Source organism: Nuphar pumila, chromosome 9 (assembly GCF_984573655.1).
Source record: "Nuphar pumila chromosome 9, dmNupPumi1.hap1.1, whole genome shotgun sequence".
NCBI classification, from domain to species: domain Eukaryota; kingdom Viridiplantae; phylum Streptophyta; class Magnoliopsida; order Nymphaeales; family Nymphaeaceae; genus Nuphar; species Nuphar pumila.
In genome coordinates this window covers 105,579,557-105,723,735 of record NC_143257.1, presented here as the reverse complement: position 1 = coordinate 105,723,735, position 144,179 = coordinate 105,579,557, and the positions used below count along the sequence as shown (strand labels likewise).

Genomic DNA, 144,179 nt, shown 5'->3' with positions numbered 1-144,179 from the left:
CTGAAACATGTAGTGTTATCTTAGAAGATATCAGCAAAATCTGCAATTTCTTTATATGTTCGTCTTTGAATGGGTTCCGTTTATAAAAGTGTATAGAAATTTGAAAATCTTTGAAATCTCTGATGACCACCCATCTCAACATTTCTCGAGATGGTGACCACACCCATCTCGAGAAATGCCAAGATTGGTGACTGTCAGGGGCAGCATATAATGTGAACACTATTTCTATTTGGAAAGACTGCATTAAGATGGGGATTAGGCCATCTGTTGAAAGTATTACTTCATGATATGTCTATGGTTAATGCGGTTGAAAATAAGACATGTTCACCCAACGAGATCCTATCACTAGATTCATTCCACAATGCGGCTAAGGTGGGTCGAATTTCTTTTCTGTTTTGTGCTAAAGCTGTAACTAGTCTTTTGCTCTCAGGTTGTGAATTTCTTTGTGGGGCTGCTGTTCCTGCGCTTGTTGGAGCAACTGGGGACTGAGGTTCTGTACTCGATATTCGCTTCTTTCTGCTTCATAGCGGCAGTGTTTGTGAAGAGGAACGTGGTGGAGACCAAGGGGAAGTCTTTGCAGGAGATCGAGATTTCGCTCTTGCCCCCAGAATAATTGGGACCTTAGTTTTCTTTGCCTTCTTTTGCATCCATAGATATTGCCCCTTACTAATATCTACGTCTTTATGCTTTAGCCCGGGAGTCTCGTGTATGGAAGACTGGCCCTTTAAGATATAACTTTGTTGGTGCATTCACAATCATCTAGAATTTTTTTTTTTAAAGGCATATCCCTACCAGTTATACAACCATACCATTGGCATTTCAACTTTCAACGTCCCAACACAAGGAGTCGTGCACTAGCTGCTCCTACCAGACAAGCAGAGCCCCGTTGGTCATCATCATCTACAATGTTGCCACTCTCTCTCTTTCTGTCTCTCTCTCGTGCACACGCAAATGTAAGCTTCACCCTTTGATATTTAAATGGTGGTTGAGATACCGGGGATGACATTTGGTAATGTCGACCTGACCGTCTGAATGAGATCATATGCGCAGGTTGGGTTGTATGAAAGCATTCAGCGTAGTTCAAATGCTAGGTGTCTACTTTTGGATCGTCTGCTTTCAATGAAAAAACACGATTTTATAAGCTTATATATTGCACATTGTAAGTTGATTTTTCTGTTTTTTTTATGGCCAAGAAAAGGAATATTATTAAAAGTAAGATTGTCGAAGAGGTTTCGTCAATACATCAGAACAAATAAATGCCATAAAACTGAAAAATTCAATTAATTACAAGTATCGCTCCCGCCCCGACCCTCCCCACCATACACACACACACCACCCCCGGCCTCTCATGAAGGGCCAAAAGATGCAAATATTTGTGCATTAAGCTGATCACCCTCTGTCAGCCCAAGACCTGATTGATGGCAATTGGGTGCTTAATGCATAATTTTTGTTCCAGTTTCATGATGGGGCCAAGACGTTAGGGGTTAATTTAGGATAGATCTGAGGTATGCCTAGGGATGGCAGTGAACTAGCGCAGGTGGGGGAGGGGGATAAGGTCTCAATCCCTGCTTTGTCTCAAAATTCTGCCCTCCATCCTCACCTTCATCTCTGCATAGGTTTTTATTTTAACATCTGGAGTGGGGTGGGGCTCCGTTTTCTCCAATCCACTGCCATCTCTAAAGAAGGAAGTCAAACTGTCAAAGGGTATTTTAATTATTTTACTAACGGGGATTGGGGACATAGTGAAGCAGAGCGGGAGAACGCTTAAGTTCATCCTGGCACGGGTTTTGATTTTAACCTTCATTCTTGTTTCATGTCCTCTATTCCTAGTTTAAATAGAACGAGATAGGGCGAGGGTTCTTTTTCCCTCAATCCACTATCATCCCTAGGTGTGTCAGGTCAACTTTGCCGAGTGAAACGGATCAGACTGAATTATAAAGAGAGCTTGGCTGGCCTGAGAATGAATATCCCAAAACATTCTATTTGTTTCGGACTGCCATGTTTTTCACCTTTTGCTCTGATGTATATACCTCTTTGGTACTCTAGAGTGCCCCACAAGGCCTTACGGCCTAAGAACCCCGTGTATTCGGACTCTCTCTTCATCTCTTGATGTACTTTGCTTTTAAGTATCTATAAAAAAGCTTTTTGCATTCTTGTCTCTTTGCTCTTTTTGTATTTGTGCATCCGCGTACTATTGCTTCTACTCGTGCATGTGTGTTGTGTGTTGTTTGTGTGCTCAAAAGGCCTGCCTTTGGTGTTTGTGCTTGCCCGAAGCTACATCACGGGGGTCGTCGCTTCTAAGCTCGTGACAAGTTGGTACCAGAGTCTTGTTGACATTGGGAATGACAATGGCACCAAAGAAGAATGTCATGACCCCTTCAGGCAGTATGGTTTCTGCTGAAGAGGATTTCATGGCTGATGATCGGGTGTCAGCTATCTCGCACGATGTTGCAGAGCTGACTGGGTCAGTGACCAACATGGAGAAGTTGGTTAATGGAACTTGTGTCACTTTTAATGATCTCAATGCAGAGATCAAGACAGCGGTAGAGGGAGTAGAAGACTCGGTGGAAAGTCTTGCCACTAAACTTAACTACTCGGTGGAGGATTTTTTTACCAGATTTGATGATTTGTTGGGTCGGTTCAACATCATGGCTGCTGAATTGGATGTTGTCTGACGAAAGAATGAATAGTTGGAGCGACAGTTAAGAACTGCCCCGGCTGGCAGCATTGCGACATGCGTGGATAGACCACATTACAGGTTACCTGAGCCCGCAAAGTATAAAGGCACGCGGGACTCAAAGGATCTCGAGAATTTTATCTACAAGATGGACCAATTTTTAGAAGCTGCGAGGATAGAGGAGGACGCAGATAAGTTGCGGACCGCAACAATGTACTTTGCAGATGAAGCAACTTTCTGGTGGAGACGTCGCTTGGGTGATGTTTGACGGGGATTGGTTGCTATAGTCTCGTAGGAGGACCTTCAGAAGGAAATGTGAGACTATTTTCTACCTAAAAATCAAGAGAAAATGGCCTGCAAAAGGTTGTTGGCATTGAAACAGACAGGGTCAGTGCATGACTATGTCAAGACATTCTCTTCGATAATGGTTGAAGTGGAGAGAATGGATGATCAGGATCGGTTGTTCTATTTTGGCAATGGGCTGCAAGGACGGGCAAACCAAGAACTCCTTCGGCATGACCCTGCAATGTTAGCTGAGGCGCTTGTGGTTGCAAAGAAACTTGTCGAGCTTGATAGAAATGATCTTGCATTTTAAGGCAGACAACAAGGAAATGATCACAACAATCGAAGGGACAATCGAAGAAACGACCAAGGACAAAATGCTAGCTTGGAAAACCTACAGAATCATGACCGACAAGATGGACAAAATAATAACCAAAATTGGAATAACTTTCAGGGCGGTAATTATCATCGTCGTGACTGCCGTATCTGCCATGGGGATCATTGGCAGGATACATGTCCCAATAAAAATTATGGTCAAGGGAATGGAGATAACCGCGCACCCTGAACTACGAATGTTGTTTAGGGTGAAGAAGATGATCAACCTACAGAGGCGCCAACAGTTGGCGCAATGCAGATGATGAATGCAATAAAGGTCACAACTGTTATGGAATCGACAATATGCAAAGAGTTGATGTACTTGGAATATCTGCTCAACTGAAGACTTACCAAGGCATTGATAGACATTGGTGCTACGCACAACTTCATCTCGCGTGAAGAAGCAGAACGATTGAGATTACAGTGGGAACAGAAAGAGAGCCGCATGAAAGTGGTTAATTCAGAGGCTAAGGCTATCTACGGCGTCGCTCATGATGTACCAGTGTGGATCCATAACTGGTCAGGAAGGATCACATTATCAGTTGCACCTATGGATGATTTTAAAGTCATCCTCGGGATGAAATTCTTGAGAAGCAACAAGGTAGTGTGGATACCCCACCTCAATGTTGTCAGCTTTAAGAGTGAGAGTCAGCCCTGCATGGTTACTACGATGGCAGGGAAGCCCTGTGAGCGCTTGGTGTCCGCACTCCAGTTGAAGAGAGGTATGAAAAGCGGTGATGAGACTTTTTTTGTCACAATCTGCGCTACGGACGAGGTAGAAGAAGCCGCAAATGTCTCAGAGGCCTTAGCACCAGTATTAAAGAAGTTCGACGATGTTATGCCCGCCGAGATGTCAAAGAAGCTACCTCTGAGGCATGAGGTAGACCATCAGATTGAATTAGTACTAGGTGTACGGCCACCCGCAATGGCTCCTTATCGCATGGAAATTCCTGAGCTACAGGAATTACGCAAACAACTGGATGATATGCTCGAAGTGGGGATCATCCAACCATCCAAAGCTCCCTTTGGAGCGCCCGTGTTATTTCAAGCAAAGCATGATGGGTCGAAGCGGTTGTGTGTCAACTATAGGGCACTGAACAAAATGACGGTGAAGAACAAGTACCCGCTTCCTTTGATCGCGGACTTGTTTGATCAACTTGGAAAGGCAAATGTCTTTTCTAAGTTGGATTTGAGATCTAGTTACTGACAAGTCAGAGTTGCAAAGGGGGATGAGCCAAAAACTACTTGTGTAACGCGATATGGGGCGTTCAAATTCCTTATCATGCCCTTTGGCTTGACGAACGCGCCCACTACCTTTTCGACCTTAATGAATAAGATCTTCTATCCGCACTTTGACAAGTTTGTTGTCTTATACTTGGATGACATAGTGGTGTATAGCGACTCGATGGAGCAGCATGTTCAGCACCTTCAGATTGTGTTTCAGACTCTGAAGGACCATGAGTTGTATGTCAAGCGAGAGAAGTGCCTATTCGGCCAGAAGGAAGTCCATTTTCTGGGGCATATTGTGGGAGGAGGCACTCTTAAAATGGACCATAAGAAGATTGAAGTTATTCAAGCATAGGAGCCACCCTCTAAGGTTCTTGAGTTGCGCTCCTTCTTGGGGCTTGCAAATTATTATCGGTGCTTCATCAAGGGATACTCTCAGATTGTGGTCGCGCTAACAGATCAGTTGAAGAAAGACAGACCATGGCTATGGTCTGATGCCTGCCAGAAGGCTTTTGATGGGTTGAAGCATGCCTTGATAGAGGAGCCAATGCTGAAGTTGCCTGACTGTCGGCAACCGTTTGAAGTGCAGACCAATGCGTCTGATTTTGCTATTGGTGGGGTGTTGCTCCAAGAAGGACATCCTATCGCATTTGAAAGTAGGAAGTTGAACGACGTTGAACGTTGATACACTGTGCACGAGTGCGAGATATTAGCGGCCGTGCATTGTCTCCGCACATGGAGACACTATCTCTTGGGGTCGCAGTTTATTGTGCGCACTGACAACATTGCGACAAGCTACTTCCAAACTCAGAAGAAGTTGAGTCCTAGGCAAGCGCGTTGGCAGGATTTCTTGGCAGAATTTGATATGGTCCTCGAGTATAAGTCACGCAAGACCAATGTTGTGGCCAACGCCTTGAGTCGAAAGGCGAAACTTGCAGCTTTACTCGCCTGAGATGGCACTGCGAGCCAACCGACGAGCGATCTTCTTGAACAAGTGTGAGAAGCTTCAAAAGGTGACCTAATGGCTCAACAATTAATAGCATTGGTGAAGGAAGGAAAGACGCAGAGATTCTGGCTAGAGGATGGTTTGCTCCGCGTTGCGGGCGATCATCTATACATTTCGTGACAAGATACCTTGAGGAGGCGCTTGATGCACGAGTGCTACAATACTACCTAGACGGGTCACTCAGGGCAACAAAGGACCTTGGCATTGTTGGAACGTGCATTCTATTGGCCACAGATGCGCGATGATGTAGATGCTTATGTGCAAACTTGTTTGATTTGCCAATAAGACAAACCCATGAATCAGAGACCCAGTGGACTACTAGAGCCCCTACCTATGCCAAGCCGTCCATGGGAGTGCATAACCATGGACTTCATTGTAAGCTTGCTGAAAGCACAAGGTTGCAGTTCAATTTATGTGGTTGTGGATAGGTTCTTGAAGTATGTTGTCTTCGTACCTACCCCTGCCACCTGCTCAACTGCAGATACTATAAAGTTATTTGTGCGAAACATAATCAAGCATTGAGGAATTCCAGAGAGCATCGTCAGTAATTGTGATGCAGGCTTCACTGGCAAGTTTTGGCGAGAAGTGTTTCGCTTAATGAGGACGAACTTGCATTTTAGCACAAGTTTTCACCCTCAAACCGACGGACAAATAGAGAGAATAAATGGCATGCTGGAGGAATACCTGTGACACTTTGTCAGTGCCAACCAAAGGGATTGGATTGATTTACTTGATGCGACTCAATTCTGCTACAACCTTCAACAGAGCGAGTCATCCGGCCATAGTCCATTTGAAGTCGCAACCAGACAACAGTCGCAGACTCCGCACTCCCTTGTGAAATTCCACTAGAGGTGGGGTGAATAGTGAAATATGATAATGATCGATAAAATAAAATAATTAAGCAATAAGGCACAACACATAAAACACAGAAGTTATACTGGTTCGGTCAATATCCAGACCTACATCCAGTCCCCAAGCTAACCACTTGAGATTCCACTATAACATCCGAGTTACCGGATAAATAGTACAACACCCTCTTCCCAAGAGGTCTTCTTCTCTCAACAGAGAATGGGCACACCCTCTTCCCAAGAGGTCTTCTTCTCTCAACAGAGAAGGGCAACACCATCTTCCCAAGAGGTCTTCTTCTCTCAACAGAGAAGGGCAACACCCTCTTTCACAGAGGTCTACTTCTTTAAACAAAGAAGGAATACAGTGAATAACAGAGTTACAATACTTCCTATAGAACCTTCAGAATGATATGAATGCACGAATGAAGGATTCTAAGAATGTTCTGTTTGTCACTCAGAGGATACTCTTTGTCAAAGAGCTGGACTTGACTTTTTCTCTTTTCTTCCTTTTCCTTTTTCTCTTTCTTTTTCAAGGCTCTTTTTTCAAATCACGAATAGAACTTTTTCTCTTTGTAAGCTCGCACGTCTATTTCATTCCTCTTGTTTAATAGTTTATTTGAGTGTGTTTATATAGCCTTTAAAAAGTAGTCGTTACATTTTGGAATTGTAACTTTTTGAAATGTGAAATGTTATGTCATTTCAAAAATATCTTTTAGAGAAGATCGAGAATGCCTTTTTCCAGAAGAGTAAAATAAAGGGTACACTAGTCGTTGTATTGTTTTTAAGTAATACATATTTTATGTAAAAAGTCTATTTCTTACAATAGTACATTGAACGTTGGGTTGTAGTTTTGTCTTTATTCTAATTAATGATTTGAGGTACATTAGTACTTCTTTGCTTTAAATGAGTGTAAGTACTATGAGTGTTTTGAGATATTTATTTGTACATAGTCATGTCAAGTGTTTTCTTTATGTTGTGTATTTCAAAGTCTCCAGAGAGAATAAGGATCAAAAGGAAGGTCGACATTCTTTGAGAAGGATATTTAACAAGGATTTGTTACAGAAGGCATTTAATGCTTTGTAAAGAGAATGATGACTTCAAGTAAGTCGACATTCTATGGTTATGAGAAAAAGTAACTAGAGTCCTTTAAAAAACATATTTTATTTGTTTTTTGTGTAGCCGATTTATGTTTTTGTCTTCTTCTTGTATTAAGAAACATTTCATTAAAGAAGATAACTAAAGTCTTTTCAAAAACATATTTTATTTGTTTTTCTTATGTAGTCGCTTTTATGTTTTTGTCTTCTTCCTAAAAAAAACATTTCATTAAAGAAGATAACTAAAGTCTTTTCAAAAACATATTTTATTTGTTTTTCTTATGTAGTCGATTTTATGTTTTTGTCTTCTTCCTATAAAAAAAACATTTCATTAAAGAAGATAACTAAAGTCTTTTCAAAAACATATTTTATTCGTTTTTCTTATGTAGCCGATTTTATGTTGTCTTGTATATAGTGTAAGGTACAATGACAAAATGTCTTTTTCATAAAAGGTTGTAAGAAGGTACAATTATTATATGACAAAATATTTTTTTTATAAAAGGTTGTAAGAAGGTACACTTATTGGTTTTCAAAAAAGAACCTTTTTGAAACTATCGTATACTTTTATGATATAGTATGTATGAATGAGTATGTAATATGCAATATGCAAGTTCCTGAAGGTTTTGTTACATATGACTCTAAAGAAGAAAAAAATCTTCATCTTGAGGTAGCCGATTTCTTCATTTGAACTTTAGGAAAGCATGGCTCATCAAGCTTTTTCTTCAAGGAGTATGATTGCACCATAGTTGTACTTGAACAGGAAGTCTCCATCCTTATTGGGTGAGATATCCTTGCATCAAATACTCGTTAGATTTAAGGCAAAACATATTCAGTCATAATATAACATTATTTCAAGAGAACATATTATCATATCATACAAAATCAAATAAGACAGTGTATCATATTATGTGACATCAAAACCGAGTTTCTCAACACCTTGCTGCGCGAGGACATGGCAAAGCACCTTATGCATACCAGTTTGTCAGGAACTGACAAGATCAGATAGAGTTGGCGAAGGCATATCTAAACAAAACAACCAAGCACATAAAGAAATGGGCAGATGAGAAGTGTCGTCCAGCAGAATTTCGTGTTGGAGACAAAGTGTTGGCCAAGCTCTTTCCTGACCGCACAACTATCTTTTGGGGCCACCACCGAGGCCTTATTCGCAAATATGATGGTCTCTTCACCATTATCAAACGTGTGGGAAACTTGACGTACCGACTGAACTTGCCAGCAAACTTTCAAGTGCATCCGGTATTCTACATATGCAACTTGAAGTCGTTCCACAAAGATGAAGGAGGTCCTCAACGGAGCATGCCTCAACGTGCTCCGATCCCGCAACGGGCTCCTTCAACAATCAGTGTATCAGGCAGAGAGTCAGATGTCGTCCTCAACTATTTCAACAACTATCTAGGGGAAGTCAAAAAGTACTTAGTGCAGTGGAAGGGATTGTCAGAATGTGAAGCCACCTGAGAGAAGGCCAGCAACATGTTTCAGCATCGACAACTTGTAGAAGGCTACCATGAACAATTGGCGTTGAGGATGGCGCCAACTTAGATGGGGGAGATGTTCCGCCCTGCCATATTTTTCACCTTTTGCTCTGATGTATATACCTCTTTGGCACTCTAGAGTGCCCCACAAGGGCTTACGGCCTAAGAACCCCATGTATTCAGACCTTCTCTTCCCTTCTTGATGTACTTTGCTTTCAAGTATCTATAAAGAAGCTTTTTGTATCCTTGCCTCTTTGCTCTCTTTGTGTTTGTGCATCCGCGTACTCTTGCTTTCGCTCGTGCATGTGTGTTGTGCGTTGTTTGTGCCCTTAAAAGGCAGGCCTTCGGTGTTTGTGTTTGCCCGAAGCTACATCACGGGGGCCATCACTTCTAAGCCCGTGACACTATTATTCCTCTTCTATAAAACCTGCCACCATGCTGCAAGCAACCATGATTTTCAGATCCTCAATTTGCTGGCCCGCCAATGAGTAACTCCCTGAAGTACAATGGGGGGGGGTGAGCCTCCAGGCTAAGGTCCCCTTACGCCAGGTGAAGGAGATTTTTAAAAAACTCACGGAACCACCTTGTGGCACATAATACATTGGTTCTCTCTGTTGCAGCCTATCAAGCATTCTGATTCTGGCTATAAGGCAGAGATCAATTTGCTAAAATCCCTTGAATTTATTGGTGTAATAGTGCATGTCCTCCTTAGACATTGCTTTGACATCGTGGCAAACGACATGTAATCGTAAGTTTTGAACTTGTGACGTTCTGTCAACTTGATGGCGTTCACAAGCCACCATTTCCCATATGAACGTAACCCTTTGTAGGTAAAAAAAAGTCATGAAGGCTTAGTCTATGCTGTTACAAGAGCCAATGGATCGGGCCGGTTTGGTTCAGATATCTGATTGATTTATCCCCATTTGGTCGGATACAGAAGTATTCCAATGTCTGATCAACTGACTAGGTCAGATTCAGTTTTAGGGCTTCATATCCAAAATCAGAGTAGCTTAAATAGCTATGGCTTCGTAATAGGTTTTCTCCATCCATATATGCATCTGACTTGGCTAGATCCAAATGTGTTGGATTCAGTACTGTCTACATCTGAACTAAATCCAACCCATTTACTTTCCATGCGCTAGGGATGCAAATGGGTTGGATGCAGATCAAGTCATGTTTGACCCATCACTGTATTCAATTTTTGAGAAGTCCAGATTTTGGATCCAGATTTGACTCGGATCTTACATTGGGTTCGAGATCCAGTTATGATCTGAGTCCCCGTGGTATTAGACCCACTGAAAATGGTAAAGTAGCTGGATTTTCATGTGGAAAATGTAAAATGGATTCATTTAGGTTGGTTCCAACCTGGATCCAACCATATTGTTTCCCTATTTCTAACCTAAATCCAAATAGAGCCCAGATCTGAGTCCTCACATATTCCAATGCATATCATGCTAGTCCTTGAAAGTTTACTTCAAATCTTGGCCGGGAAGCTTATTCAGTCAAGTTGGTTTGGATCCAAAACCTACTTTTAGTTATCCTATTGCGATCTTGCCAGGATCTCATATGCTTCCTGGACAATATCTTTTTTGACGACCAAGCAAAAAGCCTCACCGAGAACTGGGTTCTCAATGGGCCCGCCTCCCTGCTAGGCAAAACTACGGGTTGAGGACAATATCCAAAGCACATTTTATGTGGACCTAGTTCAGCCATCTGGGTGGTTTTACTGAAGTTCGTACATGTGATTATTTTGAAAAGAGAAAAAAATAAGGCTCCATTATCTTGCTACGAGCTCATGTCATGATAGCTGGTCAAGATAGAGCCAGGCAAAGGTCCTGCTACTCAGACCAGATCTGGACCCACCCAGAGATCACAGGCTTTGCATGAATGGCTTTACCTTTTTATCTTATTATTAAGAAAATGGAAGGACTTGGTTTTTGTTCTGGCAAAATGCAGGTGGGAGACCATTTTCAAACATTGGAGTTAAATCATGTGAATTTTCAATTTCATATGCTGTGAAGACCATGATGGCATTGCAAGATTTTTAAATTCCTGCTAATTTATAGTACATTCTGATTTTGTCATGATTTAGCACAAGTCTTATATTGTTTTTTTTTTTTAATGTAATTTACATGTTTTATATAATTTTTTCATATTTTACTATATAAGTGCCAAGAGATTTTCATAATATTCTCCGGAAAACAAATTTTCCAATTCATCACACTAAGTAAATCTTGTTCTTGAGATTTCTGACTACGAAATTTAAATGTATGTAGAATAAAAGTTGGATTTACTTATAGGCTAGATCTACTTAGCATTCATCTGATCCATGATATTTTTGTAACACTACTTTTTTTTCGAAATCGACTAGCATTTGGGCACAATACAAACTAAAATATATGACAAATCTGGTCAATTAACTTTTTTTCTTGATGGTCGTGTCCTTTTGTCACTAGAAAGTTTAAAGCACTATAGTTTTTTATTTTTATTTTTGCACACCGCCCAAGAGGGTTCCACTTTCTTGGTTAGGGGCAACTGTGGTTTGATCGCTTGATATAGGGTGACCATGGTTTATAATTTAAGGGATCGAGTTTACCCCTACCAAACTCTATAGGGTTAGGGTATGGTGATAAATAAGAAGACCAGATTAAAATCTGGATCCAGAGCCAAAAGTTCTATTAATACATGGATTCGGGTATAGTTCATAAAATTTTATAGCAGACCCGGGCTCGACCCGAGTTCCGATTAAGACCCATAATTTTTTTATATAAAAATGATAAAAAATATTATTTTACCGGGTATGGCCCCCGTCTGTTCATGTAGCTTTTATCGGGTTCAGGTATGGTTTCTCTTATGGTAGGTCCGATTAAATTCAGGTCCAGACCCAATATCATACACAAAAATCGAGGCTAAGTCTGGTTCTACTTGGGTCCAAACCAAACCGGACCCGTTGACACCCCTACTCGAGGGTTTACTAATCGGTAACCGAATGCTAATGTGAAGTTGGTGATGAGGTTTCTCTTTGGTCTAGCGACAAAAAGGGAAAATCTATGAATTATTATACTAAGAGAATCTAGACTTTAAAGTCATTTTCACGACTCTTTTATGTAAATGGAGAATAAAATCAATAAATGGAGAATGGAGGAAATGCACATTGATTTACATAATCTAATAAGGCAATGAAGCAAAATCCACCTGTGGAATTCAAACACGAGACTCCCAAGTAATGATAATGCAACTTATACCTCCAACTATGATGGTAGATCCGCTGCAATCACATTGCACACTTTGAGTGTCGGTTGGGCCTTACAACTGACAGGCTGTCAGCCAAAGATGGAGGGGTGACAAGGTGCAATGTGATTGCACCCGATGCATCCTCTCCAACTATGTACTTGGCTCTAATCTTTCACACCTCTATCATTGGCTTTCTCTAAATCTTTAGTATTTTTTTTTTTTGTTTTTCTAAAACCATTTGTTTATAATATGTCAACCTTTTTCATTGATGTTATCATAAGCTTCATACAATCTATTCAAACCATCTTTTTTTTCATAAGAAAAACACTGTAGATAGGCTACATACGGCAAAAAACCGTATATACAAATTTACAGATCTGCAGAATCTCAATAGGATCCCAATCTAGATGCCTATTCGTCCAAATCAAAGCATCCTTCCAAACTAACCCATGAAGGAACAACAAACACACTTGGGTAGAAGGAGACCTGTCAGACAATGATAATTGAGAGGACGCATTCAAAATTCTCGAGAAAGTATTACTTTCAGTCTTCCCTACAGAATCGATTTCCATCACTTCTTACTAGCACTATTTGAGCACTTCAGCAAGATCTCCTTCCCTTCTGTGTTTAGGTTCCTTAAGATGAATTCTAACATTGGAACCTCTGGAATCAACAAGCCTCTCTCAAACATCCTCACACCTGAAGCAAGGGTAGCTGGGTAGTTGAATTATCCCTTACCCCAAACACAACTTTCTTCTTACCTACAACAGATAGAATTAAGGCAATTTGACAAACAAAGCTCTCTTTTAAGGTAAATATGGATTCACATCATATTCAAATGGGTCCAATGGCTCAGGATGGTATACTGAATGCAGCTTCTCAGATGACTCAAGACTCCCAAGAAGACAACTCTCAAAACTAATGGATACAGTGAGATAACTAATGAAGACAAGGTTAGGGTGGTTAGACTCCTACATGAAGAAGACAATCCAAATGAGATCAAGAAGGATAGACTCCTACCTAAAGAAGATCCTCACAAGAATGACACGTCCTATGCTAATAGGTTCCAGATGAACATGATTGTAACGTATTAAGGAGATTCAATCCCCTGAATCATTATAACTAATACTCTATTAAAGGAACCTCTCATCTCTATTGGGTGTGTAGAGAGAGAGGGAGAGTATTTGTGGACATAGACCACACTGGTCAAATCACGTTAAACCTGGTGTTCCTATGTGTGTGCTAGTGTGTGCAATCAGTTTGATATGGTATCAGAGCTGCTTTGATCTCATGAGTTTGTGTTTGTCCTACTGTTTCTTATGATTTGCATCAATCTCTCGCACATTGGCATTAGTTTGTCATCCATGGTTGCATAAAACATCGCATCAGGTGTGTAACTTCTTTCCCTTCCTGCACCCATGAGCCTACAACACTTTCTATCAGTAAAACTATCCATAGACAATTTTCTAGTATGGAAATCTCATTTTATCCTACTTTTAAAAAGCTACGACCTTATTGGGTACGTAGACGAAACAAATCCGTGTCCACCTGAATTTTTGAATGAGCTCAAAAAAGAGGCATAGAAAAATCTCGAGTATGTTAAGTGGGAACGTATGGACCAGCTATTGCTAAGTTATATTTTGTCTTCCTTAACTGACACTACACATTGTCAAGTCATGGGGCTAAACACATCATACAGTGAGTGAAATACGTTAAGAAAAATGTATATTGCTCATTCTAGAGCTAGAGTTCAACAACTTAAATCTCAGTTGCAAAACTTTAAAAAAATGCCAGATAATATCGCTAGTTATTATCATAAAGCTAAAAGCATAGCCCATCAGCTTGCCATGGCAGGGAAACCTATTTTTCTTGAAGATCTATTTATGCATATTCTTGTGGGGCTCCCTATGAGTGATTATGGGTCTTTAAGGATTGTCCTAAATATAAGAGATGATCTTATTTTTCTTGAGGATCCGTTGGTCATGTTACTTGTTTATGAATCTTAGCTAAACAAACATGAAGATCCAGAACTGCCAGCTATGAATTTGACCTACAAACTGCCTATGCAAGGCCAACCTCAAGTAGGGCATGGTAGCCAGAATAGATTCAACCCCTCACATGGTAGGGGGATGGATGGTTCTCTAACAAGAATAATTGGGGATTACCCAATAATCAGTCCAATTTCATAGTATGTCATGCATGTGAAAATCAAGGTCATATTGCTACTCAGTGTCGAACCACTTGTCAAGCCTATCGAAAACATGGTCATGGTGCGCTGCAGTGCAAAGTGTTTAAATTTCAAAAAGAACCAAGAACTCCAAAAACCTACATTGCTAGCATGTGGAATCATATAGAAGATGGTGTTGTTTTTCCAACTCAGGGGCTACCCATCATGTGACAGTTGATCTGAACAACCTGTCTCTTTAGACCGCTTACCAGAACAATGACCATGTTAAAATCAGTAATGACTCTAATCTACAAATAAAGAATATTGGTAACACAGTTTCAATACTTCTAATTCTAAGCTTGCTTTAAATGATATTCTTCATGTTCCTTTTATTTGTTCAATGGTTTACTAAAGATAATGGTGTATTTTTTTAATTTCTTCATGATTGATGCCTTGTTAAGAATCGCAAAATGACAAAACCAGTTCTTTAGGGTATTAGTGAACATAGCATGTATAAGTTGGATATGACTAAGTTAAAAGAGTTAACAAGTGGGGTGTCGGTCTTTGTTGGTGAACGAGCATCCATTGAATAGTAGCACAAGCTGATAGGTCATCCCTCATTTCATATAGTTCAGCAAGTTTTGAATAAACATAGTCTTCCTTTTCTGTATTTTAGTGGTAGTACTTTGTTTGAGGCATGTCAAATGGGTAAAAGTCATAATTTACCATTTGATAGGTCTTTACATCAAGTTGATGGACCTCTTGATTTGATTTATTCTGATGTATGAGAACCTATTCTAGTTCTCAGTAACCGAGGACATTTATATTATATTAATTTTGTGAATACTTTTTCTAGATTTACTAGGTTATTTCTCGTTGAAAGGATATCACAAGTTTTTCTAGTATTTTAAACTTTTCAAAAACATGTGAAAACAAATTTAGTAGACAGATAAAAGCTCTTCAAAGTGACAAGTCTATTTTTGCATATCTAAAATTGTCTGGCATTGAGCATCGTATCACTTGTCCTCACACACATGAACATAATGGTTGTTTTGAACGTAAATATCTACACATAGTTAACACCGGCCTTATATTTTTGGCATAAGTTGGGTTACCACAAAAATACTGGGATTATGCCTTCTTGATTGTTGTTTATCTTATTAACCTTTTCCCATCCGAAGTCATAAGAAATCACCCTTTGAAATTCTGTTTCACACTAGCCCCGACTACACATTTTTCAAAACCTTTGGGTGTACCTATTATCCTTGTCTTTGACCTTTTAACAATCAAAAAATTTAATTTTGAAGTAAAAAGTGCCTATTTTTGGGGTTATTATAGTCAGCACAATAGCTACATGTGTCTTGATACTACCACTAACAAAGTCATCCTCAGTCGTAATGTGCATTTTGATGAATAAGACTTTTCATATTGATCATGCATATATTTTACATTTTATTCATACTATTTTATGCATGATCCAATGAAAAAATGCATTAAAACTCATTCTTATTGGTATTTTTGAGAAACTGCTTTAAATTGAAAATAAAGGAAAAATCACATATTTCAAGCTCTCCCCTGGATTTTTCAGTATTTAGTTTTGTTTAGAAATTTTTTATTATCAGTCTAATTAGTTTAGAAGTATTTAATTAGTAGTTCATTTGGTTTAGAAGAGTCTTTTTTGCGAAACACATTTTTTTCAGTACTATTTTGAAATTTTTGAAAACTAATTGGACCTCTTTCAAAAAATCGGGTGACCTAATTTTTTATTATAAATACTATTTTTCCAGCCATGGAAGGTGTTTTCTCTCTTGGAAAACATAGACCTCTGTCTCCATCGCCCTCTTCTCTTCTCCCCCCGTTTCACTCTGGGCCAATTTCCTCCCTCGGTTCTTCCTTTTTCTCTTATTTTGTTTTACTTCTAATCCCTGCTATCATCGGCTTCTTCTTGTCCCCATCGTCGGAGGTACATACAGCCCGAAGGAAAGACCATGTTCTTCTTCTCAACCCTTTCATCGAAAATGGATCGTGATGTACGTTTCTTCTCCCTCTTCTCTTTATGATTTTTTTCGTATTTAAATTAGTGTTTTTTAGAACACATGATTCATAGTTCATCGTTGCATGTAGTTTAGATCAATTTGCATACTTGTTGCATCTGGTTTAGTTAGATTGATTTCATGAGTTAAAAATAAATAAACACACACACACATTATATATATATATATATATATATATATATATATATATATATATATATATATATATATATAATATCCTGCATTTTTCTTGTATAGCATATAGCATAGTGTAACTTAGGCAGTCTGGTTGTGAGCTGCAAGAGATCCAATCTGCGTGATCTACGCGGTTTGTATATCATCACGAGTGACCAGTTCACGTTGGTTCATGCCCGATCAGATTGGATCTCGTTGAATGACGTTGTTTCACACAGATTCATCACAAAGCACATTCAGCATGTCTATTGCTGAATCAATTAATGATTTTGGGGAACCAGCGTGTTTGACGCCAAATTCAATTTTTATTCAGCAAGTGAGACCCAAATTGATATAAGTCCATTAATGCGTGTTATGCTGAACAACTTGTGGTTTTCTTATTTTATAATTAAGTTAGCTAAAGTTTTGTTTTATTTAGCTTGTCATGTAGTTAATGTCTTCTTTTCACTTTTACATTAGTTAATGTGATCCAGCGTATGGTGTTTCATTAGGTTGTTTTCAATTGTTTTAGTATTGAGTAGTTAATTTATTCAATCCAGCATGCTAACTTATTTAATAGTTTAGTCGGAAAGTGTATTACTCGATTTTGATATATAGGTCCAGCTATTCATTAATTAATGTATTCAGCTTCACTTAGTTGTTCATATCAAGTTTAGATTGATTAAGTTAATATAGCCTTTCTTAAGTGGTGTTACATTCACGTGTTTTCAAAGTTAGTTACCGATAGATTGCTTCAGTAGTTGAATTTGAGTAGATTGTTAAATAATTAATTTTAATTTATGTTTCTTTCTTGGTTTAGCATTAATCAAGTCATTTTAGTCTAATTCTCGTGTAGTTAGATTGTTTTTTGTTAATACAGATCACGTTTTAGTTCCTTTGTAATTAGTTTATTATTTGATTCTTTTACATTATAGATTGATTAGTTTACTTTTCACATTTTATTGATTAAGAGTCAGTAGTTTGATTCGATTTGTTTTTAGTAGTTAGTTTGTCATAAGTTTTAGTTCATTGGTTTCATAATTTGTTGTTTAGTTTGTTTTAGTAGTTTTCAATTTAGTTAGTTTGTTAGTGTTGTATAGTTTGTTAGTTAGTTTTGCTCTTTTGTCATTTAGTGATTTAGTGTTACATGTTAGTTAGTTTGTTATAGGTTAATTAGATTAGTGCTTTGTGATTTTTTATTCAACTAACCGTGAGTTTTTTTTGTCTAGTTGTCATTGTTTTGCTTTGTTTTGTTTTTGTGATTGTGTTTTTGCAGGGAAGCGTTTAAACGTGCGGTGAGCCCTCAAAAGTACCCCTGAAGAGCTCTTTGAGGTCCCCAAAAGGTTTCCTCAAAAGGCCCTTCAAAGATCCCCTCAAGGGGCTCTTTATGAATCAAATAAGCAAGAAGAACATACATTGATCCAAAGAAGGGACTAGAAGCTTAGAGCACTGAAGACCCTTTTCCTTTATTTTTAGCTTAGGATTTTATTTCAATTAATTCATTGGGTTTGTAATAAGGCCACTTAATTATTTTTATTTGTTTAAGCCTTCCGCGGAGGGCCGCACTCGTAGTTAATTAATTAAGTGATTCTTTTATCTTTCAGGGCAATCAAAAGTAGATTAGTTTTCTGTAAAATACAAAGTGTTTCTCCCGTTTCTTGAGATCGACCCGGACTCCACCATTCGTGCAAGCCGGTTTTTATTATTTGGTGTTTGACTTGCATAAACTGTTTTCATAAAAAATATTTTTTAAAAAACTATTTCATAAAACTTACACCATGTATAAACATATACCACATGAACACTCTTCTACATCTACTCTTGCGCCTGTTCCACTTTTACCTGTCTCACTCCCACCCTCAGATGGTACACTTGGTCCTTCTACCTTGGATGCATCACCCTCTCCAATAGACACCATTCCACTCCAGCTTAAACCCTAGCCCTCTCCTGCGCCTATGTGTGATGAACTCGAAATTCAGTGCAAAATTTTTTAATGATATGTTGAAAATAACTAAAAAAAACTTGGTTTATGAAAATTGACTTCAAGAGAAAACATTCTCAACTCTGAACTGAACTCAAGATTTGAAACCAACTAATCATTTTCTTTTCATTCAAAAGAAAGTTCATCCATATAGTCCATTTATAAAATCTAATGAACTATAAATATTCATTTACAAAATATCAAAATTCAAAATACGTGAAAGTCTCAAAACACACAACGGTCTTAAGACTAGAAGGGTTCATGATCCAGCTCCAGAGATACTCGATCCTCTCATCCATCGTCACCAAAAATATCTACTTGTGGGTACTTGAAAAAAAAAAGTAAGCAAGAGTGAGATCAATCACTGTCTCAACAAGTAACTCGACCTCTTGTCCCGCAATAGCAAACACGGGTAGGTCTACAAGAAAACTGACCTGACAAAGGTCCATAATACAAATACAAATCTTATTCCTATCTCTGTGTAGGATTTAACTCAACACTTCCTCAACTCCAAAGGAAACACCAATACTAGGTCATATGGACCAAAACATGCTCAATCCTAGATGCATGCACATATTTTAATTACTTTGTTCATTAAGGTTTATCTTTTTTGCTTTCTACATGATGCAAATGCAACTTGTTCAATATTAATTAATTGTGTCTAAAAGGGAACCACTGTCTATGAAAGAAATTCAATCTTCTAAATCTTTGTAACCAATACTCTAAACCTCTCATCTTTGTTGGGTGTGAAGAGTGATAAAGAGAGTATTCATGGATGTAGACCACACTGGTTGAACCATATTAAACTTGGTGTTCCTATGTGCAATCAATTTGATACTCTCTATAGTCTCTTAACTAGGGACAATGCAGAATTGTGCTCATGCTCTCACCACCCTTCTCTTGTCAAGAGGCCATGATGGTCTCAGGAAACTTTGGTTGTCCACAACCCATAAATCTCCTTTCCCTTTACATACAAAATACGACTTCCCATTATAAGCAATCTTCAGAGTTTCCATATTACTATATGGAACACCTGTCTTCAACATTTGGTTTTTTAAAATTTCCTAAATTTCTACCAAAACCAAAAAATCAACTCACTATGTACCTCTTGAGTCGGCATTTTGATGACTTTAAATATGTCCACCACAAGCTTCCAAACATTAGCTCCTACCAAACATGATATTAGTAGATGACATCTATTAGCTAATTCCATTTTGAATTTCTACAATTTGTCCTTCGTTAGTAAACTTCCCTTACATGCCAAAAAGATTACCCACACCGCTCTAGAAAGATTGTTTTTAAACCATATGAACTCCCTCTAATGCCCTTTTGAGCTCTTCTTCAAAACAACTTCCCATATACAATGGTAGGATGTGGAAGTCGGTGGGCTGCCCTTCTATTCGATCTTGCCCTCCTCCTTGGATAGGGAGATGCCTTCACCCAGGAGACTACTTTTAACAGCAAACTACATCTTCAAAAATGTCATGTACTTCTGCACTACATGGGCAATGGGTAGATCAAGGTTGTTCCTGACCTTCTCATGGATCCTCTCGTTAACCATAATCTACAAGATTCCTTCTTCCAAACTTTGGACCCACCACTCCCATTCCCACTAAATTCCTTTCTAATCCCAAGAAGCCCTATTATTCTTCTTTTTTGTCCAGAGGGAATTTCCTCTAAGATATTTGGTTATGACAAAGTCTGCTCAGACAGACTTCCTACTCACTGCAAGGTAGCCCATAAAAGCGAGTGTAGCTCTATTTCAGTGCTCGAGACTGTAAATGCCTACTCTTTATTTCTAGATTGATCTACATAACTGCTCCCAACTGATGACATAAGGGTTGTGATTCTTACTACCTCTCCAAAAGAATTCCCTAAAGAACCTTTCTAATATAAGGATGATAAACTTGAGAATTTTGAAAGCTAACCATCGGAATACTGAAATGTTGTAACTCTTCAAAATTTTAACCCAAAAATCATGATTTTTTTATATAGTTTGAAAATCATTGTGAAATTCATTTTTTAAAAAGATTGGTTAAAAAGATTATGTGGGTTACAAAATAATCAAGTCATACAACTGAATTAAATAGAGTTTATTAATCATATACATAACTTTATTTAGTCCTATAACATCAAAGTCCATATAATGCCTAAAATAACAAAATCATATCTAATCCAAAAGTGCTCAGGAAAGGAAAAGATTTGGCTTTCGACCTGTTGCAACATTCTGCCATTGCAAGGCATCCTCATTTAGTACCTACATGAAATATTTGGGGCCACACTCATCGAGTCCAGTAGAAAGTACTAAACCAACACAGGTAAACTTGAATCAATATACATGATACATGCTTCATTCATTTATAAACATTAAATTAAGCCTATAATTATTTTGAATATGTTTTCAATCACAATTGCATAGCACAAATAGATTCAAAAGCAATTATCAATTCTATGCATGATCACCATCATATAATCATGAATAAACTTAAAAACAAGTACTAAACTTATGCATGAGCAAATAGATATTGTATGCACTTACCAATGCAGAACAATAGCTCTTTCATGCATGCATGGCTTTAGCTTTTTTTATTTAAGTTTTTTTTAAATGATGCATGCTATGACTGAGTTAATGCACATACACTTATTGTTTCACTTCTTATCCTTATGGGTACTAACACGAGCTTAACTTGGATCAGGGAAACGACTCAGGAGGAGTATTTTTAAATAAATTATAGCTTAATCTTGGTCGAGTACCTTTTACTAGTTTTGGGTGACAGACGACATAGTCAAGAGAGAGATCCCAATAACTCTATCCTGATATATCATATTTTACTCATGAGTTTTTTACTTGTCACTACATAGCTACTGTGGAGGTTTCTCCTATCTCTGTGGTTAGGGAGAAGCAAACTTCCGTACTTAAAACTTAGTCCTAGGAGCCGAAAGTAACACTTACCCTCTCATTATAAGTATCAACAGAATTAATGTTCACACTTTATTTTTTAATTACATTAATCCTATTGTCTTTCATGCACACACATAATGAACTTATCTCAAAGGTTTGTATCTCCACTTTAGACACCTTGATACATGATTTCAATATCATTATCACATCCTTGCCATACATGTAAATCGTAAAACATATGCATTCATTCATACATTCATTTTAGGCATTGAATATAAATAACATCATACATTTATATTGATACATGCCACACACTTCTGTACACATACCTTTGCATATTCAGTGTTAGCTTTCACTCAGTGGCATGCAATAAAAGAACATTCAAATGCCATGCTTTATCAAAATTTAGAGCATGCATTTAGACAATATCATAGTGTACAATTGCACATTAACATGTCAGCACATTCACTTTATCATAATCGGAAGCTTATGCATCGTACACTACAAGAAAATACGTTGTTAGCGACGGACGTTAGCGACGGAAAGATTTCGTCGCTAGTTAGCGACGGATTGGCGAGCGACAAATATTCGTCGCTATTATTACTGAATCTTATGAAAGTAGCGACGAAAGATAGTCTGTCGCCTAGTCCGTCGCTAATTAGCGACGGATGTTGCGACGGATTGTTTTGTCGGTACGATCGCACCATTTACCGACAACGTTAGCGACAGAAACTAGTCCGTCGCTAAATAGCGACGGATGTGGCGACAGAATATAATCCGTCGCTATTTTCGCGAATTTGATTTTACGTTGGCTTAGCGACGGAATTAATCTGTCGCTAACTTTCGAATAACCCTAATCCCAACCAGCTTTTCCTTTTCTTCTTTCGCTGCTTCTGCGCCGGTCCCGCTCCCGCCATTCGTCGTTCGCCGGTCCCGCTCCCGCCGTTCGCCGGTCCCGCTGTTCGCCGGTCCCGCCGTTCGCCGGTCCCGCCGTTCGCCGGTCCCACCGTTCGCCGGTCCCACCGTTCGCCGCCCGAAGAAAGGTAACACCCTCCCCCTCCTGTTTCCGGCAGGGGGTTAACCCCTTGCCGTTTCTGGCAGGGGGTTAACCCCCGTTTTCACGCAGGGGGTTAACCCCCTGCCATTTCTGGCAGGGGGTTAACCCCCTCCCGGTTCACACAGGGGGTTAACCCCCTGCCGTTTCCGACAGGGGATTAACCCCCGTTTCCGGCAGGGGGTTAACCCCCGTTTTCACGCAGGGGGTTAACCCCCTGCCGTTTCTGGCAGGGGGTTAACCCCCTCCCGGTTCACACAGAGGGTTAACCCCCTGCCGTTTCCGGCAGGGGGTTAACCCCCATTTTCACGCAGGGGGTTAACCCCCTGCCGTTTCTGGCAGGGGGGTAACCCCCTGCCGTTTCTGGCAGGGGGTTAACCCTCTCCCGGTTCACACAGGGGGTTAACCCCCTGTCGTTTCCGGCAGGGGGTTAACCCCCGTTTTGACGTAAGGGGTTAACCCCCGCGTTTTCCGGCAGAGGGTTAACCCCCGCGTTTTCCGGAAGGGGGTTAACCCCCTGCGTTTCTTGCAGAGGGCTAACCCCCTGCATTTTTCGGCAGAGGACCCTTGCCCCTTGCCTTTCCGGTAGGGGGTCGACCCGGGCAGGGGGTCGACCCCCTGTCGGAACAGCAGAGGAGTCGACCCCTTGTCAGAACAGTTTTTTTTTCGTGGTGACTTCATTTTAAAAAATTGTTTTTTTGTGCAGATTTCTCAACGGAACTCGCTTGTGCCCCGCCACCCGTGGTAAGTAAGTGACAAAAACAATGCAAATCGGGTAAATACCCGTGGTGAGTAAGTGAGGCAAGCGCATCACATGTTATTTAATTTATTGAATGTAACACTTTATTGTTCACACACTCACTTAGTTGTTGATATCTAGGACTGCTTTGTTGGAGTTTGGAGATCATGCTGAGCATGATTTTAATGTATGAATATGGAAGTGTTCTTATTTTTGGAGTACGGAGTCCATGCTATGCATGGTAGTAGTTAGTGGGATATTGAAGTGTGTTTGCTGCAGGTACATGTTTGACATTTGTTTGATATGAATTATTTCGATGTATTGCAATGTTTGATGTGATTGTATCCATGCTTACATGTAGTTACTTTCAATTTGATTATGTCTTCCATGTGAAATTGTATACTGAAAGCATGCTTCAAATGAATGTATCGTGTCATGAATAGTTTGCACATGAAAATATTAAGTTATCAATGCATGCATCATAATTCTTGTGATTGTATGACATCATATATTGCATGATAAATTTGATATTTTCTTCATCATAGCATTCTGATGGTTCTCTTTTAACTGGTTAGGATACTATTCGTAACATCATACGACAGAATAACTGCAAACCGTGAATGGATGTACCGTAGGATAGTGGACTATGAGTTATCGCATGAATATATGGATGGTGTCGACAGTTTTATTGAATTTGCAACGGCAAGTGTCAGTACGATAGATCCCACAGGTCGGATTAGGTGTCCCTGCAAGATTTGTAAGAATAATCGATTTGTAGAACCTCATGGCGTTAGACATCACCTATACAGGAAGGGTTTTGTGAGTGATTATCAGAACTGGATGTTTCATGGAGAAGAATTTAGAAAAACGATTTTGATGCACGGGTGAATATGGTGCACGATAATCCATATACGGATTTGATATTTGATGCTGCAGGAACAGAACTGGGTTCTGCTATGAGTTCTAGTGATGTAAGAACTGCCGTAGATAGATAATCACCAAACGATGCAGCTAGTAGATTTTATGATTTACTTAGAGATGCTGATGAGCCACTTTGGAACGGTTGTGAGAGTCACACTATCTTGTCTGCAGTTCTTCAACTAATGAATTTGAAGTCCGAGTATAATTTGAGTCAATCATGTTTTGACCGGTTGTGCATGATTGTGAAGAGTATGTTGCCTAAAGATGAGAAATTGCCACAAAATTTCTATCGTGCGAAAGTTATGGTCAACGCTCTAGGTATGGGTTACAAAAAGATTGATGCTTGTCCAAATCACTGCATGTTGTGGATACATGGCTCGGTAATATAAGTATTTGTGGTTTGCAGACGATTTGATCTGGAGTTGCAAAACGAAGTTTCACATCTCACTGATGCAGAAGTACAAAAAGAACGTGAAACTAAGTTTGTGTAGTGGTTGAAACAGTTGGTAAAGAAGCTAACATAAATTTTGTACTTATAAACAACACTAAGTTACTGAATTGATCGTGATCACAATCATTGTTTATGTTTGTGCGTAGGTTTGCAATGGTGATGTTAAAGATCAAGGAATATGTGATTTAGAAAATGGTCCGACCAAAGTTGTGCAATGCTACAACGGGTATATCGTAAATGGTTATCGATTCCATACAAAAGACTACGGTATAAACAAATCAACGATAAATAGTGGCGTGTGTGTCAAGGGTAGCAGCTACGGTGAAAATGAACATGATTATTACGGTGTTATAGAGGAAATAATGGAGTTGACTTACTTAGGCATGAATAACAGGGTTACGATATTCAAGTGTCATTGGTTTGATCCAACTGCAACAAGACTCGACAAAGCTTCAGGCATTGTGGAGGTGAATCATAAATCCAGGTTTGGAACATATGAACCATTCATATTAGCCTCGCAGGCTCAACAAGTTTATTATACTTCATATCCGAGTATAAAAAAGTCAGATAGAAATGAATGGTGGGCAGTTTGCAAGGTGAAATCCAAACTATACTCCGAGTATGATCAGTTACAGGAAGATGAGTTAACTGAAGACAGTGATTACTATCAATCAGATGATGTCTATGACTTCGCTTATGGTCACGATGTTGCGCATGATATGCATGTCATATCTCCATTGGCCGATGAAACATTCATAGAGGAATGTGATCCAAATGATGTACCAAGTGGATGGGCAAACAATGAAGAAGAAGAAGAAGAAAGTCAAACTAGTGACGAGGAAGAATTCTCAAGCTAGTGAGCAAAATCTTATACTACAAACCTCTATTTAAATGCATTGTAATACTTGATGTGAGTTGTATTGCAATACTTGGTGTGAATGATCATAAATTTTATTTGAATGTATTGTAATACTTGATATGAATGATTCGAATGCATTGTAATACTTGATGTGAATGATTTCAATTATCTGAATGTATTATAATTTATGCAATTAACGAATGATTTGAATTAGTGCAATACTTGATGCCAATGATTTGAATTATTTGAATGCATTGCAATGCTTGATGTGAATGACTTGATTGCATTGTAATACTTGATGTGAATGATTTCAATTATCTGAATGTATTATAATTTATGCAATTAACGAATGATTTGAATTAGTGTAATACTTGATGCCAATAATTTGAATTATTTGAATGTATTGCAATGCTTGATACGAATGATTCTAATGCATTATAATACTTGATGTGAATTATTTGAATTATTTGAATGTATTATAATTTATTCAATTAACGAATGATTTGAATTAGTGCAATACTTGATGCCAATGATTTGAATTATTTGAATGCATTGCAATGCTTGATGTGAATGATTTGATTGCATTGTAATACTTGATGTGAATTATTTGAATGTATTTTATGACATATGTTATTTGTTAGAATATGGTTCGTGGAGGTTATAGTGGTCGCTCATCCAGTAGTAGCCAGGCTCAGGCTTCATCTTCACGGGCTCCTGTGATAGGTATATCATATAACTAATTAGATGCTTGATTAGTTCAAATGCACATTCTGAGAATTTCTAATGTATTTTTTTACAGATGATGTTGCGCCTGTACACGACCCACCTACACCAGTTGATCACACAAGTCAACAGCCAACACAGGAAACAGGGTCTTCTCAGGCTGGCACAAGAAGACTCATTCGAATAGTGTATATCGATAATCGACCGTAAGTATTTTGTTTTAAATTATTGCATATCTTTTAAATATTTTATATTGATATTTACTGTGTAACAATTCATGTGCAGCACGAGGTTTGAGCCACAAGAAGTAGTACGGGAGATTAAGAATTCACTTCTTCAACATCTACCAGGACCAGTTGCTCAATGGAAAGAGTACCCAAAGGAGGTGTTAGACAGATTGTGGTCCTCATTCATGGTATACAGTTGTTCCTCATAGTTAATGTGTTTCATATTTAATTTATTTAAGCAATGTCTACTAACTTTCTGAAAATATTTGTAGGCTTCGAATCGCTTCGCAACTACGGTGGAAGAAAATGATGCAAGGAAGGTGTGGCAGAAGGTGGCTGCCAATCGATTTGCAGACATGCTGCACACTATGAAGACTGCAGCAAAAAAAGCATCTGGCGTAGTAGATGATCCATTACTGTGGAAGGGCCATGGTCCTATTACTATCAGGAGAGATTACTGGGATGAAATGTGCGATAAGTGGGCGGGAGATGCATTTAAAAATCGCTCTGCGAAGGCTTCACAAAATCGATCAAAGATGCCCGAAGCCCATCTACACATAGGTGGATCTAAGACATTTGGGAGTCACCTAAAGAAAATGGTAACTCATCAATATATAATATTAATTTTATAAGTATTGTTGCAAACTTGTGTACTAAATCTTTTGTCATTTAACTTCGCAGGAAGCAAAAAAAGGAGGCAGTGTACCATATAAGGATGTGTTTGTAGAAACACATAAACGGAAGACCACGGGAGTCTTCGTATCAGAGAAGGCGAGAACGACAACAGTATGTATTAATTCTATTAATAACCATTGCAATATATATGCAAGTTATCATAATGTTATCATTAATTATTAATGAATACTTTAAACATTATTTTGTAGGAGGCATATGAGCAACAGATGTTAGAGCGATATGGCAAAGACGCTACTCAACATCCATCATTTGATCCTACAGCATGGGTGACTGCAGCAGGTGAACCAAAAAAAGGTCGCGTGTTCGGGTTTGGGAGTAATATGAACACTTCACCAGTTATTGGTTCTTCCAGTTACGGCTCACCGACTTCTTGCGCCGACATAAGCTCCAAGCAGCCGACTATTCTTTCTGGTGATGACGTACGCGAGATCATTAATGAATCACTGAATAACTACTTTCAATACACCGTCGCCCCCTTTCTCCGAAATGAGATCAAGGCCGCTGTTCAGGACAGGGGATCTTCGATTCCAGGTCCCTCTCAGGTATAATCACATATTCAGTTTTTTGACTGCCTTAGAGCACATATGAGCATGCTATATTCACATATTCAATTTTTTTACTGCCTTAGCACACATACGAGCATGATCGAATCACATATATAGTTTTTTGCCTGCCTTAAAGCACATCTGAGCATGGTAGAATCACATATAGAGTTTTTTTAGATGCCTTAGAACACATATGAACATGCTATAATCACATATTCATTTTTTTAACTGCCTTAGAACACATATGAACATGTTATATATCATTTATGATAGAATCACATATAAAATTTTTGGCTTTGCCTGCCTTAGAGCACATATGAGCATGCTATATTCACATATTCAATTTTTTTATTGCCTTAGCACACATATGAGCATGATAGAATCACATATATATATATATATATATATATATATATATATATATATATAACTTTTTGTCTGCCTTAGAGCACATATGAGCATGATAGAATCACATATAAAGTTTTTGTGACTGCATTATAACACATATGAGCATGCTATAATCACATATTCAGTTTTTTGACTGCCTAAGAGCACATATGAGCATATTATAATCACATATTCAGTTTTTTGACTGCCTTAGCACACATATGAGCATGCTATAATAACATATAGAGTTTTTTTACTGCCTTAGAACATATATGAACATGTTATATATCATTTATGATAGAATCACATATAAAATTTTTGGCTTTGCCTGCCTTAGAGCACATATGAGCATGCTATATTTACATATTCAATTTTTTTACTGCCTTAGCACACATTCGAGCATGATCGAATCACATATATAGTTTTTTGCCTGCCTTAAAGCACATCTGAGCATGGTAGAATCACATATAGAGTTTTTTTAGATGCCTTAGAACACATATGAACATGCTATAATCACATATTCAATTTTTTGACTGCCTTAGAGCACATATGAGCATGATAGAATCACATATAGAGTTTTTTTATTGCCTTAGATCACACATGAGCACATGATAGAATCACATATAGTGTGTAATTTATTTATTATATTTTGTTTATCAATACTGACTGTTCTTTTCTTGTGTAGGCTGCTAGCGATAATCAGGGTAGTGGAGCTGAAGGGACAGATAAAGACAATGAACAAGAAGACGCACAAAATCTTGGCGATGATTAGAGGACTGTGTTGAAGAAGTTCTATTTTTTTTATTTTTCTTAATTGTAATTGTTGAATTGTAAATAATTAAACTTCTTAATTTTAAGGTGGAACGATTAATTGTTGTAGATTCTTGTTATATGAATTTTTTTGTGTGGTTTGTTTTTTATTTACAGGAAATACAAATTGTACAGGAAATAAAAATTGTACAGTTCTCGGTAATTAATTTTCAAATAAATTTTTTTAAATTTTTTTTCGTGTTTGCGACGGATTAGCGACGGAACCATCCGTCGCTATTCATATTAATATAGCGACGGCATAGCGACGGAAGTAAATCCGTCGCCAAGAGGTGGTCGACGTTGAGTACCGGCGGATTGGCGACGGAATATAGCGCTCGTTATTCCGTCGCAATTAGCGACGGACCTGGCGACGGAATAATTCCGTCGCCAGTTAGCGTCGAAATATTCGCGACGTAAGCATACTGTCGCCTCGCTGTCGCTAATCCGTCGCTAACCATGTTAGCGACGGATTAGCGACGGAATGTGGTCGTCGCTAATCTACTGCTTTGTTGTAGTGGTACAATTAATTGGCTCGTATTCGGTTAAGGGTCCAGTTAAGCAAAATTTACTCTGCTGTTAAAGTAGCCACCCTACTGTATGCGGGATGAGTTCCAAGTTTTTTTTTGTCATGGATACCCTTATCCATAACCTTTCATGCCCCTCAAATTGTTCATAAAAACCCCCTATAGTTTGAGAGTTACAAACGATTTACCGGATAGTGGTTGGTTTCAAACTGCATATGTTAATAACAATAATTAAATTCTAACTTGGCAATTTTGCAAGACTGCCATATGCTATTTTTTTTACCTAAATTTTGATTTCAATAAGCATGAATTCTAATGAACCCTATTACCCACCTTTTATAATGCTCAAAAATGGATATGGAGCTTATTGCTCCATTCCTAATCCTAACCTCAACTCCCAATTACACCCTTATACTACTAGAAGACAAAATCAAATGACATTTCAAAGGGGAGCATTGTTAGCATCAAGTAAACAATAAAAGGTAAAGCAGTAGCTGCAAGACAAATAACAAGTAGTTTGGTGGTTTATTGGGCGTTTTGGCCTTGTGAAGCTTGTGAAGTCGCCCAGGCATGGCATAGGCCATGTGGGTGAAGAAATCCTCCCACCAAAGGGTGGTGGTTTATGTAAGTCACTACAACCTGGTCATGTTTCTTCCCATATTATGAATGAACCATTATTTATAATTTGCCTTGCTAAGGCTCTGTCATATAAATCAAAAGAATAAGGTGTCGCCTCTCACCTTGAGAAAGTAAGTGACCAAAACTATTAGTTGCATCAATGTTTTTGCATAAAGATACTACCGTTTCTATGGTAGCAGAGCTGGCATCTGTTCTTAACATTATTTTTTCATCTAAAATCTCACCTTCTTATTCTGGTTCGTGTCTCTTTAGCTTACTTTCATCTTCTTTTATCAAAATCCATATTTACCTTTTATTTCATGTTTGATTCTCAAAACATTTTTAAGAGTCAAGAAAATGCGGCTTGAACATTCAATTTAGCCTATTTCCCCTTGGTACCAATGTCCGGTAGTGTTGCTGGCATCAGCTACAAACTCATGTTTCATCATGTCCTTCTTTCATATGAAAGAGCACATGTTTCCTATATATATATATATATATATTTTTGGGACTTTCATTGGTTTAAAAGTTTCAAATTAGGTCTTAAATTGACCGAACTAACACGTAAAAGAATTGGGCATCTGGCATAGAGAAAGAAAACACTTAATTAGTTTAATAATGAAATATAACCATGCCATTCAAATGTTATTAATAGCTATGATCTTGATAATTCATATCACTTTCAATTTGATAACGAATAGAAATTTCATAAAAAAAAATCCTTTACTTGGAAAACAAACTCATGAGATATTTATTTTGGGTGTCATTTATGACAATAATGATAATTAATTATTTTTTTAACCGATCAGTCCCAGCCTTGTCAAGGACTGATCTAGTTCATTCTCAATTCCTGTCCAACACTGATCCATGAGTGAATCAGTGCCTCAAAGTATTTTCGCAAGCATTCTTGGGAAGATGCCTATATTCGGGCATTCATACAAGAAGTGTTTTGTGCTTTTTTTTTCAAACAAACCAGTCAGACCTAAGGCCATAAAGACTGACATGGTTCAATTTATGGGGTGTATGACCATCACACTTTAGTCTCTTAATTTATTTTTTCTAAGCTTTTTGGGAAAACCCCCGTCTCAATACCGAAATTGAGGTTTTTCTCAGAACTGATTTTGGTATTAGAGAAATCGAAACTTATATCAGTCCCGACGAAGTTAAGACTGATATAAGGTCCCAATATCAACTCTTTAATCATGAAGTATGTGCGTTCATACTGACTCCAGCCTACAAGTATCAGTTTAGAACCCCTACCTTGAATCGTCGAAACCGAAGTCAGGAACCGTCACGCGGGTATGTTGGTCGAGTGGCCTAGATTAGGTTTGTTGGTCCCCTTCCTTTTGGTAACAAAACCTCCACCCTTGCTGAAATCCTCCACACGTGGGGAGAAGAAGAGTGAAAGAAGAAGAAAGAAGGCAAGGGAGAGAGAATAGAGGGAGAAAGAGAAAGAAGAAAATACAAAATGAAAAGGGGGGGGGGGGGGTTGACCCCTTTTTATACTTAACTTGGGGACTACCTAATCCCATTAGACCTATCCCTTATCTTTCCTTTTCCATCCTACTTCCAGCCCTTAGTTGCCAAAATTTCATTTTAAAAAATTCTTATACCTATTTGGTTATTTAATGCTATTAAGAAATTTTTTGAGATATTTAGTCTTAGGTTTTATTTAAACTTTTAGTAACTTGTTGACTTTATTTATCTTGTTTTCTTGTAAGGGGTTTGGCCACATAAAGAGGGCCCACTAGGATGGATGTCCCACCTTAGGGGATGACTCTTTCTAATTAGACAAGACTTAAAAAAATATAAATTCCTATCCATAATCAAGTATCCTAATTTGTCTTAAAGTTTAATTTAGGGAACTTAGTTATTCTTTCTTTTTTTCTTTTTGACTTTTGTTTCAAGGTAGATAGTTTCTTAAAAGAAAAATTAAAATTCTTAAAGTAGATGATTTCCAAGTAGGATGGGCCTACATAAGGGAATGTTCCATCCTCTTGGACCCTTTCTTTGCAAATAACTCAATTTAAATTTCAAATTCCAATCCATTTAAAATTTTCATGAATTTCTATTTTGGATTTCAAATCCAAATTGAGGTATAAACCAAATTAGATAAATCTACATCACATTAATATCCATACCCTATTACTAAAGATCCACATCCAACTAGAAATCCAAATTCATATTAGATTTCACTTGAATTAAATTAAATCCTAATTATAAATTAAATCCAAATTAACTTTGAATTTAAGTTTAATTTCAAACTTTAATTAGATTTTGATTCTTTTTAACATGTAATTTCAATCTCAAGTTAATGTTTTAAAATATAAAATCATATTTTTAATATTTATTAATTACCAAAAAATCACATGTATTATATTCAAATTCAAATTCAAATTCAAATTCAAATAAGATTTAAATTAAAGAGTAATTCAATTTCGAATTGACATTCACTTAAATCCTAATTTAGATGAAAATCTGAATCCAATTATAATATCTGATATCTATTTATTAAATCCCAATTAAAATTCTCAAATTGAAATCCAGTTCTCATAAAACTTCAAATTCAAATGCACATTCAATGCCAATCAAATTAAATTGGAAACTCAAATTCAATTCACAATAAACTCTAAAATTAAATCCAAATTAAGTTCAACTTAAATCCAGTCTAAAAATGAAACCCTGATTTAAAATAAGTTCTTCACCAAAAATTCATCTCAGATCCAAACTGGAGTTTAAATAGCAATTAAATCTCAACTTAGGTTCAAATAATATTTTAACATTAAATTCATCTTTATTCATCATAAAATTATTGAAAAATAATGGGTTTTACAAATGCTCATTAAGACATGCTTGATTATTCATAACCTACCTACATAAGATAAGATATATGGCTTTTAGAGATAGCCTCTTGTGAATCTTTATAATGACTGCTTGGTAGTGTGACACTTTTAGTCAACCCTCAAATAAGGGAAACCTCAAGTATTTCAAAAGAACGACACCTATTGACCAACATAGAATAGAAGTAAAATATGCAACCTGATCTAGTGCGATATTGATTGGCAAAAGAAAATACTTTTCTTGACTCACATTCATACCTTTTGCTTCCAACTACACCAAAATTTCCTTAATCCTCCTGATCGAACTTGTAGTTTCCTTGGACATGAGCAATACATCATCAACAAAAAAAAGGGATGTAACAGTCATGTCACACCTGGGAAACTTATGGGCTTCCAATTCCCCCACCATGGTTGCTCTCGTAATGTTTCTAGTTAGAACTTTCATTATAATAATGAAGAGGTACGAGGATAACAGTTCCCCTTACCTTAAACCTTGAGAGTTGTAGAAACTACTGCTAGGTGATTCATTAATGAGTGATCTGAAGGAGGTTGTGCTCACCCTCATCAACACCAGATGAATCCAACTAGAGTGAAAACCCATATATTGTATAGATTTGTTCAAAATGCCCCAGTTCACTCTATCGTATGTCTTAGAGAGATTGCGCTTCGAGAACACATAGGAACCCATTCCGACCTTCAACAAATCAAGTATCTCATTAACTAACATAATACTTTCTTGTGTTGACCTTCTTTTGAGGAAGGCCCCTTGATTCATGGAGATTATGAGTGCCAAAATCTCAAGCATCCTGCCCACTATAACCATATAATTTTAAATAGAAAGTTGCAAAGAGATATTGGTTGATAATTTGAAAAGATTGATGTTAAATCCACCTTGGGGTTCATAACAATATGTGTCTCATTTATCTTCTTGATTATTTTTATCTTTATTGAAATACCTTGTCACTACCTTTGAAACATCACTCCCAACAATGTCCCAAAATTCCTGGTAAAACGAAACAAAGAATCCATTCGAGATGGGGCGCTTGTCTCAGTGTATACTCAACATTGCCTGTCGCACCTCCTTTGGGCTCATGAGGGCAATCAGTCTTCTATTTTCCTTCTCTAAAATAAATGGTATGTTGGTTAAATCAGAGGGAATCTTGCTTGTCGAGTTATCCCTTTCAAGAAGATGTAGACTCTCAATTTTTTCAAAAAAAGATAATGTTAAAATTGAAAATGGGTTTTGGATTTGAAAACATATTCGAATTTTAGAAGACACGAGAATATGGGGTTCGCTCTTCAAGTTAAACATCTTTACTCCTTCAATGAGCAGGGATCAACTGCTCCAAAAACTTCAGAATCTTCAACGTTGGACTTTAACTTGTAAATTATTTGTACCTCATACACAAATCCTAAAAAGAAGATGAGATTGATGGTGCAAGGCACCACCAACACTAAGAAAAGCACGAACAAAAGCAAATACACAAAAATTAGAGACAAACATTTTAAATAAATAAAAGTAAATAAAATTAAGAGGAAAGTGAACTCACCACAAGTTTTAGTAGCCCTTCTAAAACATTGACTTTGATGAGTGATGAATTCAACACTTTCATAGGGCATGAGCTCAGTGAGGTTCAGATCTAGCAAAATGGATCCTAGGATAGGTGATCTAGACCTAGATTTGGCAAATAGGTTAGACATAATAAAAATGCTTAGGTTGGGTTAGGATCTCAATGCTACATGGATTCTTTACTCTAGTTCTAGATAGCTGGACTAGAGGAGTGGATCCCTATTTATAAATTTTGAAATGGATTTAAGTCTCGATCATACAAATTTTGGGTCCAAAGATCTAGATTGAGCTTCTGATGATGTGATACAATCCTATTAGTTGAAAGTTTTGAAGTCTCTTTTGATTGATTCTTGCTACTAAGTTAAATCCTATTGGTTGGAGTTACCGAGCTTAGAGGCTAAGTAACCTGAAACTGACCAAGTAAAATGATCTAAGGTGAGAGTAATTCCTATGAAATTAAGAAGACTTATCTCTAAGAGAATGAAAGAAACTTTTAGGTGACACAAGGTTTTTTAAGAAGATAAGAATCTAAGGGCGTGGATAAAGCTTCTAGAAGTTTCCTAAGAACTAGATATAAGAATTTTGAATCTCTATATTTCAAATTGGGTCGTACTTTAGATCTATTATGACAAGCTAAATTGTTTTGACATAACTCTCTATTTGATTGTCATATTTGATTGATGCATTAAAAAGCTAACATCCTCTACTTTATTTTTATTTTAAGTAAAAGATCCAATTCTATAGTTTTTATGGCAAAAAATGCACTCAAAGTGTGAGCTACTTAAAAACAAGATTTTGGTCAGACAAGCCACCTTTTTTTTTTACAACTCTTTACTCTAACGTCAGATCAACCTGATTTTGGTATCATTTGAAAGTTAAAACTCTCTAGTTTAATTCATATCTTATCAAAACCCTCAAAGATGTCCTTTTGAAGGTCAAAAAATATAGTTGAACGCAATTTTAACTTGGAAATTACCCAAAAACGCCTTGTTTTCAAATAGAGTTTTTTTTATAAAACTATTTGGTAAAAATTTGGGTGTTTGCAATAGACGACCAAAGAAATCAATACTAGTTGCTTGAATACTCTTTAAATAATCCAAACTCTGCCCCTCATAGTCTACATGGTGGATGAAATTACAAAAAAATTTCTCCTTCATAGTGGCATGAAAGAACCTCAAGTTTGCATCTCCCTCCCTTATCCATACTAACTTGGATTTTTGTTGTCATAGGAATTCCTCAATAGGGAGTGCTTTTGACAGCTAGAGCCCAAACTTCATTTCCAATTTTGCAAGATCCACTCTCCATGCATTCAGCTCAGCTTGGATGGATTCAAGGTCATGGGTCAGGCAATCCATCTTTTGACTTATGTTACCCATCAACCCCTTATTCCAATTCCAGATTCTCCTCCTAACTTTTAAAAGCTTTTGCATCACTTTTAATATAGGACATCCCGTGGTGGGGATGGCTTAACTCTCTTGGAGAATATGCCTACACTATTCTTAAAGTGTCCACATCTTTAAAATCTTAGAGTACCAATTGCTATTGACTCATGAAGTAGTTAAGACAAGCAAACTGTAATCCAATGTGCTTCTTGGTAAAATTCGGAGCTTCAAGTTACGATGCCACTCCATTTAGTTAAGGTTAACAAAACATCAATCTATTTTACTATGAACAAGATAAAAACTTGTCCTAGTGTTAAACCAGGTGAATGAGTGGGAAAGATCATATACTTTACTCAATCTACAAGCTGAAATATAATTTTAGAACTCTGGACAAGATCAGAGTCAAGGAGGGTCCCTCGTTTTGTCTATGGTTATGAGGTTAGCATTAAAAATCACCTATGAAGGTAGATGAGATGTCTATCTCTTGAATAAGTTCAACTAAGGCAACAAGACCCTGGCGACAAAGTTTGTAATCTGAGTTTAGATACATACCTATAAGGGCAACATCTTCTCTGGAGTCCCTACAACAAAAATGAGCCAAAATTCAGTATTTCATGCATCTCATATGAAACATTAGCATACAATCAACATTCTAGCAACATAAGATCCTTGCCACCAGTTATAATTATGCCACAATTGTTACAAAACTAAACAAAGAAAATTTCCTGACTATATCTGAGAGCAACTCTACTTTGATCATTTTGTCAAAAACAAAAAATATTGATGGATTGTGTACCTGAATAATCTCAGGTCTTCATGGGTTGTGGTACACATCAACCATCAAGCATTTCATCCCATCACCTTCATTGATCAAGCACGATCTTAAGTGTGCAACTTGCACCCGACTCCTCAACCTTCATTCTGATATCCCTGTTCTCATCCTTTTCCTCCTACACTTTTGAGCTCCCCCTAACTCTCTCCTAGCTTGAACCCAACATATTATCCAAGGTAGGACCAATATTAATAAGGTGGTTGTTGGAGATGGTCACCACCCTGCTTAAGCCTCTCAAATTCAAGTTTAGTTCCCTTAAAGGGGGTATTCTCGTAGGCCAATTCTCATTATTGGATGAGTGCTACCATGCCAACTTCTTGAGGTTTCCTCCCTTGGTCGTTCTTTCTGGAATATGGTTAAGAGAATTATTAGTTCCTTTTATAAAGATATAGATTAGTCTTTGTCGATTGATTTGTTGATTTTCCTTTCTTGGAACACTTCCATTTGGCTTTCTCCTTTTGGTCCTTTCCCAACAACGTCTCCCTTACTCCCTCTCAAACATCCATGAGTCCAAACCATTACCTTGCTCTCATTGAGGACTCGATGGGCAATCGACAAATCCATTAACATCTCTTAATCTCTCCTCTCTACTTCATCAAACTTGTCCTCCTAGATAGATGACAAAGCCTTGAATTGTTTCTAGCCTAGAGCTAATTCATTGCACTTTTTTGCTAACATTCTTCCTCACCACCTCCACCACATCCATCCATCCAACTCTTTCTCAACTGACTTTCATTGGAGGCTCAATGATTTCATGGGTTAATGGTCACCCCAGTGACCTATGGTTTCATATTGCAACTTCTTATGAATTCGTGAACCCTTATCAGGGTACCCTTTAGGTAAGAAGTCACACCTTCAAAGAATTCCTCCTCCGAAAGTTCATTTGACAAGTTGGGGAGCCTGATCCACATTAGAACCCCACGGGTCTTCTCTAGTTTAAACTCCATTACTGGCTTCCATTCTTCGTAAGCAAATTCTGACTTGTAATTCTCCATTTCTTTATCCAAAGCACCCACTTCATGTCCTCCTTAATTGTAACCCAAATGAGGAAGAACCCTTTTGGGAGGATAGAGAACGAGATGTTTTTATTGACGGCCATAGTTTGTCAGTTGTTCAAATATGAAGTGATGCGCTAGTTTCTTGTGATTATCATCTCCTATAAACCCTACGAAAACAGTCTACTGAAATGGGGACATCTTAATGTGTTTGGCCCTCAACACAAAAACCTTAGAGATGGGTTCTTCTCCTACCACCTATACAAGGGAGAGATCCCCTCTCAAACTAGCTAAACACGTATGCATGAGCTCTTCTTACAATCGATGCCCACAAAATAGGGGGACCCACTGTTAGAATAAAAGATTGGGTGAACACCACTTATCAAAAGTGTCCATTATCGTTCTGAATGATGCTTTGGTGGAGGTAGCTTGTCAGCATTCTCCTCAGCCAATCGACACCTTTGATGAGATCAAGCCATCAAGTCAAGAGGTGAGAGGACCCTTAACCCCATAGATTGAGGAAAACCAAAATTACATAGTCTTCATCACACTACCATGGTGATTTATATAATGAGAGGATTCGGTAGTGGGAGGTTTTCATGTATGGACAATTATGAGATCTCTTCACATTCTCATAATTGTCCTATAACTGAAACCTCTAAAATTGAAAACCTTTGATGTCCTCATGTCAATATGGGTCACATCAGGTTGGATCCTATACATAGTCCAACATTCTCCCACTTGACCTATTGACACAAAAGAACTTAATATTGAGGTTCTTTATTGTTATCTCGATTCAAGTTCCATGTAGGTTTATATGGTATACTGAATCACAAGGATGAATCATACGAGTAATAGAGATGAACATCTCTATATGGGATGTCATATTTTCATGTTCTATAATATCATTTATTTTAAGTGTTTAGCATGTTAGGAGTACCTTTATGCAAAGGTTGGTCTCTAATCCATTCTTTTGGTACTTTTGATATTGTTATTCTGCTATTTTTTCTTAAAAAATAAGACACTTTATATAGAATTTAACAATGCACAAAACATAGAGAATTGATTTAGTTTCAGAATTGTGATCACATAAAACTATAATGCATTGTCATATATCAAAAGGAATAAAATACACTCATCCTCATTACATGTTGGGTATACAATCTTGGTACTATCCCTTTAGTAAGAGGATCCATGTTTTTGTTTTACCGATTATATCAATACAACTAAATGATTCTTAGTTCTTTCTTCAACAATAAAGTACTTTAACTCAACGTATCTACATGAGTGGAGCTCTTGTTGTTATTAGAGAAAGACACAATAACTTCATTATCATAAAAGATCTTCAGTAGCCTCTCAATAGAGTTCATAATACCAAACCCAAAATAAAGTGTTTAACCCATATGGCTTGAGATGAAATCATGTATAAAGCAATAAATTCTGCCTTCATGGCTTTCAAAAATTTCTTTACTGTTCTGTAGTGAGGGATGACGCCTCAAATATTGTTAGCCACTCGTGATTGCAAAAGCAATAGGCATAGCTAGAACCGTCAATGATCAAAGAACTAGGTATTGCAATAATGAAAGAAAAAACCAAATAAATGCTCATAAAAGATTGATATCAAAAAGTAAACATGAGACCCTTTATTATTTACATTTTCTAAGGCAAGCATAATAGGGTCATTATGATTTCACTTTGGTGAAAGCAATAATACTCATAGACGTTTCACCTTCTCAATTTATGAAACTAGCAGATCATGTAACTAGAGGCAATTCAATATTGTACCTTTGGGTGTGAACATGCTTCATGGGCTGGTGTACATGCCTATAATTATACCTTATATGAATTTGAAATAATATGTTTTTAGGAAGAAACATTACTTCATAAAGTCACACACAATCGCAATAATGAATTTCAATCTTAACACGGTCCAAAGAATCCTCAATCAACACAATTGAGATAACTTTGGTGATTATAGGAGTGAGTTGATCAAGATCTTTTACCATAAGTATATTCATATTGCAGGGCATGCCATAATACATAATTTATGAATTTGGTCATAATCTCATGCTTAAATTTTATGAAAAACTCATAACAATTGTAAAATGCATATAATATCATGATAAAATCATAATCCATAACTAAAACACCATATAAAAGTATGAGATAAATGACAAAAGCATGCTATTACAAGTAATAAATGGAATTGACCTGAAAACAACCTCGAATGGGTCCTAGAAGACCCTGAACTAGTTCTACACTTTTAAAGGGTTAACAAGGTTCGGTTTTGGACCTGATCCGATCCTCCTATGAATCCAGGACCAGTCCATCAAAATGACCCCCTCGATCTGAGTCAGATCCAAAGATCCAGATTGGGTCCACCAACCCGGATCCAAGACCTGGGCCTGATTGAAAGATCCAGACTCGATCCACTAAGAACCCGACACCCGGATCGGGTTCTGGATCAAACCAAGACCTGGTCCAACCAAAACTGGGTCCTGGTCTTTGACAAAGCCCAGGCATTGAGAGCTCAGACCCGGTCCACCTAGAACCTTGGTACTGGGTTCGAGTCTTGGACCGGGTCTGACTCGGTCCACCCGAAACCCAAGTACTGAGTATGGGTCCACCGTGTCAGTGATTCAATGTAGCTATAGTGCTACAGTGAATCCTGACTCCCCCACCGGGATTATATATATATTTTTAGGGTTACACCTATGCCCCCTCCCACTTTCCTTTACAGCCTTCATTGCTAGCAGCCGCCACCGGTAGCCAACCACAACTGCCCTAGGCGATGGTCGGCCTCCAACGGTCAGCCATCGTAGGTCTCAGTTGCCGTTGATCTTAGTCGTTTGTCGGTGACTGCCGTTGATCTTAGATTGCTTCAGTAGTTGAATTTGAGTAGATTGTTAAATAATTAATTTTAATTTATGTTTCTTTCTTGGTTTAGCATTAATCAAGTCATTTTAGTCTAATTCTCGTGTAGTTAGATTGTTTTTTGTTAATACAGATCACGTTTTAGTTCCTTTGTAATTAGTTTATTATTTGATTCTTTTACATTATAGATTGATTAGTTTACTTTTCACATTTTATTGATTAAGAGTCAGTAGTTTGATTCGATTTGTTTTTAGTAGTTAGTTTGTCATAAGTTTTAGTTTATTGGTTTCATAATTTGTTGTTTAGTTTGTTTTAGTAGTTTTCAATTTAGTTAGTTTGTTAGTGTTGTATAGTTTGTTAGTTAGTTTTGCTCTTTTGTCATTTAGTGATTTAGTGTTACATGTTAGTTAGTTTGTTATAGGTTAATTAGATTAGTGCTTTGTGATTTTTTATTCAACTAACCGTGAGTTTTTTTTGTCTAGTTGTCATTGTTTTGCTTTGTTTTGTTTTTGTGATTGTGTTTTTGCAGGGAAGCGTTTAAACGTGCTGTGAGCCCTCAAAAGTACCCCTGAAGAGCTCTTTGAGGTCCCCAAAAGGTTTCCTCAAAAGTCCCTTCAAAGATCCCCTCAAGGGGCTCTTTATGAATCAAATAAGCAAGAAGAACATACATTGATCCAAAGAAGGGACTAGAAGCTTAGAGCACTGAAGACCCTTTTCCTTTATTTTTAGCTTAGGATTTTATTTCAATTAATTCATTGGGTTTGTAATAAGGCCACTTAATTATTTTTATTTGTTTAAGCCTTCCGCGGAGGGCCGCACTCGTAGTTAATTAATTAAGTGATTCTTTTATCTTTCAGGGCAATCAAAAGTAGATTAGTTTTCTGTAAAATACAAAGTGTTTCTCCCATTTCTTGAGATCGACCCGGACTCCACCATTCGTGCAAGCCGGTTTTTATTATTTGGTGTTTGACTTGCATAAACTGTTTTCATAAAAAATATTTTTTAAAAAACTATTTCATAAAACTTACACCATGTATAAACATATACCACATGAACACTCTTCTACATCTACTCTTGCGCCTGTTCCACTTTTACCTGTCTCACTCCCACCCTCAGATGGTACACTTGGTCCTTCTACCTTGGATGCATCACCCTCTCCAATAGACACCATTCCACTCCAGCTTAAACCCTAGCCCTCTCCTGCGCCTATGTGTGATGAACTCGAAATTCAGTGCAAATTTTTTTAATGATATGTTGAAAATAACTAAAAAAAACTTGGTTTATGAAAATTGACTTCAAGAGAAAACATTCTCAACTCTGAACTGAACTCAAGATTTGAAACCAACTAATCATTTTCTTTTCATTCAAAAGAAAGTTCATCCATATAGTCCATTTATAAAATCTAATGAACTATAAATATTCATTTACAAAATATCAAAATTCAAAATACGTGAAAGTCTTAAAACACACAACGGTCTTAAGACTAGAAGGGTTCATGATCCAGCTCCAGAGATACTCGATCCTCTCATCCATCGTCACCAAAAATATCTACTTGTGGGTACTTGAAAAAAAAAGTAAGCAAGAGTGAGATCAATCACTGTCTCAACAAGTAACTCGACCTCTTGTCCCGCAATAGCAAACACGGGTAGGTCTACAAGAAAACTGACCTGACAAAGGTCCATAATACAAATACAAATCTTATTCCTATCTCTGTGTAGGATTTAACTCAACACTTCCTCAACTCCAAAGGAAACACCAATACTAGGTCATATGGACCAAAACATGCTCAATCCTAGATGCATGCACATATTTTAATTACTTTGTTCATTAAGGTTTATCTTTTTTGCTTTCTACATGATGCAAATGCAACTTGTTCAATATTAATTAATTGTGTCTAAAAGGGAACCACTGCCTATGAAAGAAAATCAATCTTCTAAATCTTTGTAACCAATACTCTAAACCTCTCATCTTTGTTGGGTGTGAAGAGTGATAAAGAGAGTATTCATGGATGTAGACCACACTGGTTGAACCATATTAAACTTGGTGTTCCTATGTGCAATCAATTTGATACTCTCTATAGTCTCTTAACTAGGGACAATGCAGAATTGTGCTCATGCTCTCACCACCCTTCTCTTGTCAAGAGGCCATGATGGTCTCAGGAAACTTTGGTTGTCCACAACCCATAAATCTCCTTTCCCTTTACATACAAAATACGACTTCCCATTATAAGCAATCTTCAGAGTTTCCATATTACTACATGGAACACCTGTCTTCAACATTTGGTTTTTTAAAATTTCCTAAATTTCTACCAAAACCAAAAAATCAACTCACTATGTACCTCTTGAGTCGGCATTTTGATGACTTTAAATATGTCCACCACAAGCTTCCAAACATTAGCTCCTACCAAACATGATATTAGTAGATGACATCTATTAGCTAATTCCATTTTGAATTTCTACAATCTGTCCTTCGTTAGTAAACTTCCCTTACATGCCAAAAAGATTACCCACACCGCTCTAGAAAGATTGTTTTTAAACCATATGAACTCCCTCTAATGCTCTTTTGAGCTCTTCTTCAAAACAACTTCCCATATACAATGGTAGGATGTGGAAGTCGGTGGGCTGCCCTTCTATTCGATCTTGCCCTCCTCCTTGGATAGGGAGATGCCTTCACCCAGGAGACTACTTTTAACAGCAAACTACATCTTCAAAAATGTCATGTACTTCTGCACTACATGGGCAATGGGTAGATCAAGGTTGTTCCTGACCTTCTCATGGATCCTCTCGTTAACCATAATCTACAAGATTCCTTCTTCCAAACTTTGGACCCACCACTCCCATTCCCACTAAATTCCTTTCTAATCCCAAGAAGCCCTATTATTCTTCTTTTTTGTCCAGAGGGAATTTCCTCTAAGATATTTGGTTATGACAAAGTCTGCTCAGACAGACTTCCTACTCACTGCAAGGTAGCCCATAAAAGCGAGTGTAGCTCTATTTCAGTGCTCGAGACTGTAAATGCCTACTCTTTATTTCTAGATTGATCTACATAACTGCTCCCAACTGATGACATAAGGGTTGTGATTCTTACTACCTCTCCAAAAGAATTCCCTAAAGAACCTTTCTAATATAAGGATGATAAACTTGAGAATTTTGAAAGCTAACCATCGGAATACTGAAATGTTGTAACTCTTCAAAATTTTAACCCAAAAATCATGATTTTTTTATATAGTTTGAAAATCATTGTGAAATTCATTTTTTAAAAAGATTGGTTAAAAAGATTATGTGGGTTACAAAATAATCAAGTCATACAACTGAATTAAATAGAGTTTATTAATCATATACATAACTTTATTTAGTCCTATAACATCAAAGTCCATATAATGCCTAAAATAACAAAATCATATCTAATCCAAAAGTGCTCAGGAAAGGAAAAGATTTGGCTTTCGACCTGTTGCAACATTCTGCCATTGCAAGGCATCCTCATTTAGTACCTACATGAAATATTTGGGGCCACACTCATCGAGTCCAGTAGAAAGTACTAAACCAACACAGGTAAACTTGAATCAATATACATGATACATGCTTCATTCATTTATAAACATTAAATTAAGCCTATAATTATTTTGAATATGTTTTCAATCACAATTGCATAGCACAAATAGATTCAAAAGCAATTATCAATTCTATGCATGATCACCATCATATAATCATGAATAAACTTAAAAACAAATACTAAACTTATGCATGAGCAAATAGATATTGTATGCACTTACCAATGCAGAACAATAGCTCTTTCATGCATGCATGGCTTTAGCTTTTTTTATTTAAGTTTTTTTTAAATGATGCATGCTATGACTGAGTTAATGCACATACACTTATTGTTTCACTTCTTATCCTTATGGGTACTAACACGAGCTTAACTTGGATCAGGGAAACGACTCAGGAGTATTTTTAAATAAATTATAGCTTAATCTTGGTCGAGTACCTTTTACTAGTTTTGGGTGACAGACGACATAGTCAAGAGAGAGATCCCAATAACTCTATCCTGATATATCATATTTTACTCATGAGTTTTTTACTTGTCACTACATAGCTACTGTGGAGGCTTCTCCTATCTCTGTGGTTAGGGAGAAGAAAACTTCCGTACTTAAAACTTAGTCCTAGGAGCCGAAAGTAACACTTACCCTCTCATTATAAGTATCAACAGAATTAATGTTCACACTTTATTTTTTAATTACATTAATCCTATTGTCTTTCATGCACACACATAATGAACTTATCTCAAAGGTTTGTATCTCCACTTTAGACACCTTGATACATGATTTCAATATCATTATCACATCCTTGCCATACATGTAAATCGTAAAACATATGCATTCATTCATACATTCATTTTAGGCATTGAATATAAATAACATCATACATTTATATTGATACATGCCACACACTTCTGTACACATACCTTTGCATATTCAGTGTTAGCTTTCACTCAGTGGCATGCAATAAAAGAACATTCAAATGACATGCTTTATCAAAATTTAGAGCATGCATTTAGACAATATCATAGTGTACAATTGCACATTAACATGTCAGCACATTCACTTTATCATAATCGGAAGCTTATGCATCGTACACTACAAGAAAATACGTTGTTAGCGACGGACGTTAGCGACGGAAAGATTCCGTCGCTAGTTAGCGACGGATTGGCGAGCGACAATTATTCGTCGCTATTATTACTGAATCTTATGAAAGTAGCGACGAAAGATAGTCTGTCGCCTAGTCCGTCGCTAATTAGCGATGGATGTTGCGACGGATTGTTTTGTCGGTACGATCGCACCATTTACCGACAACGTTAGCGACGGAAACTAGTCCGTCGCTAAATAGCGACGGATGTGGCGACAGAATATAATCCGTCGCTATTTTCGCGAATTTGATTTTACGTTGGCTTAGCGACGGAATTAATCTGTCGCTAACTTTCGAATAACCCTAATCCCAACCAGCTTTTCCTTTTCTTCTTTCGCTGCTCCTGCGCCGGTCCCGCTCCCGCCGTTCGTCGTTCGCCGGTCCCGCTCCCGCCGTTCGCCGGTCCCGCTGTTCGCCGGTCTCGCCGTTCGCCGGTCCCACCGTCCGCCGGTCCCACCGTTCGCCGCCCGAAGAAAGGTAACACCCTCCCCCTCCTGTTTCCGGCAGGGGGTTAACCCCTTGCCGTTTCTGGCAGGGGGTTAACCCCCGTTTTCACGCAGGGGGTTAACCCCCTGCCATTTCTGGCAGAGGGTTAACCCCCTCCCGGTTCACACAGGGGGTTAACCCCCTGCCGTTTCCGACAGGGGATTAACCCCCGTTTCCGGCAGGGGGTTAACCCCCGTTTTCACGCAGGGGGTTAACCCCCTGCCGTTTCTGGCAGGGGGTTAACCCCCTCCCGGTTCACACAGAGGGTTAAACAAATCAACGATAAATAGTGGCGTGTGTGTCAAGGGTAGCAGCTACGGTGAAAATGAACATGATTATTACGGTGTTATAGAGGAAATAATGGAGTTGACTTACTTAGGCATGAATAACAGGGTTACGATATTCAAGTGTCATTAGTTTGATCCAACTGCAACAAGACTCGACAAAGCTTCAGGCATTGTGGAGGTGAATCATAAATCCAGGTTTGAAACATATGAACCATTCATATTAGCCTCGCAGGCTCAACAAGTTTATTATACTTCATATCCGAGTATAAAAAAGTCAGATAGAAATGAATGGTGGGCAGTTTGCAAGGTGAAATCCAAACTATACTCCGAGTATGATCAGTTACAGGAAGATGAGTTAGCTGAAGACAGTGATTACTATCAATCAGATGATGTCTATGACTTCGCTTATGGTCACGATGTTGCGCATGATATGCATGTCATATCTCCATTGGCCGATGAAACATTCATAGAGGAATGTGATCCAAATGATGTACCAAGTGGATGGGCAAACAATGAAGAAGAAGAAGAAGAAGAAGAAGAAAGTCAAACTAGTGACGAGGAAGAATTCTCAAGCTAGTGAGCAAAATCTTATACTACAAACCTCTATTTAAATGCATTGTAATACTTGATGTGAGTTGTATTGCCATACTTGGTGTGAATGATCATAAATTTTATTTGAATGTATTGTAATACTTGATACGAATGATACAAATGATTCGAATGCATTGTAATACTTGATGTGAATGATTTCAATTATCTGAATGTATTATAATTTATGCAATTAACGAATGATTTGAATTAGTGCAATACTTGATGCCAATGATTTGAATTATTTGAATGCATTGCAATGCTTGATGTGAATGACTTGATTGCATTGTAATACTTGATGTGAATGATTTCAATTATCTGAATGTATTATAATTTATGCAATTAACGAATGATTTGAATTAGTGTAATACTTGATGCCAATAATTCGAATTATTTGAATGCATTGCAATGCTTGATACGAATGATTCTAATGCATTATAATACTTGATGTGAATTATTTGAATTATCTGAATGTATTATAATTTATGCAATTAACGAATGATTTGAATTAGTGCAATACTTGATGCCAATGATTTGAATTATTTGAATGCATTGCAATGCTTGATGTGAATGATTTGATTGCATTGTAATACTTGATGTGAATTATTTGAATGTATTTTATGACATATGTTATTTGTTAGAATATGGTTCGTGGAGGTTATAGTGGTCGCTCATCCAGTAGTAGCCAGGCTCAGCCTTCATCTTCACGGGCTCCTGTGATAGGTATATCATATAACTAATTAGATGCTTGATTAGTTCAAATGCACATTCTGAGAATTTCTAATGTATTTTTTTACAGATGATGTTGCGCCTGTACACGACCCACCTACACCAGTTGATCACACAAGTCAACAGCCAACACAGGAAACAGGGTCTTCTCAGGCTGGCACAAGAAGACTCATTCGAATAGTGTATATCGATAATCGACCGTAAGTATTTTGTTTTAAATTATTGCATATCTTTTAAATATTTTATATTGATATTTACTGTGTAACAATTCATGTGCAGCACGAGGTTTGAGCCACAAGAAGTAGTACGGGAGATTAAGAATTCACTTCTTCAACATCTACCAGGACCAGTTGCTCAATGGAAAGAGTACCCAAAGGAGGTGTTAGACAGATTGTGGTCCTCATTCATGGTATACAGTTGTTCCTCATAGTTAATGTGTTTCATATTTAATTTATTTAAGCAATGTCTACTAACTTTCTGAAAATATTTGTAGGCTTCGAATCGCTTCGCAACTACGGTGGAAGAAAATGATGCAAGGAAGGTGTGGCAGAAGGTGGCTGTCAATCGATTTGCAGACATGCTGCACACTATGAAGACTGCAGCAAAAAAAGCATCTGGCGTAGTAGATGATCCATTACTGTGGAAGGGCCATGGTCCTATTACTATCAGGAGAGATTACTGGGATGAAATGTGCGATAAGTGGGCGGGAGATGCATTTAAAAATCGCTCTGCGAAGGCTTCACAAAATTGATCAAAGATGCCCGAAGCCCATCTACACATAGGTGGATCTAAGACATTTGGGAGCCACCTAAAGAAAATGGTAACTCATCAATATATAATATTAATTTTATAAGTATTGTTGCAAACTTGTGTACTAAATCTTTTGTCATTTAACTTCGCAGGAAGCAGAAAAAGGAGGCAGTGTACCATATAAGGATGTGTTTGTAGAAACACATAAACGGAAGACCACGGGAGTCTTCGTATCAGAGAAGGCGAGAACGACAACGGTATGTATTAATTCTATTAATAATCATTGCAATATATATGCAAGTTATCATAATGTTATCATTAATTATTAATGAATACTTTAAACATTATTTTGTAGGAGGCATATGAGCAACAGATGGTAGAGCGATATGGCGAAGACGCTACTCAACATCCATCATTTGATCCTACAGCATGGGTGACTGCAGCAGGTGAACCAAAAAAAGGTCGCGTGTTCGGGTTTGGGAGTAATATGAACACTTCACCAGTTATTGGTTCTTCCAGTTACGGCTCACCGACTTCTTGCGCCGACATAAGCTCCAAGCAGCCGACTATTCTTTCTGGTGATGACGTACGCGAGATCATTAATGAATCATTGAATAACTACTTTCAATACACCGTCGCCCCCTTTCTCCGAAATGAGATCAAGGCCGTTGTTCAGGACAGGGGATCTTCGATTCCAGTTCCCTCTCAGGTATAATCACATATTCAGTTTTTTGACTGCCTTAGAGCACATATGAGCATGCTATATTCACATATTCAATTTTTTTACTGCCTTAGCACACATACGAGCATGATCGAATCACATATATAGTTTTTTGTCTGCCTTAAAGCACATCTGAGCATGGTAGAATCACATATAGAGTTTTTTTAGATGCCTTAGAACACATATGAACATGCTATAATCACATATTCATTTTTTTAACTGCCTTAGAACACATATGAACATGTTATATATCATTTATGATAGAATCACATATAAATATTTTGGCTTTGCCTGCCTTAGAGCACATATGAGCATGCTATATTCACATATTCAATTTTTTTATTGCCTTAGCACACATATGAGCATGATAGAATCACATATATATATATATATATAACTTTTTGTCTGCCTTAGAGCACATATGAGCATGATAGAATCACATATAAAGTTTTTTTGACTGCATTATAACACATATGAGCATGATAGAATCACATATAAAGTTTTTTTGACTGCATTATAACACATATGAGCATGCTATAATCACATATTCAGTTTTTTGACTGCCTAAGAGCACATATGAGCATATTATAATCACATATTCAGTTTTTTGACTGCCTTAGCACACATATGAGCATGCTATAATAACATATAGAGTTTTTTTACTGCCTTAGAACATATATGAACATGTTATATATCATTTATGATAGAATCACATATAAAATTTTTGGCTTTGCCTGCCTTAGAGCACATATGAGCATGCTATATTCACATATTCAATTTTTTTACTGCCTTAGCACACATACGAGCATGATCGAATCACATATATAGTTTTTTGCCTGCCTTAAAGCACATCTGAGCATGGTAGAATCACATATAGAGTTTTTTTAGATGCCTTAGAACACATATGAACATGCTATAATCACATATTCAATTTTTTGACTGCCTTAGAGCACATATGAGCATGATAGAATCACATATAGAGTTTTTTTATTGCCTTAGATCACACATGAGCACATGATAGAATCACATATAGTGTGTAATTTATTTATTATATTTTGTTTATCAATACTGACTGTTCTTTTCTTGTGTAGGCTGCTAGCGATAATCAGGGTAGTGGAGCTGAAGGGACAGATAAAGACAATGAACAAGAAGACGCACAAAATCTTGGCGATGATTAGAGGACTGTGTTGAAGAAGTTCTATTTTTTTTATTTTTCTTAATTGTAATTGTTGAATTGTAAATAATTAAACTTCTTAATTTTAAGGTGGAACGATTAATTGTTGTAGATTCTTGTTATATGAATTTTTTTGTGTGGTTTGTTTTTTATTTACAGGAAATATAAATTGTACAGAAAATAAAAATTGTACAGTTCTCGGTAATTAATTTTCAAATAAATTTTTTTTAATTTTTTTTCGTGTTTGCGACGGATTAGCGACGGAACCATCCGTCGCTATTCATATTAATATAGCGACGGCATAGCGACGAAAGTAAATCCGTCGCCAAGAGGTGGTCGACGTTGAGTACCGACGGATTGGCGACGGAATATAGCGCTCGTTATTCCGTCGCAATTAGCGACGGACCTGGCGACGGAATAATTCCGTCGCCAGTTAGCGTCGAAATATTCGCGACGTAAGCATACTGTCGCCTCGCTGTCGCTAATCCATCGCTAACCATGTTAGCGACGGATTAGCGACGGAATGTGGTCGTCGCTAATCTACTGCTTTGTTGTAGTGGTACAATTAATTGGCTCGTATTCGGTTAAGGGTCCAGTTAAGCAAAATTTACTCTGCTGTTAAAGTAGCCACCCTACTGTATGCGGGATGAGTTCCAAGTTTTTTTTTGTCATGGATACCCTTATCCATAACCTTTCATGCCCCTCAAATTGTTCATAAAAACCCCCTATAGTTTGAGAGTTACAAACGATTTACCGGATAGTGGTTGGTTTCAAACTGCATATGTTAATAACAATAATTAAATTCTAACTTGGCAATTTTGCAAGACTGCCATATGCTATTTTTTTTACCTAAATTTTGATTTCAATAAGCATGAATTCTAATGAACCCTATTACCCACCTTTTATAATGCTCAAAAATGGATATGGAGCTTATTGCTCCATTCCTAATCCTAACCTCAACTCCCAATTACACCCTTATACTACTAGAAGACAAAATCAAATGACATTTCAAAGGGGAGCATTGTTAGCATCAAGTAAACAATAAAAGGTAAAGCAGTAGCTGCAAGACAAATAACAAGTAGTTTGGTGGTTTATTGGGCGTTTTGGCCTTGTGAAGCTTGTGAAGTCGCCCAGGCATGGCATAGGCCATGTGGGTGAAGAAATCCTCCCACCAAAGGGTGGTGGTTTATGTAAGTCACTACAACCTGGTCATGTTTCTTCCCATATTATGAATGAACCATTATTTATAATTTGCCTTGCTAAGGCCCTGTCATATAAATCAAAAGAATAAGGTGTCGCCTCTCACCTTGAGAAAGTAAGTGACCAAAACTATTAGTTGCATCAATGTTTTTGCATAAAGATACTACCGTTTCTATGGTAGCAGAGCTGGCATCTGTTCTTAACATTATTTTTTCATCTAAAATCTCACCTTCTTATTCTGGTTCTTGTCTCTTTAGCTTACTTTCATCTTCTTTTATCAAAATCCATATTTACCTTTTATTTCATGTTTGATTCTCAAAACATTTTTAAGAGTCAAGAAAATGCGGCTTGAACATTCAATTTAGCCTATTTCCCCTTGGTACCAATGTCCGGTAGTGTTGCTGGCATCAGCTACAAACTCATGTTTCATCATGTCCTTCTTTCATATGAAAGAGCACATGTTTCCTATATATATATATATATATATTTTTGGGACTTTCATTGGTTTAAAAGTTTCAAATTAGGTCTTAAATTGACCGAACTAACACGTAAAAGAATTGGGCATCTGGCATAGAGAAAGAAAACACTTAATTAGTTTAATAATGAAATATAACCATGCCATTCAAATGTTATTAATAGCTATGATCTTGATAATTCATATCACTTTCAATTTGATAACGAATAGAAATTTCATAAAAAAAAATCCTTTACTTGGAAAACAAACTCATGAGATATTTATTTTGGGTGTCATTTATGACAATAATGATAATTAATTATTTTTTTAACCGATCAGTCCCAGCCTTGTCAAGGACTGATCTAGTTCATTCTCAATTCCTGTCCAACACTGATCCATGAGTGAATCAGTGCCTCAAAGTATTTTCGCAAGCATTCTTGGGAAGATGCCTATATTCGGGCATTCATACAAGAAGTGTTGTGTGCTTTTTTTTTCAAACAAACCAGTCAGACCTAAGGCCATAAAGACTGACATGGTTCAATTTATGGGGTGTATGACCATCACACTTTAGTCTCTTAATTTATTTTTTCTAAGCTTTTTGGGAAAACCCCCGTCTCAATACCGAAATTGAGGTTTTTCTCAGAACTGATTTTGGTATTAGAGAAATCGAAACTTATATCAGTCCCGACGAAGTTAAGACTAATATAAGGTCCCAATATCAACTCTTTAATCATGAAGTATGCGCGTTCATACTGACTCCAGCCTACAAGTATCAGTTTAGAACCCCTACCTTGAATCGTCGAAACCGAAGTCAGGAACCGTCACGCGGGTATGTTGGTCGAGTGGCCTAGATTAGTTTTGTTGGTCCCCTTCCTTTTGGTAACAAAACCTCCACCCTTGCTGAAATCCTCCACACGTGGGGAGAAGAAGAGTGAAAGAAGAAGAAAGAAGGCAAGGGAGAGAGAATAGAGGGAGAAAGAGAAAGAAGAAAATACAAAATGAAAAGGGGGGGGGGGGTTGACCCCTTTTTATACTTAACTTGGGGACTACCTAATCCCATTAGACCTATCCCTTATCTTTCCTTTTCCATCCTACTTCCAGCCCTTAGTTGCCAAAATTTCATTTTAAAAAATTCTTATACCTATTTGGTTATTTAATGCTATTAAGAAATTTTTTGAGATATTTAGTCTTAGGTTTTATTTAAACTTTTAGTAACTTGTTGACTTTATTTATCTTGTTTTCTTGTAAGGGGTTTGGCCACATAAAGAGGGCCCACTAGGATGGATGTCCCACCTTAGGGGATGACTCTTTCTAATTAGACAAGACTTAAAAAAATATAAATTCCTATCCATAATCAAGTATCCTAATTTGTCTTAAAGTTTAATTTAGGGAACTTAGTTATTCTTTCTTTTTTTCTTTTTGACTTTTGTTTCAAGGTAGATAGTTTCTTAAAATAAAAATTAAAATTCTTAAAGTAGATGATTTCCAAGTAGGATGGGCCTACATAAGGGAATGTTCCATCCTCTTGGACCCTTTCTTTGCAAATAACTCAATTTAAATTTCAAATTCCAATCCATTTAAAATTTTCATGAATTTCTATTTTGGATTTCAAATCCAAATTGAGGTATAAACCAAATTAGATAAATCTACATCACATTAATATCCATACCCTATTACTAAAGATCCACATCCAACTAGAAATCCAAATTCATATTAGATTTCACTTGAATTAAATTAAATCCTAATTATAAATTAAATCCAAATTAACTTTGAATTTAAGTTTAATTTCAAACTTTAATTAGATTTTGATTCTTTTTAACATGTAATTTCAATCTCAAGTTAATGTTTTAAAATATAAAATCATATTTTTAATATTTATTAATTACCAAAAAATCACATGTATTATATTCAAATTCAAATTCAAATTCAAATTCAAATAAGATTTAAATTAAAGAGTAATTCAATTTCGAATTGACATTCACTTAAATCCTAATTTAGATGAAAATCTGAATCCAATTATAATATCTGATATCCATTTATTAAATCCCAATTAAAATTCTCAAATTGAAATCCAGTTCTCATAAAACTTCAAATTCAAATGCACATTCAATGCCAATCAAATTAAATTGGAAACTCAAATTCAATTCACAATAAACTCTAAAATTAAATCCAAATTAAGTTCAACTTAAATCCAGTCTAAAAATGAAACCCTGATTTAAAATAAGTTCTTCACCAAAAATTCATCTCAGATCCAAACTGGAGTTTAAATAGCAATTAAATCTCAACTTAGGTTCAAATAATATTTTAACATTAAATTCATCTTTATTCATCATAAAATTATTGAAAAATAATGGGTTTTACAAATGCTCATTAAGACATGCTTGATTATTCATAACCTACCTACATAAGATAAGATATATGGCTTTTAGAGATAGCCTCTTGTGAATCTTTATAATGACTGCTTGGTAGTGTGACACTTTTAGTCAACCCTCAAATAAGGGAAACCCCAAGTATTTCAAAAGAACGACACCTATTGACCAACATAGAATAGAAGTAAAGTATGCAACCTGATCTAGTGCGATATTGATTGGCAAAAGAAAATACTTTTCTTGACTCACATTCATACCTTTTGCTTCCAACTACACCAAAATTTCCTTAATCCTCCTGATCGAACTTGTAGTTTCCTTGGACATGAGCAATACATCATCAACAAAATTCTTATCCACGCCCTTAGATTCTTATCTTCTTAAAAAACCTTGTGTCACCTAAAAGTTTCTTTCATTCTCTTAGAGATAAGTCTTCTTAATTTCATAGGAATTACTCTCACCTTAGATCATTTTACTTGGTCAGTTTCAGGTTACTTAGCCTTTAAGATAAGAATCCATTTTTTAATCGCTTCTAGAAGTTTCCTAAGAACTGGATATAAGAATTTTGAATCTCTATATTTCAAATTGGGTCGTACTTTAGATCTATTATGACAAGCTAAATTGTTTTGACATAACTCTCTATTTGATTGTCATATTTGATTGATGCATTAAAAAGCTAACATCCTCTACTTTATTTTTATTTTAAGTAAAAGATCCAATTCTATAGTTTTTATGGCAAAAAATGCACTCAAAGTGTGAGCTACTTAAAAACAAGATTTTGGTCAGACAAGCCACCTTTTTTTTTTACAACTCTTTACTCTAACGTCAGATCAACCTGATTTTGGTATCATTTGAAAGTTAAAACTCTCTAGTTTAATTCATATCTTATCAAAACCCTCAAAGATGTCCTTTTGAAGGTCAAAAAATATAGTTGAACGCAATTTTAACTTGGAAATTACCCAAAAACGCCTTGTTTTCAAATAGAGTTTTTTTTATAAAACTATTTGGTAAAAATTTGGGTGTTTGCAATAGACGACCAAAGAAATCAATACTAGTTGCTTGAATACTCTTTAAATAATCCAAACTCTGCCCCTCATAGTCTACATGGTGGATGAAATTACAAAAAAATTTCTCCTTCATAGTGGCATGAAAGAACCTCAAGTTTGCATCTCCCTCCCTTATCCATACTAACTTGGATTTTTGTTGTCATAGGAATTCCTCAATAGGGAGTGCTTTTGACAGCTAGAGCCCAAACTTCATTTCCAATTTTGCAAGATCCACTCTCCATGCATTCAGCTCAGCTTGGATGGATTCAAGGTCATGGGTCAGGCAATCCACCTTTTGACTTATGTTACCCATCAACCCCTTATTCCAATTCCAGATTCTCCTCCTAACTTTTAAAAGCTTTTGCATCACTTTTAATATAGGACATCCCGTGGTGGGGATGGCTTAACTCTCTTGGAGAATATGCCTACACTATTCTTAAAGTGTCCACATCTTTAAAATCTTAGAGTACCAATTGCTATTGACTCATGAAGTAGTTAAGACAAGCAAACTGTAATCCAATGTGCTTCTTGGTAAAATTCGGAGCTTCAAGTTACGATGCCACTCCATTTAGTTAAGGTTAACAAAACATCAATCTATTTTACTATGAACAAGATAAAAACTTGTCCTAGTGTTAAACCAGGTGATTGAGTGGGAAAGATCATATACTTTACTCAATCTACAAGCTGAAATATAATTTTAGAACTCTGGACAAGATCAGAGTCAAGGAGGGTCCCTCGTTTTGTCTATGGTTATGAGGTTAGCATTAAAAATCACCTATGAAGGTAGATGAGATGTCTATCTCTTGAATAAGTTCAACTAAGGCAACAAGACCCTGGCGACAAAGTTTGTAATCTGAGTTTAGATACATACCTATAAGGGCAACATCTTCTCTGGAGTCCCTACAACAAAAATGAGCCAAAATTCAGTATTTCATGCATCTCATATGAAACATTAGCATACAATCAACATTCTAGCAACATAAGATCCTTGCCACCAGTTATAATTATGCCACAATTGTTACAAAACTAAACAAAGAAAATTTCCTGACTATATCTGAGAGCAACTCTACTTTGATCATTTTGTCAAAAACAAAAAATATTGATGGATTGTGTACCTGAATAATCTCAGGTCTTCATGGGTTGTGGTACACATCAACCATCAAGCATTTCATCCCATCACCTTCATTGATCAAGCACGATCTTAAGTGTGCAACTTGCACCCGACTCCTCAACCTTCATTCTGATATCCCTGTTCTCATCCTTTTCCTCCTACACTTTTGAGCTCCCCCTAACTCTCTCCTAGCTTGAACCCAACATATTATCCAAGGTAGGACCAATATTAATAAGGTGGTTGTTGGAGATGGTCACCACCCTGCTTAAGCCTCTCAAATTCAAGTTTAGTTCCCTTAAAGGGGGTATTCTCGTAGGCCAATTCTCATTATTGGATGAGTGCTACCATGCCAACTTCTTGAGGTTTCCTCCCTTGGTCGTTCTTTCTGGAATATGGTTAAGAGAATTATTAGTTCCTTTTATAAAGATATAGATTAGTCTTTGTCGATTGATTTGTTGATTTTCCTTTCTTGGAACACTTCCATTTGGCTTTCTCCTTTTGGTCCTTTCCCAACAACGTCTCCCTTACTCCCTCTCAAACATCCATGAGTCCAAACCATTACCTTGCTCTCATTGAGGACTCGATGGGCAATCGACAAATCCATTAACATCTCTTAATCTCTCCTCTCTACTTCATCAAACTTGTCCTCCTAGATAGATGACAAAGCCTTGAATTGTTTCTAGCCTAGAGCTAATTCATTGCACTTTTTTGCTAACATTCTTCCTCACCACCTCCACCACATCCATCCATCCAACTCTTTCTCAACTGACTTTCATTGGAGGCTCAATGATTTCATGGGTTAATGGTCACCCCAGTGACCTATGGTTTCATATTGCAACTTCTTATGAATTCGTGAACCCTTATCAGGGTACCCTTTAGGTAAGAAGTCACACCTTCAAAGAATTCCTCCTCCGAAAGTTCATTTGACAAGTTGGGGAGCCTGATCCACATTAGAACCCCACGGGTCTTCTCTAGTTTAAACTCCATTACTGGCTTCCATTCTTCGTAAGCAAATTCTGACTTGTAATTCTCCATTTCTTTATCCAAAGCACCCACTTCATGTCCTCCTTAATTGTAACCCAAATGAGGAAGAACCCTTTTGGGAGGATAGAGAACGAGATGTTTTTATTGACGGCCATAGTTTGTCAGTTGTTCAAATATGAAGTGATGCGCTAGTTTCTTGTGATTATCATCTCCTATAAACCCTACGAAAACAGTCTACTGAAATGGGGACATCTTAATGTGTTTGGCCCTCAACACAAAAACCTTAGAGATGGGTTCTTCTCCTACCACCTATACAAGGGAGAGATCCCCTCTCAAACTAGCTAAACACGTATGCATGAGCTCTTCTTACAATCGATGCCCACAAAATAGGGGGACCCACTGTTAGAATAAAAGATTGGGTGAACACCACTTATCAAAAGTGTCCATTATCGTTCTGAATGATGCTTTGGTGGAGGTAGCTTGTCAGCATTCTCCTCAGCCAATCGACACCTTTGATGAGATCAAGCCATCAAGTCAAGAGGTGAGAGGACCCTTAACCCCATAGATTGAGGAAAACCAAAATTACATAGTCTTCATCACACTACCATGGTGATTTATATAATGAGAGGATTCGGTAGTGGGAGGTTTTCATGTATGGACAATTATGAGATCTCTTCACATTCTCATAATTGTCCTATAACTGAAACCTCTAAAATTGAAAACCTTTGATGTCCTCATGTCAATATGGGTCACATCAGGTTGGATCCTATACATAGTCCAACATTCTCCCACTTGACCTATTGACACAAAAGAACTTAATATTGAGGTTCTTTATTGTTATCTCGATTCAAGTTCCATGTAGGTTTATATGGTATACTGAATCACAAGGATGAATCATACGAGTAATAGAGATGAACATCTCTATATGGGATGTCATATTTTCATGTTCTATAATATCATTTATTTTAAGTGTTTAGCATGTTAAGAGTACCTTTATGCAAAGGTTGGTCTCTAATCCATTCTTTTGGTACTTTTGATATTGTTATTCTGCTATTTTTTCTTAAAAAATAAGACACTTTATATAGAATTTAACAATGCACAAAACATAGAGAATTGATTTAGTTTCAGAATTGTGATCACATAAAACTATAATGCATTGTCATATATCAAAAGGAATAAAATACACTCATCCTCATTACATGTTGGGTATACAATCTTGGTACTATCCCTTTAGTAAGAGGATCCATGTTTTTGTTTTACCGATTATATCAATACAACTAAATGATTCTTAGTTCTTTCTTCAACAATAAAGTACTTTAACTCAACGTATCTACATGAGTGGAGCTCTTGCTGTTATTAGAGAAAGACACAATAACTTCATTATCATAAAAGATCTTCAGTAGCCTCTCAATAGAGTTCATAATACCAAACCCAAAATAAAGTGTTTAACCCATATGGCTTGAGATGAAATCATGTATAAAGCAATAAATTCTGCCTTCATGGCTTTCAAAAATTTCTTTACTGTTCTGTAGTGAGGGATGACGCCTCAAATATTGTTAGCCACTCGTGATTGCAAAAGCAATAGGCATAGCTAGAACCGTCAATGATCAAAGAACTAGGTATTGCAATAATGAAAGAAAAAACCAAATAAATGCTCATAAAAGATTGATATCAAAAAGTAAACATGAGACCCTTTATTATTTACATTTTCTAAGGCAAGCATAATAGGGTCATTATGATTTCACTTTGGTGAAAGCAATAATACTCATAGACGTTTCACCTTCTCAATTTATGAAACTAGCAGATCATGTAACTAGAGGCAATTCAATATTGTACCTTTGGGTGTGAACATGCTTCATGGGCTGGTGTACATGCCTATAATTATACCTTATATGAATTTGAAATAATATGTTTTTAGGAAGAAACATTACTTCATAAAGTCACACACAATCGCAATAATGAATTTCAATCTTAACACGGTCCAAAGAATCCTCAATCAACACAATTGAGATAACTTTGGTGATTATAGGAGTGAGTTGATCAAGATCTTTTACCATAAGTATATTCATATTGCAGGGCATGCCATAATACATAATTTATGAATTTGGTCATAATCTCATGCTTAAATTTTATGAAAAACTCATAACAATTGTAAAATGCATATAATATCATGATAAAATCATAATCCATAACTAAAACACCATATAAAAGTATGAGATAAATGACAAAAGCATGCTATTACAAGTAATAAATGGAATTGACCTGAAAACAACCTCGAATGGGTCCTAGAAGACCCTGAACTAGTTCTACACTTTTAAAGGGTTAACAAGGTTTGGTTTTGGACCTGATCCGATCCTCCTATGAATCCAGGACCAGTCCATCAAAATGACCCCCTCGATCTGAGTCAGATCCAAAGATCCAGATTGGGTCCACCAACCCGGATCCAAGACCTGGGCCTGATTGAAAGATCCAGACTCGATCCACTAAGAACCCGACACCCGGATCGGGTTCTGGATCAAACCAAGACCTGGTCCAACCAAAACTGGGTCCCAAGTCCTGGTCTTTGACAAAGCCCAGGCATTGAGAGCTCAGACCCGGTCCACCTAGAACCTTGGTACTGGGTTCGAGTCTTGGACCGGGTCTGACTCGGTCCACCCGAAACCCAAGTACTGAGTATGGGTCCACCGTGTCAGTGATTCAATGTAGCTATAGTGCTACAGTGAATTCTGACTCCCCCACCGAGATTATATATATATTTTTAGGGTTACACCTATGCCCCCTCCCACTTTCCTTTACAGCCTTCATTGCTAGCAGCCGCCACCGGTAGCCAACCACAACTGCCCTAGGCGATGGTCGGCCTCCAACGGTCAGCCATTGTAGGTCTCAGCTGCCGTTGATCTTAGCCGTTTGTCGGTGACTGCAACGGCAAAAAAAAAAAACAAAAAAAAAATGGATAAAAGGGGGGGGGGGGAGGGGGGCAAACAATATTTGAGTCTTGACTCCTGGTGACCACGTTCAACCTCGATGGGGCCTGGACGCCGTTAGCTGATGACCTACAGGTGATGGGTCATCGATCGACACCTCCCCCTTACCACCAACATTTAAATCCGAACGGGAGTTCGGCAAGGGAGAAAAATCTTTCGATGATTCTTCCCCTCTTTCTCTCTCTTTTATATGTCGGTGACTTGACGTTGATGTCTAGATCTAGCTAGTCATTGACGACTGATGTCATTTTAAACTCGAGCTACGTGAACTCAATGGGAAAGGAGAGAAATGAGAGGAAGATTCAAGGAGCATGACATGGACGACAGTACACCTACAACCATAACACGCACAACAAAAGCATGGTGGGCCCATAACCCAATGTTAGAATAAAACACTGGGAGAACACCACTTACCAGAAGCTGCAATTATTGTTTCGAATGATGCTTCAATGGAGGTAGATTTTTGGCATTCTTCTCAGCGATTCGATGCCTTCGATGAGCTCAAGCCATCAAGTCGAGAGGTGAGCATGACCCTTGAACCCTAGAGATTGAAGGAAACTAAATTCACATAGTCCTCATCACACTACCGTGATGATTTATATAGTGAGAGGATTTAATAGTGGGAGGTTTCCATGCATAGATAGTTATGAGATTTCTTTACATTCTCGTAATTGTCCTATAAGTGAAACCTCCAAAACTGAAAACCTTTGATGTTCCTGTATCAATACGAGTCACATCGGGTTGAATCCGATCTATAATTCAACACCCTCATAGCAAAGCCATCCTCAACCATTGGGACCGACCGTCCATTGACATCCTCCGCTCCAACCACACTCTCCATCTCATGTTCAAACCATCTTAAATAATTACCATCGAGGTGGTATCCCATGTGATAAGCGGGGTCCTGTACCAAGTTGAAGGCCTAGGTTCGAATCCCGCAGCCACATGGGGCTTATAATCTTATTATTATGGTAGGGGTCTGCCTAACCCTAGCTTGCCTTTAAAAAAAACACCTTAAATAATGATTTTATCGATAGTATTTTTCTTTATAATCTTATTATTATGCTTTTGTAATTATATATTACATTTTAATAGACTTATTTTCACAACATGCACTTTTATTTTGTAAGTTTTTAGTTGTCAAAAGCCCACATCATATAAAAGTATCAAGTTGTGCTTCTTAAATTATCATTTTAACGATCAACTTTTCTCATTGTGATATTTACACTACCAATTTCTGTTGTAATGTTATTTAGCTATTTGAAGAAAAATTTATAATTTGATAAAGCATGGTGGATGGATATTTTATCTTAAAAAAACTATTATCTCTTATAAAAAATGTACTTTTCTTTGGCACTTTTATGAAATACATACGATCATTTTTTATAGATCTTTTATACGAAAGAAACCACCCATGCAAGACGGTCGAAGATGGCATCGCTTCATTAGTTAATCATCTTCAAAGTCTTCAACTGCCTTTTTGCTAATTGCTCTTCGTAGATGTAAAACCTTAAGTATCTTGTTTGCTTACCAAAAAGAATCACATTTGTTTCAACCTTTTTTGTTTTTTGATAGTCATGGTTCAACCTTACAGTGAAAGATGCTAATTATGAAACTTGCGATGACATCAACTTAAGAGTACCTTAAGCTGACCCACTTAGCCAAACATATGTAGCCTTAGGTGCATTTTTTTAATTATAACATCTTATCTTGTTGCCCACTTTACAAAAATCCTAATAATGATATCTTTTTCAAATCTATCATTTTGTTATATTATATGCAGCCTTATGCTTGACAGTCATCCATCATGGCATTTATTGGGATAGGCTCCGTGTCCATCTGGAAGAATGTTGTGATGGATGATCAGCAGTGGTGGAGCCGAGTGCACATCAGGTGATCTGTCAAATCACTTTAAGAAAGTGATTTGATATCTTCACCGTCCATTGCTTCATCCCACAAGGACCTCATGGTCCTTGTGTACATTGTGGATGGAGGGGATGTCAAATCATTTTTGTAAAACTGATTTTGCAGATTACTTGATTTGCTCTCTGTGGAGCTGCATTCTTAGCGTTGCTGCATAAAAAATAACCTCCAATATAAATCATATTAATAAAATTTAAACCTATTTTTTCTCGTTAATTTAACATTTTCTTTTGGTTTTTCCTCCCAAAAAAACAATCGTAATCATGAAAAACCACAAACTTGCCTTAACTATTTACGTAACTATGCACACTCTGTTAGCACCTTTCATTTTGTTACGCTCCCTCCCTCCATTATATCTCCCCGATATTTTCAAGTGAAAATCAAGAACTTTAAAAACGTTGGTCACCATAGCACCACCACAAAGCTGATTAAAAATTTAAGTGGGGGCCGTGTTCGGTGGGGGAAAGGGTCGCATGCCATCTGAGCCCTTCCTTAAGTTTTGAGGGTGTTCCTTGTCAGGGCAATCTCAGTTTGCCTCTCTCGCAGGATGCATATATGGGGGTTTGGCGTTTGTCTTTGTGCGTTTCCCTTCGCCCCACATGGATTCAATTATTAGGCTTCTGCCCGCTTGAAGTTGGGAAGGAGGAAATATTTGGTTTTCCTTCCTTTTTTGAATTGAAATGATTCAGTGCCATCGATTCCCCAAGAGAGACACAAAGTTGGTAGCGTTTTTTCTTCTTTTCCATTGCCTTTTGGAGCTCTAATCTCTGGCTTTCATGGAGGGGACGCCCTTGCAAGATGGTGGTGGGAAGAGAATTGTCTCTAAATCTTGTGAAGATCACCATGGATTGAAACGAACCGAGGTTTTGAGATCGGATGAGAACGACCCATCTAATGCTTGCCGCTATTTCTCCATTCGGTGAGTTTTTTTGGTTGGTTATTGATGAAAAACGAAGGAAAGATTGCAATTTTCTTTCATCTTGTGGTGATATTGGTGATTTTCATGGTTTTTCTGTCTTGCTGCTCAGTTTTGGAAGGACCCAATTGTTTGCTGCGTTTTCTTTGTCGATAGGTTTATATATTCAATCTGGCTGCTAAATGAGTTCGTTCCTTGTGATGCCCATTTGAAAATTTCGGATAATGTGTCTATCACTTTGTTGCTAGTTTGGAGGTGTAGTTTTCTTGGTTATCTAGTCGGTCCAGCTTACTGCTGCTCTGTTCTAATGCTTATAACTTCTCAAGCTTGACTGCTCTAAGCCTGTAATCTTAATGCATGCGTATGTGTTATATAAGTTTTGGCATGTAGCTCATTCTTGTCTCAGAAGAATGATTTCCTGTTAGCATAGAATCTCTGCCTGTCTATAGTTGAAAACATAGCTACACGTGCATGATTTTTACATTTTGGATGGGTTACAAAGAAATGAAACGGTTTCAGGGTGAGACGCTGATCAAACTAGTCAGTCGTCCGAGATGTTCCCTTGAAAGACGATACTGAATTGAAGATGCCGACTTTTGTATGATTGGTAATAACCATTGTAGAAATCCATATTAGTTTGAGCCGAAGCACGTGGTGATAGCAATAGAAGTGTGTTTCGGTGTTAAAGCGTTTTTTCCTCCCAGAGTTAAATAAGGCGCCTTTGTAATTTTAATAGTATTTACTTATGGAGTTTTTGTATCTGATTTTGTTGCTGACCTCCAACCAGACGTATTGTTTAAAATCCATGCAAGTTCTCGTGTTCTATTTTTTCGCTAAATAATGTTTTTTTAGTAAAGAAAGATATTATGATTATTTGAATGTGGCTTGGGTAAAAATATACATACCCTAGACTTAAATTGCAATGCTTATAATGAATTCATCATATCAATCTGTTGAAAATTGGCTTGTAAAAGCCACTGTAGTTCAAAATCTGTATCTGGAATGTGTTTGGTTGCACATTTTTGGGAAAATACATTTGACCACTCTTAACATTTTATTTTAAACTTGAATTGTTAGGATACACGTGAAACTTAATAAACTTTTGGGTTGTCAATGTTATGATTTGTTTGGATGCTAGAAGCATACATGTATTTCTTAACAAGAAGAAGAATACTTTTTTATGTTAAACAAATATTATAGAAATTGAATTATACTTAAACTCAATGAAAATAGGAACAATGGGTCCCATTTCTATAAGAACATTAGTTCCTTAATATTGGAAGCATGCTTGGAACCAAGATTTCGAGGGACATGGGCGCTTTCAGTGGCCATGCTAAATGTTCATATCATATTTCATGTAAACCTTAGCAAAATATGTTCACCATGGAACATTTTAGACCCGTAAATATCTGAAGCATATAAACTCCCATGTGGGCAAACTGTCGTTATTGTTATGTTGTATATTATTGTCATGCAGTGAATCAAGTTGTAAAGATCATCTTCTTGACCTTGCAGTCTTTGCTGACAAATTCTTCTTTTTGTGTGGTTTCTTTGGCTGTTTCTTATTGGGAAATCTCAACCGATTTTGTAAAACTCAAAAATTAAAATGAATAAGCTATTCATAACAAGAAAATAAGAAAATAAGGAAAATGGGAAGTATGTTGTCTTTCTTTATCTCTTCACGTTTATTCTTTTCACTGTAGTCGCAGTCCCCCTCCTCCCTTCCCTCTTGCTTTTTTTCTGTTCTTGTAGAAGTAGAACCTTTGCATTTTTCATTTCATGAATGACTTCCATAAATATCACGCCTATGACCTGTAAACAGTTGCTCCATTCGTGTACTTATCCAATTTGAATGAAAGTTTTTCAATGATAAATTAATGATAATATTGTGATATATTTGCTGTCATCATAGTTGAAATATTTTCACCTTGCTGGTATTTAGTGTTTCATGATCATATACATCTATGAAAATTGTGTGTAGGTATTTCCTTATTTTAGTTCTGTTATGGACCTTATTTTGAATTTAAGAATCATTGGTGATAATATTTTTATTGTCATCATAATTGAATTTTTTTTACTTGCATGATATTTAGTGTTCCATGATATATGCATCTATGCAAATATCAAAATGGAAGATTTTGCTTGTTTTGATTCTATTTATGGATCTTTATTTTGAATTTAAGGATCATTAACAGATAAATTGGTCTCATTGATGTCATAACATGATTTCTTTTTATTGCATGTAAAATAATGTCTTGGTTATTGATCTCTTCTAATTAGTTGCTTTTTATATGACCAGCGGATATGTCGAAGAGATTCGTAGATTGGATAGGAAGATTTGTTGGCCATTTGTTATGTATGACAATGAGGATAAGCTTGACGAGGAAACCAAAAAACTACCCCCTTTATCACTTCCTCAATCTAGATGGTGGTGTTGCAGAAAGTGTTTGGGATTGGCTGATACTCATCCGGATGACCCAAGAGAGATGATTGTTGAAAACAATAGTGACTGCAAAGTAAAAGCCTGTGCTATGCATATTGAGCTGAGAGTTGAAAAGGTTTCTGCTGATGTCACAGAGAATTATTCAAGGACTTCTAACCATGAGAGTGGCTGCAGAAATTTGCAACCCACAAGTGTGTGCAGTGAAATAACAAAAATGGAGGGTCATCAGCATCCTGTTAGAGAAAGAAAGTTGGAGAATGTGGTATCATCAACTAAGAGAGGTTTGACCATTAATGACGTTCATCTCCCAGATTGCCAGGTTACTGCTGAAGAGCAGAATCCTACTGACATAAGGGACAATACTAAAGCATGCTGGAAAAGAGAAAAAACAAGGAACAAAGTTGGCAAAAAGCTGGTTGCATGGAAATCAGACGATCTTGATCAGTGCAAGTCTGTGTCAGACATTGTTACTGCTGATGTTGGTGTTCAATTGGAAAAAAGACTGTCAAAGCTTACTGCTCAAGAACATTTAAGTAATGATTTTGGTGGCGATGATGATTTGGAAATAGAAATTCGGAAATCTGTAGGTCACATGGAGGCTGTTTTTGTTCAGGAAAATAATGCAGGGTTATGTCAGAAGGGCAGTTCACATAAGAGGAAAAAGGATGCAAAGGCAGATACAGACGGTAAGAAGCAGAAGGAAATTGAGTTGTATTCAGGACATGAAGGTGGTCAAGATGCTGGATCAGGTCCCATGGGTGGGCTGCATTGTGTGAACTTGAGTTCAAATAATTATGAATCTTCTGAAAATGATTTTGGTCTAGAAGAAAGCAAAATTTGTCATTTGCATAATTCAGATCAAATGCAGAGGCATCTCAGTCTAGCAAGTTGTGAAACCAGTGATCTGTTTTCTTTGGATGGAACTGCATGTAGGAGGAGAGCTCAAAAGATGCGCCTGCTATCAGATATCATAAAAGAATGTGAAATGTTGGCTAGAACAAGAAAGATTTATATTCCAGAGGGAATTGCAGATGTAGGAAGCTTCAAAGAAAGTATTGTTCTGTCCAAAACATCGTCGGAGGGTTCTCCTACTAGAAACCATGTAACACTAAGAAGGGAGTGTAGAAAGTCTAATCAGATGAAGAAGAAGAAAGCAGTGCGTCCCATTAAAATTTCTGATTCTACCACCATGGGTTCTTCACAGGTACTGCTCATCTTTTGTTTTTCTCCTCCAAGTTCTGACAATTTTAAGCTATGAAGTATCTGATAGTTCATATGTAATGCCATGTTTTGGAATCTCTAGATTGGTGGAAACTTACTTGAAATTTCTTGGGTGCGAAGGTCACAGGTCTGAGACCTTCTTGTTCTGCTCCTACTGTTGTCATTCTTAAAAAAAAAAGGGGTCTTGGGCACAGTTCTTTGAGAATTGGATATGTTAAACATTGTATCTTATCAGTATTTCTTCTCATCTTGCATTTTATTGCATAATAAGAGTGCATATTGGGACCTCTACTAGTCTAAGAGGATGGATGACCGGCATGAGGATGATCGATACTAGCTTACTTGGTCACAGGTTGGAGGATGCACAAAGACATTGGTAGGCTAAGAGTTGGAGATTTTGGATTACCGGGGAACTGGTATACTTAGCCTTAGGTATGCTAGGGAGCAAGTTACATCCAGAAGCAGAGAACCTGGAAGCTTTGGTCAGAATCTCTTGATTAGTAATTGCTAATCTGGATTCCATTCTCTAGAATACAGTGCTAGTTTCTTCCCCATCCTATCCAAGCGTACCAGTGTGTAAGGTTCACATTATCCCTCCATCTGACTGAGTTCTTGGCAAATCGTACAACCTGCAACCTTAACAAAGCAAATGGGATTTATAAAGGGACGCTCTTTGAATACAACAACATCCATGTGTGAGGCTATAGATCTTTCAGGTGTAGCCAAGTAGGAGTTATGGATGGAAGGCTCAAACTTGATCCTCATCTCTCAAACCCATACTTTTGAAGTTGAGTTTGTAACATTCAACTGTCCATCTATGTCACTTGGATACTCCATTTTGGCCCCGTATCATGTCCCTTTATATATTAGTCATATTGAAACTTCATACAAATGGCTGCATTCAGGTACCTGCTGCTGTATCCATGTGACATAGCTGTCCATGGACATAGCCAATTGGGAGGTTTGGACCTCTTTATTCCTTACTGATAACAAAATATCCTTACTGATAACAAAATAATTTCCTTGAGTTTCATTTATTTTTGTCTATGAAAAATATTTGATCTCTTGAAAGTGAAGGGCTCTTCTATTTGATAGCTACCTAATCATATACAGAGTATTGGAAGTCAGAGATCATTGTTTTTGTGTTTTATCTATGGGAATGTCAAACCCTCTAACATGAGTCAATAACTTTTGTCTGAAGCTTGTTACAATACATGCACCAAAAATTTTTGCCTGCCTTTATGGAGGCCATGAATTGATCCATTCTGTTTGTGAACTTTGTGTGTCTGTAATCGCCATCTTTTATCACTGTTGATCTTCCATCTTTCCATCCTGATTTTAACAAAGCAATTCATGTAAACTTTAAAAAGATGTTTTGCAGCATATGACTTTTCATGTAGAACAATTTTCCTTAATGTCCCGGTACTAACAGCAGCTGATGTCTTGCAGATTTGTCTCTCTTTTACATTGGTTTGATTACAAGTTATGTGTCTTTGCTAGATGTGGAAATAAGACACATTCAGTTTCCTGTATTTTCAGATATACAAGCCCTCAATTCTATAATTACATGTCACGAGTTGGTGCTTTAAAGCAGATGGTCATTATAGAGATTTACTTAATCCTTTATCGATAGTGCTGTCTGGCCCAAGGTTGCCAAACTAGGAAGCAGAAGCAGGAAACAATATGGGAAGCGGAAGCGAGAAGTGAAGCATTTTAAAATTTATAAGAAGCGGGAAGCGAAGTATCAATTTAAAAGCAAAATATTTAAAAAAATGAAGCAATATAGTAATTGAATAGGAATCGAACAAGAAACAAATAAAAACTAAAATAAATTGATCATTCTTATATTTCGTGATTTTTCAGTAAAAGAATTAAATTTTTGTTAAAATCTAACAATGATGGTTACTAATTTAAAGAAAGTACATGAAAAGTGAGTGAAAGCGTGAGAGAAAATACATGAAAAACATAAAAAGAAACGTGAGAAAAGCATATAGGAAGCATAGACCATGTGTGTGGGAAGCATAGAAGAAGCGTGGGGGAATCGAGATTCCCATGAAGTTTCGGAAGCGAGGAGTATCGTGCTTCCGAAGCGAGTTTCTGGGAAGCGAGCTTCCCACCTACCTAAGAAGCTTCCGGTAACTCTGGTCTGGCCGATGTATGGGTGATCATATGAAATGGAATGTGTTGATCATTTACTTGCATCCTCTTAGAAAAGAAGATGCTTGTATAGGTGTTTTGTGATATTTTCAAAAATTATTCTTAGAAGCTGTTTTTCTTTCATTTTCTCTTTTTCTTTGGGAGTAGATAATAATCATATGTTTGACTATGATCAGACATCATTTTTTTTTTGCTTTTTGTTTTTGTTTTTCTTTTAAAGTTTGGCAAAGAGCTCAGAAATCAGAACACTCAGAACCTCTCTTTCATTTCCCTGATATAGCTAGAGACTTGGGAGATGGATTTAAGCTGTGGTATATAGGAAAGAACAATTCAACAAATGGAGTAGAAGTTGTTGAGGTGCAAATAATAATAGGGTTATTAGGTTAAAGATTATTTAGATGGAAGAATCTTTAATGTTATTAGCGTCTATGCACCTCAATTAGCATTAAGTGAAAGTGTTAGACAGGATTTTTGAAATTCTATAGAAAAAACAATGACATATTCTAGGAAAAGCATATTTATAGGCAGAGATTTGAGTGGACATGTAGGAAAGAATTGATTTGAGAGAAATATGAATTTTGGGATGGAGCTAAGTGAAATGATTCTTGACTTTTCAGGTGCTTTCGAGCTTGCAGTAACAAGTACATACCATTAAAAAAATTGATGAACACTATAATTTTTAAGAGTGGATCTCATAAATCAACTTATTTTCTTTTGAGAGAAAGAGAACTAAAAATGTGTAGGAATTGTAAGGTCATTCGAGGAGAATGTATTACTACTAAGATTAGACTATTAGTTCCAGATTTGTGCACAAGGAGTAAGAAGATGAGTAAAGATATTAGGAGAAACCAATGAATCAAGCTGTAGAATCTCAAAGGTAGTAATGTAAAAAAAGTTAAATTATTACTTAAACGAGAGGCAAATGATATGTAGAATTAAATATGTTGCCAAGCAAGTGCTTGGAGAGACAAAAAAGAAATGTCTCAGTAAGGAAACTTGATGGTAGAATGTGAAAGTTCAAAAATCAATGAAGGATAAGTATGTTTTAAAGAATGACAAGGGAAAAACATTATGGATTTGGAAAAGTACTAGTCGACAAAGAAAGAGATAAAAAAAGTTATAAGTGAGGCTAAGTATGATGCCTATGATGAAATATATATAAAGTTAAATACAAAAGAGGGTGTAATGGACATATATGAGTTAGCCAAAAGCAGAGAGAAAAAATAGATATTTAAACCAGGGTTACTAAAAACACTATGGGATCATGGGAAATGCGTTTCCCCGTAAACCATTTTCGAAACAAGAAACACTGTGTTTCTGAAATGTGTGTGACACCCAATTTTTTTTGGGAAAATCGTTTCCCACCTCAAGGGAAACACGTTTCCATGCATTTCCTATTGGGAAATAGAGTGGATATGGCAACTGAGCTTGAATCAAGTAGGCTCAGGGGCACGCGCTAGACATGTCATCTTTAAAGCGATAGTGTAACACCCCAAATTTTGTATCTCGAAAATCATGATTTTTTTTTGAAATAGTTTTACAAAAATTGCAGTGGAAATCTATATGAGACAAAAACTTGGCACGTTACTTTATGAATACATTCTTTTCCACACATACATTAAATTCACAAATTTTAAACATCAATAGTTTAATAATTATCCAATACATCTTAAAATTAAATAATAACAGTCCATTAAAATTTAAATAATAAATCAGAGTTTTGAGCATGATAAAATGCTCACAGTTTAAAAACAAAGGCTTGGCTCGGTCCCCTTCTCAACCTCCCGCCATCGCATTGTGTATTCATTTGCTACCTGAAAACAATTAAATTCAATAGGGTCAGACTATTAAGTCTCAGTAGATTCACAACACATAAATTAAAACAAGCGGACAAAAATTAATTCGATTTTTCATACATTTAAACAAGATTAAATACACCAAAATTACATGTATGAATATCTAACTTGTCATTCAAGCATACAACAACAACAACAACAACAACAATGCCTTCATCCCAACAATTTGGGGTCGGCGATATGAACCAAAAGGAAAATCATTCTGGGTCCTCCACATGAATCCTTCTCCTCTAATCATTTCTATCCAATGTCATGTCCTCGGTGAGGTTCAAAGCATTCATATCCTTTCTTATCATCTCCATCCATGTCTTCTTAGGCCTACCCTGACCTCTTTTAGCTAATATATTTTCCCATTTCTCCATCCTTCTAACCGGAGCATCATTAGGCGCCTTCGCCGAATATGCCCAAACCATCGTAAACGATTCTCACTCATCTTATTTTCAATGGATACAACACCTACCTTCTTACGTATTTCCTCATTCCAAATCTTATCTTTTAGTGTATTTCCACACCCATCGAAGCATATGCATCTCAGTTACACTCATTTTTTGAAAATGCTGTCTCTTGGCAACCCAACATTCCGTACCATATAGTAAAGCGGGTCTAATTGTCGTCCTATAAAACTTCTCCATCAACCGCAATGGCATTCTACGATCGCACAACACTCCAGTTGCACTTTTTCATTTCATCCACCCAACCTTAATCCTATGATTTACATCTTCATCAATTTCTCCATTCTTTTGAATGATAGATCCCAAATATTTGAAACAGTCATCCACCACTATTTCTTGCTCACCAAGCTTCACTACACTCTCATCACTACTTCGTTGCTTACTAAACTGACATTCCATATATTCTGCCTTACTCTTACTCAACGTAAAACCTCTTGCTTCCAAAGTTTGTCTCCATAATTCTAACTTAGCATTAACCCCAGCTCTAGACTCATCAATCAAAACAATATCATCAGCAAACAACATACACCACAACACACTCTCTTGAATTGATCTCGTAAGTTCATCTATCACTATAGCAAAAAGGAAAGGGCTTAATGCAGATCCTTGATGTAACCCAACCGTTATAGGAAAATTTTTTGTCACCCCTCCACAAGTGCGGACATTGGTTACTACTCCTTCATACATATCTTTAATTATACTAATGTACTTAAGAGAAATACCTTTCTTCATCATTGTCCACCAGAGAACATCCATAGGTACTCTATCGTATGCCTTCTCTAAATCAATAAAAACCATATGCAAATCTTTGTTCGCCTCTCTATATCTCTCAATAAGTTGTCTAAGAAGATGTATAGCTTCCATAGTTGATCTTCCAAGCATAAAACCAAATTGATTCTCCGATATCATGGCAACCTTCCTCAACCTATACTCAATCACCCTCTCCCAAAGTTTCATAGTATGACTCGTGAGTTTTATACCACGATAGTTTGTGCAATCTTGTATATCACCTTTATTCTTATAGAGAGGCACCAAAGTACTCTTCCTCCACTCATTAGGCATCTTATTTATCCGCCAAATCTTGTTAAAAAGATTTGCCAACCATACTAAACCTTTCTCACCCAAGCATTTCCAAGCCTCGATAGGCATACCATTCGGGCCAACTACCTTTCTGGATTTCATATTCTTTAAAGCCTCTGCAATTTCTTTCTTTTGGATCTTGCACACGAAGCCACGATTCATCTCATGAAAAGGAATGGAGAAGTCTCCAAGATCCTAGGCATGACTTCTATTAAATAGCTTATCAAAATAATCTTTCCATCTCTCCTTAATCTCCTCATCTTTAACTAAAACCCTTTGCGCTTCATCTTTGATACATCTAACCATACCCAGATCCCTCGATTTCATATCTCTCATCTTTGCAAGCCTATAAATATCCTTTTCGCCCTCCTTGGTATCCAACTTGTCATAGACCTCCTTATATACCTTATCCCTCACGTGTCGAACTACTTTTTGGCAATAATAAAAAACTCTGCAGCTATTCCCTTGCGACTTACAGTGTACAATTGCGCTTAGAGTCTGTTTTGCTTTTGTTGAGTCTGATGTAAGCTGCCCGGTTCAGGTGAATCAATACCTCGAAAGGGCAGCCCGTATACTTGAACTGTAATAGCTTGCGGGCAAAATTGTGAATGAATTAAATGCGTTGAGCTTTCTTTTGTTCACCCTCGTTGTGATTGCTTCTTGTGATTGCAATTTCTCTCCCTCTATTCTCTCTTGCTCTCTTGTACTCTGATTACAAGCTTCCGCGACTGGCAAGTGAGCTGACGAGTAGGCTTGCGGTGGTAAGGAAGGACCGTCGCGCCGCGCTGGCCCATTGAAGGAAATAGGCCCATGACAAGTGGTATCAGAGCCCGTTCTCGTGCTGAGGAAGGGACTCCGGAGTCAGTGTCGACAGACACGCCAGCAGGCTGCGATTTGTGAGCAAGACATCGTGGCGCCTTATCAACACTTGCGCAACACCAAAGGCAAGGCAATTGCCGAAGCTGAGGAGATGGGTTCACCTCGGGGCCAAGAAGAGTTGGCTGCAACAGTCAACAAGCTGGTGGAAGATGTGACTTCGCATGATGAAGCGATTTCACGCGCATGTGAATCATTTAATGGATTGAATGATGTGGTGGCGAGCCTGCAAGAGCAGGTGAACTTACTAATGGGGCAAGTCACTTCATTGACGACTACAGTGACCGATCTTGAGTTGAAGAACCGTATGTTGCAGCGGACGGTGACCCTAAATGGCGGAAATGGTGAGAGACCATCAAAGGTTGATGTACCTAGACCCGCAAAATTCAATGGTTCTCGCGACAGCAAGGCCATTGAGAACTTATTGTTCCAAGTAGAAGACTACTTGGATATCCAGAATGTGACCCTCGAAGATCTGAGGATCAAGGCTGCAGCGGCCTTACTTGATGGGGATGCTATCGCTTGGTGGAGGCGGAAGCACAATGACATGGAGAGGGGTCAATGTGTGATAGACACCTTTGATGACTTCAAAGTAGAGTTGCGCAACTACTTCATGCCAAGAAATGCGCAGAGACAGGCTTATCGGATGGTTCGTGAGCTCAAACACACTGGTTCGTTGCAAGACTATGTCAGAACGTTTCAGAAGCTTATGCTGTAGATACCTAACATGCCAGAAGACAACATGCTCAACTGGTTCATTGTGGGACTTCAACCATGGGCACAGTCTGAAGTGGAAAGGAGCAACCCCCGTATTTTGGAAGATGCATATGTGGCGGCAGAGCGCTTAGTTGACACTCAGCGCAAGCCTTTCACCCCATCAACCAAAGTTGGGAAGAAGCCTGTCCACGGAGGCAAGAAGGATGAGCAGCACAATGATAAAGGTGAGGCGTCGACACACCATCAATCCGAAAAGAAACAAAACTTCACAAAGCATAACAACAACAAGGGTGCGGTTGTGACATGTTGGTTCTGCAGCGATAGACATATCGCTAGGCAATGCCCAAAGCGCCTTGTAAAGGACGACGGACAAGCCAATGCTGCACGAGAAGAATGCAGCGATACTGAATGCAGTGACACTGAGACCATGCAATCAAGGATGGGGGCCATGCGATCGATTAATGCAGCTAGAAGTTGCGCAACTAAGAACATGCAGGTCAGTAAGGAACTTATGTATGTAGAAGTCATTATGAATGAAAAGTCTACTTCAGCAATGGTAGACTCGGGGGCCACACACAACTTTGTCTCGCGGGAAGAGGCAGAGCGGTTGGGCTTGAAAACTGGGCCAAAGCAGAGGACTATCAAAACAGTAAACTCTGAGGCCAAGCCCATCCTTGGTGAAGCAAGAGATGTGACTACTCAAGTGGGGAGTTGGGTCGGCAAAGCCAACTTCTCTGTGGTGCCCCTGGACGATTTCAAGGTGATTTTGGGTATGGAGTTTCTGCGAAGCCAGAATGTTATGATGCTGCCAAAGTTTAACACGTTGACGATCATGAGGTCAGACCTGTCACACACAGTGCAGTGCATTACGCAGAAAGGCAAGTCTTCCGTGTTATCGGCAATGCAACTGAAGAAGGGTGTCAAGCATGGGGAGCAGACATTCTTAGTTGCAGTGCGTGCAGATGAAGAGAAGGTAGAAGCAGCAGTGCCGTCGACCCTAGCCCCACTTTTGGAGGAGTTTTGGGGGGTGATGCCCCCGGAATTGCCAAAGCGTCTTCCGCCAAGACGCGAGGTCGACCACAAGATTGAGTTGACCCCGGGAGCGAAGCCTCCTGCAATGGTTCCATACCGTATGGGGCCAGCTGAGTTGAAGGAGCTGCGCAGACAGCTAGACGAGATGTTGGACGCAGTCATTGTTTGTCCATCAAAAGCCCCATTTGGTGCCCCGGTCCTTTTCCAGATGAAACATGATGGCTCTAAACGATTATGTGTGGATTATCGTGCCTTGAACAAGGTCACGGTGAAGAACAAGTACCCATTGCCATTGATAGCAGACTTGTTCGATCAGCTAGGCAGTGCCCGTATCTTTTCCAAGCTAGATCTGCGATCGGATTACTGACAGGTGAGGATTGCCGAAGGTGATGAGCCGAAAACAACTTGTGTCACCCGCTATGGTGCTTACGAATTTCTAGTAATGACATTCGGGTTGACAAATGCTCCAGCCACGTTCATGACTTTAATGAACCAGATCTTCTATCCTTATTTAGACAAGTTTGTGGTAGTCTACCTGGATGATATCGTGATCTACAACAGCAACATGGAGGAACATGTCGAGCACTTGCGAATAGTGTTTCAGGTGCTGAAGGAGAATGACCTCTGTGTCAAACGAGAGAAGTGTCTCTTCGGGCAGGAGGATATCAGCTTTCTTGGCCACGTTGTGGGGCGTGGTGTGCTGCGTATGGATGGGCAGAAGATAAGGGCCATCCAAGAATGGGTTCCGCCAACCAAAGTGCCAGAATTGCGGTCATTCCTCGGTTTGACAAACTATTATCGACGTTTCATCGAAGGTTATTCCCTCATTGCTGCGCCCCTCACAGATTTGTTAAAGAAGAATCGGGTATGGCTCTGGACAGGAGCGTGCCAAGATGCCTTCGATGGCTTGAAGAAAGCCTTAGTGAGGGAGCCAGTGCTGCGACTGCCTGATCATTCGAGAGCCTTTGAAGTCCACACTGATGCCTCAGACTTTGCCATTGACGGAGTTATTATGCAAGATGGTCATCCGATCGCATACGAGAGTCGCAAGCTGAAGGATGCAGAGAGGCGTTACACAGTGCACGAACGAGAGATGACCGCCATTGTGTATTGCCTCAGGACTTGGCGGCACTACCTTTTGGGTGCCGAGTTCGTCGTCAAGACGGACAATGTGGCCACGAGCTATTTTCAGGCACAAAAGAAGTTGACGCCTAAACAAGCTCGATGGCAGATGTTTTTGGCTGAGTTCGACTTTGCCTTGGAGTACAAGGTTGGAAAGACCAATGTTGTGGCGGATGCCCTGAGCCGTAGGGCCGAACTGGCAGCTGCGCGTGCGGAGCCTTCTGAAGTGCATTTGGAGGGTGCATTGCTGAGCCGCATCCGCGAGGGTACGCAGCAGGATCCGACCCCACAACACCTTGTTTCTCTGGCGCAGGCAGGGAAGACTCGGCGATTTTGGCTACAGGATGGCCTCCTCGTAACAAAAGGGGGACGCATCTTTGTACCACGGTAGGGAAGTCTTCGCCGAGAGCTATTCAAGGAGTGCCATGATACACTATGGGCCGACCATCCTGGTCAGGAGCGGACCTTAGCACTCCTTGAACGCGGCTACTATTGGCCGCAGATGAGAGACGACGTTGAGGGGTATGTGCGGACATGCCTCATCTGCCAGCAAGATAAGGGGACAAACCAGAAGGCTGCCGGTCTCCTTGAGCCTCTACCAATTCCTGAACGTCCTTGGGATAGCATCTCCATGGACTTTATTGTTAGTCTGCCGAAGGTAGAAGGCCTCAGTTCTATTTTGGTTGTGGTGGATCGTTTCTCAAAGTATGCCACCATTCATCCCAGCTTTCAAGGAGTGCCCTGCAGAGAAGACTGCAGAGTTGTTCGTAAAGCATGTGGTGAAGCACTGGGGCATACCAAAGAGCATTGTGAGTGATCGCGATGCTCGCTTCACGGGCAAGTTCTGGCGTGAAGTATTTCGGCTACTTGGCTCTGAGTTGCTGTTTTCAACAAGCTTCCATCCGCAGACAGATGGGCAGACAGAGCGTATCAACGGGATATTGGAGCAGTAACTTAGGCACTTTGTTAGTGCCAATCAGAAAAATTGGGTGAAGCTCCTTGATGTGGCACAGTTTTGTTATAATCTGCAGAAGAGCGAGTCTTCAGGCCACAGTCCGTTCGAGATAGCTACGGGGCAGCAGCCACTGACCCCGCACACTCTTGTCACACAAGAAAAGGAAAGGCCATCATTCACATATCAGTTTGTTCGCGACTGACACAAGCAAAATGAGTTGGCGAAGGCATTCTTACATAAAGCGGCAAAGAGAATGAAGAAGTGGGCGGACAAACACCGTCGGCCCGCAGGGTTCCAAGTTGGGGACCAAGTGTTGGTGAAGTTATATCCTGGTCGCACAGGCATCTTCCGTGGGCGGCACCGCGGACTACTCAGAAAGTATGAGGGACCCTTCACCATCACAAAGAAGGTGGGCAAGCTGGCATACAAGCTAGAGTTGCCCCCAGACTTTAAGGTGCACCCGGTGTTCCACGTGTGCAACCTCAAGCAGTTCCATCCAGATGATGGAGACCCGGAACACAGTGTGCCACAACGCGCTCCCATCATGCAGAGGGCCCTGGCAGCACAACGGGCCGAGAAGCACCTCAGTCAGATCCTTCGCCACAAGGTCAACTACTTGGGACAAGCGAAGAAATACTTGGTGCAGTGGGAGGAAACAACGGAACCAACGTGGGAGCCTGCATTTCAAATGAACAGCCGCTACCCGGCTGAAGTCAGGGCTTACCACGAAACAGATGGCGCCGAGGACGGCGCATGATTTGAAGGGGGAGCATGTTCCCTTGCGACTTACAGTGTACAATTGCGCTTAGAGTCTGTTTTGCTTTTGTTGAGTCTGATGTAAGCTGCCCGGTTCAGGTGAATCAATACCTCGAAGGGGCAGCCCGTATACTTGAACTGTAATAGCTTGCGGGCGAAATTGTGAATGAATTAAATGCGTTGAGCTTTCTTTTGTTCACCCTCGTTGTGATTGCTTCTTGTGATTGCAATTTCTCTCCCTCTATTCTCTCTTGCTCTCTTGTACTCTGATTACAAGCTTTCGCGACCGGCAAGCGAGCTGACGAGTAGGCTTGCGGCGGTAAGGAAGGACCGTCGCGCCGCGCTGGCCCATTGAAGGAAATAGGCCCGTGACAGCAGCACACCTTCATCCAAATCCTTGTCATTCAAGCATTCATTCACAAAATTACTTTCAATCAATCTACTTAAATATGAACAATTAAAGATGCACGCACAGTTAAAAATGTATGCCCTTACCATTGCAGAAGTCAACTGTATGCATGAGTCATTTATTATCTTTATTTAAGGTTTTCTTTCTTACATGATGCATGTCATACCTATCTAAATGCGCAATCAAATTAGGTTACAGTTCTTATCCTTCTAGGTATAAACATAGGCAGTAGTCCTGGGTCAGAGCCATGGTGCAGATGGTATTTTCAAATAAGGGTGGCTTTGGCCTAGCCGGACACTATTCACCATTCACCAGTGCCGGGTGAGGGATGCCAAGAGTGAGAGAAGCTCTCACACTACCATCCTGATGCATCAAACTTTACTCATGAGATTCTGTGCCTCCATGCTGTAGTCTAATATGGAGGGTTCTCCTATCTTCGTGGCTGGGGAAGAGAAACCTTCCATGCTCAATTACGATGTAACGACCCCAACTCGTACCTAAGAAAAAATGATAAATTTTTTTTTAAAACAAGTGCAAAAACAATCCAAGAGACTCAGGGCCTTAGAGTTAAACACAACCACCATCACAAGGGATCTTATACTCATCTTTCATACCAAACCAAATCAAACCAACTTTATTTATTAAAATGCATATAGTTTGAGGCATAGGTAAATAAAAGTAAAGAAAGCAAAAAGAAAGAGTCACGTCGTCCCAAGAATCTGTCAAGTAGTCATGTAGTCCCCTCATGACTCTTCTCAAAAGCTAGTCCTCTCCACTAGGCCATCTGAGGCTGCAAAAAACACAAAAAGTAGGGTGTCAAAATCCAAAGAATTCTGCATATGAATCTTTCTAATGAAACAAATAAGCATAAAGAATACAGATAAGATTCATGCAATAATTTAGAGGGATGCATTTATACCAATTTCATAATTTAAACAATCATGTAGGTAATAGAGAACAAATTCTAAACAGGAGGGAACAACTAATATTAATAGGGAACCTTAATTATACATTAAAGACATGTTATCATGCACTAGAGAACACGAATCATGTATTTATTCATACATCACAACTAAGGAAACAAGGAAATATGCATAATCTAATGCATAGCAGGATTATGCATGATTTCTATGCATATGCATGAATAAATTATTATCTTTTACCAGAGTACTCTTTTTATATACATGTCCCTATTAGATGCACACAATTTAAGTTTATCTTTTTAATTACCGTTGCCCGCGGATACACCAAACGGGTAAAATCTTCGAGGTCAAGTTAGGTTCCTAGGATAGTTTAGCACACAATTTGTATTTTATTACTGGGTTCCAAACTTAGCCTTTGACCAAAACAACTTTCAGAACATTAGACCACCCATCTAATGTCGGGGACACCAGGGACCACCCATCCACAAGTGCCACTTTTCTTGGTATACCAAAATAACAACTGTGTCTATACCAGGCAAAGTGACAGACTCCTTAAAACCGTGGTCAGGAGAAAAAACTTTAATATCGGGTTCAGGGGTAATCATTAGTGCACACGAAGTTTTTGTATCCTAGTGGTCCCTCAAAACCGAAACTTCAAGAGTCCCGTACTCCCAACGAGACATCTTAGAAAGTACATTACACTGTTTTTTTATTTTTATTAGATTATTATTATCCCGTTTCTTTAATTTGCAATTCAGCATGCAAACAAAGGCAACAACTCGCATTTACCCCTGCGAGAGTCATCACGGGACTCCCGCCCGTGAAAACACATAAAACAGTGCGATACAATGCAATAAAGATAAATATGATTTTTGCGATGCATCTAAAAGTAAATAAAGGAGCAAACCACAACTCGAGGCCCACTCGACCCACGATGATTCATTCCGATCATTGATATACCATATGCAAAAATCACAACGATATGCAATATATACAATGATGTTAACATGTTTTCAAATGCACATTCATGTTTGCCAAATTTAAAAATGTGCATGAGCTACAAGAGTCATATGCATGTGTTCACTATTTCTGTGCATGTGCTTTTATGTAATCATTCCACACACATGTATTCATCCATAATTCATAAGTACATGTGAACATTCATGCAGTATTGTGCAAGCTAAACACACATCAATTTCATGTATGTACATGCCCTTGAACAAATTTTACAATAGTAGAAATGCTTAGGCATGTCACATCAAATCAAAGCATATGAACAATCTCATTCATAACATGTATTAAAATCAACAGTAACCGAGATCTGAAAATTTATCATGCATACTAAGTGTCTAATTCCATATATAAGTATCATCAAGTGCTATTGGTTCTCAATATTTTATGGCACTGAAATGGTTATATCTGACTGCATATAGTATAAGCATATAGTATAACGCAAATGGATTGACATACATATACTTTACTACCTTTACCATAATAAACATCTTCAGAAAATCAAAATTGCATTTATAGGTGTCCATATCTCTCATTGGAGCAATGATACCATAGCTGTGAAGATGCGATCGCTTGGTGAACTATAATGAAAGTATTGCCAGTAAGAGCATGCAATAGCTTATGCACAACAGCATAACTACCTGACATACAGAAATTAATTTGCAAACAAGAACTGCTTGGTCTAAATAGCTAACCAGTTACATGTTCAGACTTCATGTTCATACAACCCGGTTTACATTTTGTGATTCCTCAAATCAACTAGTATACTATGCAAATTCCTTAAAACCATTACAAGTCTGGTTATGCATAAAACGAAAGGATTTGGATGGATGGACACTTACTGACCATAGTCAATGCACGGTGAATTAAGTCTGAGCTTGGTTATTGGTGGTTTGAGGACTCACCGTTCTATCCTCAATTATTAGTCGTTCAGGAAATCTTAAATAAATTAGCAAAGACTTAAATGAGGCTTTAGAGACCACATTCAAACTTGAAGATGGGATCAGGTGACTGACCCGTCTAACTGGCAGGCCCCAGCCCCGGCCTGTATAAGGGGTTTTACCATGGCCTGGCAGTCAGTTGAGTGCCCTGAGCCGACTGCCGGTCAGTCCAGAACTGCAGGGAAAAACTGTTTTAAAATCTCATGTTTTTTAACCAGCTACCCAGCAGGCCTGACAGAACCGACCTGTTGGGCCCGGTTCTGTCGAGCCTGGCAGGGCTAGCTGTAACGACCCCAACTCCTACCTTTGAAAAATGCAGAATATTTTTTTTTTTTTTTAAAAGAGTCGCGGAAAACTTCCCAGAGACCTGGGGTCCCTACAGTTCCAATTTCAGTTGGATAACCACACACCACAAAACAACTTACATTTATCAATCATAACCAATCCACTGAATTCTTTTATTAATGAATCAATAAGAGTAATATGTTCCATGTCAAAAATGAAATATCAAACTGCAGGAAATCAGAAGAACTAAAAGAAAATAACAGTAGAGCCACTCTGTCCGTAAGTGAAGTCGTCTGAAACAAATGTGACCCTCGTATTTCTCAGAAGCTAGTCGACTTCACTGATCACCTGTGCCTGGGAAAAACCAATAAAATAAGAGGGTCAGAAATCCGAAGAATTCTGCGTACAAGTTTCCCTAATGAATCAAATAAGAAAAAGAGCATAAATAAGATTCATGTAATATTTTGAGGAATACCATTATACTCAATTCTTAAGTCAATTAACCATTCATGCATAATTAAACAGTTAACAGGAGGGAACACGAAATATGCAACATTGATCATAACTTAATCAATAAGGCAATTAAATGTAAAATAGATCAACATCATACAATGATCAACATAAACAACTAAGTGAACAGGTAAATATGCATGAACTAATGCATAGCAGGAATATGCATGATTTGTGTGCAATGCATGAACCATTTATTATCTTCCATTTAAGTTTTCCTCTTTCCATATGCATGTCCTATTAAATGCACACATCCTTAAGTTCCTCTTTTTAATTATAGTGGCCCGCGGATACACCAAACGGGTACAATCCCCGAGGTTAAGTAGGGTTCCCGGGGTAGCTTCACACACAATTTGTATTTTGTTACCGGGTTCCAAACTTAGCCCTCGACCGATATCAGGAAACAGCACCATCCATCGGAACCTTGGAAAACAGCATCCAAAGTCGGGGACACCAGGGAAAACAGCATCCACTGGCGCCACTTTCTTGGTATACCAAAACAAACTCACAACTGTGACTAACACACCACTCCCGGGTAAAGTGACGGACTCTCCCTAAAACCGTGGCCAGGAGAAGAACCTCAATATCGGGTTCAGGGGCAACAAAATGCACACAGAGTTTTTGTATTCTCACGGTTTCCCCTAAACCGCAATATCCAAGACTCCCATGCTAGAGCAGGGACATCAAGGAGAAAGTGAATTACACTGTTCTTTACTTTTTTTTATCTAGTTATTAATTCATTTCATTTACATTTGCAAATTTTACATGCAGAATTAATAACATACGCTTGCACATCAGCATGCTAAGCTTTTCACGGGACCACAGCCCGTGACAACATAGAACAGTGCGGTAAAACAACAATATCACATTTGATTTGTTGCAATGCATCACAAACAATTAAAACGGAGAACAACTAGTTCTCGAGGCTCACCCAGCCCCTGATGATCCAATTTATCATCGATGCACCACATGCAAAAACCATGAATCATAAAGAGTATGCCACTTATGCATTCTTTTCACATGTTTTTCAATGCGCATTCATTTAGGACAATTTAAAGGTGTACATGAAACAATAACCTACATATACATATGCATGAGTTCACAATTTCAATTTAAATTTCATGCTTTCATTCCATACATATGCTCATATCCCATGTATGATTTTATTTAGCCTGTCAATGTATACTTTAACATACATGTTCATGTCACATACACACTTTGATGAAATTACACACTTAAATCAGCATGTGAACCTTCAAGTGGTGGTGCACGTGTCAATACATCAAGTTAGTGTACAATATGCATAAGATGTAGCTTTGCAGCAAATACTTTGATTTTTGGCTTAATGTGTGAAATGCAGAAAACAAAACATATCATGCTCTTACACACATAGGTCTGAATATCAAGTAAGCATAGATATGAAAATTTCAAGAAGAACTGAACCTTACACAAGCTAATTTAACTCAGCCTATAATATTTAGTTTAAGCCTTGGAAAACAGCCTGTAAGATTACATGTTTAGCTAAATTATGAGAGTCACCCATAATGTTTGTGTCATACAGATTACATGGGTGTATGCCTAACAATCTTTACACGTCCATATGCCTCTTAATCACCTTATAAATAGGTATGACAGAATGCATGACATAGATCAATCATACTACTAAGCAATTTAACAATTATGAAGCAATTGACCACTTACACATGAGTATATACAAATTTTATAATCATGCAAAGCTGGACTAACACAGGTATAATGTAGTCTTATTTAAGAAGCAATGACCCAGCCAATGCCCTTGGATGAGGCTCCACAACCACCAGGCTCGGCCTGTCAGGCCAGCCCAATTCGGCTGGGCTGATAGCCAGCCCACCTAAAAGAACAAAAGATTGTCCTAACTGATCACCATATTGCTATTTGATAGATAAAAGAACAATAGATTGAGGAAATATTCCCCATACTTAGAAAAATGCTAGAAAGAGGGTGTACAGTGCACTAGTTGAAGTAGAAGGCAATGTGCAGCTTTAACCATCTTTTCAAACCCAAATTCTCTCATAAAGCAACAACCAAAGTAAGAAAGCTTGCATTTGTTTTCTTTAACAGTACATGTATGTCAAATAATGGATATTGTAATCCAAGTTACAATTTTTTTCTCTTTTTTTTTTTTTTTGTGGCCAAGTAGTTTTATATAGAACCTATTTCTGCAAATTCTATGGAGCCTAAGGATGCAAATAAGTTTTCAGAAGCATAGAACTTACATATGGGTTTAAACGCAGGATCAGGACCATAACATACCATAATGTAGTTCATGTTATTTGTATCTTAAATATAATCATCAAGATGATTATGAATTGCAAATGACTTGAGAATAATGGGTCTGTATATCATCCTTTTACAAAGACAAACAACTATCACAGGCATTTCACCCAAGGAGATATTCCAACTCTTACACCTCTGAAAACTTTCATCTCCAAAATGGAAATGGCCATGTTTTATGTTTTTGATTTGGTTTCCACAAGAACGCAAATGACCAACTTTCTGATTAGCAAGAATACAAAATACAAACATTCAAGAATATAGTTTAAACAGCCAAACCAATAAAATAGACCTTGAAATAGAGAAAAATCTATAGAAAGTTGATGACAAACCAACTGATCCAATTATGCCAACTTAAACGCAAGATAGCACCCATGATAGCAACCCACTATGCTGCTGACAAGCTTCCAAAACAAATAGACATATCAAAATCCTCCACCCCAGCAAACCAAAATCAGGAAAAGTTTCCTAGTCACAAATCATGAAAGGCTTCCCAACATAACGGAAATCTCACAAATATGTCGATTTGGGGTTTTCGGCCCCTCAAAACCCCAAATCTGCCTCTCTTTCCAATGATTCCCCTAAAACAATACCTAAATCGAATTTAGGTTCTTTTTCCCCATTCGAGCCAAAAGAAAACCCGTACCTTTTTCGCTGGTTTTCCGGCAATCTTTCCGGCGATCGGAGACTGGAGGCACGGTCGGCTGGGCTGCTCCTTGTTGCTGCCGTGACCTGCGGTGGTTGCAGCCTTCCGGTGATCTACCACCCTCTGGCGCACGCACACAGATCGAAAGAGAGAGGGAAGAGGGAAGAGAGAAACGAGGGAGACGAGGGAGAGACCCCTCTCCCTACCCTTTTATCGGCTGATTCCCCCCCCCCCCCCCTTTTCCTTGCCGAGATTGGTGGGGATCGGTTACGCCAGCCGACCCCCCCCCCCCCCCTTCCTTCCTTCCTCTTTAGAAACAACAGTTCTTCCCCAAATATATATTTTTTTAAAAGGCTGCAGCTCGATATAGGGTTTTAAAAACCCTATCGGGTTATGGATCCGGGTCGGGTCCGACCCGGGTCCAAGAGTTCACTTTTTTTTTTGTTACTTACCTGCTAAGGGGGAGGCGCGGCCCGGGTCCGGGACTGAGACCCGAGATCCTATCACTATCAGGGCCAATGGATCCTTTGCCGATTTGGGTTTGTGAATTGGATCCATGACTTACTCGAAAAAGGTGGATCCACAGGTTGGATCCAACAGTGGATCCCTGCACTAACCTTTTATTTTTTTATTTCTTTTTATCTACATATATGATATTAACTATATATATATTCCCCCTTATGGGTCCTGGATCCGAAATACGGATCCTTAGGCCCATTCGCACATTTCGCATTATTTTATAAATGAAAATTCATGAAAATTTCTGGTTATTACACTAGCAGGGTCTGCAACCAGCCAACCTAGTCTGGCAGCACCCTACGAGTGCTGCCAGGCTTGGCCTTGCCCTGCCAGCCTGCTTGTGAGGCTCAGCATGGGTCTGGCCCAACAGGAAAAAATCGTGACCCTAGGCCAATTTTTTTTTTAGAACTATTTCTTTCCTTTTTACAAAACATCATGGCAGCAGCCCTTCACAGGCTGCAGGTCTGCCATGCTATGACATGACTCGGCTGGGCAGTCGTTGAGCCCAGCATTGGCTATCAAAATAGGTATGCATGGCCAACAATAACATAAATTTTACAGGGCTTTTGAAGGCATGCATATTTCAGATTTAAGAGTCTATGAATGCATTCACTCGTAGACATGCCTGCAAGCATATGTATTATGTATGTTCAAGAACTATTATGCAAGCATGCAAATACATTAGAAGAAAATATTCAGATTTTTTTTCAAGTGATATGCATGCATAAACAGAATTTAAATCTAGCAATAAACCAACATCCAAATGCTTCTTCAAGAGGATATTTATGAAACATCAACAAACATGTAACAAACTATAGTTATCATGAAATAAATTATGTTTTAGCATAAAATAGACATGTACTGAATTTTATTTAAGGATGAAAAGAACTAAGAACACATCCATGAAAATCAATATCCATAAAAAAACCCTCTAAATAAACACTTTTACCACCAATGAAAATTCTGTTTTTTTGCATATACAGAATTTTATTTCTTTGAAAGAATAGAGATATTCAAGAATTCTACCATGGAGGAGGATCCATGCATCCTCCTTCATGTATATTTACAAAAACGTAGTTTTAAACACTTTTTTCATGGATTTCCATCAAATGATTGCATGAAAATCCAATCTATATCAATTTTCCACTTGATTCAAGAGAGAAAACCCATACCATGAATAAAAAAAATGAAGAAAAACGATAGTGAAAGTTGAAAAACGTGGGTAGATGGTTGGAGAAGTCCAAACTCTTCTTCCTCCTTCCTTTCTTTTCCTCTTCTTCTCTCTCCTCTTTCTTTTTCTTTTCCTTCTCTTTCATCTTTTTTTTTTCCTTTCCCTTTCTCTTTCCTCTCTTTTTTTTTGATCTATTTATAAAAAAATAGGGAGGACACCTCCCTTATCTCTCCAGCACCTCTAGAGAGGGCTGGAGCTAATATCCCATTTAGGACTCTCTCTTAGAATTTAAAAATTTTGGACTCTAAAGGTGACTTTTCAAAACTTTCCAAATTTTTAAAATCCTTTCTTAATCCTTCTTGAGTCTTCTTAGGTAAGTACGAGGACTCTTTTAAGAAGTACTAATCAGCCCCAATTTCAAACTCGGAATTAATAAAAATTAAATAATTAAATAATTATTTTTTTGTATTTATTAATTATTAATTGTTTAAAAGCTTTAAAAAATACTCAAATTGACTAGGAAGACTTTTTATACTTAATTAACTCCAATTTAAAGCTCCTAACTGCATTTAAAGCTTGTAAAAACGTTAGGCATTGGATTTAGATCTGGATCCGGATCCAAAATCCAAACCCATACCCAAAACGAAAATGGATCAAGATCTGGATTAAATCCAGATTAAAGTAGGTCTTAAATAAGATCCAAATCCATAATAATTCAGATCATATGCATCAGATCCAACCAGATCCAACTTCGGATCCATTTCGACAAACTGCTCAATTTTTGGAAAAACACGATTTTCGGACCAACCATAGACCGAATTGAGGAAAGTAAAACACCGTTGTGCTCAGAATTACGAGATGCATACAACGGCATACAACACTAATATCAAATTCTAAATTTTGCCAAAAAACAACTCGAATTTTGCTTGAATTTAAAGGTCGAAAATAAAACTTTTTCTCACGTTTCGATTGGTTCGTTTAGATCTAGTTGATAAGGCCTGGGTCAAACCCAGACTCAAAAACATCAATCTAAAATCGAGGTTCAAACAAATTTTCTCCCAGACTTAGCCAAATTATCGGAAAAATCTCAAAATGGCTAAGTATGAAAATACGCGATACTACATACGATATCCACAAAGCCGGACTAGTACCACATACTTTATCTTTGTAAGTATCAATCTTTTAGTGTTACATGTTTAAATTTTGAAGTTAATTGCTTTACATGCCACACTCTCATATAAGAATCCTACTTTATGGATTCAGCTTCTTCAGGGCCCTTGGATGCATACTTGTAACACACGATTTAATATCAATGTACATGCTTTCTTTCATTTCAAACCTAAACATATATGCAGTATAAAGCATTTAATTCCGTTACATCTAAATGCATCCAATTATTCAGATCATCATGTACATGTCATACATATTAAAACAGCATGCCAATGCATAAACAATTGCATTAGATTCAAAGCGGACTCTATTCATTCCATTCACTAGCGAGAGGCTACAAAGGCAAGTTAGTGCCTTAGCATATTATCCAATTCGTGCCATATATTTGTCCCTTAGTTTCCTATAGAAAGCTGACTTTTAACAGTCCATCAACAATATGGTATTTGTTAAAATATGTGTACTCGTACACATATATGTTGAAATATAATCCTTAAATGTACGTATATATATTTAGATATATATATATATATATATATATATATATATATAAAGATACGTATACATATATATATATATATGTATACATATCTCTATTTATATATATATAAATATATATATTTTCTCTTCCTAAAATACCCTCAAGGGTATTTCTGTAATTTTTCATTTTACGCATATTCCAATTAGGAATATGCATTGTAATTTCTTTTATTTTTTGTTTTTTTATTTTCGTTTTTCGTACCACATTGGGGGCCTCCCAATAGAGACGTTGGGAGCCCCCAACGGTCACAAATGTGACCGTTGGGGGCTCTCCAACGTCTCCTTTGGGAGCCCCCAAGGTGGTCCCTTTGAGAGTGTATATAGGGGCTCTCCCCTTTGTATTTGGTACTCCTTGTAGGAGCTTATGCTTCATTGTATAGGGTTTTTACCCTCTTCTTCCTTTTTCCTCAATAATATTCAACTTATGACTTTAAGTCATATTTACCCCTTTTATGGGTTTATGTATTAGCACATGATGTGCTTGTGTTGTTCCATTGAGTGGGTATATTCGCACTTCGTGTGCATGTGTATGGGTTCATTATTGAACCTAATGTATTCAAAGTCACTTTCTAACATGGTATCAAAGCTCTGTTGAGATCGAGTTGCTCTTTGGTGCATCGGGAAGCGTGGTATTCAAGAAATTTTTAAAGAAAAATGGTGAAGTATTCATTTCTCTCTCTTTTCTTTCTTAAAGTTATTCGGTATGCATTCTATTTCTTTAAGTATTGTATGAAGAATTTAATATGTTCTTTTTTTTATGTGTACTCTTTGTCATTATGTCTTTTTATAAAAAATTGAGTTACTTGATACTCTATTGAATCTTTTTCGTATACATACTTTTTCGTATGTTTTTCTTTGAAAAATTTTAAATGATAACTTGTTTGGCGAAAAATTAGATATATGATTGCTCAAAACTTGCTTTAATGAGTCGGTAAAAATTTATGACCATTGGAGCTTTGAATTTATATTTTAAACCTAACTTTGTTTATAAGAATACCTTTTATATGAATGGTAAGTCTTTAAAGAAAGGTATGTTAAGATTAAAATGTTTGTGAGGTGTAGTTTTTTTGAAAAATGCTTGACATATATGAAAAATTCCTTAATAAGTTTTTTTGAAAAAAGTTTTGATTCACTTTCCTAATGTGTCCTTTTTATATGAGCAACATTTAATCAAGAAGGTTTTTTTTTCGATTGAATTAAGTTTTAAAATGGTCTTATGGAATATGGTGATTTTTCTTTGCATCTTTATACTCTTAAAAGATTTTTCAATTTGATTTAAAGAGCTTGTCTCATTATAAAATTTATGGTCTTCACTAATGTTTGTTGCGTACTTATTGCATTAGGAGTTGGTAATAATCTATTAAGTCATGTTTTTTTGATAAAACTTAAGAGTTTTGAATTTTTCCTCGATAAATGTTTAATTTTATAGATTTATGCCATAGTACAATCTTACTTTATCATAAGGTTTTTTAATAAATCTATTATTCTTCTTTGTTGGGATTTCTCCCACTTTAGTGGAGTTTCCCCCTTCTTTGGGAATTTTGTGTGTTTTTTGAGCTCTCTTTAAGGAGCCTTTCGGTCCTTATAATCTTCTTGTGAGTATATACTCTTTTATGAAGATTTCATGGTTGTTGTGAGAAGATTGGTTGTGAGCATCATTTTTTAAGTTACAATAGTGGATTTCATAAGATTTTCAAACTTCACCATCTTTATGAATGCCTATATTGGCCTAAGTTTGTTATTTGCTCATTCAAGATTATTGTTATTTAAAAATCTTGCATTACATAAAAGTGTGTCTATTATCATTTGGTGTGCATTTAATTGCACTTTATATCTATCATAGTTGAGGCTTGTTTTTGACTTTTTGATTATTCCAAATCGGTTCTTACACATGATGTTGCTTAATATTTCATAAATTGTGTTAGTTGCATAATAAGTCTTTTTTGTATAAATGACTTTTTTTGAAGATTAAGCATCATTCGGATTTATGCAAAATTGTTGTTATAAAGCATATTATTGTGATTGATTATATTGGACCTTTGATTCAATTTTTAATCGGTCCTCTTTTCTTTGAAAAATGATTCCTAAAGTGTTTATTGCCTTTTTGTGGCATTTATATTTGTCCATCACATGTTATTTAATGCATCATTTGTTTGGCCTTATTATTGTTTTATTAGAGATGTTTGTTGAGGTGAGTTATGGGCACCTCGTGTTATATCATTCTAGATTGTCCACTTGCCATATTATAGATGATTGTTGAGGTGAGTTATGGGCACCTTGGGACTCTAAAATGATTTGTTATATGATCTCTAATTATGAGTGAGTCACTCATTTTTTCTCTTTTGGCCATTGATCTAATTGATGCTTTCATTTATATGTAAATGTGATGGATATATGGTGTTTAAAACCTTAAATGTTTTAAGGTATATTAAAATCAAGGTTTGGGGGATTATTGCCCAACCTTTTATTGTTTATGAATCATATGAATGCATTTGCACATTTATGTTTTGTGCTTTTGTGCACAAGTGTTCTTGGTGTGTGTATATTCACACATTTATTCCAAAATGATATTGTTATGGGTATTCTTTTTGAAGAATATTGTTTCAAGGTTTTATTTATATGTTTGTCATTACAAGTTTTATTGCCTCAAAAGTCTTCTCCTTTTATGCCCCTTATCTAAGTGTCATCATATGTAGACAAGAATTTTATTATACCTTCGTGTGTTGGTAACCCTTTGTTGGCTTTTGCTCTCTTGGTCTAGTAGCTGAACACACTTGTCTTGAGTGTTATTTTATGTAGACAAGGCACGTTGATTCACACCATTGTGTGTGATTTTAATCCATGTTGGCGTTTGTGTCTTTGTTCTAGTCGCTGAGATGTATGCCCATGGTTGGCTTATTTCACTCTTTTCAAGTGCCATCTTATGTAGACAAGAGATGTATTGCGTTTTAGCCCATGGTTGGCTTGTTACTCTTGTTCTAGTAGCTGAACATACTTGGTTTTGAGTGTATTTTTACGTAGACAAAAGATACTTTTGGTCCATGTTGGCATGTATTCTCTTGTTCTTGTTGTAGATGCACTCATTTCAAGTATTATTATATGTAGACAAGAGGTTCTTTTGCACACCTTTGTGTGTGTCTTTGGCCTTTAATGGCTTTATATTCTTGATCTAGTAGCTTATACACTTGATTTATGGGTTTTGGAGAACTAATAAGGTAGTTGCTTGTAGTAGATGAACTATTGTTGAAATTTAAGAAATTTCATTCATATGTTGATTTCTTTTAGATACAAGTGAATCATATCTTTGATATGCATATTTTAAAAATCAAATTGATATTTTAGCATTTAATCTATATATTGAGTGCTTATGGCTTTTTTGGCCACTTTTGTATGCAAAATGAATTTTTTGTCATTTGAGTGAGATTTTCCTAAATGTGTAAGGTTCTCTACTCAAATAACACTCATTATTTTGTCTCTTAAATCGATTTAAAACTTTTTGAACTCTTGTGTTCATTTTGACTAAAGTTTGTCTGAAGCATGTTCATTAATAATTCCTTTAAGTGTTAATTCATTTTATGATTGTATATGCATATGCTCATTAATAAAGCATATGTACCTTATACCTCTTCGTAGGCTTATTGTGGTGTCTCTTAGTGGACCATTGTGTTATTCCCCATTATGGGGTTATGTTTGTCCAATGTTGGACCTTTTGAATACATTATGCATTCTTGCAATTCATTTCCGCATAATTTGCTTCCGCTCACTCTTTAACATGATATATGATTTTGAAACTTTGGTTTTCTAAATTTTCTTTTCATGCTAAAATAATTATCCTATCATGTGCTTCAGATTTCTATGCATAAGTTATATTTTTGCATCATTGTTTTGCGGATGTGTCATCCGATATGGTTTCAATTAATCTTGTTAGAAATGTTCCATTTGAGTAAAGTGCAAAGATATGTTTGACTTGTTTCTTTGTTGTTATTCCACAGGATCTTGGAGATAGGATAAAAGGAAGTACCCCGAATGGATCGGGACACATGTTCACCATTTGAAGGCAATTGAAGAAAGGCATTTTCAAGTTTCAATAGCATCCTTATCGAAACCTCTTGGAGTCTTGAGCCTTTTTCAACCTTTTCGTTTCCCCGCAAAGTTTGAGGGGGGGGGTGTTAAAATGTGTACTCGTATACATATATGTTGAAATATAATCCTTAAATGTACGTGTATCTATATATATATATATAAAGATACGTATACATATATATATATGTATACATATCTCTATTTATATATATATAAATATATATATTTTCTCTTTCTAAAATACCCTCAAGGGTATTTCTGTAATTTGTCATTTTACGCATATTCCAATTAGGAATATGCATTGTAATTTCTTTTATTTTTTGTTTTTTTATTTTCGTTTTTCGTACCACATTGGGGGCCTCCCAATAGAGACGTTGGGAGCCCCCAACGGTCACAAATGTGACCGTTGGGGGCTCTCCAACGTCTCCTTTGGGAGCCCCCAAGGTGGTCCCTTTGAGAGTGTATATATAGGGGCTCTCCCCTTTGTATTTGGTACTCCTTGTAGGAACTTATGCTCCATTGTATAGGGTTTTTACCCTCTTTTTCCTTTTTCCTCAATAATATTCAACTTATGACTTTAAGTCATATTTACCCCTTTTATGGGTTTATGTATTAACACATGATGTGCTTGTGTTGTTCCATTGAGTGAGTATATTCGCACTTCGTGTGCATGTGTATGGGTTCATTATTGAACCTAATGTATTCAAAGTCACTTTCTAACAGTATTCATTCGCAAAAGCTCACACGAAATTGCATAGAGTTCGCAAGTATGCGTTAACCAGGCCTTGAACTAGTTTCAAACTTGCAAAACTTAATTCTGTCCGATTGTTACAGAGGTTACAAAAATTTTACAGTCGTCAGACAAAGCTGAATTTTTTACAGTTTGCAGAGAATTTTGTCAGCTTTTCGATGCCACAAATCGTTCAAAAAAATTTCTCTGGACGAGGGAGATATGGATGATTTAGTGCATGCCTATACTTTTCCGTTTCGACTGCCACAGTTCATTGCTCAGTCTATAAACTGAGCTCAAAATTTCACAGAAACTGTGAAATTTTATTAGCTTTGCAACGCAACAAACCGTTCGTAAAAACTCTTCAGAACGAGTGAGATACGAACAATTTACCGGTCGAATGTTAGGTCGAAAATACATGTTAATGGGAAATATGCATTCGTGTGGGCCAAAACAAGCCACCCGAATTCATGATTCAGAAATTTTTTTGCATGAACATATTAAATAAAATTTCAAAAACATATCACATTAATTTAAACTAATCTACCATAGACAAATCCCATTTTCACAGCTGTTAGGCCGAAAAATTGACCCGTCTCTCCGAACCTTATTTTCTCAGAAATAGTTTCGGTATTTTTACACTAACAATCATAAAAACACATATTTTTTCATGACAAAAATAATGAAAAGCATGCTAAGCACCACAGTGTTAGATTCTGAAATAGCACCAGAACCGTAACGATCATATGGGCGAACCAGGGATGAAACCTTGATGTATAATGAAGATTGAGAATGGTTTTGTACAGGATTTGCTACAGCAAAACCATATGCGATATGTAATGCATATGATGAGGTGCTGGATTGAAAATGTGATGATCTAAACAAACTAGAAAATAAAGAATGAATATGTAATGCAAATGATGAAATCAAGTGCGATACAGAGTTTGTTCAGAAAAGGGAAAATGCATTGTGCAAAATCAACAAATGAGCAATTGAAAGAATGCAAATGCAAGGTAGACACGATGCTGCTGTAACAACTCAAATACTCAATGCAGGTGACTTATAACACGAATGATCAAATACTCAAAACATTTGAATGAAATGCTTGGGTGATGAATCAACGTGATGGGAGTAGAGTGCAGATACGACTATCAACCAGAAAATGAAATGAGAGCCCATTGTGGATGAGATATGCACATGATGATGCTTGAGCAGCCGATGAGATAAGGAAGTATATCAAACTCAAAAAAAATGCACAGAATTATAATAACATGCTGCTAAATAATGAGTAACAGAAAAAAAATGAAATGTAAGGATGCCAACAAAGGGGCTAAAAACAACGATGGAAGGGATATAGCCAACAAAGGGGCTAAAATTTCTATTGCACGATGCATATCAATACTACTATAGGCAGATTGATGTTGCATATCATGCTTTAATGATAATGAAGAATGACAGGAAGAAAATAACGTATATAAAGAAAAAGAAAACAAGGAAATCCAGGAAATAAAAAAAATGCTCAAGACACAAGTTTACAGAATGATAAAGAAGGAGATGAAATAGTTACTTACCGTGGTTTATTGCTGTAAGTCTGACCTCCTTTGGTCGATTGGGAAGAAAACCAGAAGGGGAGAGAAAGAGAAGGAGAAGAAGAAGAGGGGAAATGGGAGGAATGATTTTTAATGGACATAATAGTCCTACAACATAAACAATATTACAAGCATGTCCCAATAAACACGCCGACACACAATATAAAGTTTGGATTTGGATCAGATCCAAACTGATCTAACCCATTAGCATGATACTTTAATAGCCTCCCTCAAGTTGTGCATGGTCCTGTACCATGGGCAACTTGTCCTTCAAAAACCAAAATTTGTTCTTTGTCAGCCCTTTTGTAAATAAATTTGCCACTTGATTTTCTGTAGAAATGAAGTGAGGTTCAATCTCTTTGTCTTCAACTTTTTGCCGGATGAAGTGCTGATTTATCTCAATGTGCTTTGTCCTACTGTGATAAATAGGATTAAACAATATTTTGATGGCGCTCTGCTTACATAATAAATTGGATTTCGAGATTGGTTCTCCCAACTCATTCAATAAATGTCTTGTCCAAGTAGCTTCGGCAGTTGCCACAACCATCGATCGTTATTCAACTTCGGTACTTGATCTGACCACTGCTTTTTGTTTTCTACTACTATAAGATACCAAATTTTTTCCAAGAAAGATGCAATATCCCGAAAGTGACCTTTTTTCATCAGGGTCTCTTGCCCAATCCGCATCACTATAGACAACGATGTCATGCATACCTTTACTTTTCTAATTTTTCTTATATATAAGCCCATCTCCAACTGTACCTTTCAAATACCTTAATACTCTCTTGACTGCATCCATATGCCCCGTTTGTAATCATGCATGAATTGTGACACTTGGTTGTATGAATAAACAATGTTGGGGCGAGTAAAAGTAAGATATTGAAGCATGCCAACTTTGTTTCGATATCTTGTAGGATCCATGTTGAGCTCTCCATCCTGTGAACTCAGGTTTTGATGTAAAACACTTGACGTAGATAAAGGTTTACAATCCTTCATACCAGACTTCCTCAACAAATCTAATGTATACTTGTGCTCTGTTAGGGTCAAGTAATCATCCTTTCTGTCCACTTCAACTCCGAGGAAATATTGCAAATCCCCAAGATCTTTTATCTTAAACCTTTGACCTAAGAGTCTCTTTATTTCTTCAATGTGATTCTTTGAGTTTCCTGTAACAACAATATCATTGACATATATCAACAACAAGGTAATTGTACCTTTACTTTTGAAGATGAATAGTGAATGATCCAAGAGGGATCGGTAGAACCCATGTTTTTGTATTTTCAAGGAAAAACTTTCAAACCACGAGCGTGAGGCCTGTTTCAAACCATAGATGGCTTTTCTTAGTGTGCATACATGTTACCTTGGATCTCCTTCAGCATATCCAGGGGGTTGCTCTATATAGACTTTTTCCTTCAAATCTCCATGAAGGAATGCATTCTTGACATCCAATTGACTCAATGTCCACCCATATTCAACAACTAGCGATAATATAATTCTTATTGTCCCCATTTTGACCACAGGACTGAAGGTTTCATCAGTCTTGACCATATTCCTGAGTGAACCCCTTTGCAAGTTTTATGATGCCATCAGGTTTGTACTTTATTTTGTAAATCCACTTCGAATCAACAACATTTTTATCAGTGGGTCTGGGAACTATGTCACAGGGACTCAGCCAACTGGGTGCCGCACACGCATCGACGCGATGCGAGGCGGGTGCAGCACCCGGTGCGGCCAACCTGACCCTGGGTGCGTTGACTGCACCCAGGCCAGGGTCATTTATGTTCAAATATATATATATATATATATATATATATATATATATATATATATAATATTTTTGTTGCACCCCCGCACCCAAGTTTTTTGAAAGTGCCGCACCCGCACCCATGTGACATAGTTTGGGAACAATTTTCCATATCTGACATTCATGTAGTGCTTTCATTTCTTCATTCATGGTTTCAATCCATTTATTTGATTCGACAACATGATAAAATCCGACGAGTTCATCATGCTTATCAATTTGTGATAAAAATAGTTGAAAATTCATAGAAAAATTTTCATAACTAACCACCTCTCAATATGATGTCTGATTCTACCTGAACTCCTCATGTTATCGTCAGTCACATGATTATCTTGTTCTATATATGGAATCAAAGTGAACCTTTTCCTTTTCTCACATAGGTATACCCTTTGAATTTATCAATATGAGGGGGTTGCAGGGCTACACCTTCTTCAACACGTGAAGCTCCACCTTCCTGAACACCAGATGGAGATAGGCTTGCTTGACCTGAGTCGATGTCACCCTTATCAAGAGACTGTGTCTCCTGAATACATTGGGATGAGCAATCACCACTGATACTCGCAAATAAATATGCATTCAGCCATGGATGATAAACTTCTACTCTGGGAATTCTTTGGCAGAGATTGAAAAATACATCACCAAAATCAGTCTCATCAAAAACAACATTTCTTGAAATTTTAACACGTCTAGTCACATGATCATAACAGCGATACCCTTTATAATCATCTGCATATCCCACAAACCTGCACTTGGAAGCCTTTGGCTGAAATTTATTTATGAGGGAATCATCAATATGAACATAACAAGTGCATCCAAAAACACACAGAGCATCATAATAAGGATGAATGCCAAAAAAAGAGAAATATGGGGAATTATTTTGTAAAACTATCATGGCAGACGATTTATAATGTAAACCATTGAATGAAATGATTCTGTCCACAAGCTAATAGAAAGATTGCTATCATGCATCATACTCATAGCAGTCTCAACAACATGTCTATGCTTTCTCTCAACAATCCCATTTTGTTGAGGCGTACGTGGACAAGACACTCTATGCTTTATTCCATTATTTTGGAGAAAATCAATAAAGTCCTTTGAGGCGTACTCATCACCTCCATAATGCAAGATATTGGTAGAGAAGTAGTTTTGAACAAAGGCATAGAAGTTGCGGAATAGGTGAAAAGCTTCAGACTGGTGTTTCATAAAGAATATCCAAGTGTAACGAAAATAACTATCAATAAAAATAACGTGGTATCTGCTGCTAGAAGTAGAACAAACGGGGGCAGGTCTCCAAACATCGGAATAAACAATTTCAAAAGGCCTTGAAGCTCTTTTATTGATAGAATCAAAAGGAAATACATGACTCTTACGTATTTGACAACTTAGGCACCTTTTATCGTTTTTCTCAAGAGTCAAACTTGACTTAGGAATTAATTCATTTGACACAAGTTTCTCAAGAAAAGAACGACTACAATGACCAAGTTGACCATGCCAAAGACTTGGCTTATTACATTTAGAAAGACTAAAAACAGACTCGGAACTTGTACGTGTTAAGATATAGTTATATATATATATATATATATATATATATATATATATATATATATATATATATATATATATATATATGTAAACCGAAATACCCCTTAGGGGTATTCCGGTCTTTTCACCAAATAGGCGTAAGCCCCTAATGAGCTGATATTTTATCTTTTTGCTTTTGTACTTTTATCTTTTTGCTTTTTTGTTTTTTAGCTTTTGTCTTTTTCTTTTTTGCTTTTGTATCTTTTTTGTTTTTTACTTTTGTCTTTTTCTATGCAAAAGGGGCAGCTCATATGACTCTTGGAGCTGCCCCAACGGTCACAAATGTGACCGTTGGGTGCAGCCCCACCAGTCACATGTTCATCCCCTTATTCTCATTGTATTATAAATAGCCCCTTGGGCCATGTATATTTTTCAACTCTTTGGAGTGCCTTTTTATGCAATAACAATTTGTTAAGACCCTTGTGTGGGTGGTTTCGTTGATTCAATCAAGTATTCTACTTGATTGAAAGTGTGTTCTTGCATGTGTATCAGATTCAATCCACTTCATTAGATGGTATTAGAGCTTTGGTAATTCAAAGGCATTTTTCTAAAAGAAAGATCGTGAGGATATCAAGAGGAGGATCGTGGGCTTAGCGGATACAACAAATCAAGGATTGTTGCATCGGGAAGCATTCAACTTCTCAAATAAGTCTTGTATCTCTATCTTTCTCCATTCTTCCCACTATCTCTTTCTCCTCGCATTGTAAAAAAATGAAGAATGAGAGAGAAGTTATAATCTCCATTCTCGTACGCCTAAACGATACAAACTATGTGATGTGGGCATCCATAGTAAAACACAAGATATGGGAAAAGGGGTTACGGGGTTTGGTGGATGGTACCGAAAAAGCGCCCAAGCTCATTCTTACGAAAATTGAGAATGGAAAGGAGGTTGCTCTTCAAGGTGAGGAAATGGGTAAAACCGTTTCCGATTATGAGAAAAAATGGAAAGAGTGGAGGATGAGTCATTCCAAAATAATTGGATGGCTCATCAATAGTGTAGATATTCATAAATGCTCTAGCTTAGCAAAATTTGATTTTGCTAGCGATGCTTGGAAATATCTTAAGGACTACGTCACATGGGTGCGGGTGCGGGTGCTTCCAAAAAACCCGGGTGCGGGGGTGCGGCAGGGGTAAAAATGTAAAATATATATATATATATATATATATATATATATATATATATAAATAAAGGGGGTCGGCGGGTTTTTTCAAATTTCACAGCTGTCAGCTGCTGACAGAACAGTTGCTGTCAGCAGCTGACAGACAGTTGCTGTCAGCATATTTTTTTTTTAAAAAAAAATTCGCAGCCCATTTGGGCAATTTTTTTTTAAAAAAAAATCTAAAAAATAAAATGGACCTAAATGATCTTGGGTGCGGTCAACGCACCCAGGATCGGGTTGACCGCACCCGGTGCCGCACCCGCACCTGCACCCGCGTCGAGTCGCGTCGACGTGGGTGCGGCACCCTGCTAGCCGAATCCCTGTGACATAGCTTAAGGACATGTATAGTCTTAAAGATATTGCCCACATATGCAATGTCCAAAATAAAGAACCATGACTCAAGGAGAGATGAATATTAGAGAATATTACAATGCTCTCTCTCTCCTATGGGATGAATTGGTTCTTCTTGAGCCAAAATGGCATTGCCCTCAAGATGTAGAACTCAACCAAATTAAAATGGAGCATTTCTACCAATTTATGAATGAGCTTAGGCTCGAATTTGAGGAAACAAAATTGGCTCTCCTTCATAGAGGAGGTGTGCCATCCATAGTCGAAACTCTTGAAGAATTGACTACAGAAGAAAATAGATTAAAGAAGCCATCCGCTTCAAAAGATGAAGAAACTGTACTTACTATGTCCAAGCCCGATAACCACACTAGGAGTTACAAGTCTCCTCACTTTGTGAAAAAATGAGAATGAGAGAAATCCCAACAACTATTAAAGAAGCGATAAAAGAGGAGATCATGAATACAAAAGAAGTGTCAAAATCATATGCTATCATTACTATGAACCGGGATACATCAAGCTTTTTTATCCCAAAAGAAAGAAAGAAGATCACCGTGATGATAAGAGGGTTGCTTCGGTAGAAAGAAATGATATAGATGACTCCAAATGCATTGGCTCATTGTCTTTAGCTCAATTAATGGAGGCACTACAACCAATGTTCAAAGGTCAAGCTTCTTCATTCTCGGGGGCGACCGTATCCACAAGTGGTGACTCTGGTAAGACTTCTTGGATCTTAGATTCCGGTGACTTGTTTCATATGACTCCAAATGAGTCAATATTATCCGAATGTCATTCTAACCCAAATAATTCTTATGTTTCAACCGCCAACGGAACATCTTTAAAAATCAAAAGTTTTAGAATTTTTCAAAAACCACTAAACTTCCACGTACCAAGTATTAGAGTTCTGCCAAAACTAAATTTGAACCTTTTATTAGTTTCACAAATTACGGATTATGGTTGCGAAGTTTTATTTTCTTCTAATAATTGTTTAATACAGGATCTCCAGTCCGGAAAGCCGATTGGGCAAGGCCATAGAAGAGGAGATATTTATGTAATGGACAATCTTGAGTTATCAAAACAATCTTTTTGTAAATTTGTGAAAAAGAAAAATATAGAAAATTGGCAAAAAAGACTAGGACATCCTATTGTGACCAAATTACATTTGTTTCTATTTCTTACTAGTTATAAATAAAATAATTTGGTTTGTGAAGATTGCATTCTTGGCAAAATGAAAGCTTTGCCCTTTGAACAAAGACATTTTATACAAAAAAATCCTTTTGAGTTAATATATTCGGATTTGTGGGGACCGACTCCTATTATATCCAAAGGTGGGGTATCATACTATGTTGTGTTTGTAGATGACTATAATAGACATTCTTAGATCTTTTTTCTTAAACAAAAATCAGAAGTATTTGAATGCTTTAAAAAAATTTATTTTTATGTAAAGACTCAATTCAAAACCAACATTCAAATTTTTAGATCTGATTCTGGGGGGAATTTGTGTCAAAAGAATTCAAAAAATTTCTTGACCTAAATGGGATTATTCATCAATAATCTTGCCCATACACTACTCAACAAAATGGTTTTGCTGAAAGAAAGCATAGACATATTGTTGAAACCACTAGAACACTTCTTATATCAAGAAATGTTCTAAAAATGTTTTGGGCTGAAGCCGCTCTTACGGCAGTTTATTTGATAAATAAAATGCCTTAAAAAACTATTGAAAATATATCTCCCATTGAAAAATTGTTTAAAATCTCCCCCGATTACAAAGGGTTGAGAGTCTTCGGATGTAAATGTTTTATTCTTACCCATAGAAATGACAAACTTTCCCCAAAAGCAATCCGTTGTGTTTTTCTAGGCTATGCTGAAAATAAAAAAGGATATCGATGCTATGACATGGAAAGAAACAAATTATATGTTTAATAAAATGTTACATTTTTGAAAAATGAAGATGGTTTTAGTAAAGAAAAAATCCAAGAGAACTATGATTATTCGTTTCTTTTTTATCTTATCAATGAACATGATAGGTGTGAAAACATTCATAATGAGCATGAGAGTGAAAATGAAGACACTCGTGATATAAGTGAAAATGTTGACAATGGTCTTGATAATATTGACCCACTTCATACTACCATACAAACATACACTCGGCGGACCGAAGATCACCCACCATGTGCCTTAGAAAGATACAAAATCGAGATGTAGACTCTGCTAGTATTAGAAAATCAATAAGAATTTCCAAGGCTCTTAGTAGATTTGTATCTTATGATTCCTTTGAACTAAGATACCGATCATGTTTAATGGCTATACACTCATATACTGAACCATCATCTTATTATAAAGCAAAAAACCATCAAGATTGGATTAAAGCGATGAATGATGAATTAAAAGCTTTAGAAAAAGCAAAAACTTGAGAAATTCAAACATTACCCAAAGGACGAAAAACTATAGGGTGTAGATAGGTTTACAAAATGAAAACTAAATGGGATGTGACATTGGAAAGATATAAAGCTCGATTAGTAGCTAAGGGATATAGTCAAGAATATGAAATTGACTATGATGAAACCTTTGCCTCAGTTGCTCGAATGATGACTGTTAGAACCCTTATATCTATAACATCAATTCAAAAATGGTCTATCTTTCAAATGAATGTACAAAATGCCTTTTTGAATGATAATTTAGATGAAGAGGTCTACATGGATCCTCCACCAAGTTTGAATTTAGCACTTGGAAAAACTCTTAGGTTACAAAAAGCTTTGTATGGATTAAAACAAACTCCCAAAGCTTGGTATGATAGGTTTAGTAATCTAATGACTCAGCTTCATTTTAAATCTTGTTTTACTGACACTGTATTGTTTGTTAAGTATTACAATGCGTCATGCTGCTACTCTATGTGGATGATATGATAATCAAGAAGGTGATAAGCAGAGAGTAAATCATATCAAAGATGTGCTTAAAGACAACTTTGATATGACAAATCTTGGTTTTTTAAGATATTTTCTTGATATTGAAGTGACTTACTCACCTCGTGGTTATTTTTTGTCACAGACTAAGTATGCAACAGAGATTATTGAGAGATCAAGACTCTCAGATGAGAAACGGGTTGACACCTCAGAGGTCATAAATGCAAAAATGAAAAAGAATGATGGAGAACCTCTGCAAGATCCAACCCCATACAGACAATTGATTGGAGCTTTATCTTACATTTCTATTACTCGTCCTGATATTTCTCATGCTATTTATTCAGTCAGTCAATTTCAGCATGCTCACACTACGGTACATATGAGTGTTGTAATGAGAATGATTAGATATATTAAGAACTCTATAAATTATGGAATGTTTTTGTCATCCTCGTCCTCATTAAAAGTCATTGCGTACTCAGACTCTGCTTGGGGAGGGGATGTGAATGATAGACGCTCAACTACTGGTTTATGTGTTTTTGTAGGTGACTCTCTGACCTCATGGCGATGCAAGAAGCAACAAAAGCTGTCTCTCTCCTCAACTAAAGCTGAATATCGTGCCATGACAACGACTACGTCAGAGTTAGTGTGGATCCTACAATTACTGGAGGACTTGGGAATCCACATCAAAGAACCCTCCAAATTGTGCTGTGATAACAAGAGCGCTGTGTATATTGCAAGCAACCTTACATTCCATGAGAGGAAAAAACACATTGAAATGGATTGTCACTATCTTCGTGAAGAATTTCTGCGAAAGACTCACATTGCCCTATGTTCCATCAGAGCCTCTCACAAAGGAGAGAGTGAGAGGCTCTTAAAATATAGCTGTTGAGACTCAACAACTATATTACTATCTGTTGGGGGCTCCCAACTGCTATATTTATAGTCGTATATTGTCAAGGACATTAATGCCCTTGATAATATAACAAAATCCAAACAACAAAAAATAAAAGGAAAAATAAAATAGAAAAAAGACATGACAACCCTTAATGGGCTGTCCCTATTACATGGGTCAAAAGACCAAAATACCCCTAAGGGTAAAACATATTACATGTACTATATATATATATATATATATATAAGAAACACTTATATTCTAACAGCCCATAAGAGCAGCTCTACCTCATATAAACCCAAGTGAAGTTTTTACACTTTTGAGTGTGGGACTAAACAAAAATGAAAGAAGTAAAGTTCATCCAAGTACAAACTTACGAAAATGCAATGTAATAGGTGGCCAAACTTAGGTGAAAACTCACATAATTTTGAGACAAAACCCCAACATTTCTCACATATTATCCATGCATTTTATATGGGATAAGTGTTTCTCATGTTTGGTAAGTTTTTTCTTCTTGTTAAACGTTTCCCATTTGTTTCCAAATCGTTTCTCAATTTGATTCCTGTTTTCCGTTTCCCATGCACCTGAAAAACCTTGTTTCCCTTTCTGGCAACCTTGATTTAAACCATAGTCACCTGTATCGTTCAAAGTAATTTCTCGACAAGGGTTTTTCTTGAAAACATTTTTAAAAAGTGTTTTTTCTCGAAAAAATCTTGAGAAAATCTCAAGATTTAAAAATTCAAAAATATAAATAATAATAAGATAGGAAAACAATAGGTTTTATATTATTTTTCTTGCAAAAAATATAAATAAACAAGTGTTAAAAGTTTTTAAAATATAAAAGAAACCAAAAAATAGAAAAACTCAACTTAAAAAATCTATAAAAATAAGTTTTTTTAAATATCGCAAAAATATCATGATAATATAGTGATATTTTCATTTTGGCAATGTTTTGAAAATATGGAGATATGTTGCTGATATTATCAACCTATAGCTAAAAATAGCGATAATATCGCAATATTTTCAAAATTTCGGTGACATTAGAGATTGTGATTTAAACCAAGTGAGGTGTATTAAAGTCTTAAAGATAAAGTTGAAAAAGTTATGTTTTAAGGACGATTAAATTAAAATGATGGAGAATATCTTTCTATCATGTGATAAATGAAGAATGAAATAATGAAATAGAGCAAAAAGTGAGCTCAACCAGGGAATGATTGATGGAATTAGTGAGGAGGAAGTGAAAATAACTATAAAGAAGATGAATAATAACAAAACACTAGGTATAGAAGATATGCTTATTGAATTTGGGATGTCAATGACTATTATTGGGTTAACATGGCTAACCAAATTGGTTAATCATATGTTGTCTACAAGAAAAATGTTAGAGTAGAGAAAGAGTATTTTGGTTCCTATATTTAAGTATAAAGGTTATATTCAGAATGTTCTAATTATAAAGGTATTATGATCACACTATGAAGTAGAGAAACATTTAAGAAGAGAATCACATGTATTAGAGAGTCAATTTAGTCAACAATAGAAGCTATTTTCTGGTTAGGGCAGCTTATAGAAAGATTTAGAGATAAGGAAAAAATATTGCATATGGTTTTTATAAACACGGAGGAAGCTTATGACAAAGTACAAGAAACTTAATTTGATTAGTATTGAAAAAGAAAGGGATCCCATATAGATATATCAAAATTGATCAAGATATGTATGCAACAGGTTACGACTATTAGAACTACATCTATGTCACATGGGTACGGGTACGGGTACGAATACGGAGGGTATGACACAACAATTTTAAAAAATGAAGGTACAGGAAAACGGCTATATATATATATATGTGAGAGAGGAAAAATTTTGGGTCTGGATCATATGTGGATCCAGACCAAAACTCTTTTCTCTCCCTCTCTCTATAAAAGGGGAAATAAAAAGGGAAGGTGAGCCTTTACCTCTTTTCTCTCTCTGTGTCTCTCTCATGAGCCCTTTCCCCTCTCTCGGATTGTTGTAGGAAGAGGAAGAAGAAGAGGCGTGCCCTTTCCCCCCCTCTCTCTCTCTCGGATTGTTGCAAGAAGAAGAAGAAGAAGAAGAAGAAGAAGAAGAAGAAGAAGAAGAAGAAGAAGAAGGTACACTCCCTCTTTCTCTCGGGCAGATTGGAAGAAGAAGGTATGCTCTCTCTCTCGTCTTCTTCTTCCTGTTCCTCTTTCGTCTTTTTCTTCCTTCTCCTCTTCATGTTCCTTTTTTGTCTTCTTCCTTCTCCTCTTCCTCTTTCTTCTTCCCTCTCCTCCTCTTTCTCTTTCGTATTCTTCTTCATTCTCCTCCTCTTCCTCTTTCGTCGTCTTCTCCTCTTTCTTTTTTTCTTCATCTTCTTCCTTTTCTACTCTATCTTTTTGTTCCTTTTTCTTCCTCTCCGCCTTTCACCGACATAAAAAGAATTTGGTTTGGGTCAGGGTTGGACCTGACCTGATCTGGACTAGCACGTACCCGTGCTGCGTCCGGTACTGGTACCCATGTCGACACGGGTAAGGCTGCTCAGTAACCGTGTCTATGTGACATAGAACTACATGTAGCAAGACAAGTTTGTTCCAATTACCAATTTTTTGTTTAGTTATAGACAAAGTAGTATTTTATATTCAGGAAGAATTCCCGTGGTGTGTACTTTTTGCAAATGATACAGTATGTGTTAGCCAAGATAAAAATGATGTACAAAGGAAACTAGAACTTTAGAGGAGCATATTAGAGAAAAATGGTTTAAGAATTGATAGAACAAAAATAGAATATATAGAGTGCAAGTTTAATATAGAAACTAGTGAGAGCAATGTTATAGGAGTGCAAAATCTTCCCATTAGACAATGCCATAAGTTTCCATATCTAGGATCTGTAATATAATAGGATGGTGGATTTGAAGAGGATATTGCTAGCAGGATTAGTGTTGGTTGGATAAGGTGGAGACATGCTAGTGGGTGCTATGTGATAAAAGAGTACCTCTACAATTGAAAGGGCATATCTACAAGGCTGCTAGTCAAACCAACACTATCATATGGGACTGAATGGTAGGCGACCAGGAAGCAACGAATAGATAGAGTGCATGTCGCAGAGATTCATATGTTAAGATGGATATTTGGGTTTATGAAAAATAACAAAATTAGGGATGAACTAAAATTAGAAATGAATATATTAAAATGTGCCTAGGGGTCTTACCAATAACCGATAAGTGAAGAGAACAAGATGGTTTAGACATGTTATACAAAGACCTATTATGGCACCATTAAGAAAGATAACATGAATTAGGAAAATAGGAAGGCTATTGAAGACTTGGAAGAAGGTGGTCAAAGGTGATATGAAGGATTGCAAAATGAGAGTAGTTGTAGCTCTAGATAGAAAAGAATGGAAAAATAGGATGCACAAACCAACCCCATGTAGTTGGGATAAGACGTGATGATGATGTGTTGATCTTAACAAGCATGTCTTGAAATGAAAAAAAATACTTGACATGTGGAAAAAGGGAAAATAAGACTCAAAAAATATGGCAACATTGGATGGTAGTTTATATGTGGGATAGGTGCATGCTCGCGTTTGACTTGAAAGCTGAAAATTGTACGTTCTAATGTGCTGTACAAATATTAATTTCTAAAGATGGGTTCTGATTTATGATTGCATCAGAAATGTATTACGTTGCCAAATGCATCATCTTATCAGAGCCATGTCAGTAGCCAATCTATCATCTGTCAATCAAGAATCTCATTTAGAGATTTGACAAATCATCTATTGTGGGCCGTCCACTCTCACTGAATGTATTGTGTGTGGACCTCTCTGGAATTTGAACTTATGAACATAAACATAAGGATTGGAAGAAACTGGTCAACTGAACCCATTATAAGTATGTGGTAGCCGATTGTGGAGTGGATGGAGGAATTGAGGTGAAATGGGAGGGAAGGGAGGTCGACTATGGGGGAGATAGGAGTTAGAAGGGACGAAGGGGAATTTTCACTAGAGATGATCTCTAATGAGCCTAATCTTTAGCTAAAAGGCAAAGGTCAATCCACTCTACAAGAAAGAGGCCAAAGAGAAGTAACTATCACTAAGATGAAAGTAGGATATGAGATAACACTAGCATGGTGGTATATATAGACCAGGGTTACCGGAAGCGCCTAGCTAAAAGGGGAAGCGCGCTTCGAAAGCGCGAAACGTCACGCTTCCGAAGCGTGGGGGGAAGGGTCCCCCTTTTTTGGGAAGCGCGCTTCCCTTTAATGGGGGACACATTTCCCTTTAATGGGGGACGCACTTCCCTTTAATGGGAAGCACGCTTTCCCCTCGCTTCCCCTGTTTTTTTCATTTTTTTGTATTTTTTATTTTTTATTTTTATTTTTTTCGCTTCCCCCTCGCTTCCGAGACGCTTCCTAGGTCGCTTTCGAGACACTTTCCGAATCGCTCCTAAGTGGTCCCACGCTTCCCTGCTTCCTAAAATTTTGAAAGTGCCTCGCTTCCCGCTCCCGCTTCCCGCTTCCCGTATCGCTTCCCGCTCCCGCTTCCTCAACTGACAACCATGATATAGACCCCATGAACCCCAAATGACTAGAATACCCCCTCAGTAAAACCCATGTAATCTCATACACCCTCCATCGATCCTTGTATCCAAATACAATGTGAGAGGATCTACTACTTGTCACAAAATGGCATGGATCCCAATGCATTTTGGAATGCATCCCATGGGTCAAGAATACAACGTAGGTAAACACACATTCACAGTAGAAATACCCATAGAACACAAGACTTAAAAATAAAATAATTTTATTAAAGATGAAATTCAAATAATACAAAAGAAATGAAAAATTACAAAGAAGCCTCACTACAAACACTCAAAACATTCAAAACCTAAGAAACTACCCATCACTCTCTCACTTACAATGTCACACACTCACCCATATTTATAGGCCCAACAAAGAAAGAAAAGAGAGGGATTAGAAGGAAGAGAAAGACCCTTCTAGCCATTGGAACTAGTCCAACGGCTAGAATTCTAGCCGTTGGACTAGCCTCCAACGGCTAGAACTCAGTCAAGCTAGGTTGACTAAGCTTTTCATATATATATATATATATATATATATACCAAGGATACATTTATCTTAACACCCCCCCTCCCGTCAAACTTACAGTGGCTCACTGTAAGTTTGAAATTACAAACGAAGAAACCCATTACATAAGATGTCTCCATGGACTTCATTAAGTTCTTCCATTTGGTGCTTCTTTAAAGGATGCTTAATCATTCACTCCATAACACAGAGGATCATCAATATAAATAACTATGAGTGCTTAATCATTCACTCCATTAATACTTGAAAAACCTGTAAGAAGATCTAACAAGTGCAATTTAAAAAGAAATAACTAATATAAATTATGGAGAGAGGATGGCCAAACACACAATAGTATTTTTCAAAAATCATTTGAAGTAAGAACTAATTTTGAAAAATCATTAATTTCAGACACAATAGTCATATAATAGATAATTAATCAAAAGTTCTTAATTCATAGATAACATAATAGAATAGAATAATATTAAGAGGGATACAAGCAATAGTAGCAATAAAGGCATCTCATGAAAATCATGCACTCATATATCTATTAATGATTTTCAACATCATCAATATCATGAAGAAACAACTCACAAAGGATTATAAATTATTTTCACACGGCGGAAGATACAAGAAATGGTTTTCATTATTACAATGATCAATTTTAGAAGCAATATCAGTCATATAACTAAAGAAAGTCACTTATGGACCAGTTTTAAATAAACAAACTTTCAAGATCACATGTTTAGAAACAAGCGAAAATACAAATAGCAAATCCATAAAGGAATTACACAAACAATAGTCCACTATGGGACAATACAACATTCTAATGAAAACAATCACCAAGACACAATATGTGCATACAAAAAGCCACAAAGGTCTCAACACATAATAAGGATCATGCCAAATGATTATTTAAACTTATGCATAGTATATAAGACAATAAAACACATTAAATACAAAAATGCATGATATTATTTTAATAATCATTTATCATACAAGAGCAAATGAGTTTAGAAAAATTACGAAGAGATTTAAAACTCCCACAATGAATGATATTAGCAAATATTAACACTAGTTTGACCACCACAAACAATCACCTCACTAGACCTCCAATCCTCAAAAATCAAGTGTATCATTTACTAGAACAAGAGCATAATTTCAATGTCACTTATGTGCTAAACAAACACACAAAAAGTGTGAATAACATCTCTTGTCTACATATAATGATATTCAACATGAGTGTATCAATTGCTAGAACAAGAGTACTGTTGAAAATATAAATGTGTAATATATATAATATAATAATAATATAATATATATTTATATTTTTTTTCTTTATTTTATTTATTCTTTTTCTTTTTTTATCTAGTTCAACGTGAACTAGTTAGTCAAGATCTACTTAGATCTTGACTAACGTTATAGTCATTGGACCTAGTTCAACAACTATAAATAGAGCCGTACGACTATAAATAGAGCCATTGGACTAGGTCCAACGACTCTTAGGAAGAGCTTTCTAAGAGTTCTTCCCACTCCTCTTCTTTCTTGTATAAATAGGGGTGATCCCCTCCTTTGTAATTCAATGTTTCTTAAGCATTTCTTGTGAGAAATAAAATATTATTATTTTTATTATGTTCTTTCATTTATACCCTTTTATGGGTTATGCTTGTAGTATCTCCAATAGGCACCCACTTTGTGAGTTTTCGTGCTTTTGTGGAATACCACCATTTCATTACATGCTATCAGAGCCTTGAAGATTTTTAGATCTTGGAGATTTTTCACTCATCCTCTTGTTCGTGATTCAAGTGATCTTTTTTGAAGGAAAGCGTTTGGAGGAAGATTGGCTACGGAAATTTGTGATTGTGCTCGTTCTCCTTCTCTCTTCTCTCTCATTTTCTTTTTTTTTCTTTTCTCACCTATCCTTTCTTTTTTTTCTCACCCTTGTAAAAGATGGATGACAATGATAAGATCATCATCATGCCCATGAAATTAAATGACACCAACTATGTGATGTGGGCTTCAATCATGAAGCACCACATTTGGGGAAAAGGGTTGTGGGGTATAGTGGTGTTAAAATGTACCCATCAATTGTTGTAATTAGATATATTTTATATATATAAAAGATGATACATATACATATATGGTATATATGTATATGTATCCTCCTATTTATATATATAAAATATATATTTTCCTTTTGTTTAGTCGTAGGGGTATTTTAGCCTTTTCCTCTGTTTTACGCACATTCATTTTATGAATGTGATTGTAATTTATTTTATTTTTCTTTTTCTTTTATTTTTTATTTCTTTTTTCTCAAGTACCAAAAGGTACCTTGGGGGGCCCACTCAAATAGACGTTGGGCCCCTTCCAACGGTCACATTTGTGACCGTTGGAGGGGCTCCAACGTCTATGAGTGGAGCCCCTCCAAGGCTCCTTTTTGTTGTTATAAATAGGGGCTCTCCCCTTTGTATTTCTTACTCCTTGAGGGAGCTTATGCTCCATTGTAATGGGGTTTTTACCCCTTGTCCATTGTTTCTTCAATAATATGCAACTTATGACTTTATGTCATATTTTTCCCTTTTTATGGGTTTTATGGGTTAGCACATTATGTGCTTGTGTTGTTTCCCTTTAATGGGTATATTTGCACTTCACGTGCATAAGTATGGGTTCATTATTGAACCCAATGTATTCCAACTCACTTTCTAACATGGTATCAGAGCAAGGTTGAGATCGAGTTGCTCTTTGGTGCATCGGGAAGCGTGGTATTCAAGAATTTGTTAAAGAAAAATGATGAAGTATTCGTTTCTCTCTATTGTCTTTCTTATTGTTATTCGGTATGCATTCTACTTCTTTGAGTATTGTATGAAGAATGTAATGTGTTCTTTTCTTTATGTGTGCTTTTTGTCATTATGTCTTTTTTGAGTTACTTGCTACTCCATTGAATCGTTTTCGTATGTTTTTCTTTGAAAAACTTTAAATGATAACTTGTTTGGCGAAAAATTAGATATATGATTGCTCAAAACTTGCTTGAATGGGTCGGTAAAAATTTATGACCGTTGGAACTTTGAATTTACATTTTTAAACCTAACCTTATTTATGAAAATACCTTTATATGAATGTTTAGTCTTTAAAGAAAGGTATGTTAAGATTAAAATGCTTGTGAAATGTAGTTTTTTTGAAAAATGTTTGGCATATATGAAAAATTCCATATTATGTGTCCGTTCTATATGAGCAACATTTAATTAAGAAAGTTTTTTTTTTTATAATACCGGTTGAATTAAGTTTTAAAATGGTCTTATGGAATATGGTGATTTTCTTTCCATCTTTACACTCTTAAGGATGTTTTCAACATTTAGAGAGTTCTCTCTCTTTTCAATAAGAGACATTTATATTTTTATGTTGTGATTGTCTCTTGTGGGTTTTGGTGTTTGCCCTTTTTCATTAGTGAATGTTGTAAGTGCTTAATGCACTCTTTTGCTTTTCCGCATATTTCATTACAAAAGTTATGGTCTTCACTAATGTTTATTGTGTACTTATTTCATTAGGAGTAGGTAATAATCTATTAAGACATGTTTTTTGATAAAACTTAAGAGTGTTAAATTTTTCCTCAATAAATGTTTACTTTTTATTTAAGCCATAGTACAATCTTATTTATCATAAGGTTTTGTTAATGAATCTATTTTGTTGGGATTTCTTCCACTTTAATGGAGTTTTCTCCTTCTTTGGGAGTTGTATATGTTTTTTGTTCAAACTCTCCTTAAGGAGCCTTTTGGTCCTTATAATCTTCTTGTGAGTATATACTCTTTTATGAAGATTTCATGATTGTTTATCATTTTTAAGTTGCAATAGTAGATTTCATAAGTTTTTCGAACTTCACCATCTTTATGAATGCCTATATTGGCCTAAGTTTGTTATTTTTTGAACTTCACCAACTTCACCGTTTAATTGCACCTTATGTCTTTCATAGTTAAGACTTGTTTGTTCCAAATCAGTTCATACACATGATGTTGCTTCATATTTCATGTTATGTAAGCCTTTTTTGGTGTACAAGACTTCTTTTGAAGATTAAGCATAATTCGTGTTTATGCAAAATTGTTTTGATGGATTATATTGGACCTTTGATTCAATTTGTTAATCGGTCCTCTTTGTAAAAACTTTTATTTGGAAAACGATTCCTTATGTGTTTATTGCCCTTTTGTGGCATTTATGTTTGTCCATCACATGTTATTTAATGCATCATTTATTTGGCCTTAGTATTGTTATATTAGAGATGTTTGTCGAGGTGAGTTATGGGCACCTCGTGTTGTATCATTTTTAGATTGTCCACCTTCCATATTATAGATGGTTGTTGAGGTGAGTTATGGGCACCTTGGGACTCTAAAATGATTTGTTATTTGATCTCTAATTATGAATGTGTCACTCATCTTTTCTCTTGTGCCATTGATATTATGGATGCTTCTATGTAAATGTGATGGACATATGGTATTTGAAACCTTAAATGCTTTAAGGTACATTTAAAATCAAGATGTTTTGGGATTATAGCCCAACCTTTTATTTGTTTATGAATCTTATGAGTGCCTTTGCACATTTGTGATTCCGTATGTTGTGCTCGTTGTGCACATGTGTTCTTGTGTTTTTTCACAAGTGTTCTTGGTGTGTATGTTCACACATTTGTTCTAAAGAATATTATTTTATCGGTTGTAGTATCTTGTTGAAGATACGTTTTACTTGCATTTATTCTAAAATGTTATTATGAGTATTCTTTTTTAAAAAAAAATATTGTTTCATTCGAGGTTTATTTTCATTACAAGTTTATTACCTCAAAAGTCTTTTCCTTTTATGCCTATTATCTAAGTGTCATCATATGTAGACAAGAATTTTATTACACATTCGTGTGTTTTTAGCTCTTTGTTGGCTTTTGCTCTCTTGGTCTAGTAGCTGAACACACTTGTCTTGAGTGATCTTATATGTAGACAAGACACGTTGATTCACACCATCGTGTGTGATCTTAGTCCATGTTGGCGTTTGTGTTCTTGTTCTAGTCGCTTAGATGTATGCTCATGGTTGACTTATTTCACTCATTTCAAGTGCCATCTTATGTAGACAAGAGATGTATTATGTTTTAGCCCATGGTTGACTTATTACTCTTGTTCTAGTAGCTGAACATACTTGGTTTTAAGTGTATTTTTACGTAGACAAGAGATACTTTTTAGTCCATGTTGGCATGTATTCTCTTGCTCTTGTCGTAGATGCACTTATTTCAAGTATTATTATATGTAGACAAGAGGTTCGTTTACACACCTTTGTGTGTGTCTTTGGCCTTTAATGGCTTTATATTCTTGATCTAGTAGCTTATACACTTGATTTATGGGTTTTGGAGGACTAATGAGGAGGTTGTTTGTAATGAATAAACTATTATTGAAATTTGCAAAATTTCATTCATGACTTGTGTTTTTCAAGTAAATCATCTTTTTGATATGCATATCAAGTTGATTTCTTAGCATTTAATCTATATATTAAGTGCTTATGGTTTTTGCCACCCTTATATGTAAAATGTTTTTCAATTAAGTGTGACTTTCATAAATGTTTTAAAAAAAAAAACCTTGTGAACTCTTGGGTTTATTTTGCCTAAAGTATGCTTGGAGACTTCGTTTCTCTTATTTGAAACTTCACTACATGTTTGAAGCATGTGTTAGTTCTTTGAGTATTAATTCATATAATGATTCGTATATGCATATGCTCTTTATGGCCTTTTTTGGGCTCTCATTCAATAATGCATATGTATGTTATGCCTCTTCGTAGGCTTCTTGTGGTATCCCTTAGTGGATCATTTTGTTATTCCCCATTATGGGGTTATATTTGTCCAATGGTGGACCTTATGAATGCATTATGCATTCTTGCAATTTTTGCATAATTTGCTTCCGCTCATTTTGTTTTAACATAATGTATGATTTAGAAACTTTGGTTTTCTAAATTTTTCGTTTCATACTAAAGTAACTATCATATTATGCATAAATTTTGCACCTTGTTAGGAATGTTCCTTTTTGAGTAAAGTGCAAAGATATTGTTTACTTGTTCTTTGTTGGTTTCTTTTCTCAGGATCTTGGAGATAGGACAAAGGGAAGTACCCTGGATGGTTCGGGAAATGGGTTCATCATTTGAAGACAATTGGAGGAAGGCTATTTCAAGTTTCATTGCATCCTTGCCGAAGCCTCTTGGAGTCGCCGAAGCCTCGTGGAGTTTTGCCCTTTTTTTTCAATCTTTTCGTTTCCCTGCAAAGCTTGAGGGGGGGTGTTAAAATGTACCCATCAATTGTTGTAATTAGATATATTTTATATATATAAAAGATGATACATATACATATATGGTATATATGTATATGTATCCTCCTATTTATATATATAAAATATATATTTTCCTTTTGTTTAGCCGTAGGGGTATTTTAGTCTTTTCCTCTGTTTTACGCACATTCACTTTATGAATGTGATTGTAATTTATTTTCTTTTTCTTTTTCTTTTATTTTTTATTTCTTTTTTCTCAAGTACCAAAAGGTACCTTGGGGGGGCCACTCAAATAGACGTTGGGCCCCTTCCAACGGTCACATTTGTGATCGTTGGAGGGGCTCCAACGTCTATGAGTGGAGCCCCTCCAAGGCTCCTTTTTGTTGTTATAAATAGGGGCTCTCCCCTTTGTATTTCTTACTTCTTGAGGGAGCTTATGCTCCATTGTAATGGGGTTTTTACCCCTTGTCCATTGTTTCTTCAATAATATGCAACTTATGACTTTATGTCATATTTTTCCCTTTTTATGGGTTTTATGGGTTAGCACATTATGTGCTTGTGTTGTTTCCCTTTAATGGGTATATTTGCACTTCACGTGCATAAGTATGGGTTCATTATTGAACCCAATGTATTCCAACTCACTTTCTAACAAGTGGATGGTTCTGATTTAGAACCTAAACTAGTTCTCAAAAAAATTGAGAATGACAAAGTACCTCTCACGGAAGGAGAGAAGAATAAGGCCTTGACGACCTATGAGAAAAATTCGAAAGAGTGAGGGACGGGGCACACCAAAATTATGTCATGGCTAATTAATAGCGTTGACATCAAAAAATGCTCTAGTCTAGCCAAATTTGAGCCTGCCGATAAAGCTTGGGAATATCTTAGAAATATGTATTCCCTTAAAGATATTGCATATGTGTGCAATTTACAAGACAAAGTTCAGACTATAACTCAAAAAGACCAAAGTATTAGGGAATATTACAATGAGTTATCCGAACTTTGGGGATAGTTGGCTCTACTAGAGCCAAAATGACATTGTTTCGAGGACATTGAGCTTTGCCAAAAACAACTCAATATAGAACATTTTTATCAATTTGTAAATGGTTTAAGGCCGGAATTTGAAACGACCAAATCGACCCTCTTACATTGAGGAAAGGTTCCTTCTATCATTGATAGTATAGAGGAACTAACTATGGAGGAAAATAGACTAAAAAAGAATACTTCATAGCATGAAAATGATTTCGTTCTAACTGTATTTAGATTGAAAAATTATGTACGCACTTATAAGCTACCTCATTTTGGTAGACAAAATGGTGATTTTGACAAGAGAAAAGTCATTTGCCACCATTGTCATGAACCGGGCCACTATAAGTCTCAATGCCCAAGTTAAAGAGAAGAGAAGAAAAGAAAGTTGTATATGTTGGTTCGGAACCAAAAGATCAAGATGCACCTGTATCTTTGACTCAACTAATGAAGATCTTTTATGTAATACCCGTAAAATTTGAGAGTGATTTTATTCATATTGGGTCCGGGATTCGTTACCCGGATCCAAAAGGAAATATATATATGGGTATTAAGGGTATATACGTAATAATAAGGTTTAATAAAAGAATAATTTAAAAAGTGTTATAATTAAAAAGATTTGGGTAATTTGGGTTTGGACCCACATTGGAGCCAAATGAACCCAGCCATTGGATCCTGCAGTTCAGTGCCGACCCGGATCCACTTGGATCACTCAGTTTGGGCTGACCCGGATCCGCCTTTCGCTTGGGACCCGGATCCACTTTGATAGTGGATCCAATGTAGTGGGTTGCAGGACCCAGACCGAGCAAGGAGTGTAAAGGCTTATAAAACCAGAATCGTGCCTAGGGCATGATTCTGGCAAACCGAGTCAAGAAGGGGAGGAGTTGCGCCAGTCGTTCTCGGAGATGTGTTGAGGGGGTACGGTCGATAAAGCGAGGGGGAAACGAGTCTCTCACCTTCCTCTTGGGTTCCCTCCGTATTTCTTTTTCCCCACCTCTCGCCTGTCATTCTCGTTTCTTTACAGCATCAAAGTGCAGCAAGAAACGCGATCTTGGAGGTACCTGAGCTCGGTCATCGGCCTTGTTCTTCTCCATCCATCGCAGGAAAAGAAAGGTAGGTTTTCTGTCACTGATTTTGTTGGGTGTGGAATGAATCGAGTTGGGGTTGGGTCGGTTCAGGGAAACCTCGATCATTGGTGTGTGTACGAGCTTTCCAAGCTGTTCTTGGTTGTAGGAAAATCCCACGCTGTGTCTTGGGGTTACCGGTAAGGGTAACAACCGCATTGGGAAGGGAAGGTGCTTTCGTGCTTAACCCTAACCCATAAATCCCCAAATCCAATTGATTTGGGGGTTTTCTTTCTAAACCTTAAATCCCCAAATCAAATTGATTTGGGGGTTTTCTTGATAAACCGTAAAACCCCAAATCAAATCGATTTGGGGGTTTTCTTGATAAACCCTAAATTTTAAATTCATAACGTTTTGGGGGTTTGGTTTGATATTATTCATTTGCTTGATAGAATTTACTTTATTTTCTCGGTTAGAATTATTTTTCTTACCCATAGTTGACTTTGTGATGAACAACCTTTCTTGATCTTGTATCCGATTTTTTTGTTATCTATACCTCAACGTTTACTTGTTCATCTACCTGCAAATGATAACAAATCGGAAATGATAAGTCACTATATACATCTTTCTTTTGGGTTCATCTGTGTTCTTGAGAATACAAAAGTATTGATAGTTTCAAATATTGGCAGTGCTGGGTGAAATATATATATTTATATATATTATCAACTACGCCAACACCTTTCTTGATTGACCTGTTGTATGGGCATCATGTTAACACAGACTGTTTGCTACTGTTCCGACAATTTTTGTCCTATGCATGATTGTATTAAATCCTTTATTTTTGATTTACTGAAGATATTGATTCCCTGTTGACATGCAATGGTAGTTCCAGAATTAGTTTATTTTCCCTATCCATTAATGGCTAATTCCATCAGTTTATCTTAGCCGTAGGTAGTGAATCATGTCAGTCCATTGGTGACCTGCATATTGGTACATTGGAGCCATTATTACTTCTCATCTTAAATGGTTTATGATGGAGTATTAAATCAGGCTGAAGCAGCAACCCTTGCCGATTGTGCTATCTGCTTCTTTGGAAATTGTTTGTTACGCTATTGCACCTCTATGTATGAAATGTTATATTTCTGAACTAATTCAGTGTTGAACTGCATTCTATATTGAACAAGTGTTAGCACAAAGTAGTTTACCACAAATTTCAGAGTAGCTTAATGGTTATTTTTGAAAAGATATCTAGCTGGAAATAAATTGGTTAGAACAAACTCTTAAGGTACCTGATACCTCTGTTAACAAAGCAATTGGGTCATATTTGACAAGGAAATTGGGTATCAATGGTTGAGGGGGTGTGTATTACTAAGAATGGGTTAATGTTATGTCAATGATTAGAAGTTGTGGAAATGTTTTAAGCTTCTGGAAAATAACTAAATTAATGAAAACCAATTACTCAATTGAGACCTACCTTGGAGAGGGTGGGTGGTACAAGACTTCGAGGACTTGTGTTTAGTGTCGAGCGTGAAGCGGCTCGTGGGTCCCCGTCCTCGGAGTTAGGGATCAAGACTACCTATATGTCCTAGGTGGTAGTTCCATGTCTTCTGTAGAAGTTAGGGATGCATCCTGATTTAAGTTGAACCCTTGGGAGATTCTCTCGGCTATTGGTCGCTCCCTTGGGAATTCAGTCTCCGTTAGAATGTTCGGGTTAATAAATTACCTGGAATAATATACCCCCGAACGTTCTCTTCTGAGATGGTCACCTGTGCCCGTGTGTACCCACGGGATAAGACAATTAAACATCATTTAGAAGAGTTAGGTTCAGAACTAGTGGAGACACTAGAGAGATATATGTAGGTTGTATCTCAGATGCTTTATATTATCCACTTGTAAATTAGTAAAATTCTTAACTTGGTGGATACGAGGTAATTAGATTGTTATCTGAAAGTGTACATGTTATTACATTGACTGTGGCATACCTCACCTGCTTATCCATGTTGCATATTTGTTATTGCTAAATAACTGCTCATTTGCATATTAATGTGGCATAGTTGTTATAGTTATATAACTGCTTATCCATGTTGCATATTTGTTATTGCTAAATAACTGCTCATTTGCATATTAATGTGGCATAGTTGTTATAGTTATATAACTGCTTATCCATGTTGCATATTTATTATTGCTAAATAACTGCTCATTTGCATACTAATGTGGCATAGTTGTTATGGTTATATAACTGCTTATTTGATCATGTACATGGATTTAGATCTTTGTTACATAGTGCTTACCTGTCTTGATATACACTAAAGATCAACCATGACACTCATACCACACACTCGATTCACGATATATTTGCACTATCAGTACAGAATTCCTGCTTAGACGTGGTAGTCTAATTCCTATAATTTTTACCATTTTCTGGTAAACGAGTAGACTTATAAGCGGTTGCGGGATGAGGCATAGGATTGCGATTGTTGATTTACTGTTTCAGTGATTCCTTGGGGTTATGGTAATTTAAAATATTCATATCATAATGAAATACCTGTGTTGAGTTTCCTCTCAAATGTAATGTTCCGAAATGCTTAACCCTATATTGGTTATTCTTTTCGCTGTTATATCATAAAAAAAAAATCACATAAATCTGGGTTAAAAATTTTGGGGCGTTACATTTTAACCTCTTCTCAAGGGTGCATCCTCCTCAACAGAAGCCTCAACCGGAGCATTTGTTTAATCCTTCTTCAATCCAGGTAACTTTCCTTGGCTACTTGACTCTGATGCTTCTTTTCATATGACCCCAAACATCAATAGTTTGTCCGAATGTCTTAATAATAACTCAAGTGTGTCAAAAGTTTTCTTAGCCGATGGTACATTTTTTGAAATTAAAGGAATAGGAAATTTTGAAAATCTTCAAAAATCTAAAAAAATTTTTATTCCAAAATTTAGATATATTCCTAAATTAAATTTAAATCTTTTATCTGTTTCTCAAATATCTGATTATGGGTGTAATATCCCTTTCTCTTCTCATGGTTGTTGGGTACAAGATCGCCAGTTAGAGAAGCTGATTGGGGAAGGCCATAGAGAAGGATGACTCTATTATATGGCTTTTTTGGAATTGCCCAAGAATGTTTTCTGTTATAATGTTCAGAAACTAGAGTTGGATCTATGGCACAAAAGACTTGGTCATCCTCGTATGTCTAAAATCCAACATTTTCAAGTTTAGAAAAATTTTGTATTTTTGAAAGTTTTACTTGTAAAGATTGTATTCTTTGCAAAATAAAAAGATTACCATTTCATAATAGAACTTTTGTTTATGACTTTTCTAGGCATACTTAGATTTACTTCTTTAAGCATAAATCTCAGGGTTTTTTCACACTTTCAAACATTTCAGAAAATGGCTAAAAATAAAATTCAAAAAGATATTTTCATTTTTCGCACTAATTCAAGGAGAGAATTTAGAATTTATGTCCAAAGAATTTAAAGACTATCTTAATTTACATGGCATCAGACATCAAAGATCTTGTCCACACACAGTACAACAAAATAGCCTGGCCAAATGAAAACATCGACACATTATAGAAACCACTAGTTCTTTATTAATAGCAAATTAAGTTCTCAAAGGGTTTTGGGTAAAAGCTACCCTAACGACTTCTTCTTTGAAAAAACATAACACCAATTGAAAAACTTGTAAACCTATCTCCTGATTACTCTAGATTAAGGGTCTTTGGATGCAAATGTTTTGTTTTCACCCACAAGAATGATAAACTTTCCCCCCGTGCCATTCCTTGTGCCTTCTTAGGTTTTGCAGATAACCAAAAAAGCTATAAGTGTTTTGATTTTCAAAATGGAAAATTGTATGTATCAAGAAATGTATTCTTCTTGAAAAAAGAAAGTTTCTTTGAATTTGAAAAGCCCAAGAAAGTAACCGAATATTTTTTTTTGATATATTTGACTTCAAAATCTAATGAATGTGATCATGAATACGATTCAAACAATGATCAAGGTACTATTGATTCTGAACATAATGTTGATAATGACGAGCAAACTCATAGGGACATTAGTCTACAATATACACGACGTAGAGAAGCTAACCTTCCATGTGTATTAGAAAAATACTCTGAAGCACAAACCACAAGGTCATCCAGAATTTCTAGACATGGAAAATTTGTTTCATATGAATCTTTTTCACCCACATATAAGGTATTTATTGCCTTAATACAATCATATGTAGAACCGTCATCCTATTCACAAGCTAAAAACCATACAAAATGGGTAGAAGCCATGAAAGCAAAATTGGAAGCATTAGAAAAGGCTAACACTAGGACTCTTCAAGATATTCCTCTAAGCAAGAAACCTATAGGCTATCGATGGGTTTACAAAATTAAAACCAAGAGTGACGAAACTCTTGAAAGGTATAAAACGAGGTTAGTGGCCAAGGGGTATGCCTAAGAGTATGACATTGATTATGAAGAAATTTTTGCTTCAGTTGCCTGAATGACCACTGTTAAGACATTAATAGCTTTAGCCTCTATTAGAAAATGACCCATATTTCAAATGGATGTCAAAAATGTTGTTCTCAATGAAAATCTAGTTGAAGAAGTTTATATGGAAGCCCCACTTGATATTAGTATCCTTAAGGGTAAAACTCTTCATTTAGAAAAAGTTTTTTATGGTTTTAAACAGGCACTAAAAGCTTGGTATGACAGGTTTAGTCATGCTATGCTTGATATTGGTTTTCAACCTTGTTTGACTAACACTATTTTGTTCATTAAAAATTCTGATGAAGGGATTATTGTTCTTCTCTATGTGGATGACATGATCATCACTGGAGGCGACAAATAGTGAGTTGAAAACATTAAAAGCTTCTTAAAAGTCATTTTGAAATGACTGATTTAGGTTTATTGAGATAGTTCTTAGGAATTGAAGTTGCTTATTCCCCTCGTGGGTATCTATTATTTTAATCTAAATTTGCATTTGGTATTGTTTTTATGTCGGGAATTACATATGATAAGAAAGTGGACACTATAGAAGTTAACATCAAAATGAGAATCGATGATGGAGAACCTCTTGATGATCCCACTCCTTACAAACAACTTATTGGAGCACTTTCCTACCTCTCCATTACTAGGCCTGACAACACACGTTGTACACACAAGTAGCCAGTTTCAGCGCGCTCCCACTTCTGTTCATATGGGAGCAGTTTTGCGTATTATTAGATACCTAAAGTCATCTCTTTCACGAGGCCTATTCTTGTCTGCTTCATCTTCATTAGATTTAATTGCTTATACTGATGCTGACTGGGGAGGTGATCTCGATAACAGACACTCAACCACTGGTTTTTGTATTTTCTTAAGGGAATCCCTGATTTCGTGGCAATGCAAAAAGCAGCATAAGGTCTCTCTCTCGTCCCTAGCTGACATGGGAGTTGAAGTGACACAAGTTTCACACATGTGCTGTGACAAGAGTGAGATCTATATTGCCAGCAACCGAACATTTCATGAACGCACCAAACACATTAAAATGGATTGTCATTATGTCAGCGAAGAATATCTATATGGAACCATTGATCTGTCATATGTTACATCGGAATATCAATTAGCAAACTTTTTCACCAAACCTCTTGTTGCTCCTAGATATCATTTCTTAAACAAACTTTCGCTCATTGTACCGTAAGTTTGAGGGAGAATGTTAAAAATACAAATGTGTAATATATATAATATAATAATAATACAATATATATTTATATTTTTTTCTTTCTTTATTTTCTTTATTCTTTTTCTTTTTTTATCTAGTTTAATGTGAACTAGTTAGTCAAGATCTACTTAGATCTTGACTAACATTATAGTCCAATGGCTATAAATAGAGCCGTTGGACTAGGTCCAGCGACTCTTAGGAAGAGCTCTCCACTCCTCTTCTTTCTTGTATAAATAAGGGTGATCCCCTCTTTTATAATTCAATGCTTTTTAAGCATTTCTTGTGAGAAATAAAATATTATTATTTTTTGTGTTTTTTCATTTATACTCTTTTGTGAGTTATGCTTGTAGTGTCTCCAATAGACACCCTTTGTGAGTTTTCGTGCTTTTGTGGAAGACCACAATTTCATTACAAGTAGAATGCCACTTATGGTTTAAACAAATACACAAAAGTGTGAATAAACATCTGTTGTCTACATATAATGACACTCAACATGAGTGTATCAGCTACTAGAACTAGAGTATAATCACAATGCCACTCATGGGCTAAACAAACAAACAAAAGTATGAACAACAATCTCTTGTCTACATATAATGACACTTAGATACGAGGCATAGCAGGAGGGAACCCAAGAGGTGAGAAAGCTTGTAATGAGAAACAAACTAATGCCATCAATAATGATTTTAACAATCTTTCGAAGCTCCATGGTTTAAAAGACATAACTACCATCACAAGATATTAAACATCCAATGACCATATAAACAAATGTGTTACAACACACTCATAGAAATCGAGGTCAATCACCTGCTTATATTGACAAGATGACATGAGGTGCACACACAACTCACCCCAACGACTAACTCGAATTTCTAACAACAATGAGTTCAGAGGCCAATCATCCATCATTCAGCCCCAAGGAAAATAACAACACGTCACTCGTAAACTTGATAATCTAGATTGATAGGATGACATGAGGTGAACACACAACTCACCTCAACAGCTAACCCTGACCCATAACAACAAGACCAAAAACAAATAATGCATTATACAAAATTCAGTGATGCACAATTCAAATGCCATAAAAAAACAATACATACTCAAGAAAATCAATTTTCAAATAGGTGAGTTGATAAAAAGAAACTGATTTAAAGAAACAAAGTTTCAAATCAAAATCCAATAAATATGACGAAAACTTAGAATGAATATAGTGCAATCATATGCACAATAATGTCACATGACAATTTTTACAACCTTGAATAAGCAAACAAGAATCATGCTCAATATAAGTGATATGGAATTATGAAGTTTGAGAATCTTTAAAAAAATCATAAATCCACCAATCAAGAGACATATTTCATACAAAAGATCCAATAAATCTCACTAAATAGACAAGAATAACATATATAATTTTAAGAAGTTAAATCTAAATCTACTATGATGCGATTGAAGACAACATATAGAGATTCCAAAAGAGCTAAGTGCACAAGAGAGATACCACAAAGGGGAATAGAGAGTGCACAAAGCCACTAGTAGGCGAGATACAAAGAGCCAACTAAGGGCTATGCACAATCCTCTTAAAGAGGAACAAAAAAAAGCATAAAATGTTGATATTATTGATAAAATGTTCTCAAAGAGCCATAGAAATTTAATAACATACATAACTATGAACCCACATATATATATAATCACATTAAACAAGAGATTTTTTTCATAATGCAACGAATATACAATCTCCAAGATGCATAATATAAACTATCAATACACAAAAAAAAAACTACTAAGATAAACACATTTCAAAATAAAAAATATGCATTTGAGTATATGATAACAAGTCATGCTTATGATATTCAATAAAGACTATTTGAGGCATATACCTAAAGATGCCTTAATCCAACACAAGTCTTTTGAAAATAATCTTACTTAATAGAGCAATATCACTCCAACATACATGAAATAACACATTCACATGATAATCGAAAGACCTTACGAGAACATAGAAAACACATCTATATTAAGAATAGATCACACCACATCTTTTAAACTTTATGCTTGATCACATCACAAAAAATCTCAAAGATAGTCTATGCATACTGTTCGAGAATGGCAGAGATGCACCGAACCCTAGGAGGAGAGAGGAAGAGGAAGAGAGAGAGAGAGAGAGAGAGAGAGAGAGAGAGAGAGAGAGAGAGAGAGGGACGGCTGTAGAAAATAAGACTCGTTAACATTTCTTAGGGCTTCTCTCTATTGTTAAATAGAGAGAGGCAAAAAGGAATAATTACATCTAAGCCCAATATAAAAACATAATTTCAAAAAACCTCTAATATAAAAGGACTTAACTTAAAAACCACCTATATTCAACACTCCCCCTTAAGCTGGAGCATAGATATCAATCATGCTCAGCTTGTCACAACATTTTGAGAAATTTGGTCTAGCAAGAGGTTTTATAAACATATCCGCAACTTGGTCTTCCGACTTTAGATATTTGGTAGTGATATGACCAGCTTGAACCATATCTCTTACATAGTGGCAATCAACCTCAATGTGCTTTGTTCTCTCATGAAATACAGGATTGTTCGCTATATATGTTGCAGCTTTGTTATCGCACATCATGGTCATAGGAGAGGAAACCTTCACCTGAAGATCATGAAGAACAGTACGAACCCACATCAATTCAGCAGCTGTTTGGGCCATAGCCCGATATTCTGATTTTGCACTCTACCTAGAAACCACATTTTGTTTCTTCTCCAAGAAATCAAGTTGTCTCCCAGAAACACACAGAATCCTGTGGTAGATTTTCTATCCACTACAGATCCTGCATAGTCAGCATCAGAATATGCCACTATCTCCAGAGTTCCACCTTTCCTGAACAATAACCCCTTTCCAGGAGAAGATTTTAGATATCTGAGAATCATAATAGCTGCATTCCAGTGTACCTTAGTTGGTTTGTCTATAAACTGGCTAACTTTGCTTACTGCTAAAGCAATATCCGGCCGGGTCACAGTTACATACAGTAGCTTCCCTACTAGGGAGCGATAGATTTTGCTATCAACCGGTTTTGACCCTTCTTCAAACAACTGAACTTTATGGTCCATGTGAATATTTGTTGGTTTAGCTCCCAACATTCCTGTTTCCTTTAATAAGTCAAAAACATACTTCCGTTGAGACAAAAACATCCCTTCACAGCTCCTGGCAACTTCTATACCCAGAAAATACCTGAGTGAACCAAGGTCTTTTGTAACAAAGTGTTTTTGAAGATGAGCCTTTGTGGCTTCAATAGCTTTCACATCATCTCCTATAAGAATGATGTCATCCACATATACCACCATAACAACTATGCCAGAGCTAGTTTTTTTTATAAATAGTGCATGATCTACTGCTGACCTATTAAAGCCAAAGCGTGACATCACTTCAAACAACTTTTGAAACCATGCACGAGGACTTTGTTTCAAGCCATAAATCGCCTTTCTCAATCTACACACCTTCTGACACTCCCCCTCAACCTCAAATCCTGGAGGTTGTTGCATGCAAACGGTCTCAGATAGATCCCTATATAGAAATGCATTTTCACATCTAATTGGTACAAGCTCCAACCATGCTGAACAACTACTGAGAGAACAAGACGAATGGTACCCATCCGTGCAACAGGAGAAAAAGTTTCAAAGAAATCAATACCATATGTCTGAGTATACCCTTTTGCTACTAATCTGGCCTTGTACCTTTCAATAGAGCCATCAGATTTGTACTTGATTGTATATACCCATTTACATCCAACAATGTCAGCATCTGCTGGGGGATCAACTAGATCCCATGTATGCTGAGATACTAAAGCATTCATTTCTTCTTGCATAGCCAGCTTCCAACGATGATCAAGCTTTGCCTGTTGATAGTTCAGAGGAATAGTTTCAGCAGATAAAGCTGAAATAAAAGACCTCATCTGATTTCCAATTCTTGCATCGGAGACAAAGTGAGATATGGGATATAAGGTACATTGTCGTGTCCCCTTTCGTAGAGCAATAAACCTGTTATCATCATCATGAAGATCACTATTGTTAGTAGAACTTACCTCAGGGGAAGAAGAAGATGAAGGCACTTGAAGAGGTGGAGCTCTACGCACATATACCAAGAGAGGATTATGAAATCTGGAAGAGGATGAAGTTTGGTTTGGTAATGAGGGCACGGATTCCAAAAGAAAAGGAGGTATAGGTAATGGAAAAGACTCAGCTGGATCATCCTGCAGCGGGGAACTGGTACTAGAGTAATATGGAGTGGATTCCAAGAAAGATACATCCGCACTGACATACTCTCGGCGAGAAATAGGATCATAACATCGATATCCCTTTTGGTTTTTTGGATAACCTATAAATATGCATTTTGTAGCTTGAGCAACTAATTTATCACGGTCAGGGCCAAATTTGTGTACAAAACAAACACATCCAAATATTTTGGGGGAGAAGGAGAAAAGTGGGGTATTGGGTTTTAGGATATGTAATGGAATTAGATCACCCACAGAAGACGAAGGCATGCGGTTGATCAGATAACAAGCAGTGGTAATCGCATCACCCCAGTATAACGCAGGAACATTGGATTGAATCATAATGGTCCTGGCAGCATCTAGCAGGTGCCGATGTTTTCGCTCAGCCACCCCATTTTGTTGAGATGAATAGGCACAGGAAGTTTGAGGTTGGATGCCATGATCTTGGTAAAATTGTAACAGACTTTTATTTAAACTCGAGAGCATTATCAGTGCGAACCAGGGTTACCGGAAGCGCCTAGCTAAAAGGGGAAGCGCGCTTCCCTGAGACACGCTTTGGAAGCGCGAAACGCGACGCTTCCGAAACGCACAGGGAAGCGCACATAAAAAAGAAGAAGCGCGTCCCCCTTTAAAGGGAAGCGCGTCCCCCTTTAAAGGGGGATGCGCTTCTCTTTATAGGGGGACGCGTCCCCCTTTAAAGGGGGACGCGTCCCTCTTTAAAAAGGGACGCGTTTCCCTTTAAAGGAAAACGCGTCCTCCTTTAAAGGGAATCGCGTCCCCCTTTAAAGGAAATCGCGTCCCCCTTTAAAGGGGGATGCCTTTACGAAATACCAAATTTACCCTTTTTTAAAACGAAATTGACACGTGAAAAACAATAAAAAAAATCTGAATAAGGGTAAAACAAACATTTTACAAAAAATCGTGAAAACTTAAGGGCGAAGGCAGGGTTTTTCTTTTTCACCCGACTCCTCTCTCTCTCTCTCTCATTTTCGGCCACCGGCGACCGACGACCGGCGACCTCCGACGATCGGCGACCTCCGACGATCTGCTACCTACGCCGATCTGCTACCTTCGACGATCGGTGACCTCCTCCTTTGTTGACATCCGAAGACCTCAATCGAGCAATGTCTCTGTTCAGGTATGTTCCTCTCTCTTCCACTGACGTCCGGCGACCTCCTCCATTGCTTAGCAAGGTTGTAAATGCGCAGGCTCAACGCCTCGCTTCGCCTCTGAGGCGTACGCCTCAAGTACTGAGGCGTACGCCTCTCACAACACTGCCCCCCCACATGAATCCTAGCTACGCCACTGCACTGAATCAATGAGGCGAAGCACCTTGCTTCGCCTCTGAGGCGTACGCCTCAGGTAATGAGGCGCACGCCTCTCACAACACTGCCCCCGATCTTCGGGGGCAGCGTCCCCGAATTTTTTTTTTTGACATAAAATAAAAAATGGCTACAATTATTAATAAAAATCTATTTCATATGGACAAATCGAACTATTTGCTGCAGTCAGGGCTGGGTAGGACTGGGCTGGGCTACAAAAATGAATAAAAATCTATTTCATATGGAATCAGGGCTGGGCTAGTCGGCTAGGACTGGGCTTTTAAAAAAAAAAATAAATAACTGTTACGGTAGCCTCCCGAAACAGTTATTTATTTTTTTTTTTTTAAAAGCCCAGTCCTAGCCAAGCCCTGATTCCATATGAAATAGATTTTTATCCATTTTTGTAGCCCAGCCCAGTACCCAGCCCTGACTGCAGCAAATAGTTCGATTTGTCCATATGAAATAGATTTTTATTAATAATTGTAGCCATTTTTTATTTTATGTCAAAAAAAAAATTGGCTGATTCACAAATTTTGCTATATTCATTGAGTCTTGGACTCTTGGCTGATTCATGTACTGATTCGTTAAATTTGATTTGATGGGCATATTCTGATAAAAATAAATAGAACTAGTCTGCAGTTCTTTTTAGATTGGATTTATCAAGCTTCTACCTATTTGTGATTTCCTGGGTTAAATTAAATCTGCGGTGTTTCAAGTTTCAACTGTCATGTTTGTTTAAGATTTAGTTTGATTAAACTTGAATTTTAAGGCTTGATGCTTTCCTCTGTATTCATTACGGGTGTTAATGCTATTAGAAAAAGGAAATCTGATTGGTTTCATAGTTCTGAAATTTAGATTGTGACTGCGAAGCTGTGTGATACATATTGTCTGGATTATTTTAAGAAATGAGCATGATTAGTTTATGTGCGCTGACACTGAAGTTGTTTAGTAAACCCCACGGTATTTTACGGGAATTCGATTGCAAGGGGCGTTTATGGTTCACTTTGAGTCTTTTTTTTCCTTTTGTTTTCGCATTCCACTCTCCATCTTTTGCTGTTAATAATAGTTTTTTTAAAGTGTTCTAAAATGATTCCTATACTTTTATGATGCAGGTATATTTGCCTGTTCTTTTCTTCATTAATGACCATCACAAGCTATGATCACAATAATTATGATGACGATGATGATTCTTTTTACAATTTGGAGCATGAATCGTCTAGTGGTGTTGGGAAGGATAATGTAAGAAAGGGCAAGATTCCATATGAGTTTGAGAATAGAAATGAAAATTGTTTTGATGAGGAAGATGAAGAAGAATATGACTACTATTCTGAAGATGACCAAGATGATAAACCACCTAGCATGCATAAAACAACAGTGCTATGGTGCCATGTATTGAAACAAAAGAAGAGTGGGCAAGGAAAGCAAGGTGGAACCCAAGTTTTTATGTGCAGGCACTGCAAAAATATTTATCATGGGTCATATACTCGAGTTTTTGCACATCTCATGGGATCTCCAAAGGGACAAAGTGTTGGGATTGCCTTTTGCCCTGTAGTTGCAAAAAATGCAGAATTGGCAAAAAAAATTAAGAGGCAAGTTCGTCGAGTGGAGGTTTCATCAAGTGCATTTGAGTTGAGGAGATCAAGAATTGATACTCCGAAGAAGCCTATTAGTATGACTACATCATCTAGTGGAAGCCGAAAAACAGTTGATATTCGTGATACCTTTAAAAAGGTAGAAAGAGATGATGTAGATCACAAAATTATCAAATTTTTGTGTGCAAATGACATACCTTTCAATGTGCTTCGATCACCATATTGGGAAGAGATGATATCTGCAGTTAGTAAAGTGCCTGGATATAAACCCCCATCATATGAAAAAGCGCGAACAACGTTGCTTGACAGTGAGAAAGAGTGTGTTCACAGGGAGTTAAATGAATTTCGAGAAAAGTTTGAGGAGTTTAGAGTTTCCATTGTCTTAGACAGTTGGACAAATATCAAGAACAAACACTTGATAAATATACTTGCCTCAAACTGTTTTGGCTCGATGTTCTTATATGCAAGCGATTTTTCTAATGTGCAACAGTCAGCTGCAAACATTGCCGAGTTTTTGAAGACGGGATTTAAACTTGTGGGGCCTTCTAATGTAGTGCAAGTGATTACAGACAATGCAGCAAATTGCAAGTTAGCAGGTGAAGAATTAAAACAAACATACAAGTATATTTTTTTGTCACCTTGTGTTGTGCACACACTTAATTTGATCTTCAAGGATTTGGCACATGAGTTTCATTGGTTGGGAGAAACATATTTGCAGAGTAAAGAAATTGTGAAGTATATCACAAATCATTCAAAAGCACTAGCAATCTTTAGAAGTAATGAAAAATTAGAATTAATAAAGATTGCAAAAACAAGGTTTGCTTCACATTATACTACTTTGAAACGCTTGCTTGATGTGAGGGAGAGCTTAAGGCTCACAGTAATTTCAGATAGATGGAGCGATTGGAAGCAATCATGCATGGATGACACTATGAAAAAAGGGTTGTTACAACAGAAACAACTGTTCTTGATGAAGAATATTGGGATTCTGTACGTTTAGCATTATTGATTACAAAACCCATCTATAAGATGATTAAATTTTGTGATCAGGAAGGCCCTATAATTGGTGAAGTGTAAGAAGGCATGGACAACATGTTGGGGGAAATCAAAGACAATCTAAAAGGACAACCAGATTTATATGAAAAGATTCATAAGATTGTCTCAAATAGATGGGATAGAATGAATGTGCCTCTCCATAGTCTAGCCCACATGCTTACTCCAAAATATTACGAGTCGGAGTATCTCAAAATCCCAGCAGCAGGAGGGGTCAAACGAGTTTCTCCTGGTAAAAATTTTATTCTATCAATTTAATAAAATTTAATGATTTAATTATTTTATTATTTCATTTGCATTTTCTTGTTATAGTTACTAAACATTTTTTTTTGCAGAAAAGGATAATGATATCTTAGACGGTGCAATGCTCGCGCTTGAAGTCATATCTTCTGGAAATGAAGAGTTGTCTACACTTTATAGGTCACAACTTATGGCTTTTGCATCAAGAAGTGGAAGATTTAGCCGAAATGCAGCAAGAATAGATGCACTGAATCCTACAATGTCGGTGCTTAATTGGTGGCGTTTTTATGGTGGTGATGCACCTGAGTTGAGAGCATTAGCCATTAAAGTTTTATCTCAACCTATTAGCACATCTTCTGCAGAAAGAGTGTGGAGCACCTATAGTTACATTCACAATGTTAAAAGAAACAGACTCAATGAAGATCGTGCTGATACCTTAGTGTATATTCATTCCAATCTTCGATTGATTGACAGGTATAATTAAACTGTGTTGTACTTTTGTTTTGGTATTTTTTTTCTCTTTTTCTATCATTGATTGTTTATTAGCATTCATATTTTATATTCTTGTTATAAAAGGTGCAACGATCGCTACAAAGAAGGGCCTAGTCGAAAATGTGATATCAATCCAGAACTTCCTATTGTAGAAGAAAATACGTTGAGATTAGAGGATATGCGATGGAGAGATTTGGATGATAGTGCACAACAATCAAGCACTATTTCCAAATCCAAACATAAAGATGCACAACCAAGAGCTCCATTACCTCCAATAATCATACGTACAAATGAAGTTGAAGATGATACAAATCAATCCAACAGAGCTAGTAGAACTGCAGATATACAAGAGCGACCATCAGTTCCTTAAGGTCGGATTGATCGTTTCTTTAGCAGGAGACCTAGGCAAGGTATGTTGATATTGTGTTTTTTATATTTTAAATTATGGTTTTTGAACATTTTAATTTTTTAAGGTATTCATTATAGGAAATGAAGGAAGGAGCAGAAGACATGGTCGTGGAGGACAAGAAGCACGTGATGATGCAGAAAGTTCACGATCTATTGCTGACTTGAAGGGGAAGAGAAAGATGACAAATTAATGAACTCTTGAATTATTAATTATTTTTTTGATGATGTAGTTGGAGTAGTCCAACTTAAAAACTTTTATGTTACTTTTTTGTCATGGTCTTATAATATTTTTTGGTATACTTTTACTTTGAATCTTGCATGATGAAGTGAAGTAGTGGATTATGTTAATTTTAAGGTTAGACTTAGAGTTTAGAACTTTGTAGCTTATAATTTACAATTTAGAAATTTATAGCTTCTTAGGTCGCTTCCGGTTCGCTTCCTATGTCGCGTCCGAGACGCTTCCCGGTTCGCTCCTAAGTGGTCCCACGCTTCCCGCTTCCTAAAATTTTGAAAGTGCCTCGCTTCCCGCTTCCGCTTCCCGCTCCCGCTTCCTCGACTGACAACTCTGGTGCGAACAATCTTGACAATAGATTCAAACTGAGTTTTTATTTCAAGAATTAAGGATTTGATAATACTTGGAACTTCAGATCGTTCCTTTATTAAAAACACCCATGACAACTTAGAGAAATCATCAACAATAACAAGATAGTAACGACACTGAGTCCTAGTAGGAATCTTACTAGGACCCCATACATCTGCATGAAGAAGTTCAAAAACTTTATTACTAGACTGACTCTGACTTGAAGGGAACGAACTTCGATGATGCTTTCCCAACTAACATGCTTCACATTGAAATGATGTGGTGGAAGAAATTTGAGGAAAGACCGAACGAAGCTTTGACAATGAAGGATGACCAAGACGATGATGCCACTGAACCAGACTGAATGAGTGTTCCACTGCAACATGAACATTACCCATTGGATGATGTAGGTAGTAAACTCCATTTTCTTCATAGCCTCCACCAATCTTCTTCCCCATCAGCAAATCCTGAAAATGACAACCCATCAAATTAAATATTACTCTACAGTTTTGTTCTCTTATAAGGCAACTAACAAGAGAGTAAACTTTGAGGAAAGTTTGGAGCATGAAGAACATTTTTCAACTGTAATGAAGAGGATATAAAAATATTTCCCTGACCAACAACCGGGGAGGAACTCCCATCGGCTAATGAGACTCCTCGATGAGCATTAATATCCTTTATATCTGAAAAAACACTTGAATTCCCACATAAATACCTGGATGCACCAGAGTCAATAATCCACTTACTATCAGTCGGATGAAGATGATTTCCGGTTGAATAGGCAACACCAGCTACAAGAGGGGTAGAACTCAAAGGACGAAGAGCTATCAGCTCATCATATTCAGCACGACTGAGAGTGATACTACTGTCACTTGTGGAAATATTTTCCTGTACCTTTGTTGCCTCGTGAGTAGTAACATTTGCTTTAGGAGCATATGACTTTGATGAAGAGGAGGTTGGTCGGCCATGCTTATCCCAGCAACGATCTTCTAAATGTCCAGATTTTCCACAGAATGTACATTGAAGCTTTCCTCTGCCTCCAATACCTCGTCCACGACCTCGTCCTCTGATATTCTGAAGATTTCTACGCCCATAACCAGATGAGACAACTAGAGCAGATGACTGAGTCACAGGCTGAGATTGTGGAAGAGAAACCGCAAGTCTACTTAGACGATTGTATGCATCAGCAAGAGTAGGAACATCTGATCCAGTCAGCATTTGGACTTTTGCAACAGAGAATTCTGAAGATAAGCTTGTAAGAAACCGAGCAACCATAGTTTGTTCTTGATGATCCTTCTGCTTTGAACAATAGAGAGGTCTGTGAGCATTGAGCCTTTCAAACACAACTTTTACTGATGCATAGTACTGGGCCAAGGTCTGATCCCCCTGCTGTAAATTATATATCTCCTGTTCGACTTGCAGGATACGACTCACATTAGTTTCTTGTGAATACGTATCACGAAGATTGTCCCACATCTGTTTGGCTGTATTATAGTAAATTAAACCATCTGCAATATGGGTTTCGACACTATTCATGATCCATGACATAACAATGTCATTATCTTCATCCCAAGTAACGTATTTTCCCACCTTTTCATTGGGTTCATCTTCCAACAAAATATGTTTTCTACGATGTCCAGACACCGACATCATAAACATTCTGGACCACCTGGCATAGTTAGTTTCATTCAACCTTACAGAAGAGCCGTACGAGAAGGGATTGGCAAAAGCCTTATACTCTCCAATATTCTCAATTTTGGAATCACATTTCGAAGTTTCACCCATACTGAATATTTAATTCTATTTCAGCCAAAACAAATCAAATTTACCCACTTGAATAGCAGGTTTTATAAACCCAGCAGCCACAACAGAAATACAATCTTGACAGGCTTCAAGCAACACATACAATAGCGTATGTGACGATCACGCATCAGCCAGAACCGACGACCAGCATTTCCAGCATCTATACTCAACACAGAATCTCTCGACAATAATAAAAAATTTCACATAAGCATGATATTTTCCAACTCAGTAGATATTTTCCAACACAGCAAAAAAACAATCTTCCTGTTTCCACGACAGAACTTCTGAGAAAAAAAAAATTCAAGACAGCATGTCTGATATCGAAACTAATATGCGTCTTTCACAACAAAGAAAAACATCACGACAGCAGACAAACATCACGACATCATAAAAATATACCTAGCAGGAATCACGGTATCATGAGATGCTGAAATCACGACAGCAGTTGCTGAAATCATATTGGCTTATGCTGGAAATCACGACAGCTAAAAACAGGATGCCAAAAAAAAATCACGACAGGGACACGATAAACAAATCACAGCAGCAGCACATCTCTATCCCAAATAGCGTAAACAAATCCCAGCCACAGCATGTCGCAATCACAAATATCCACACAGAAAGACATCTGTTATCGGCTGCCACACCCAGAAATCACGGCAGATGGAACTCAAGAGAAAGGGGGTACGGCTTCCGAACACACTCCCACGATGCTCCTTAGATCTGATAACAGATCTGGACCAGATCTCACAAAAAAAAAATTAATACACACCTGGTTCCAATATAATTTTTTTTTTGTTGGTGTAGATCGATTGCAGAGGAGATCACGATCTATCACGTTCCTGAGATCGTTGGCTATGATACCATGTTCGAGAATGACAAAGATGCACCGATAGGAGGAGAGAGGAAGAGAAAGAGAGAGAGAGAGAGAGAGAGAGAGGAGAGAAAGGGAGAGAGAGAGAGAGAGGGACGGCTGTAGAAAATAAGACTCGTTAACATTTCTTAGGGCTTCTCTCTATTGTTAAATAGAGAGAGGCAAAAAGGAATAATTACATCTAAGCCCAATATAAAAACAGAATTTTAAAAAACCTCTAATATAAAAGGACTTAACTTAAAAACCACCTATATTCAACACATACGTTAAGAGACATTCAAACATGAAATTTAGTATTTTGCAAAATATGAAACACATAAGATTTTTAAGAAATCACATATTTTTGCAAAATAAAATTTAGAGGCCAATCCTGATTCAATTCCTTCTTTAGCTTAACCTGATTACTCAAGCTTGGAGTCACCTTCTATGAATCCGTTCTCTCCTCCTTCGTCCCCTCCTCAGGTAAGCTGAAGTTCTAGAATATCTATTTTTTCTCATTTTGTGTCTTATGAGTTTTTCTCTCTTTAGACATTGTGCATTTTTACATTGATTATTGAGCCTGAGTCCTATTCAGAGGCAGCTTCAAAAAAGGAATGGCAACAAACAATGGCTAAGGAGATGAATACACTGAATTATGCATGCATGAGAGTTGGTAAAACTTTCACTTGAAAAGAATATTGTTAGGAGCAAGTGGGTTTATAAGATCAAGACAAAGGCAGATGGATCAGTTGAGAGATACAAGACAATATTAGTGGCAAAAGCTACAATCAACACTTTGGAATTGATTTCGTAGAAATCTTTGCACCGTGGCTCATATTGACAACTATAAGAACTTTACTAGCAATAGTTATAGTGAGACAATGGAACTTATGGCAACTAGATGTGAAAAATGTTTTCTTGAATAGTGATTTAGATGAGGAGGTTTATATGGAGTTGCTACAAAGGTATTCAGATTCAGAGGGTAGAGTTTGCAAGATGAAAATGGCTCCGTATAGACTCAAATAAGCACCTCAGGGTTAGTTTGAAAAATTTAGTTCTACTGTCAGATCTATATATTGATGATATGATTGTTACAAGAGTCGATTTGCAAGGTGGAGCAAGGGAAGGAGGGCCTCCCACATCTTACAAAATGAGGTGAGGGCCCTCCACCTAAATGGCAGTCTTCAAAGGTGGGCAGCAATCAGTGCTGCTTGCCATGCAGCATTTAGTGGTGCTTCCTGCCAAACAGCATTCATTGCTTACATGGCAGTCATGCAGTATTATTTAGTGCTGTTGTATAAAAAAAGTAAAGAGGAATCACACCATAAAAAAGATGGCAGAATTTCTCGTGTTTTTTTAATTATCTTGCGAAAAAATAGAGAGATATTGAGTTTGAACGAGATTATGAATATCTCGGGAATAAAACATGAATGTTCAGTTTGATGTTTATATCACATTTTTTTTTGCGATTCAAAATATCGGCAATATTTGTTACTATGGTCCAGACCTGCACCGTATATCCTCCATTAGACAACATTTAGATTAACTGCCCTTTTCCCATGAAGCTCTCCTTCCTCCTGTTTTGAAATACAATGCAATATATCAACAATCATTCACTGAATAGCCTACTATTTCATTTCTGATTAGAATAAGCATATTGATCCAATTCTTAGGATTATTACCTAATTCTCTAATACTAATAATAATAAATAAGCATTGAAAGAAATGATTCCTTTAATGTAAATATCATGTTACGTGCAAATTCTTGATCAACAGTTTTAGGCCATTATGATTAATAAAAATTAAATTATGTCAGATAAAAATTGAAATAGATATAATCAGTAACAAACTTTAGATCTTAAAAAGATTGATGAACTTAGGGGCCTCGGGTTCAAACTCCATGGGGGTTAACCCCAGTTTGCCTATCATAAAAAAAGAAATAGTAAAGATTGATGAACTTAGGGACATGACTGCATCCACAAAATGCTGAGGCATGTCCTGTGTCGTATCGTTTGGACACTAGGTACAAACTTTAACAATCTGACATTGGCTTATTCCCTAAGAGCAAACTATCTTATGATAAATTTGGTGGAAATGGTTTTTCTCTAATACAATTTCATATACATGTACAATGTACATATCTGAGAAATTTGAAGTTTGTGCACTGTGTTCTTGGTTTCATTGTTAGATGTATCACAGGTTTGCAATTCTTTATGTATTTGTTACTTTGAATGTGACAAAATGTTCTTATTGCAGTCATCCATACTTGGTGATTATTTACGTTTAATAGTTGCAGCAGAAATGCTCTTTTATTTGCTTATTGAAAAAGTTTACATGTTTAATCATTGACAGATTGACTTTCCCTATTTTAGGATTCCTTATGTTCATCATCAACCAAACATGAGAACACGACCAAACTTCGAGAGTGTTTGGAAGACTTCAAGAGATCAAATGATTGTGCAATTGAAATTCCTGAGGATGAGCAAAGGAAACTTTCAGAGACCATTATGGATGAAATTCCAATGGATATTGTGGAACTTATGGCAAAAAACCAGCACGAAAGACGTCTTTTTAATGCTGCTGAACATAAAAGCATGGATCAATTGTTGAATACATGTTCAAAGAGGAGTCCAAGCATAATGGACATCACAGCGGTCCTTCAGAATGATGTCTCAGGTTTGTTACATGAGGATGTCTCTTTCAGTCAGAATCTTCAATATGTCGATACGAGAAATAAAATGTTGACATACGCGGCAAAGGCAACTGAGATTGAAAATGGCCAGATGGGATTCACTCCTGTTATTCCTGGGACCAATCTGAGTGCACGCAAAAAGGGAATACCTTGTGTTACCACTGAACTCTCTGGAAGATTGTTTCCAGTTAGTGGTCATGACAGGGACTATGTTACGCAAGAACCTGCTTGGAACAAAAATGCAACGGGATGCAGATGGTCTCCAAATTCCTTGTGGTCAGCAGAAGCATATGGCATGCATCAAAATGTCCCTAGACAGTCATCAATGTCACTGCGTAAGTCACCCTCAGAGATGCAATGTACACAGACAATAAAATTTGAATCTCATTACTCAAGTAGAGAGACAGATTGCTTAGACTCTGTTATCATTTTCAAAGGAAATGGGGACATGATTAGTCATGGAAGTTTTGGCATGAAATCAATGAACCCAAAAGTTGCACCCTATCTCCAAAACGGGAAAGAGAAGGTTATCTCTGGAACCTCCAACAAAGGGAATCCATCTTCTTGTACAGATGATCCGAAAAACCTGCTTTTGTCAGATCTTTACACAAATGAGACCATCTCAGCAATGAACTTGCTGAGATTAATGAACCAGGGTCTGTCATCAAGTATGTCAGATAAACCATCATATGACCAAAGCTGTGCATGCTTCTTCAGCCAATCTCAGTTTTTGCACAATCATCAACCAAAGGACTCGGGTGTTCCAGTGGGTTGCCTGAGCAATATCAGCGAGACTTCTTTGCAGCCAGTGACACCAGAATGCTGTGATCTTAATCTTCCCTTAAGAAGCTTGGGCAGGCTTCTCAGTCCAATTACCAAGGTCAGTCCTGTTTCATGTACATTGCAAGAGGACAGATCTCTGGAACCTGACAATGGCAAAGCAGCCTTTGGTTCTATGGGTCAGTTTTCCTCCAAGGTTTCTCATATGATGCACAAAGTGGTTCCTTCTTGTCCTTGTCCTCAAAAGAATGAACAAGAAAAATTTTCAGGGTCTCATGAATGTATGGCGTTCCATCATTTGGGTAAGAGGTTTCGATGTGCTTGGGAGTCTGTAAATATTTTTGGGCATTCTGAGAAAAGGGAGCAACTGGCAGCTTACCATCCACTTGAAGTATGTATTGAGAAGGATGAAATGACTCGATCTATGGGAAGTGACTGTATGACTGAGATATGCACTGTGAACAGAAATCCTGCTGAGATCAGCATGCAAGAAGAAAACAGTTTTGTTGTTCATAAAAAGTTAGCTCCATCAAGCACAAGTCATTGGAAGCGACAAAAAACTGTGAAGATTGCTGCCATAAAAACAAACACCTAGCATGCTGAGTCGTTTTTGCATGTGGTGTGTTAGCTGAATTTTAGTGAAAACTGTTTCAAATATACTGTTAAGCATCCACTGAAGTTATCTTTGAACTTTGGATAGTTGAGGTGATCATATTCTGTAAGCTCAAAGAGTAAACTCAATTGTGGTTTTCTGCTGCAAGACTGAAGTCTTACATCTACAGAAACAAAATTTCCCTTGTCAATTGGATTGCTGCAGCAGCACAATATCAGGCTGGAAAATGGTGCTCCTGGCCGAACATGATTCTTCATTATATTTTCATGAATGACAGTATCATCTTCTTTACAAATGTAAAGCCTCAAAAGTTCAGTTAAATAGTGAGTAAATAAAGGTGTGTACAAGTATCATGACTTTGTTGAATATAAAGAGTGAAATGCTCTGGTCTGTTGCTCAGGAACTGTTTCACCATGTGCAGTGTAAACAGGAAGTTTCAATACTTTTATTGAAAACAACATGAAGATCATATGTACAATAAAGGTGATTTTCATGGTGATTCTTACAATACCTTCACAGAACATGATAATTTAGGAAAACTTTTCCTGTACAAGTGCCCATGTTTTTCGTTTTTCCCTATTGAGCACAATCTTTTGTTAACATGATAACTTGTATGCGTATGTCAAAGTGTGCTTTTTTAGCTGTTACCTTTGTAAGGAGCTAACAAACAGTTGACCGTCTGATTGAGATTGTTAAGTCATCCACTATGGTTGGGCTTGGAAGTGCATCAGAAATTCCAACCCGGCCAAGGTGTTGAATTTCTAGAATATGTTGTTTTATTTTTTGCTTATTTTGAAGACAATAACTGCATCTTGGAACAACAGTTGCCAATAATTAGATAATAGACGTGCATCCTCTGCTCACATGCTGCCTTGTGTCTCTCTTTTTAGGTGTTAGATACCCCATGATGATACTGTGTGCTCATGTCTTGTGCGTGTATTCGTGTGCATGCATGTCCATATGGTCTTGCTCGTGCTGCTCTCATGTTTCTGTGACCTAAATGTGCTATGTTATTTCTTCAATTTCAATTGTAGAATCTTTGACCAACTTCACAACCTTACGATACGTTTTGTATTCCATCACACACTATTCACTTTTATGAGCAATACCTTAAAAGGGAAAGACTCGCATCAGATTTTTTAAGCTATTTTTATTAATTCTTATATTTTTTATAATACTGGTCTTTTTAATTTTTATTTGCAAGATTTACCGGATAGAAACCTTAAAAAATGAAAATCTTGAAAATCTCCTGAGAAATTCATGGATGATAAAATACCATTTTAACCTCTTTAATAGACCATGATGAACACACACACGGCAGTCTCAAAGTGCATTGATACTTTGAACTGAATTAAGGTTCTGTTTGGAAGCAGGTGTTGGATAGGAAATAATAGGGGCGACGAGAATTGAGAGGAAAATGGGTGATGAGAATGGAGTTGTCAAATATATCCTTTTGAGGATGCAACAATAGAAGTGAGATGCAAAGCTACCTCCACTTCCATCTCTACTCTCATCTCCCCAATCCGGGCTAAAAAAATCAGGGGAGGTAGGGGATTCAGTAAACCTCTCTCTCTCTCTCACGACTCCCAAACAGAGCCTAAAGGCAGCAGATACAGCCTTTCCATGTGAGAAACATTCATAAGGTCGACATCGTCCAAAGCATGCAGAAGGTGAAGCAAGATGGAGAACCGGAAAACAAGATATTCATAGTCTCAGTCCAACACTTTTTCTGCTTCCAATAGGAGCAATGAAGAATGTTCAATAATATAAGCAGCAATGGTACACACCTCAATGGAGCTCTGGTAGGCCATGAACAACTACAGCTGGAGCCATATTACAGATCAAGTGACCCTTGCTGTTTACCAATAAAGAGAGGATAACTGGTACAACTCCCAGCACCAAGTTTGGAACTCATGAGAAACGAATAGAGAACCCTTTGTCAGTGGGCACGAAATCCATGCCACCAAATTCCTCAAGATCCGAATCCTGACCCAAATCTTTCCAGGCATCATCCCAGTCCCCTGTTGTGCTCTCATGGGCGCTGCGAGCAGATGGAACATGCAACTTGTTTGCTGGAACGGGCAATGGGTCTTCCTTGAAATAGTTATCATTCACCAACTCTAATGCAGTGGCTCTTGCCATTGGATCATAGCAAACAAGTCTCTGAACCAGACGAACTTCGGATTGGGAACGGTTAGGTAGGCAAGCCTTCAGACCCAATGGTGCTTGGTTGTCCTTGAAGGAAATTTTGCCGTAGTCCGGAAGACATGAGCAACCTAGCCAAGTTTCTTCATTGATATTACCAAAAACACTGATTATCTTAGCCAGCTGATCAATGTCTGAGTTTCCTTGAAACAGAGGCCTTAAGGCAAGAAGCTCAGCAAATATGCAACCCACAGACCACAAATCAATCTCCTGACCATAATTTGTTGATCCATAAAGTAACTCAGGAGCTCTAAACCATCGAGTTCCAACACAAGAAGTGAAGCCTTGCTCATTCTCTTCCATGACTTCCTCATTGTAAGAGCATGGGCTGTGCAAAGGCTCAGCGACATGGTCAGTTTCATTCACTTTAACCTCCTTGTCAGTTTCATCCAGAGCATCCGGGCAGTGTTCCTGATCTGGTTCAGAGAAAGCCAAAGGGTCATGAAGATTATTCAACTGCTCCCGTGAAGCTTGCTCCCATGACCTATGCTCCTCTGGACTACCGATGTCCCCTTGCGGCACCGCCGGGAGTCTCCCGTCTTGGTCCTGACCCCGCTCTGGGTTCGCATCCCCTGGCAAAAATGCAGGCGCCTGGAGTATCCTTGACTGGCAAACCAACACTAACCACATTTCACACTTCTGAATCTAGAGAATGTGAAATTTCAAGCATAAACATGATCCTTGCTGTAGTTGGATATGCCAACATTGGGAGAGAAACATGTGATCCTAGAACCCAAATAAGTTATATATTAAAACGACCAAAAACAATCACAGATTCAATAAACAAGTAAAGAATTTTCCTGAATAGAAACTTTCACCAAAACCCATTAACAAAAATCTCAACAGTTTCTTCTCATTGCAAGTACAAAATCAAAACTTGATCACATGAACTACTATACAAGGTACTGAATCTGAACTCTTTTAACACTGAACCCAGGAACCCAATACCAAGATTTCATGCCATCCAATTTGAACAGGCATAACAAGCAGCAAGACGATTCATCTGAAGGGTAAGTCCCACCCAATTTACAATTAACAAAATATCAGAGAGTACATTTACAAAGGCCAGTAATTGATATAAGCTAAAACAAGAAATAGATTAAACAACGGAAGTTAGCTAACGCATGCTAGCAGTGAGTCCACCGAGCGATAGTTACTTTGGTTTCATGCGGTCCATTGATCCATAGAGAAGCACAAGTTTTTCAATAGTTTTCTCAGGCAAAAGACTCAATCCTATCAAAAGTATCATGCCTTCCATGTCCGAAATCCGCCAATTTCAGAACAGAAAAACCCGAAAGAAACACCCAGATTAGCAAAATTAGCTGCGCACCTGGCCGAAATCTGCCAATTTCAGAACGCCGTCGGCAGAAATCAATAGATTCTCGGGCTTGAGATCCCGATGGACGACCGAATTTGCGTGGCATGCCGTGACCCCTTCCAGAATCTGAAGCATCCATCGCTTGAGATCCCCGACCGGGATCCCCTCGCCGCCCTCGTCGACCCTTCTCTTCGCTTCGTCGATTACGGTGGCGAGATCAGTGGGAAGGTACTGGAGGACGAGGACGGCGTCGTCGTCCTCGTTCCAGAAGAACTCGTGGAGGGCGACAACGTTGGGCGAGGATGAGCGGAGGAGCTGAAGAGACTCGATCTCGCGGTAGGCGCTCTGGTGGTCGTGGACCTCCTTGAGGGCGACGAGGAGGCCGTCGACGCGGCGCCGCGCCCGGTAGACGTCGGCGTAGGCGCCGTAGCCGATCCTCTCGAGGATCTCGTAGCGATCGGTGATCTCCGAGTTGCCGTAAATGCTCCAACTCCGGGAGTTCGCCATTCCGATCGGGGAGGGAAATTGGGGTTAGGGTTTCCTTATCGTTGCTCGGAGGGAAATTGGGGATGGGAATTCTTTCCTCCTGCAGAAGGAGAAATTAGGGCTAGTGTTTGCCTAAGAGTTGGGTCATGGGAGGGAAACTACGGGGTTGGGATTCCTTCTTCTGGCGATGGAACAGTGGATTCCCCAAACAGAAAACCGGTGCAAATCATTGGCCCCATGTCCGTAAGATTAGGGCATAGCGACAAACGTTTTTATCGGCAATTTTTCGTTTTACAAAAACTCGTGAGAAATTGAAAACCTGACCCTTTGACACCCATACACGCAATCTTAACCATTCTAGCAATTTTATTTCTTAACCTTAGTTGGTTTGAGATGAGAACAAATATGGTCAGGTGTAGTTACAGAGGTAGAACCTGAAAATTTATACAAGGGGGACAGTATATATATAAAAAGAAATTCCATGTAAAACTATAGGCACTAGAAATGTGCTGGTGCACTACACGAGAGAGAGAGAGAGAGAGAGAGAGAGAGTCAAGTTTTTTAAAGAGGGGAGGGGGGAGCTGTTTGGGGAAGAAAATAATAGGATGAGCCCAATTGGGGCATCAAAAGCATGAAAATGGTTAGGGATTTAGACCCTTCAAGATTTAAAAAAAAAGAAGGTTAGTGATTGTAGTTTATAAATTTATAGGGTTTAAAATTGATAAAGAATATGTGAATCTGACAAAGAAGTGCAGCAAAACGGAAATCCCAACTCATGAGAGAGAGAGAGACCTTTTTCTTTAGATTTATAACCCGAAGAAACTGCACCTAGCATGAGAGACATTTGTTGGCAAGTACGAAGGAGAGATGAAAAGAGTTTGAAGCATCCCTCTATGCAATATGGTAGGTGGATGGGAGATGAAAAGAGGTGCAAGCCCTTCTAAGCAATTGGTAGAAGTGGAATAAAAGTGGGTTGTGGGTAAGAAATATAGAAAGTAGTTACAAAAGAGACTGTTTTTAAGGGTACTACAATAATTTTTTTTTTTGGGGGGGTGTGGTTGTGGGGAGGGGGGAAGGGCTGGACCCTTATAAGTATGTAGGTTCACCCTATGTAAGCTCTAAGAGTCCATTTTTTCTTTTAATTCTTGGGGGCCCAGGGCCCTTGCCCCCCTTGGTTCCGCCCCAGTGTAGTTGAATCCAGACAAAGAAACATCTGGAATCAAGATGTATTCAAG

At 37.3% G+C, this 144,179-nt stretch overlaps 3 protein-coding genes across 7 annotated transcripts in view; 2 read left to right on the top strand and 1 right to left on the bottom strand.

Annotated features, from left to right (window-relative positions):
• Positions 1-1,146, top strand: part of LOC149828793 (putative plastidic glucose transporter 2) — an 8,531-nt gene extending 7,385 nt beyond the window's left edge. For all 3 annotated transcript variants that reach the window (XM_090017729.1, XM_090017730.1, XM_090017728.1), the window contains one exon: positions 431-1,146. In XM_090017729.1, coding sequence (XP_089873855.1) covers positions 431-613 — 183 coding nt within the window. In that variant the 3' untranslated portion in view covers positions 614-1,146. The remainder of the gene's footprint in view (positions 1-430) is intronic.
• A 61,325-nt stretch (positions 1,147-62,471) lies between these two features.
• LOC149828792 (uncharacterized) lies at positions 62,472-139,579 on the top strand. 2 transcript variants are annotated; one of them, XR_016434339.1, is made up of 4 exons: positions 62,475-62,941; positions 65,238-66,585; positions 137,223-139,272; positions 139,357-139,579. XR_016434339.1 is itself a non-coding variant. In XM_090017726.1 (3 exons), the coding sequence occupies exons 1-3, from the start codon at positions 62,799-62,801 to the stop codon at positions 138,915-138,917; spliced, it is 3,186 nt and encodes a 1,061-aa protein (XP_089873852.1). In that variant the 5' UTR covers positions 62,472-62,798; the 3' UTR covers positions 138,918-139,579. The 2 variants fall into 2 exon arrangements, 1 of the variants encoding a protein (XP_089873852.1); XM_090017726.1 differs by having other exon boundaries at positions 62,472-62,941; positions 137,223-139,579.
• LOC149828791 (cyclin-dependent kinase F-1-like) lies at positions 136,185-143,183 on the bottom strand. Of its 2 annotated transcripts, XR_016434340.1 has the most exons (3): positions 142,471-143,183; positions 140,723-141,746; positions 136,185-136,427 (listed from the first exon to the last, which is right to left on the bottom strand). XR_016434340.1 is itself a non-coding variant. In XM_090017727.1 (2 exons), the coding sequence occupies exons 1-2, from the start codon at positions 142,963-142,965 to the stop codon at positions 140,847-140,849; spliced, it is 1,395 nt and encodes a 464-aa protein (XP_089873853.1). In that variant the 5' UTR covers positions 142,966-143,183; the 3' UTR covers positions 140,660-140,846. The 2 variants fall into 2 exon arrangements, 1 of the variants encoding a protein (XP_089873853.1); XM_090017727.1 differs by lacking the exon at positions 136,185-136,427 and having other exon boundaries at positions 140,660-141,746.
• Between the last annotated feature and the right edge of the window lie 996 nt (positions 143,184-144,179).

Bases quoted from the DNA above. Each gene is read 5' to 3' on its own strand.
- LOC149828792 (XM_090017726.1), top strand. From the start codon at position 62,799: ATGGAGGGGACGCCCTTGCAAGATGGTGGTGGGAAGAGAATTGTCTCT. The intron at 62,942-65,237 runs GTGAGTTTTTTT...TTATATGACCAG, and splicing joins TGCCGCTATTTCTCCATTCG to CGGATATGTCGAAGAGATTC. The intron at 66,586-137,222 runs GTACTGCTCATC...TCCCTATTTTAG, and splicing joins CCACCATGGGTTCTTCACAG to GATTCCTTATGTTCATCATC.
- LOC149828791 (XM_090017727.1), bottom strand. From the start codon at position 142,965: ATGGCGAACTCCCGGAGTTGGAGCATTTACGGCAACTCGGAGATCACC. The intron at 141,747-142,470 runs GTGCGCAGCTAA...TTGGTTTGCCAG, and splicing joins AATTGGCAGATTTCGGCCAG to TCAAGGATACTCCAGGCGCC.